Source organism: Protopterus annectens, chromosome 13.part0, assembly GCF_019279795.1.
Source record: "Protopterus annectens isolate FY-2018-M chromosome 13.part0, PAN1.0, whole genome shotgun sequence".
Classification (NCBI taxonomy): domain Eukaryota; kingdom Metazoa; phylum Chordata; order Ceratodontiformes; family Protopteridae; genus Protopterus; species Protopterus annectens.
This window is the reverse complement of record NC_056747.1, coordinates 69,294,450-69,438,628: the sequence shown is the minus strand read 5'-3', so window position 1 is coordinate 69,438,628 and position 144,179 is coordinate 69,294,450. Positions and strand designations below refer to the sequence as shown.

Here is a 144,179-nt window from a genome sequence, read left to right as displayed (position 1 = left end):
AAGACCTAGCACACTCAATACACCTTTACTCTTCTGTCAGCTGATAAACGTGTGGCACAGTTCTTACCTATGGCAATACTGAAGTAACAAATCAGCAGTTATGGCCATGTTACATCCAAAGTATGTAATATGTCATCACTATTTTGACAGAGCAGTATGGAGAGGTATGAGCATGGTACCTGACAACGTATTACTCCATGATGGCAGCATACAGTGTTCATTAACAGTCCCATTTCTATTGCAATGAATAGCCAAGTCAGTTGCTACCTCTTTTACACCATGACAGTGCCTGACAGCAATATAGGAGCATTCTCACCTACAGTTACATCACTAGTGAGAGGGGAAAGTTTCTCAACTGTTCATACCCTGAGATTAGTATACAAAACACTGGCATCCTTCTGAACTACAGCCAGCATGACAGCATAGCAGACATATGTCATGTGACACTGGCTGTAGCTCAGCATCACATGACATGATATATCATTGTTTAGTCTCATATCACATTGGTAAACTATATCTCATGCAGGTTGAATACATATTGCTGAGAACAGCTTCACCAAATTAGACTTTCTAGAAATTAACTAAATGTAAACAGACTCTGCCACCACATAAAAGCTTTCCAAAAGCATATCACTACATTATGTATTCAAATGTCCACCACAGTGCTATATTATTTGCACATTTCTAAGTTGGAGACCACTGCTGTTAGTCAAAAAGCGTCAGAGGGATTGGTTTGTGATAGAATTTGCCATATTTGCACATTTTAAGCTGTGGCCAGTCAAGTCCAGCAGTGATGTCTTTGTGTGGGCAACACAATTAAAATGGCATCACAAACAATATAAAACTGCATCTCTGTGAATACCATTGTGCTCTGCAGTCCATCTTTATGCCTGAACCTCTATTTAATTGTATCTGAAATACCAAGTAGTACAGATCTGACATTTACCTCTCAGGATGGCCAGTAGAGTCCTGTATCATGAGAGCCATTCATATAGTTGTAAATCATTAAAGCATGCACCTGTGTTACTGGACTTCCAGCAGGGGGCAGAATGGTATCAACATATGAATGACTAAGGCTTGGTGACTGTGCTGTTGTATTAATCTTTTGTTCCCCCTTGTTACAGTATAGGGACCTGCAGTGCTTCCTTCCATGCACGTTTATACTGTTAGTTGATATTTGCTGTTCCAATGGCCTGTGCCATAACTAATAAATCTGCAGCTTAAGTGTGCCACGGCACCACAATTATGATGTATAAATGTCAGGTACATGAGACAAAATCCACATCACAGCTGCTGTCCACAGTGACAAAGCCCAATGCACATGCACCATTCCGAACCTAATCAAGGCAATGTTATTCATGAAGAAAATCAGAGTGCAACTTCAAAGATGTACAACAGATGTCATAGCCTTTTTACTTTATTTAGACCCGAGGAAATGATGCTGATGAAGGAGGAAGGTGATATCTGTGCCAGTCTCCAACAGTAGCTTTTATACTGATGAAAGACACTGACAACCTGATAGTAGTTTTTAGTGTCCTTGTACCATACAGATCAGATGACAGTGATGCACTTAGGACCAGAGCATTTTGGCATCTCTGCTACTTAACTGACAGCAACATGCTGGAACTATTCTGACTTACAATTTCCCTTAAGAACAGCTGAATATCTGCGACACAACTGTACTGTTTAACCATTGGTTCTTTAATTCTTACAAATGCAGTGCAGTTTCAGTGATGGACAGAACATGTCTGTCAGCTTTATTACTGTGATGGCCAGACTTTTTGCCAATGGCATAGGAGAAGGATGTGACATTTGTGCATCTCAAAGATAATAGCATGCGTGATTCATAGCAATGGCATCGCAGAGGACTGGGCAGACAAAACACCGAGTTGGGATACCCTGAAATAGTAGCACAGGGGAAACTGACACCATTTTGAGCCATATTAGAAATAATGGAGAGTTGAACATTTTGTGACAGCCCTGCTATTACAAAGGTAGAATCCAACTAACAATATTCTGAGCCATGTTCTGATCTAATGGCTGTGATGTTACTGCTAGAAGGCTTAGCTGCAAAGTGATTTGCCACTGTTTCATGATCACTGTAATATAATTGATCAATGTAGGGTGTATCTTATACATCTATAAGCACTCTTTTTCCACGAATGTGGGATGATGAAAAAATGCTTTTCTGTATTCTATCCATATCATACTTAAATTCCTCTTTTCACAATTCTCCATTATGACTAATAGCAAATGATCCTTTGCTTCATATGACTTTCTTGTGTTACCCTTTTGTTCTATTGTCATGATTGTGTTTTCCTCAAAATGGCTAAAAACTCTGTTGGCATCAGTTCCAGTATATAGTTTATACATCATCGGAAGCACGTTATTGGTCTATAGTTTTTAGGATAGCTTGCAGATTCACTCAAAGAGGGAATCATCTTTTCTGTTGTTAATCAGGTTGGTATCCGTTCAGGATGCTCATATAAGTACTTCTTACTCAGAGATGAATCTTTGTGTAAAGATGTTAACACCTTTAGCCAGAAATGAGGTATTGCATCTGGGCCTGAGGTTTTCCATTAAGGAGTTTTTCTTAATTTTGTTTCAGTTTCTCTAGCTGTTACTTCACCTCATTTCGTATCCTCTACATTTGAACTTCTTATTGTTTCTTTTACTTCTATACATTCAGCATCTTTATCTTCAACAGAGTCTTCACAGATATTTCTCCAAAAAGTGTCTTTTTTTGGTGGTGTTTCTATTCCTTTTACTTTGTTTTCCAATTCCCTATAAAACATTTTGGGTCATCACTGAATTGCTTATTTTGTAGTTTTCATTTATATTTATCTGCATGTTTTCTAAGTTTTTCTGCCTCTGCTATCTTTAGTTTATTATATGCAATAAATCCTGGTTGGACACTGCTCATTGCTTTTATCACGTCTGTATTTTTGTTTATCTGTTCCCTCTTTTATATTCCTCTAACAGTGACACTTCTTGTCTTAATTGATATATTTCTCTATTTAATGCTTCCATGATGGAATTTTGATTTTTTTTTCCCTTTTTACATGTTTTTGTGGTAAGACTATCTGTTATTAAGTTAGCTGCACAGTAATATACCCTATTTACTTTTGTTATATCACATGCATTTCTGTTAATAGTCTTGATTATTGTGTTAGTTTTATCAGACTTCTAACATTTTGGGTCTTATTTGCTTTCTGAAATCTATTTCTTTTATTGATCTTAATGTCTATCCATCTCTATGAAATCAAGCAACTCTTTCCTTAGATCATTTTCTTCTAAACTGAGGGCTCATTTTTTGATGTTCTTCATACTGATCACTGCTGGAGTAGTCTTATCTAGATGGCTTATATCCTACCAATGATATAACAACCAATCAGCTTCCAAAACTTCAGGGAAGTGTATACACACAAACTGTCAACAGCTCAAGCTGAGCTGACTGCAGACCTCTCAACCAATCGGGGACAAATTTCAACAGAATCAGGGACAAGTCAAGAAAAAATCAGGGACAATCAGGGACACTTAAAATATTAGTGCTATTAACTTGAAACATTGACAGAATCAGAGCATATGAATTAATACACATTTTCTGAAGTAACAGAAGTCTATAACTCTTAATTATTGTCATTATTCATTAAGTGTAATTCACCACCTTTCCTCCAAAAGTCACTAGTTTTAGGAGGGATTAAGAGGGACAGAGCTAAAATTTGAGTCAAAATCAGGGACATTCCTGAAAATCAGGGACAGCTGAGAGGTATGAAGACAAGTATAGACAGGAAGCCCTTCAGAGCTTTACTGCTGCTAGTGTGTACTCCTCTGAAGCTTTCTAGGAAAGAAGGTCAGTTTCTGCTTTCCTTAACATGGAAGATGAGTTCCCTTTAGAGAAAAACCTCCATTTTCTCATATTTTACTAAAGTTTTATTACTTTCCTCTTCAGGAAAGTTATTTTAAAGCTAGGAGGGTTATGTTTTAATGGATTGTCTTGAGACTAATGCACTTTTAAATGGAGCACTCATTTCTGTCAGTTTAAAAGTAGTGTTATCGAACTGATAAAATATTTTCTCTGAAGAAATTGTGTTTATTTTTAACACTGTAGGACTGCCGCAGTGTTTCAAAGTGCTTTTTATGGTGTTTTCTGTAAAAAAAAAATGGTAGCTTTACTGGCATTGTAGCTTGTTTTCACAGAACAGAGGTACCATTTTTGGCTTGACCATGGAACAGATTGTCTAATAAGGACAGAAGATTATTGATAGGTATGGGGAAAAGTGTATACTTCTGCAACTCAATCTCAGAATTTTAAACTGTTAGGCTCATATGCTAAACTGACATGTTGTGAAAGTTTGAGGAATGTTTTTTTCTAAAGTTTCTACTTATGAAGAAAAATCTGTTTTAAATAATTAGTTTCTTCTAGTGAACAGGTCACTACTCATTGTTTGCAGTGTGTGTGTGTGTGTGTGACTGTGATTCTGTTGAAACTTCTTCCAGGGCTTTATCCACCGGTATGGTTTTAAAGAGGTTTGCTTGCCTACATTCTCGGAACTTCCCACATAATGTTAAGAGAGACTTTAAATTCTCCCTTGGGGGGAGATGTAGTGTAGGCCCCTCTGCTGCAGAGATGATCAAAGATTGTAATGAAATGAGCAAGTTGATCTAGGAAATCTCTAAGATTTTTCATCCATCCTTTTCCAAATTGTCCAAGGGATTTTTTTTCTCCTCATCCACTTTTGACAAAAAACAGAATTCAAGTAAAAAGATGTTTTAAGAAGTGGCAAGATAGCTCCAAAAAGGAGTCTGAAACTTATCAAACCAAGGATACACAGAGTCTGGATGACTATTCAAGAGACCTTGTGAACCCACCCTACCTTGGCCTTTTTCTCTTCCAGAAAGTCTGAATTGCCATTTTCTTTTTGGCAACAGACTGCTTCAGGTAAATGGGTTCTGAAAATCATTTGTCATGGTTACAGAAGGCAGTGGGAGGGAATTCCTCTTTTCCAGGGGCATTCCTAATCCTGCAGATCAGACTGTTTGGTTTCCACCTGTTCTTTATCACAAGTGGTCTCAAGGAGTAATAGAACCAGTTCCTCCTTCGCAGGTGGAACGGGGTTTTATTAAAGGACGTTCCTAGTTCCAAAGAAAGAAAATGCTTGAAGACTAGTTTGGGATTTTTCTTTCCTAAACCTGCTTGTGATAGTGCCCAAGTTCACAATGATGTCACTTCACAACCTGTTGCCTCTTTTTCCTCTTAGGTTTCCTGGCAACACTAGTCTTAAAAGATGTTCATCATCACATTCCTACTTGTCCAGACCTCCGGTGTTCCTTAAGGTTTTTTATGTCTGGACCACATTATCAGTTCATCAGTTCTTTGCCTTACCCTTTGGACTATCTACGTCACCAAGAGTGTTCACAAAGTGTCTGGTTCCATTTATAGATCAATGCAGACTACATGGTATCCACAGTTCTGTATTTAGATGACTTGCTTATTTGCAGTCTTTTTTTCAAAATGTCAGGAATCCTGGGTGAGAGATGTCTTACACAAGCTGTGATTCCAACTGAAAAAGTCTTTCTTGACTCCCTCTCACAGGATTGTGTTCTTGAGATTTCTTTCACAGGAAAATATAGGTCTTTATGTAGATATAGTTCTAAGATTTTCCACTCAGACATCAGTCAGTGCAAGGGGAATAGCTCAGGATTTTGCACCTTATGACATCTATGATTCTCATGCTACCCCTGGCAAGACTCCACATGACAAAGATACAATAGTATCTTAAATTTCTTTGGTCCCAGCATCAATACCCTTTATCTTTTCAGATCCCATTACTGGGTTTTTTCAGAACTGAAATAACTTGGTGGGGACAACAGATATCCTTAAATCAAGGTCTCCCCTTCTCCCTCCATGCTCTAAAGCAGTCACTCACCACAGACACCTCAGACTTTATTTGGAGAGCAGCTCCAGGTGAGATAAAAGTGCAGGGGTTGTGGAACACCAAAGACAGATGCAAGCACATAAATATCAAAAAGATGCTTGCCCTGATCAAGGCCCTCAATTCTCTGAACCATATTTAGCTCCTAGGACCTCATTAAGTGTTTACAGATAATACCACAGAGATGTGATACATCAACAAGCAACAGGGAGGTTGTACCCCTTTGCAGAATACCCATGTTAGCTTGGGATAAAGCTTCACAGCACAATCTCACTAGAGGCATTTTACATTCTATCAAAGCAAAATTGAACAGGACTAGGGCAGACCCTCACGAATGTAAACTAGATCTAGGGGTCTTCCAAGATTTTAGTCATCTGTGACAGTTCCTCATGTAGGCCTCTTTGCCTCTAAACAATCAACTGGCAAAATTCTGTTCAGTGTTCCATGCAAGAAAATTCAAACACACACCATGGAGCCAAGTAGTTCACTCTGCTGTTAAATTATTTAATATCTGTTACCACGGCCATTCGCCTTCTCAGAATGAAAATCTTTCACCAAGCAGATCTTTTTATACAAATGTCACCATTTAATCAATTAAATAACAATTAAACATTAACAATTACTATCAATTCTTCTTTTACAAAGTGCATAAACCTACAATTACAACATAAAACATCATTATATGTAACCCAAAGCAAAAAAAACACATTTAATTTTTCCAAAATTTTTACAAACATACCATTGTTAAATGTACTACCAAGAACAACCATAAAATTTCAGTTTGACCTCCAAATTTAAATCCTGGCTGCATTGTCCTGTAATTAAGAATTAACCTGCTTTCCAACTCTAAAAGCTTGCAGGCTAAATCATCCACTCTAGACAACTGGTTTAGCAAGTACACTGAAGAAAAATCATCCAAACCTCAATGGACATGGTGAAAATGCTCTGCCCCAGGGCTACCCAAATTAACATTCCTGATATCCCAAAGATGTTCCAGGATAGGCGTTTTCACCTTCCTTTTAGTTTGCCCCATGTACCATTTGGAGAGTTTGGATACACATCCAATTATATAAACCACCCCGCAAGAATGACAACTAAATCTTTCAAAAGATTTTTCTCACATTTATTTTTGTTCTTGACAAATTCCTAATCTTTTTATATATCTTACACCGCCCACAAGCAAATGACCCCTTGCATTCCCCCTCTGAAGGCATAGGACTGACCTTCAAATCCAAAAACTCCTTTAAATTCAAAAACTTTCCACAGGAGAACATAACCTGCTTAGGGAATAGCCTACACATTGTCATCATGACAAACTACAGGTCTTTAATTGTGCACGACATTCCTTAAAATTTCAGAAAAAGGAGAATACTTAGTGACAAAATAAATCTGTCGCAGCCATCCTCACTGACATCATTTACAAGCCGCTCACTACCCCTCCATCTTTCTATGGTCTTTTTATCCATGTTTACATTTAGTTTCTTTCTAGCTTTACCTAAAATATGAGCAGGATATACTCTAGCCTGTAACTTCTCTCTTACGTCTGATAGTTTCCCCTGTAGTAAACTTTCATCTGAAATGTTGGTAAAAACTTTTTTAAATTCACCACAAGCTAAAGAACTACTCCAGTGAGGGGGTGCATGCTGCTAGCATGTAAAAAATTGCTTACCACTGTGGCTTTTCTATTCTATATGGTTTGTATTGTAAGATCCTGTCCATGCTTACATATAATTTCTAGACCTTTTGATGAAAAGATGCTTTGTTACCACGGTCTAACTTTCCCAAAGCGTGGACAATATCTTCCATTTGTATGTTTTCAAATGACACACTTCTTGCTTGAAGACTTTTCTTTTGATGAAACTGGAGTCTCGTGAAGCAGTGGATTGTCCTTCAGAAGGCCTGAACTTTGACCTTCCCTGTCGTGGTTCTCTTCCAGGAATAAATAAGGTCGTTCTTAAAGTCTCATGTGTCTACTCAACTTTTTTCTTTTTTTACAGGCAGTTTTTGTTTCTAGTCTCTCGACTTTTACTTTGATTTATTTCATTTTACTGGAAAACATAATATTGGAAGTTTCACTATCCAAAATCTCTTGCAACTGCAGGATATTCTATTGGATTTTATCGTGTGACCTTAAATTGCACTTGAAAAGTACCCGCAGCCAACCCAACGTGCACTAGAGAAGCTTTCTTCCATTATTCTAATAAATTTGATTCATCAGTGAACTCCCAAGCAAGCAATCGATCCACCCTTAATCCCCTCAGAGTGATGTTCAAACTGAGGCACTTTTCTAAAAGTTTCATATCATAGAAATGTTACCTCTTCAAGCATTAAATGCTCCAACTGTTCAAACTTTAAATTCTGAATTCCATTTCCATTAATCAACAACCAAGGGTCATTGGAAGCCAACTTAACATCTCTTTCTCTCAAGTCCATGAACAAGAGCTCTGTTTTGCTCAGTCATGGTTCGAAAACACTCAGAACAGCTTCAGCTCCCTCCAAAGAAATAGCAAACACTATTTGAACAAACCAAATGCAAAATCAAAAACACACCGTGGAGCCAAGTAGTTTGGTCTGCTGTTAAATAATTTAATATCTGGTACCTCAGCCTTTCACCTTCTTGGAATTTTATAGTTATGTGTGCTGAAATTGAAAGTTTATGCACTATGCACTTTGTAAAAGAGGAATTGATAGTAATTGTTTAATTGTTGACGTTCAGTTGTTATTTAATTAAGTGGTGGCATTTGTATGAAAAGATCTTCTTGGTGAAAGTTTCTCATTCCAAGAAGGGTAAAGGCTGAGGTACCAAATATTAAACAATTTAACAGCAGAGCAAACTACTTGGCTCCATGGTCTGTGTCTGAATTTTCATTTGGTCCTGTGATCTAATACGGTTTTCCATGCAAGAAAGCCAAGAAGATGCCTTTACTTTGGACAGGAATGTTTCTGTATGCCTTTCCACTAATATCCTGAGTACTTGAAGATTCAGAAGGAATTCCCTAAAATCACTGCAGTGACTCCCTTCTGGTCCAGGCAACCATGGTTCTCCCTTCTTTTGAAAAGGCCACTGGTAATTACAAGCTTTTTCACTGAATAGATCTGCTGATACAAGACCAGGAGTTTTTGATGCACCCAGACATCAATCCTCTTCACCTGATGGCCTGGATAATGAGGTCTTAATTCCTTGTAGGCCCTTGTTTTCTGAAGACATGCAGCAGGTACTAATGGATTCAAGAAAGCCTGCTACTAGAAAATCGCATATTAGCAAATGGAAAAGGTTTTCTAGTTAGTGCAAACAACATAATCAGCAGCAATTCAAAGCTAGTTGGTCTTTGATTTTTACAATATTTGTGTGAGTTACCATACTGTGGCCTTTCTTATTCTTCTAGCAAGGTTAATTTATCAGCCATTTCATCATGTCTGCCCATGGATCCTCCTTTTCAAGGCAGTTGCATGTCAAAATGTTCTTGAAAGGGTTTTTTCTTAGGATGCCTACAAGTAAACCTGTAGCCCCTGCTTGGGAATTTTGTTTTAGAGAAACAAATACTTGGTCCATTTGGACCAGCTAATCTGGCTGACTTGAGGTTCTTAACATTGAAAGCCATTTTATTGATTGCTCTGACCTCTGCAAGAAGGGTCTCGGAGTTGCAAGCTATTATGGTGAGTGAAACCCTACCTCATTTTCTGCAAGGACAGGGTTTCTTGGAGAATTAATACTTTCATGCTTAAAGTAGTATCAGAGTTTACTTCAAGCCAACTCTCCATCTCACCGTTTTCTTTCCTGGACTTGAAAAAGAGGTAGAAATGATACTGCATATCTTGGATGTGCATAGACAATTCAGGTACTAGCTTGCCAGAACTAATTACTGCAGATCAGATCAATTTTTCATTTCTTGTGAGGGTAAGAATTGACGATCTGTGTCAAAGCAGACTATTTCCAAATGGTTGTCCAAGGCTAGTACTTTGTTATACTCACCATGACAAATCTATTCCAGGCAGGGTCAAGGCCCACTCTATAAGACCTTGGCTTTTCTATGGCTTTTTGGAAAGGGTTGAATTCTAGAAGTATTCTAGAAGCTGCTACATGGTCCTCCATACATACTTTTATAAAGCAGTACAAGCTTGATTCATTCTCTAGGGCTGCATCATGCATTGCTCGAACCATTCTCCAGGAATTTCTGGACCCTTCTCCTTCCACCCCTCAAATATAGCTAGCTATGGTAATCTACCCATATTAGTAAGGGGCTATTGCAGCAGTGATCAATGGGAAGAACATAGTACAGCTATGTATGTTGACCTTACAATAACAGTAGATGTTCGAATGATCACTGCTGCAGTAGCTGATGCCTCCCCTCCTTGGTTTTTGGTGTGTTCTTTATGCCAGGGTGTAGACTATCTTTTGTTATTCCTAGTCTTGTCCTTTTAGGGCTCAGCCTCCCTCTCTCTGCTGGCAGGAAAGATCTGAAGAGCTTCATGCCCAAACTTGTCATTTAGTCAGCTTAGTTTGGTCAGGTGGAATGTACCCTGAAGCTTTGCAAGTTGCTGGCTATTATATCCTTGGCAGGATATAACCCATGTACTTAATGCTACTGCAGCAGTGATCATTTGAACATCTACTGTTATGGTATGTTCGACTTATGCAACTGCACTTTCTCCAAACGCTACGGGCATTCTACAGAAAGTCAGAACATCTTCCTTTTACATAGTCTCTTCAGCTGCATCCTGTATCTGTCGCTCTTTCATATGAGAACTTACTGGCCTATCATGCCACACTGACTGCCTCATAGTTACCACTTTTTCCTGCTCCTTCCCTTGCTGTGCAACTCCAAATGACCTTTTGTGCTGGTTTTTACTGAAGGCTCCAGAGTATTTTCATGTGACAAGTCATCAGATGCATCCTGTTCCAGTGGTTTCTCCTAAATTTTGGGACTCTGTTCCAGAATGCTGTGATGTTACCAGAATTGGGTTTTCTACATTAAATCCTTCACTTTGCAAGTAATCCGTAGCTTCAGTTTCGATTTCTTTAACTTCTCCATTATGAATCCCACCTTCTACTTTCCTTCATTGTTTTCTTATTCTTGGTATTATGAAATGTTCCATGTCTGGATACCTTTGCCTGTATTTCTCTTCAAATAACCTAGCTGCTTTTTTCTATATTGATTAGTTTTGCTTTCTCCTTTGCATAAATATTGCATCATATTAAATCTTTCTTTCCCATGTCCATATTTCTTCTTCTGCAGAAGTCTCCTGCCCCATGTCCATATTTCCTCTTCTGCAGAAGTCTCCTGCCCCACCTGTTTCTCCACACTTTGGGAACTCATTGTTCCATCATGCTGTGACAACCTGTGTTATACTTTCTCTACTAAATATTTCACTTTGCGGGTAATTCATAACTTCAGCTTCTACTTTACTAATGTTTTGTTCTACATTTGCCATTGTGATCTTGCTTGCATTGTGAAATTTTCCATATCTGGAGCTCTTTGCCCAAATTTCTCTTCAAATATCTTTGGAGATGCTTTTTTGTATGGATTAATTTGGCTTTCGCCTTTGCATAAATGTACCATATCAGATGTCTCTTTCTGATGTCCAGGTTTCTTTTTTATGCCTTCCAAAAACTTCTAGGTTTTGTTGTTTATATTCTCACACTTCCTCTGTCACTTCTTTTTCAAAACTGCCCACAGTTTCATCTATTTTTCATGGATCTGTTGTATTAATGAATAAAAAATTGCATTTGAATATTTGTCAGTTTTTCTTGGGCAAGTATTTTTCTTTCCTCTAATTTCACTCAGTCTTTTTTAAATATCTTTGATCTGGAAATCCTGGGCTTCTTGCATAACAACAATGCATAATTTCTTTCTTATCTTCAATAGTCCACTCTATCATCAGTTTGTGTTTTTTTGTGGACTACTGCTTCCTTCTATGTGTTGAGGATTCTACACAGTCAATTTTCCAGTCCTGGCACAGTATGCATTCCAGGATTGGTCACTTTATCCTCGGACTTGTGCATCCAGCTGTCTTAACTTACTTTTGTCCCTGATATATACTATATAATATACAGTCTATATACCAGTGTCCTCCTGGTGAGGTTTTGTAAAAACAAGGTCCATCGTGTGAAGATACTCACCAAGAATTGAGAATGAATTCATTTCCAGCAATGTTACTCTCCTTTTCTTTCTGATTTTATCATGTCTCCATTTGGACCCTGGCTTAACTGTATGTTTTGGGAGATCATGTTGGTGTCCAAAGAGTTGGATGGATTATGTAAGAAAAGACCTATGATAGTCAGGTAAGATGATCAATGAAGGTAGGTGAGTATCACCGACTTGAGAGAAATGGAGACAGTTGACATGAGGGTTGGGAGGGTGGCCTAATGGTCAAGGTGTTTGCCTTACAAACACAAGGTGCAGGGTTTGAGTCTCACAAGGGATAATTGGCTTGGCTTAAAATGGCTTGCAAGGGCATTTAGCTTAGTACTAATCTATAAACCTATGAACCTATGATACCACAAACCCCATGTAGAAAAATGAGAGAAAGAGGGTTGATGATGATGGGTTACTATCCTGGAAATTTCTAGGGCTTAGAGGCTGTAATTTATAAAACAATTAAAATTATATGACCTTATGAATAATAGCAGAAGTGTTCTGTAATACAGAAGGTGATGGCACAAAAGAAATGCTAACTCTTCTTTTGAGCAGAAAACTACTTTTTGTTTTAGATCTGAAAAATGACAAACATAATACCAGTTACAATAGGATCTAGTCTAACTTTTACTTTGAACTTAAAACTTGCTGACTTCTTTCAACATGTGCCATTTCATGGGGTGTGATTCCTAGTGATAAACATGAGCCTGAAATACTGCTACATTGCACTTTTTCTCTCAACTAAAATACTTTTATGCAATTGGTTTTGCATTACATTTTCAAAGTTTGTCTTGGCACACAGCATCAGGAGTACAACAACATCATACACTGAATATTGATAAAGTTTACAACTTCTGTGCGAGACTTGTTAGAAATAATTGCTCAATTACAATTCTTTGAATGTGACCATCTATAAGAATGAAAAACATGACTGCAACAGCACTGTAGTTTGTCCCATCAATGCCACGTTGGCTATGGGAGCCAAGAGTGTAAACAAATGGCTGAAGTTAGGATCATTATCTACAACAGGAGATTATGTAATGAACCATTTAATTCAGTTTGTTGTCCCTTCATTGAGTAAACCTTTTTAGTCTGTCAATGTAATGATGCAATCCTGGATAACAAGTTTGCCTAAGGCAGAGGTTGGTTTGGTGGATCTGAAAGGAAAGAATTAGGAAAAATGCAAAAAAAGTTATGTTTTTTATCTATTCCAGGCAACTGGTTCTGCATTATGGAATATTTTAATAAAAACTACAACTGTCTGGTGATAGTCCAATAGTTGGTACACTACACAATGAAATCTTTTGGTTTCATTTCATAAGAGTCAAGGTCATTTTAAAACCTTAAATAACTTGTATGTTAGCTTGTTGCTCCATGTAAAACTTTGCAATTGCAGGCAAATAGTGCCAAAACTCCTTTAGTTTTTTTTTTTTTGTTAGTTCTAACACAGAACCCAGTGCATACCCAAACTAGGTATGTGGTTTGCTTAATTATAAATAGTCCAAAAGCACAGTGGGTTGGACCCAGTTGATTTGTGATGAAAGAGGAATCAGTAGAAAACAGTTATGTTGAGGACCAACCCTCACTTTCAAGTCAGCTCCATGCAGGCTGAATCCCCTGCATCTCCCATGCTCTAGTAACTGACCTACAATTTTATAAATTATAAATTTATAAAATCAGTGTCCTTACAGATATTACCCTGACAACATACATTGAACAAAAAACACATTAGGGAAGCATGTATCAAATACAAAGGACATTTACATTCTTTAACTTTTATTGAGATCACAGATGAAGCAATACTAGCTACGCTAGTATTACACTCCCGGTCACACTAATACACTCCCGGCCAACAAATTTAAATAAATAACTAAATAGTTCTCCACCACTGTATGAAGTAGAATAGTGAAGGTAAATGAAAAACGTCTGTGGTTTCTAAAAATGTTTTATGTGAATAGCAAGCTTAATAGTTTTAATGACTGTGGTGATGCCAAACCAACTCTTCAGATAAATGTGAATGTAAGTCCTATATTATATCCCATGAAAAATGCCAGTAATGCTGAGAAACTGAATTGTTAGCACAAACAGAAACAGAGGTGTGGGTCGACTCAAATCTATCAGTGTAAGCACCAGATGGAAGCCTAAAATGGTTACTTAAACACTAAAGGCTTATGGTAGACAGTATGCAAAGAGCATTACTACTTGTTCAGGTTGGTGATGATAAAATCAAGCTATTAGATTACAAGGTATTACTGCAGTTCATTACATTATATATTATAATGCAACTTTTAACAGCTTTATCTACTCAGTCCATTGGGGAACATCTAGAATCTAATTTATGATTTGTCACAACTCTGTCAGCCCCTGTGCATTGGGAAATAAGTGAACATTTTCAAAATTGTGTACTTTTAACACACTATACAGAAGGAACAAGTTTTTAAGAGACTCTGGACTAATTCTGAACCAGATATTTTACACAAAACTGAAAGTCATGAGGATTTAGCAATTATATACAAACTCTGGAATGAATAAAACAAAATATGTTGGCAGGAATCGTATTCCTAGATGACAGAACTATGAAATACAGCCTAAATCCCTGTTGCAAGTAGTTAGCGAGGTTATCGGCATAATTCAATGCAGATTAAGTGGAAAGTTCATTTTGGGCCTGATCCAAAGATTACACAGAAGCTTGGAAATAGACTGACTGAAGTGGAAAGGGTTTTAATCATTACAGGAGGCAGTGCTGCGCTCCTCAACCTGGAGTTAGTTGCCCCTCCTCCAATAGAAACAGTTATCGACAGTGGGATGTGAATCCACAGCGGCATTTTCAGAGAACATAATACAGCTAGGAGTAGTTTTGTACACCCAATCATGAGGAATAAAAAACTAGATGTACCCCAATGGGCAGAATAAATAAAGTCGTTGTTAAAGTTACATAATAATACATAACCTAATAGCAGGTGGTGGTGATATCCTTAATTACAGACAGAAAGAGCTTAAACAAGTATTTGCCACAGTTAACCAAAAAAAGCCTAAATGTCACCGAAGCAGAAGTACAAAACTAACTTCCAAGAAATAAAATGTCCTGATGTTTGATAATAGGCACTGGACTAAAGCCAGATTAAAAGAAAAAACTCCCCAGAAAATTAATTTGCTTGAATATGGAAAAAAAAGAAAGATTTCAAGGGATGATTCCCTACTTGGTTAAGTTCCTACCAAAAATGTCAGATCATAATGTTCTGTTAAGAGCCATTCTGCCTGTGAAAACAAAGACAAAATATTTACTGTACTTAACATAATCACACATTTTAGAATTTTATGAAAAAAAACAGATGCTTCAAAACAGGAGTTGGTGCAAAAAAACTACTGTAAAACAAAATATATACTGCAACCAAGAAAAACATTCTAGCAGTTGTATTTGCTTTGAAACCGATTTACCAGTTTCACCTGTGGTCGGTAAATCATTACACAATGCTCAGAAGTACACACTTCAAAACATGTAAGCAGTGCTTTACCAAGAGTTGAAAATCTGTGACAGACTTCAGAAATATCAAGCAGACAAGGGAAAACTAGGGGGAAAAATGTAGACTGCGCACTCAGTTAACCGAGTATATCCAATAGCTATAAATATGAACTTTTATCACCTTTAAACTTCAAAGGAGAAAAGAAACACATTGAAAGCAAGGGCTCCATTAAAATGGACTTTTATTGAAATACTAATGCATAAGTAAATAGTATCTGGGCTCACTACATTTATGGTAGAGAAGAAAGTAATCTAGAAGGAATTTCTACCATTCAGTTTATACAATAACCATTAACACAGGATAAAAATGACATTCAAGATAAATTATAATATATAGATATAAAGTCTACAAAAGTCAGTTAAAGCATAACAAAAGAATGGTTCCACTTGAAAATCACAACTCTGCAAAGCTTGTTTTCTAGCCGTACAGGATGCTTCTCAAATTGCACTGCATAGAAATGGATTTCTGGGGTTATTTTTCAATAAGATTAGTAATAGATTTGATTAACATCTTTAATGCAATAGTCCCCAAACAGTAATCAGACAGCCAAAATCCATTTAGATAACCACCCTCAGTTTTTATCTGAATTTCTTTGATTAAAAATATATCAAGAATGTTCAGTATGGTCCCTAGCCTAAGATACCCTAACTATAACATAACTTACAAACAGTTCTTATCGAATCAAGCTAGAATCTCCTTAGACCAAGCCCACCTCTCGTCTACCCTAATGTATGCATCACCAATCCTAATTCATATCAGGAAACCAGACCTAAACAAACTAGAGTCATGTTACAATAAAATTGTAAAATATGCTAGCAACTCCACTTTTAGGTCATCATTGTCTTGCCCAGAAACAACTACAGTGGTTAGAACTCCCCAAGCTAATTAGCTATCACCAATTAGTCCTCACCTTCAACATAAGGAACCCGCAGAAAACTGCAGCCCTAAACCAACTTCTAAACCAATTTTCTGCAAATCGCCCTCTACGCTCATCCAACAAAACCCTGCTCTGCATAACCAAAGCCAATAGCGCTGTAGGGAAAAGTCTGTTCTCCCACATCACTTCTATGGAATGGAATAACCTCCCCCAAAGTATCTCCTCTGCACCATCCATCTCACTTTTCAAGACATCACTAAAGTCATACCTCTTGCAATCATGGCTCTGTCCCTGTATCACATAAAATATTTTCTGCTCTCCTAACTTGCCACACCATCTCCTCACTGCTTACCTCAGCTATTCTGTACTCCCTATCAGGAACTACTATCCTACAAACTATTTCTCACGCTATGACATATCTCCTAAATAACATTTCCCAGATTCCATTCTTTCATTTTTATGCTTTGTACTACCAATAGGGAATTCAAAGTTTTGCTATCTGTATATCAAGTTTGTTCGAATCAAACTAAGGTATGAAAAACCTCTTTGATTGTATATATGCCACTGTATAGAAATTTTCGGTCATTCGTGGATTGTTGTCATATAAAGACATGGAGCTCTGATTTTATATATGCTTCTGTACAGAAATGTTTTTGACATTTGTTGTATTTGTACTTTTATGTTATGGAGCTTTTCTCCCCAGGCCTCCGCTTTAAATGGACCTTGTTCTAGTCAGACTTTCCCGGTAAACAAATGTAAAATAAATAAAATAAAATATAAATAAAACTTACAACTGCCCCATATTAGGTATAATGGCCCTGATTTTGTCTCATATTTTGCCCTGTCCCGTCACTGAGGACTACAGTCAATAAGGCCACACAAAAGTATTCCTTACTTGTTCTGAAAATACATACTGATGCAAACCTTGTTTCATTAACTTTTTCTGATGCAAACCTTTTTCTTTTAATTACTTGCAGTACGACTTAAAATATGCATAGATTTTGGCCCTTTGTACCCCCCAGCATTTTGGGCTTTGTCTAGAATAACTGAGCAATAAAATGGAGACATATGAACTATTATACTGGAAGGAACACTGCAGATATTACAAAGGATGAGGAAGAAAAATAATTATTGCATCTGTGATGACTTTTAAAAATGTATCATTTCAGAGCATAAAAAACTAAAAACAAGCTACCAATAAGGTTTAAACGGTTAAACTCAGAATATGAAAGGAGTACTGAAAAAACGCAAAAATACTTTCGTGAAGTTACAAAAAAACAACGGTCAACTGCTGCCAGGACAAAGAGCCAATGACCAGCTACAGATTCCGGCAATAAAATGAGCTAACTACAGCTCAGTCAACATCGGGCATTACAGCCACAGATTCTCACAAGGAATTGAATACTACTAAAAAAATTGGTCTGACAGAAGAATGAGTGACTTCTAGTGATGAAGAGGATGATGTGCAAGGATGAAATGGTAATCTAGAGATGAGCACAAGTGGCTTAACACAAAGTCAGGAAAGTAAACAGTGCTAGTTACAGAAAGTCAAGAAATTTAACTTTCTGGGGCCACCACTTATGGAAATGAGTTTTGATTCATTGGAGGTGCACTTGAACCTAAGAGACAGATGTGTTAGAAGACCACAGTACAGCAAGCATGCTAAATTTTGAAATTCTTGAGTGACGAGGTTTGAAATGTGAATCCCTGTACTGTCAGAAAAATCTATGTATCAGGGTTTAGGAGAACTACAATCTACAAGGTTAGCTAAACAAAACATCATGACAATTTATTGCTTGCTCAAGGCACAGAATACAAAGAAAGACAAGGTTGTTTTATAAAAGAGGTTTCAGATCAAAGGTTAGCGACAGCCAGATACAGTACCACAGGCCCTAAAGACAAGGAGTGTCACCCAGATGGGGTATAGTCCTTAGCTCTTCAAATGCATGGTCCATTATAAAGCAAAAAGTAAAACATTAACCATCCCTCATCATGATGATCTTTATATCAACTAGGTCCTTAAGTGTCTATGAAGCTGGTGACCCCTGGGGCCTTTATAAGCCTAGTCATGCAACCCAAATGTATCCTAGGAGATTTTTGCTTTAGAAGTTATTTTAAGGGGGGCATGTTAGTTAGGGCATGATTTACTGTCTGCCTCTGTCTATCAGACATGGGTGTTAGACCAGGGGTGAATTTCACATTCACTGGTCCAGGTAACACTTCAATAGAGTCAGGGAAGGGCTCTGCTTTACATGCATGTGAAGCCTGTTCAGGAGATCAAGCAAAATTTAAATCCTTATATCAAGTAGTTCTGGAGCATTATTCATTTTATGGATATGCAAAAGGTCTATCAGAATGGGATCCAAGGATGCCTTGTATGCCAGGCATAAATGGTCTGTTAGCGATACAGAGATAGAACTTTGAGACAATCTGCAGAGAACATTGTATTTATGCGCGTTATAAGGATGGCTAAGCAAACAAAGTTCCATCACAAAAAGCAGTATCCGCTATTATTGTACTGCTGGTGTGCGCTTTTTGGTCAGTGAACCTTACCTTGCTTACCTAGCTCTCTTCTGGTCAACCCATTCTTCCTCTAGATGGAGTTTCACTGGCCCAGTCCCTTCAGGGCATATATTCGAGTGGGGGCAGCATCTTCTGTGGTGGGATTCATGGATTTTATAAAATAAATCCCCGTCCTCATCATTGCTGTAGTAGCACAGGCTTACAGCTCCAGCTGGAGGCAAGTATGTTTCAATGCATACTGATCCATCTGCACCATTCTGTACTCCTAGGCATGCCATGTGTCACATTTCTGCCATATTGTATGAAACGACAGCACCTGCCACCTGAGCTAGATACATTTTCAGAAACTTGAAATTCATATGGTCAACGCCATATAAATCGGTGTTTCAAAAATTTTACGCTTTTCAATGGAGATTGTAGTACAGTGAGGATTTACCCCCTTTCCCCACTGTAATGCAATCTTAGAGTTTGTATATATGGTGTGGGGGGCACAGCCTCCCACTTGTGTGCTGCTGGGGGCTTTCTGCCCTGCAAAAACATAGAAAAAAAGGTGCATTTTGTTTTCTGAAGTTCAAGTTTTCAGAAAATAAATCATATGGTCTTGACCATATGAAGTTCAAGTTTCTGAAAACTCAAGTTTCTGATAGGGATATATATATATATATATATATATATATATATATATATATATATATATATATATATACACACACACACACACAAAATTTAACAACCACAGTGTATTGCCCTGATAAAATAATAAAAAGGAAATTAGCAGTGTGTCAGGAACTACAGGTCAACTCACAGAACTTCAGCACTGAAGAGAAAAATATCTCATCTTAAGTAATTGAAAATTCATAATACTCCAAGCCTGATGAAACAACTTAATGCCAAAAAATGTATAGTTATCCCCTTTGGCAAAAACCATGTACCCATGAATTACTAACATAGGTGGCAGTACACTAAACACCGAAAGTGTGATGACAGACTTCGGAACACAGGTGGACAGTGGTCTCATTTTCGATAACCACATCACCACAACAGTCAGGACATTCTTCTATGTGGCACACCTCATCACTAAGGTCTTTTCATCCAGAACAAATGAGGTCATTGTCTCACTGTACTCATCCCTCATGAGACCCATTATAGAGTACAACGCCCCATTTGGTATTACTTCAAGATATCTGCAACAGCTGGAAAGGCCACAGAAATACCTCACTAAAAGAATCACAGGCCTAAAGCAGATGCCCTATGCTGACCATCTTAACTCCAGCTATACTCTGTGGCATATCATCTACTCAGAGGCAATCTCTGCTTAACATTAAAGAAATCCCAATCCCTCAGAGCCACATATTCCAGGGATCTAAATCTTGTCATCACAATGAACAAAACATGCTGGAAGGATAGGTTCCTGACCCAGAGACTCCCCAAACTCTGGAATAGACTGCTCATACATGTCAAGCAGAGCACCTACTTGGCCCTCTTCAAAAGGAATCTTGACGATTGGATGGGAGATAGGAAATTCACCCCAGAGATCACGTCAGTCGCCCTGCTAGACAGGGGTCCAGGGAAGTAAATACTGTGGGAAGAAATAGCCAGGGAATTGTTATGGCTAGGCTTGTATAGACCTTAGGGCCGATAGCCAAGTACCATCCTATGAGAGGCGAATTCAAACCAAGAGATGAAAGGTTAATATTGGTGGCCCAAGACAGTGGGCTATGTAAGTGTTGGTTTACGAAGTCCATTGAACTTGTGGGAGAAACAAATGTAGGTTCTATAAAACAGAATTGAAAACAGTCGCACACCTCGTTGCTGGTTGTGACATACTAATGGCAGGAGGACTGTATACCGAAAGGCATAATAATGTGGCAAGACTGTTGCACTGGGGATTGTGCAAACATTACGGTACTGAAGTGGCTGAAAAACACTGGAAACATGAGCCACAAATCATCATAGAAAATGAGGAAGTCTACATCACATGGGATTATCCAGTGCCAACAGTTCAAAAGATAGATGTTAGAAAACAGGATATAATGGTCCATGAAAAGAAGACAAAAGTAGCATTGATAATTGAAATTGCCACACACAGCAACTACAGTGTCTTGCATACAGAGAGAGACACTAAGTCATAAAATATCAGGATTTACAGGCAGAAATGAGAGCAATGTGGAAGAAAGATACCCAGACAGATCCAATAGTAGTAGGAGCAATGGGTCTTATAAAAAAGAATCTACAATCGTATTTAGATGAGTTAGCAATACATGTAACCCCATACGAATTGCAGGAGTCATCATTACCGGGGACGTTGTGGGTGCTGCGAAGAGCACTTCCAGCTGACAAAGATTGAAACAATACTAATTTCATGAACCTTAAGTGTACTTTGACTTAGGAATGGGGTCCATTCCCATCATGGTAATGGAAACCCAAATGACATGGAGAAATTGAAAAAAGAAAATTACAAAAATAAGCATTTTATTGAGGACCCAAAAATGTTTTATAGATAATTGGGAAACAAAGCAAAAGGAATAGAAACACCATAAAAAAAAAAAAATAGCCACATTTCAGAGAAATATCTATGAAGATCCTGTGGAACAAAGATGCTGATTGGATAGTAGCAGTAAAAGAAAGAGTAAGTAGTTCAAATGTACATGATATGAAATGGGATGAAGTAAAGGCCACAGAAACTGAAACAAAATTAAAAAAAGTTCCTTAATGGAAAAACCCCGGCCTAGTTGCAGTACTTAACTTCTGGCTGAAAGTATTATCATCTGTACACAAAGATTTAGCCCTAAGTAAGAAATATGCACAACTCAGACTTCAACCTGATTAACAGGAAAAGGACAGTCCTAAGAGTGAACCTGAAACCAATCCTAAAAACTATAGACCAATAAATTGTCTTCTGACGATGTATAAACTAACTAACTATAGAATAAAAAAACAATGATGACAGAGTTTATAGAAAACTCAATCATAGCAATATGACAAAGGGTTAACAAAAGAAAGTCCTATGGAACAAAGGCGCATTTGTTGTTAAAGTCATAATGGAGAATTGTAAAAAGGGGAAGAATCCAAGTATGGTATCGACAGATTACAAAAAAAGCATTTGACAGCATTCCACATGCATGAATAAAGAAGTGACTACAGATGCATAAGAAAAATCCTACAATAATCAATTATATTATAATGACTATAAAACATTGGCAAACCACTTTCCAGCTAAACTATTATACATACCAAATTATTATCCCAGGGATAAAAATTCAAAGAGGAATATTCCAGCATGACTATCACAGCTGTTCTTTGTCTTGGTCTTAACCCATTAAGCTGTCTGATTAACAGATTAGGTCACGGTTATAGTTTTGCTCCCAGGCAACAACAAAGTGTAAGGGCAAGTCTAAGGGCTTGTCTTCTTTTGTGGATAATTTAAAACTACACCGCTCAGATGAGGAACTGAAAGCACAACTGCAAGTGGTCAAAACTTTGAGATGATACAAGAATGTTATTCAGTCTTGATAAATGTGCAAAAGTGACATTTAAAGCAAGAAAGCTACAGCACCAAGAAAACATCAGCCTGGGACAGGAATGTGATATAAAGGAAGATGAGCATGAAGGCATGTTTAAATATCTGGAAACTGGTGAAGACTGGGAATAAAACATGAAAAATGCAAACAAAAGAATACTAAAATTAATACTGAAAACAGCCCTGACAACCAGGAGTATAAACAAGTTTGTTCTAACTTATAGTTTTGGGCTGGTTGACTGGCCCCAAAAGGTATTGGCTCAGTTAGGCAGAAAAACAAGAAAATTGCTTCACACATCACATTATAGATAAGATTAAGTCTTTAACAGAAGCATATTGGTGTCAAGCAGGAACGGAAACTAACTAGAAGTAGACAAAAATAAGGCAGCAAGTGAATGTGCCAAAAAAAACGAAAGAATCTAAGGAGAAGGATCAGATGAGAAGACAGAAAAGGTATAATTACACTTTCAAGTACAGAAAACGTGTTCAACAACCTCATTTCGATCAGGATCTGATGCAGGAATGGTTAAGGAGAGGTGAATTTAAACCGAAAGATGAAAGGTGGTTAATATTAACAACCTAGGATAGTGGATTATGTACACGTTGGCTTACAAAGTCCATTCAACATGTGAGAGAACTGGATAAATGCAGTGTCTGTAAACAGTCTTACATCTTGTTGCTGGGTGTGATATACTAATGGCAAAGTGTCTGTATACTGAAAGGCATAATGTGGCAAGATTGTTGTATTGGGGATTGTGCAATATTGAAGTAGCTTGCAAACATGAGCCACAAAGCATTAAGAATGAAGTTTATATCACATGGGATTACTCATTACCAACAACTCAAGAAAAAGGCGAGAAAAAGAGATACAGTAGTCCATGAAAAGTCAGAAGTAGCATTAATCACTGAAGTGCTACACCCAGTGAATAGTGTCTTACTTAGAGAGAAAGAGTCATAAAATACCTGGATTTGTAGGTAGAAACAAAGACAATGTGGAAGAAAGATGCCCAGACAGTTCCAATAGTAGGAGGAGCAATGGATCTCAAAGAAGTCAAATTTAGATACATTATTACAGATACATGCAACATTATAGGAATTGCAGGAGGAGTCATTTTTTCCAACATTGCAGGTGCTGTGAAGAACATTTTCAGCTAACATTAAAGACTGAAACAATACTAACCTGGTGAACTTTAATCACACTGACTTAGGAATGGGGTCCATTCCCAGCCAGATATTAGAAACTCAAAAGACTGGAGAAATTAAACCAAGATGTTTATGTCTTCCAGGGTGAGAAGGGCTTGTAGGCAGAGTTGGTCATTCAGCCTCCTGGCACTGATCAGTAACACCATAATATTTTCCTTGTTTCATTACGTTGGTAGGTATACGGGGTTTAATAATACAACTACAACAGAGTCGATGGGAGGGAGGAACATTTAGACCCTTAGCTCTAAAGTGACTAGCCGGGAATTGCCCCATTGCAAAGACAAATCCTGAACTACAGGACAAAAGAATGAAAGCAGGGCTTAATAACAGACAATTTAAACAGCAAAAATGCAGTGCAGCTATGCACTGAAATCACTAATATGTATTAAAGACTATAGTTAAAGCAGATGCAGACTGTTAAAATTACTTCAAAATCAGATCAGGAAATGAAAACATTTATCTGTCTTTCTCAAATAGAACTATTACAATGCAGATTCAATAAAAAAAGATAGATATATTAGGTCATCTACATTTTGAAAATTTGGTGCAGTGTTTAGTTATGTGTAGTGTGTGTCTCACCCCAAACCGTAAGGGGAAAAAAAAGCCTATATGGACTACCACACACACACTGGGAACATCTACCATTCAATATCATAGTTTCTCTGCCATATAACTAAGTTGTAAATTCTTAAACCACAGTAACAAATTAACTTTTACATATATGGTCAACCACAATAATAGTGGAAAAAGTTACCAAGATACTTGCAAATAAAAATGCAGCTGTGTAAACTGAGGTCAAAGATTGTAAAGAACTGAAGACAGCATGTGCTAACCTTATAAAGGTGTGGTCATCAGCTACTACCAGCAATGGCATAGAGATACCAATCACATGAGGAAAAATAGACAATGCCTGATACCACTAAGTAAAAGTTAATTTACTAGTCTGTGGCAAGAGTCTTCCCCATTTACAGGAGGACATGATGCTTCTTACTGACATATTATAAATAATTAAAAAAACTATGGAAGTATACAGACTTTCATTTTGGAGAGAAGCCACATTTTGTGTCTGGGTCGTGTATGGCCTTCCACATAACAAATATCTCATAAGGTGTAAAGCGATGAAACACAAGAAGCTCTTTATAATAACAAGGATCAAATGAATTCTGAAAATTAGAAGGGACCTTTTGATCTCCTGTTTGGATGCCTACATGCAACTCCGGTTTCAGTCCTGCCCAGTCCAGACACATCCCAATGTAGATATCATCAATTGGAATAAATGCAACATTCAGAGATGCCTTGTGAATATGCCTGGCTGTAAAAGCTGACAGCAGGTAACCACCACCTGCACAATAAGGAGGGAACCTTCTTCTTGAGGTTACTTGTTCTGGTACATAATACTTGCTTGACTTTCTAGTCTCCAGAAACACAACTGTAACAAGCTGTCCGACAAACAAGTGTTTATCACCTTTGTTTCCATTTAGACTTAATAAATACTGTACAACAGCATCAGAATTAACAAACACGTCATCATCAGCATTCAGAAGGAAGTTTACATGAGGACAATTCTGCTGTAACCATGCAAAGAAAAGGACTTGTTTAAGGGTGAGATTGAAGAAAGTGTCATAAAAGTCCCACTGCAGTATGTCGCCATTTTCTTTACTTTCAATTGAAAGAAGCTGTTGGAGTTTCTTGCTTTCTTTCTGATCTGAATGGACTCCAAGGATAAAAAGCAGACGGATCTGTACTCCTTCATATTTTCGCTCCTCTCCCCAGGTTTTACGAATGGTCTGTCGACGAGTGTAGAACTTGGGTGAAGACTTGATCACAAGTAGTAGAAAGATCTTGTCCGATTGCTCAGATCCACCACATTTCATAGGAGCATCATGAATGATTGGAAAATTCCTACAGTGTTTGTACTTTAGAAAGTCCTTTATGTGTTCGAATAGTCCAGAGAAACCTTTAATATTGGCCACTGATGTATTTTCTTTGCACTGTAATGAAGTATTTACCGACTGAAAGGTGAAAGATGTATTTTGAGTTTGTTCAGATAGCATTTCCATTTTTTTAGTAATCCCTTTAAAGGTAGTTTGATATCTTCCAAGAAAGAAAAAGAAAGTCACAAGGGTGAAGACGACCAAAAATCCTGATGGAAACCTCCATACGTACCTGATTAAAAAGGGGAAAAAAGAAAGATTAGCTACTTAAGTCTGCTAAAATAATATTTTGTTACTAACTAATTTTCCCAAAACATTTTCATGCAAAAGCTAACACTTTCAACAAATAAGCTGACAGATGAATAAACAAGTGTAGCTAGATTGCTGTAGCCATACTATGGAGTATGATGTCCAGGATACAACATGGAGTAAGCTTAGAAGAGAGGAAGGCAACTGACAGGTGAAAGAATGTGACCTCATACTTGTACTTTCTCAGGTAAAGGCACAGCAAGGTGTCATGGCCCCATGGCTTTACACTCATTCATATGAAAAACATATGGACTCCAGATATCAACAGATCTTTTGATATAAAGGGCTACACAGGTAAACAACATTTGACCTAAACACAGAGTTTAGTAATATTTTCTTAGTATATCTGACCACCCCCCTTTACTGGATGGTGCTATGGAAAAACTCTTCATAATCTTACTGATGCCAGTCTAAACATTTGGCAAGATGGTGTCGAAGAAGAGTTTACAGCTGTCACTGATAGTTTAATAATACCATGAGGAAGAAGATATAGATGGTTGTTGAGTTCTGCAGGCAGAGCTATGAAGGTACAAACCATCAAATGTTAAAGAAATACTATCATAGGAACTTACTAGGCTATTGGCCCTGAGGCCTTACAAGCATAGCCAAGAATTTAGCCCATGTTCCAACATGTCAGCACACTATGCCATTGCCCACCAGTAACATAGGTGGAATCCCGGGGGTGTATTTTCTGTTCCCCATTCACTTATTCAGGTTGTGCTTAAAAAGGTTTAATGACATACTCTGCTTTATGTGGACAGGGAGTCTATTCCACAAAAGGGGGAGTCTCTAGGATACCAAACATTTCCACCAACAAATCCAATTGATGTTACAGACCAGGTTGAGGTCTCGCATGCAGGTTACTCGAGTGGAGCTTGACTTGTGGATATGCAGCAGTTCCATCAGGGCATGGTCTGAAATTGCTTTGTATGCCAGACAGAGGTCACCTCTGAGGAGTCTGTAGGAGACTGAGTAGAGGGACAGAGCTTTTAGCCTATCTGTGTAGGATAGAGGTTTCAGGCCCTGGATTCTCCATGTGAGGAATCTCTGTGGTCTCTCCAGCTGCTGCATGTGCTTTGTGAGATATATGCTGAAAGAGGCATTGTATTCAATAATCAGTTTTATAAGGGAAGAATACAGGGATGACTACCTTGTCCCTGGATGAGATACTCTTACTAATGAGATGGGGCATGTAGAAAGCTTTTCATACAATGGAGACAATATGGTGGTCAAAAGTCAGTTTGCTGTCAACCTGGTTTCTCAATTCCCCACAACTGGTTGCGTGCTTAGTACCTTATCAATGTGATAATTTGTGGGGATTTCATTCTCCCCAAAAGAGATGATGCATTTTTTGGCATTCAGTTTGTGGCCATGTTTCTGGCACCAGTCATTTGTTTGGGTGAGACCCTCTTGGAAGATGTCCACATCACTAGGGGAAATGATGACAGCACCCAGCTTGCAGTCATCTACAAACCTGGTCAGCCATAGTCCACTAGATTTGGCTTGCACCTCTGAGAAGTATATCCCAAACAGCAGAGGCCCCATGACCAATCCTTGGGGTAACACTACTTGTTGCGGGTCTACTACTTGAGGTACCTTCCCCTATTTTGACTAGGTGGGTTCTCTCAGTGACCCTGTTTGCTACCCATCTGGTAACATATGGATTGATGCCTAGTTGAGAGAGTTTATCCATTATTCCTGAGTGGGGAATAGTATCGAAGGCCTTGGCCAGGTCAAGGTAGGTGGTGTACACCATCTTCTCCTCATCTATGGCCATGGTGACTGTCTCAAAGAGGTCAACCAAATTTAACAGGCATGACCTCCCCTTAACAAAACCAAACTGTGTGGGATCAAGTGTCTAAAGGTTGCCAATGGTGACTGTCTCAAAGAGGTCAACCAAATTTAACAGGCATGACCTCCCCTTAACAAAACCAAACTGTGTGGGATCAAGTGTCTAAAGGTTGCCAATGTCCTTGTTAATGACAGTGGCGGCTGATGATTTCAAATTAAAGGAGGGCTGCAGGAGACAGCTGAATGTGTGGGGCCAATGGGTAGCGATGTGGACAACTAAAAAGGAGTGGAGCTATGCACAAAACCACAACTGGAACTTTAATTAAATACGCTGCCCTGGGTGCCAAACCATCATTACGAGAGTCCAATTGAGACAAAATGAAGTGTAGAAGAAAAAAATATTTCAATGCATTGGCTATATGACAACTTACTTAATATCTAGATGGAAACACAAAGGTTGTGAGGCATGAAAAAATAAATTGCTTTTTAAACACATTACTGGAATGCCAGTCAAAAGCAGTCCCAATTATAATTTATATTCAGCTTGATAAAATTACCAAGTAACATGCTGAACGTAGCAATCTTTGTGATACCCCCACTTGTAAAAATGTTTCTTATCCAAATGTTTCTTATCCAAAGAAGACCTGCTGCCTGACAACTATCTACTTGTTTCATAGGGAAGACATAATCAAAGTAAAAAATGAACAGCAAACAAGAAACAAGCTCAAGATAAATTGCTTAAAGGATTACTGCACAAGTTATGGACCACACATGATAGATTGGCATTCTGTTTAGTTTATGGGTAAAGCCTGCAAAGATGACTACAAGTCTTCAACAAATGTAATGAGCTTCTGAAAATACTGTAATCCTGTCCTTTATTACAAATACTGTCATATGCATTTCAATACCTAAGGCTTATACGTTATCTAGTTATGTAAATATTCTCTGCATGGCAACAACAAAAAGGCTTTCAATGCTGGTAATTCTTTAACAGTATGCTTATTAAAGCATACTTGCATCTTAATCTCTGACAAGCTTACCTGATGGTCATTAAAGCATTGCTACTTAAACACAGAGCAACAGGGCACTGCAACAGCATGCATTCTGAATAAGAAACATAAATCAACAGTATAAAAATATGACAGAAAACCAGAACATTCTGCAAAATCAAGGACAGATGAAAAGGCCACGGTCGTACTTGTGGTCTACCTTGGATGGGGGAATACTCTGCACACACACTGCATAATTGCTCTTTGCCTTGCTTGGACACATTCAAAGCCACTACAGTCGGGTGCAACAAGTTTGTCACAATTTGAAATGTCTCTGGCTGTCGGTGATGGCTCATACCTCTCAACCTCAGAGCAAGAAATCTGGACAAAGCCATACATAGCAGTGGGATACAGGCCCAAAAATAAGAACATTTTTTTAAATATTGCTCTTATAAACTTAGAAAGATAATAGAATAGTAGTAGGTCTTGCATTAGTATGAATTTTCTGAAGGGTATAACATCTGAAACTCAAATGCCTGCCATTATTTTCTAACTTCAATCTTTAATGATTTGCCACTAATTTGCCACAATTTTATGAAAAACAGACCAAAATGTGATGCAAAAATATAAAATTGCCACACAATACAGCTGGGAACCTGTCAAAGAAGGGACACCTTTTTAATATTAGTACTGTTAACTTGAGCAGCTGACAAAATAAGAGCATCTACATCCATTGAGAAATAAAAGCAATCTATAACTGATCATTACATTTATTTATAAAACTGTAAACCCTCCATGTTTTCTTTCAAAATTGCCATTTTGCAGAGGGATTATAAGGGGGAGAGCAACATTTTGAGCCAAAATTGGGGACAGTTGAGAGGTTTGGATATTCCTAATTCTTTAAAGCGATTTATTTGCATGTACCTCTCAACCTCTTAATGCAGGAAGTCTGGACAAGGCCAAATATATTGGGGGAGCATACAAACAGTACTAACAATTGCTCTTGTATAAACTTGACAGTTGATAGAATAACAGGTCTTGCTTTAGGATGCATTTTTCTGAAGGTTATGATGTCTGAAACTCAATCTCTGTCATTATTTTAGTGACTTCATTCCAAAATGATTTGCCAGAAAACCCCGAATTTTGAGGAACAAACCAAAAATAAGAAGCGAAAATCTGTACAGTTGAGAGGTATAGTTCAGCTGGGGCTGTCTGAGTTTGCTGCCCTTACCCCCTCAAAAAATCATGGTCGAATGGAGCCTCCCCCCCGCAGCCATTCCAATGTCCCATTCTTTGGTTATTTTGCCCCCATTTATCACAAACACTGTAATGCGCATACTGCTTCACTTCTGCGATGATTTGGATTTCATTTGAAAGTTTTATTTTGCATTTTCCATAACACATATTCCATATTCCATAGCACAAACACATATCTGCTAAACAAAGCAATGCAGTCTCACAATGAAAACAGACTTGGCATTAAAACTTCTCTGCCCTTGAAACTCTCATTCATTGAAACCCACATTCAAAGAAAATGCATTTTGCCAGTGGCAGATAAATATCAGCTTTATGGCTGTTTTCAAATCATAGGCCCATTGAACACGAAACATACACGTGCTCTTTGATACAGCTTCCTGGTTGTATTAAATTATATTCCTTGTACAATACAATACAGTTGTTAGAGGGCATTTTAAATTTATTGTTTTGACCATTTTTCCACTAAACAATGAAACAAAATGTATGCACCAATAATGACAGAACTGCCCAATTCAGAACATTTCCATCATAAAAGTCTATACAAGCTTCTACAGTCCACCAGTCTCAGTAAATATGCACAGTCTCTGAAGTAAAAGTCATCTAAATTCTACATTAAAGAAATCTGTAACTAATGAAGAGGTTGCTGCTAGCAAACAACTGTATATGTCATTGTTTCATCTACAAATAAAGTTACCCTTGAAGAATAAATTGCCTATGTTGCATTAAAAAAATAAGCTAGTAATATCGCAATAGGGAATGGATGACAAACTGATAACAGGTTCATAGTTACTAGGCATCTTCACCAAAAATGACTGCAGCATCAACCCCCTTTACAACATAGTACAGTATGAGCAATACATCTACCTACTGTGGGAGTAGAACCTACAGTCTTCTTCATCAAAAGCAAGTACACTACCTGTTGTGCTATTAACAATGCAAGCCAACCCAGCATAAGCAGCACTAAACTTTTGTTCCTCTGCAGCTCTCAGCTCCTTGTAAAATCTACATCAACACAACTGTATCTCTGAACTTTGCATCACTAGAAATCTGGAAAAAAACAAAATGTATTGGGGGGCCCAAAATCCAGGGACACATTTTAAACATTGCTTGTATAATGTTGGAAAGTTGCTAGAATAAAATGCTGTGTTACCACCATACATTTCACTGCCAACTCTTAAACCCAGGACCCTGCGCAAAACAGTCAGAGCAACATACCACTATGCCAAATCAGCTGTTTTGTGAAAGAGAGGAAGACAAACTTAAATGGCTATCATTTAATGAATTCAGTTCTCAACATAGCAGTCAACCTCTTAGCACAAAACACCTGAACAAAGTCAATAATGGGAGAATACAGCCCACAAACATTCAACAAATTCATTTCTCACCATAGCTCTCAATCTTAGCACAAAAAACCTGCACAAAGCCAATAATGGGGGGATACAGTCCCAAAAATAGGGACAAATTTCAAATACCCATGTTATAAATTTAGAAAATCGCTAAAATAAAAGGTTGTGTTACCATATACTTTCTGAAGAATATGAAGTCTGAAATTCAGATGCCTGTTATTTTTATTTATTTAACATTTGTTAACCAGGAAAGTCTGACTTGGAACAAAAGCCAATTCTCAGCAGAGGCCCAGGGAGTAACACTACAGGCACATGTCTTTGTAAGATGGGAGGACATGCAGACTCCACACACAAGGCACCCAAGCCAAGAATCAGACCAGAGAACCTGTAGCTGTCAGGCAACACTGCTACCAGTGCACCACTCCACTACTGACTGTGTAAAGAAAAACAAACCTACAGAAACCACATTAATGAGGAACAAAAGAAATATGAGGCAAAAATCTGCAAACATTTTTTACAAATGGTGGTGGGTAGGGAATTCAGGCCCTTGCCACTTGCATCCATGGTACAGAGGTTCAAGCCTGAGGTATTCTCTACCCATGTGTTCTCTGGAGCATTTCTCTCTCACACACACAAACACACACACACACACACACACACACACACACACACACACACACACACACACGTCTTCTACCTGGCCTGCATTAGTTCAACTTCTCTGCAGTCTCCGTTCTTGCCCTCTTCCCACAGAAGCAATTACTTCAGCAGTCTCCATTCCCATCCTCGGTCCATGGAAGCAACTTATCTTCTACCTGAATTACTTCTCTATTCCTGAAGTAAATCCATGCTCCTTAGCCCGCACAAGCTAATGGATGGGTTTCTGGTCCTCCTCTCAGCCTGCTGATAATGCTGGTTTCCCGCAAAAGTAGGCTGGAAGCCCCAGCCTGCTGATGATGCAGTCCGGTGTTGATCTGTTCCATGTCATCATCACTGCACAGGCTGCAGGGCAGGAATGCCATTCTCCCTTATCTGAATTGCCTGGCAGAGCAGTCTGGAGTTCTGAGAGAGGATGAACTCCAAGCACAGCACGCATGCATGGAGTTCCAGACTCATTCAGTTTCTTTTTTAAAATTATTTCCCTTTTCTTTTTACATTTCTAGGTGGTGGGAGGGGGTGCAGTCCTATAGCATGAGCCACCCCTGGTTAATGAGGTCCATGATAATCCACTCTGTGGCCTTGCAGATCAGGCTAGTAAGGCTGATGTGTCTATAATTTCCTGGATCAGTGGGCACTCCACCTTTGTACAAAGGGATGACAGTACCTGTCCTTGACTCGGCTGGGATGAAGCCATTACTCAGGCTTTAGTTGAATAGGGTTGCCTAATGGTGCTGCAAGTTCCTGCCTGAGTTCATGTAGGATGCAGCCTGGGATGCTATCAGGTCCCATGGAAGCTGTATTTTTTTACCTTTGAGAGGGTAGTGATGACTTGCTCCCTAGAGATAAGGGGAAGCAGGCAAGTACTGGGGATGTCCTGTTTTATTGATGAGGGGACAGAGAGGAATGAAGTTTATACTGAACCTGTCTGCCAGCAGGTTGGCTATATCTACAGGGTTTGTGTATGTGGTGTCCTTGACCACCAGTTCTGAAGAGATCTGGGTGCTTCCCTTGAGATTGCGGACATAAAAGCTTTACGATTGTCTTTAGTAGGTGTGGCCAGTTTGGACTATATACCTATCAGAATTTTAACATCTTTAATTATAGTAGCTTAGATATTGATATAAATTTCTTTCAGTTGTTTATGAAAGGATTGAAATTTGTTCCCAATAAAAAAGTTTGTTTGTGTCTTTTGGCTTTTCCCGGTTAGAGGTCGCCACAGCGGGACACTGGTCCGCTAATAATAGGCAGCAGATTTTTACGTGCTGGCTTGCCGGGCCTAACGCACAACCTTCAACGAAAGAATGCCCATTCACGCATGTTGCCACACAGAAGACGCTCTGAGAATCAAACTGGCAACGTCTAACTGTGAGGCGACAACGCTACCGCAGCACCACCACCTTCAGTCTGTTCCAAATAAAAAAGTGATATTAGTAAAATTTAGTTGACCTTAAATTGTTTGTGATGAAAAAGAACCTTGAATTTTTATATGAAGGAAATAGGAGTTAGCAGATTTGTGACAAGCAGCTTAGAAGGAAAAGTGTTTATAACCCAGTATTGCACCCACAACTCAGAATTTTTGAGAAGGTAGTGGAAACTGAGTTGAGACGCAAGCTTAGTAAAACCAATATTCACCCTAACCTAATGTGGAATGAGAGGCAGTTGCTCAAAAAACTAAGTGAGAATAAAAATATTAGGGTGATGAGACCAGATAAGGGTGGGAGTAAGGCTATCATGGATCATATTATTTATGTGGCAAAAATGGAATCTATTTTAGAAGATGAGGAAAGATACAATAGAGTATCGATTAATGAAATAAATATTGCACACTCCAAGATTGATTTGGCATTAAGAGAGTTATACCATGATCAGCTAATTGATATACCCACCTATAATTTTTTGGTCACTAAGAAGCCAGTGGTCCCCAATATTTTTGGGATAGTTAAGGTCCATAGGAAATCAGAGATCCACCTTTGAGACCTACAGTTTTGGCTAATGGTCCCAAAACCCATTCCTTAGCTAAGTTTGTAGATTCTAAGATTAAAAAGGTATGGGTGGAATACGATGGGTTTCTCAAGGACTCATGGGATTTTTTAAGAAGTGTTAATCCCAGTAGTTTTGAACAGAATATTATTTTTCTACTAATAGATGTAGTTGATTTATTTTCTGTTATTCCTCACAATATAGGGATGGATTGGTTTTTAGAAGCCCTACTTGAGGTGAACAAATACAATTGGAAGGAAATTAGAGTAATCATGGAATTACTTGAGTTGGTTCGTAAAACTAACTTTGTGAGCTTTGAGGGGGAATTTTTCAAGCAATTTAAAGGCATAGCTATGGGGGCTAGTTGTGCCCCCAGCTATGCAAATATTGTTTTAAATACATGGGAGAAAAAATTATTGTTGAATTCAGTATACAAGGACTGTTGGTGTCTGTATAAAAGATACCTAGATGATTTATGTTTCTTTTGGGTAGACAATGAAGATAAACGTGTACAATTTTTGCAATATATTAACGGAACTACTGATTTTTTGAAGTTTATGTATAATATTACTAGGGAAGAAGTAAATTATCTGGATGTTAATATTTACAAAGACTACAATAAGAAATTTGGCTCTAGAGTGTATAGGAAAAACATTTTCCAACTCATATTTGTATTATACAAGTGCCCACCCTTACAAGCAAAAAAGAAATTTGGTGAAGGGGCAGTTTATCAGAATATCCAGGATGACTACTAATATTGAAGATTTTAATAATCAATGTCTCAAGCTAAAGCAAATGTTCTTATGTAGGAAATACCCAGAAAGTATGTTGGAAGAGGTTATGAGAGAAGTTAAGAATGGTAGATCGGTTAGATTCAGTCCCATTTTAGGAATAGCGACCTCTGATGGAAATAGAACACAAATAGATGAGGGTACAAAGAAGGGCGAACAGTTCAGTGGTTCTTTTATTCTAAATTATAATAGTGATTCAGGGTTAATTAAGGAAATAGTTAAGAAGTGGAATCTGTTCTCTAATTTTTCAGACCTTTCAAATAATTTCCATCAGCCAGTTATTTTTTCCTATAGGAAGGACAAAAATATTAAAGAAATTCTTAAAAGGAATATTGTGGAAAGGAAAGGGTATGGAAGAAAACATGTCACATACAATTGTGGGAAATGCACACAATGTAGCCATGTGTTCAATGGTGAAAATTTGTTCTTACAAGGCAGGAATGCACTTTTGACATGCAAATCCTTTGTTAACTGTGACACTAAAGGAGTCATCTATCTGGCAGTTTGTAGGAAATGTCCCTCCTATGTGGGGAAAATGGAGAAGGCTCTAAAAAGAAGGATATACGAGCATATGTATGACATTCATAAGCAAGACCCTAATAATGCTCAGTTCAAACATACTAAAGTTTGTAAAGAAGCTTCCTTTCTGTTTTTTGTTATTGAATGTATCCCACATGACATTCATTGGGTGGGGTTGGGAAAACAAAATTGAAGTTAGAGAACTATACTGGCAACTGGTTTTGGAAGCCTGTAGACCCCTGGGACTGAACGAAAATGTGTCCATAAGTCCCTATTTTGAAATTAAGATCAGCTAGGCTTTGATGGGGTTGAACTTTATGAATTTGGAATGCTTTAGAGTTCATTTTAACATGTTTTAATGTATTTGAGGAACTAGTTATAATTTACATAAAATCCTGTTTATTGCACACATTCAAATAAAAGTTATTTTATCCACTAAATGGTGCTATTGCTATAGGCAAGGATTTTATATGTATGTTTTTATGAATGAAAACATTTAAGTTTTAGTTTTTAGCTTCCAGCTTTAATGTTTTTTAAAATAAATTTTATACATCAGGTCACATAAATGCAATGAATTTTCTACATTCATATATTTATATATGCATTTTTGGTTTTTACTATAATGAATAAGTTAGTGTCAAGTTTTAAAATTAATGCATTGTATTAATATTCATGAGACATGTTTAGCTATGGATTGTGATTGGTGCAAAGTTATTTAAATTTGTATTTAAGGGTGAGTTTAGTTTCACATCTGAAGAAGTTCCATTTGGAAAGAAAAACACGGTGAGACAGTTAAGCGTTTTGTGTTGATTACTTGGGAGCTGTGTTTATGTTGGATACAATAAAAAAATTTTGGCATTTGACCACTTGTTACAGCTGCTGGTGCTTCTTTACTCTTATTTGGTTGGAGTTCCACTCCCTGAAGCGCTTTTATCTCTGTTGTGCAGTTTGGACTCTGCTTTGGAAGATTTCACTAGTGTTCTTATTTGCTTGTTCAGGCTAAAGAGAGATGGCTTCCAATTAGACAACTGCTCCTTCTTGGTCCTGGAGTGAATTTTTTTTTCCTTTTATTATAGAGTTTATTTATTGTAGATGTCCACCAGACAGGTTTACTCTTCCTTGAGAAGGATGATTTCATCCCGTCTGGTATTCCTGATTCCATGCAGCTATATAAATGCTCATATAGTACTTTGGTGTAAGTTTGGACATATTTCTGTGAATGGGGAGGGGGCCGTGAAACTGTTTATATCTTCCCTCAGGAGGTAGTAATCAGCTTTGAAGAAGTTTTTTTGTTTGATCCTAGGTGGGGCTTCAGGGGAAATGGTGACTTTGAAAGTAACTGCTTTGTGGTCGGATCTTACCAGAGATGACACTGTAGGAATGCTGCAGTGGTTACTCATGTTGGTTAATACCAAGTCCAAGATATTTTCACCTCTTGTGGGGATGTCATCCAGCTGGTCCAAGGAATTTGCATTAATGAAATCAAGGAATGTCTGGGTATTTGTGTTTTGGCATGAGTATTTCTTCCAATCTATGGTTGGATAGTTAAAGTCACCCAGGATCAGGGTAAAGGGTAGAATCTTGATGGATTCTAAGAGGTCCAGATGGATGGGATGGGCATCTTGAGTCAGAGCTGGAGCCCTGTAGCTATCTATGATTTGAATAGGGGTCTTGTCAATTGTTAATTGCACATGGAGTATTTTCTGTGCATCATACTTGTTTAACCAGCCTAGAGGTGTGTACATCTTTTATATATATTGCAACTCCACCTCCTTTTGTTTTGCTGCCCATGGCTTGGGGTCTGAATGAATGATATGATGAATAACCTGGTATGGCTGGGGTGCTCTCCGCAGCTTTGAACCAGGTTTCTGTGACTACACAAATGTCAGCTTCTTCCTTTGTTAATGTTAATGCTTGCAATGAGTGCAGTTTCATGTTTAGACTCCTAGAGTTAAGCAGCATAACCTTTAATTTATGTTTTGATGAAATTTTCATGTTGATAGTTTTGACCTCATTGTATTGCTTAAAAAAGGCACTATGGGGGAGTCAAGAGCCTTTGCCAGGAGCCTGAAGCCCAAGAGAGAGAGAGATACAGGCCATCTTTGGCAAAGCATCATGGCTTGTCAATCATGTCAGTCCAGGTTGTCAGGTACTGGATCCCCTTTGAATGACACTAGAAACTAAGCCAGCTGTTAAAGTCAACCATTTTCTGTTTGTATTGAGGCATCATTCTGGGTGACAGTAGAATGCTGCTTAAGGCTATGGACATACCTGCCTGGGACACATACCGAGCAAGCTCGATCATCTCTCTTTATATAATCCAGGTAGGTACGTCTCAAGTTATTCACTCCAACATGGACTGTGACGGAGTCATAACAGTACCTGTTGACAGATGAGTGCATTTGTGATATGGAGGATTCTGGCACCTGACATACTAACCATGACTTTCTTCTTATCCATCCTGGTGAGGGGCACATCTGTGCGTCTCACAATGGAGTCTCCTATGACTAATATGTTGGGTTTATGTTTAGGCCTTAGTGGCTGAGAGAGACAGGTGTGTGGACTGTGTGGTGGGCAGTGGAATTCACATGCGGTTATGCCTTGGAGGTCTCTCTTGTTTGGGTATGCTTTTGTTGAGGACCTCCACATATGTGGGGGGTGTTGTGTAGGTGTGGGTAGTGTTTGAGGTGTTGTGTTTGTGTTGCCAACCTTCTCAGTGCCAGATATACTGATCTGTGAGGGAGAGAGCAATGACAGTAGGTGCTTGATATAAAGTACAGTTTGATCTACATTGCTGCAGTCCATATATGGGTAAGTCTGCTGTGTCGGTCGTCGAATACCAAAGTATAAGGCTGGCGGTCCGGTCGGGCGCTTAGAACTGACAGTCTTTTCTTGCCCCAGATGTCAGAGGCCCTAAAAAGAAAGGCCCACCGCCTCTAACACAGAGGGAAGGGAGGGAGGAGTAAATTGACTGCAGCAATGTAGATCTTCGAATGGTAAAACATAAGCATTTAGAGCTGCCAAAACTCCTTGAAACCTTTTCTGCTCAAAAATAATATCGCAACATTATGCACATAAAAGATACCATATCCTTGGAAAATTAAAAAAGGCTCAACCACCATAAGGGCCTGTAACAACTCTCGGTAGCTGCAGGCTCAAAGGTTGTAGGAGTGAGTTTCTCAAAACAAAATTGAGCTCTCGTGGGGGTCTTATATTCTTTGCCCCTCTAAGCCACACAAAATTAGGCTAGAAACATCAAATTCCTTTGCTGTACTCCAAAAATAAAACCTCCTCCATTACATCAAAACTTGCTGTGGGAAGCTGAGACCTCCAGGATTTAAAACAGAATATGCCAGGCTGTTAGATGTAGAGAGTGAAGTTAATCGGGGAAGGCCAGGAGGCTCCCGCCCCAGACTTCAGTAATGGGGTACCAGTGTGCTCCGAGGCCAATCTGGAACTTTCCAAAGCTGTGGATGAACCCCCTTTGTGCAAAACTTTGGCAGCTGGTAGTTTAGTGGAGAAGTGAACAGATCTGGAAAGAAAAATCCTTGAAAGCCATTGACATTCTGAGCCCACCACAAAAAAATTCTTTGAAAATGCAAGGTATTATCTGAATGACAGTGTCCATCATCTTAGCACTGCTATCACATACTGTAAATGATGAAGAAGAACCTTCGGAACACTCTGGGCGCAGTAGATAAATAAAATCCTAGGCCCACTTCTGGCAGAGAGGGAGGTTGTGTGGCCTTTATTTGAAGTAGCAGAGAAATTTGTTTGGGCAAGAGGATCTGGCAGCTGAAAAAGGGTCATTGGGGGCTGTTTACTTAAAGGAAACTCCCTGTTCTAGGTCTGAAGAAACTGAGCTCTGCCCCCTACACGCCTAGATCTACCCCTAGACACAGCCTGCATGGACTTAGCCTGTCTTCCATTTTCTTCAAGACTGACTCCACAGGTGAACCAAACAACAGCAGCCACTCCTAGGCGAGGCCTGTACAGCATCAAAGATATTTATGAGCTCAGGCACCCCTGTAATACCTATCCGGTTTAACAGGAGCAGCATCAGAGCCTGCAAAAAAACTCCCACTCTGGCTCCACCCTAGGCCTCTTTATCAGGAGGGCAAAGAACCTCTAATCTAAGTGCTTCTGGGGCACAGATCCTGCTGCACTAGGAGAGACCCAACAGAAGCTAAACCCGAGCCTAACCACCCTAGGAAGGAGGGAGTACAGTGACCTGTGAAGCCCATATTAGTGCACCGCTTCCCAAAGACCAGCCACAAACAATCTAACCTTCGCTTAATATGCGCTTATTGAATCTAGCACATCTGCATCTCTCACCAATTGTGTTCGTAGGTGGTAGCAGTAGAGGGTTGTCCGTGTACATGACGCAGTTGCTACACTATCTCAGAATGCCCATATCAACCAGACTGGCAGGAGAAAATGTAGGAAATTGTCCACGTTCATATTACCCTATCATACGATACAAATAGCGAATGCTATTTCATCGTACCTAAACTATCTAAACAAAATATCGAACACATGGAACAGCAAATTTTTTCCCAGGGAAAAAATTCACTGTTCCAAAACACATACACACAACACAACCACACCAAAATAAACAAACCACACACATACACTTAACAAAACCATAATTCTAACCCTACACTACTACCTATCAACTCACCTTAACCCAACCCTAAAGTCCCTAACTACTGCACACTCACCTTACCCGCTTCCTAACCCCAAGTCCCTAACTACCGCACACTCACCTTACCCACTCCCTAACATCCCTATCGCACACTCACCTTACCCCGATCTGTTCCCACACTTACTTAACTCAGTCCGTAACCTCCGTTCGCATACTTACCTCAACCCGGTCCGTAACCTTCCCACCTCAGTAGAGTAAATAGCGAAGCCATGGAACGGACAACCAAAATCTTACCCTACGTAAGATTTCGAAGTTCCGTAGCTTTGCTATTTTGGGTTTTCGACAAAAATGGATAGATATTATAGCATTCAAAGTTTTGAAACTTCAATGCTTTAATATAGACCCAAATTGTCCATCCATATTTGTCAGGAACTGAAAGGGGGGAAGATCTGCGAGTTGTACTACTAGATAACACAAGTGCTACTAAGGGAAAACGTGTAGCTGGAATACCTCACAAAGGGTTAAAAACCATGCAGCTGAAGCTCTGGATGCAGCAGACCTGTATCTAGACTATGCTGCTCAATTTTAAGGTTAAGAACTCAGTAAGAAAAAACTCACAATGAAGCACAGATTAATCACTTGTAGTCAAAAGAACAGAACAGTCACAGTATGAAAAAATACAGTTAAACAGCAACAAAATGCAGTTGAGCAGTAATGAATTGCAGTAGATAATCAGTAAATTGCTTTGAAACAGTAGCTCACAAATCACAACAGTAACAGACAACACAAACAAAGCAGCGATTCCGTAGAATACTGTCATCAATTTAGTGAGGCTACCAACAAACAGTAATAAATATGGCAAACTAAATGCAGTTGAATTCCTAAGTACAAGCAGCAAAATAAAGTAGAAGGAGGTACAGTTAAGTAGAAAGTGAAGAGGCAGAAGATAATGAGATAATTCAAGGTTCAGAAACTAAAGGGGTGGGATTTTACTAAGTTCTCACTGTAAACAGTAGAATGAGCGGATGTAATGTGATGGGGGGGAGTGTCCAGTATCAACTTTATACCAGAGATGGGCAACTCAAAGCCACCAAGACTTAAGGCCACCACTGCAGCAGAGTGGGTGGATGGGACAAAAAAACAGTTGCACAGATTAGACAGATATAGAGTAAAACAGAAGTGCAGAAAACAGTTGAAAATAAACATCTTTTTCCAATATCAACAGAGCAAATGGCAGAAAGCCTCTCACTGTAGCTTTGAACAACTTGTGCAAATAAGTACAACTATCAAAACTTAACATGCCATGTAGTGTACAGATGCTGTATAAATTCAGACTAAATATAGACTACATGAAGATTAAACAATATACTTTGTTTCTACATGTCATTTGTTAAGCTTCCTGAATTACCACCTTTCAACCTGAAAGCAGAAGAGATTTTGAGAGAGCAAAAGATAAAGGGGGGGGGGTCCAAAAATAGGGACAGTTTTTAAATATAGCTCTTAAAAACTTAGGAAGTTGATATAATGAAAGACTTTGAAGTAGCATGCATTTTCCTGAAGGATAAAAAGTATGAAACTCAAATGTCTGTCCTTATTTAATGACATCAATCCTCAATGATTTTCCAGAAAACCACAGATTTTGTGAGGGACAGACAAAAAAATCTGGACAATCTGCTAAAATCTGGTCAGCTGAAAGGTATGATTGATACACTGTCAGAGTGGGAAAATATCTGCCAAGGTTCATAAATCTGCTTCTGAGAGTTCTGGATCTGGAAGTACAGAACAAGACTTAGTAAAAATGTGACTCTACGCTCCCCCTTCCCATCTCAGAATTCTCTTTCTAGTAAGAAATTCTGATGAAAAAATTAAAACATTGAATTCAGAAATTTGATTTGATGCTCAATGCAAATAGATTAGCTGGAATATATCTGAATATGTACTACAGGCAGCATTAAAGCAAATTGCTATGGAAGAAACCATTCGGGTAGATCACACATTTATTTTTCTTGAAGGCTTAAAAAGCATGGTGTGTGTACATACATACATACACACATGATATATATACACACACATATATGGGTCTACCTAAGAATATCGAAAGCCAACAGATGAAGATGGATACATCAAGATGACATCCATGAAAACCCACTTTGACACACCGGATGAACTAAATCCTTCCCAGGGTAAGCAACCTTTTGGCCATGAAGGTGAACTTTGCCCTTTCCCAAACTATAGTGTGATCTCAGAGTTGGTATGTTTAATTGGGGGTGTGGGGGCACAACCCCCTACCTGGATGAGTTTTGAGTGTTCTGGTGTTGGTTTTGTGTGTGTGTGTGGGTGACTTGGTACTTATCCTAGGAAGGATTTAGTTCATCCGGTCTGTCGAAGTAGGTATTCGTGGATGTTCTCTCAATGAATCCATCTTAGACTGGCAGCTTTCGATATTATCAGGTAGATCCATATACATTCACACACATACACACACACACATATCTATCTATATATATATATATATATATATATATATATATATATATATATATCACATACACACACTTTTTTGATTACCTTTTTTCTAACCTTAATGCACAAATGGATTAATACAATAAAAACTGATAAATACCAACATTAAAATATGTCTGGAATGACAATAATTACTATGTATTAGGCATTTGCTCTTAACAGAACAAGGTCCATCAGAGACTAAATAGATGCATATGTTACTGAGTTAAAAACAGAGTCAAAGATGGGGAGGTACAGGATTATTACATAAGAGGTATAATGTTACACCACAAATAATGCTGAAATTATGGCAAGGCTTTTGAAAAACAGACCTGACATTATAAAAATACATGGATGTATGCAGAGAAGTGAAATTACAATGCATAGTTAAAAGCATTAATTGAGGAAAAGGAAGCGTGTCAAGAAAAATGTGACTCAAATAAGGCTAGATGAGAAATGAGTAATAGGGCATGGTATAAGTAATGGATACATGTATGCATGTATAAGCCACGTGAAAATGAGAAATATAATGGAGTAACAGTACACAACTGCCTACAAGGAATAAACAAGGAACAAATTACCAAAGAATTACAAAAATGTTATTAGCCTTGACTCTTTCGGTTGCTGCTTCTACCTGAAGAAACACACAACAGTATAGAAGTTGGACAATTCGTGTTGCTTTCATTTTTTAATAAGGTGTCATTCCTTGCTTATTCCTTAAAGCCAACTGTGGACTGTTTCACACCGAATTCAACCTCTAGAGCTATTCTAGTTTATTGAAAGTAGAATGAAGTGCAGTCATGTAAATGGAATTCAACTCTCCAACAAGTGCTCTTTTATGTACGATAGGAAACATTATGAATCAAGCTTGCAGAATATGTACCAAAATGAATTAAGTTTGTGTGTTGAGAATTTGCATGTTATTTAATAGAAAAATGAAACTGAAATGTTTGTGGTTACTATGGAACTGAAACGATTTGATATGATATATAAAAATTAATCTGGAGCAGTGAAACAGGAGTATATGTCAAATTGCTGGAAAGAAATCCTGAAATAATCTGAAAAATGACATTTAAACTTGGTATACGTGAGGAGTACAATTTATTGAAAGAAAAACACATGGGACTGGAAAATATTCAGGGCAGCAGTGTTGCACATTGTTAAGCTATTATGGTGATGAGTGTACCATTAGGTTAGAAACTGATGAATCATCAGTACGAATACAAACAGCTCAACGTTAAACCTCTTCCAAAAAGTTGCATTCGAGTGCAGTATCCTAATATTTTGGCCCAAGCAGATTGTGAGCAAATATGATTGGTACAAATTTATGACAGAAAGGGACTGTATTGCTATCAGTGACATTGTCATGTTGTTGTTTTCTTTCGGCTTTTCCTGGTTAGGGGTCGCCACAGCGGAACTCCTGTCCGCTAATGATTGGCAGTAGATTTTGACGAACGCCAAGGTGCCAGCTCGACATCCAACCTTCAACGAATGCATGCCCATTTACACATGCCCACCCAAAAACATCTAATATACTCATAAAGCTTTAGCAAATATATCCTGCATAATGATGGTGATTTATTCAATAGCTTAGGAAGCTTGCCAAGATGCTAATGCATACATATTACAAAAAAAAATGTCCATTGCCAATAATGCCTGCTCCTAGAGAAGTACCAACATCATTCAGAAGTTGAACAACAATGGAAGAGAATTAAAGACCCAAGTATCATTAAAAAACAATTAAGAGTCTTTGTACTGATGATTCATGGGAAATAACATGGTTACTGTTGGGGGAAAAAGGTAATATTTTCATTTGCTTTAATATGAAAAATTCTGAATACAGTGAGAATATTTCTATTTATTTGTAGTTTAGAAGTGGTCTCTAGAACATCAAATATAACGTTTTTCTCCATACTAGATACAAAATTTAGTTCTGGTTGCTAAAATTAGAGTGTGCATACTCCAAATCATGTATTTTAATAAATCATTCAGAAAATGCATATTCCTTAGACTTTTGTCCGGTATTTCATCAGAGCTGTTCCAAAGAGATGTTGCACAGGTAATTGAAAGACTGGGAGGCTTTGTGAGCATAAATGAGAATCTGTTAGTGTGCAGTCAGTAAGAAAAGTATGACTTGAGACTGATACAGCTGCTAGAAAGATTAACACAGCAGAATCTGAACTAAGAGCATGTGTAAAATGAAAGCATCAAGTCTGAATCACATAGGTCACATAACGATGGCACACTGAGATCTTACACAGAAAAAAACAATCCATGCAGCTGATAAACTACCAAGGCCACGAGACAAGGAGCTATTACACAGGTTTTTAAATTACAGAATTTCTTGTAAAGTCTGTATGACTTCTACTATCAACTCTATTTTTCATTTTAGACCCCATTCTCCAAGTAATTTTGAGACCTAGGACCTGCTTTGATGATTTTGCCTGGGATTGATGATTCTGTTTACCCTTAGTGAGACTAGGGAAACAGGCACTGTTCTAAATGTTGATTGCTGTTTCCAGCTCCACTCTGTGCATTTTGATTGGCTGGCTTTTTAAATGTGTTTCCTTTAAACTGAGTCAATACTACAGAAGTTAGTGGAAACCTTTCCTTACTCACCTATTTCAGGGAGCATAAAGTACAGTTGTGTACACCTACCATAAATGTAGATGTTAGAGTGTCTTCACTGTTGCAGTCATGACTGTAGGGTTCTCCCCTGCCGGCAGGCAGTCCTCGGTCGGCCAGAATCCCAAAGTCTGGGTCTGGTGTCGGCTGTTCAACCATGCTCCCTGACGTCAGAGCACCAGGAGTATAAAGCTGACAGCCGACGCCATCTTCTCCAGTTTTTCTTGCCCCAGATGTCAGGAGTCCCAAAATGATAAAGGCCCCATACCCTTTGCAAATACACCTCAGAAGAATGGTGAAAAAAGGAACCACACAAAAGTAAAAATAAGAGGGGACAGGAGGGAGGGAAACCCAGACTGCAACAGTGAAGACACTTGAACATCTACATTTATGGTAGGTGTACACAACTGTACTATGTTCATCGTGTTTCACTGTTGCAGTCATGACTGTAGGGTAGAATCCCAAAGCTGAAAGAAAGGGAGGTGGTCATAAAGAAGAAGGGGTGGCTAAAAGGCCCTGCAAGACTGCAGAGGCAAAGCCTGCCCTAGACTTAGAATAGAGAGGTAGATTGTAGTGCTTAGAAAAAGTATGCACTGAACTCCAAGTTGCAGCCTCCAAAATGTCTTTGGTAGGAACTCCCCTGAGGAAGGCCGCAGAAGTGGCAGCAGCTCTGGTGGAATGAGTCCGTATACTCCCTGGGATTTGCTTTCCATGGTGTGAATAACAAAATCTGATTCCATGAGCAATCCATTTAGAAATGGTCTGTTTTGAAATGGCTTTACCTTGGGAACTAGAAGCATAAGAAACAAACAATTGTTCTGATTTTCTGATGTCCTTGGTTCTGTCCAGGTAAAAACGTAGTTGCCTGTGTACATCCAAGGAATGTAAGATCCTTTCCCCTGTATTTTGAGAAGTGGGGAAAAAAGTTGGCAAGTGGATAGTTTGATTTAAAGCCACTTTGGAAATCACCTTAGGCATGAAGGTAGGATTAGTCCTCAAAGACACCCTGTCTTGATGAAAAATAATATAAGGTTCCACAGCCATAAGAGCTTGTAACTCTGAAACTCTCCTAGCAGAGGTTAGGGCTAACAGGATAGCTGTTTTCCAAGATAAAAACTTGATGTCAGAAGAGGCAGCAGGCTCAAAAGGAGGCAAGGTTAGTTTTTCCAAAACATAGTTGAGATCCCAAGCAGGAATGGGAGGAGAACTAGGTCGTCTTAAATTCTTAGCTCCTCTGAGAAACTGTCTGATGAGCTGGTGGGAAAAGATTGAAGGATCTGTATTATAATGAGAAGAAATAGCAGAGGCATGTATCTTAATGGAAGAGAAAGAGAGACCCTTATGTAAGAGATCTGTCAAGTAAAGTAAAATTGAAGGAATGTTAGGAAGAAGAGGATCAGAATCCTGAGCCTGCATCCAGGAACAAAATCTTTTCCATTTTCCTGCATAAGATTTTCTAGTGCTAGGACGTCTGGCTTCTAAAATGACATCCATAACCTGCTTGGGTAGGAAAGAAGAAATCAAAGGCCCTGGATTAACCAGGCCACCAGGCTGAGAGTTCTGACATGAGAGTGTAGAACCTGACCCTGATGTTGGGACAGAAGATTCGGAGACTGAGGTAAAACCCAAGGGGGCTCCAGACATAGGTTTTTTTTTAGAGTAGGGTACAACAACTGTCCAGGCCAATTTGGGGCCAGCAAGATTATCATCTTGGGCTTGTCCTGTTTTATCTTTTAATAATACCCGTGGAAGAAGAGGAAGAGGAAGAGGCAGAAAGGCATATCCCGAGAGGTTCCTCCAACTGAATGATTGGGCATCCACTTTCCAAGCTTCTTTGTGGAAAGTCCTGGTGCATAAATTCTGTAGTGGGTGCAAAAATTCTGTAGTGGATGATTGAGATGGGATGCAAAGAGGTCTATGTGAGGACATTCCCAGACTGCTGTTATCATCCTGAATATTTTGGTGTCTAGCATCCACTCGTGCGGATCCGAAAGGTTTCTGCTCAGACTGTCTGCCAGGAAGTTTTGCTTCCCTGGTAGAAACTGAGCTTGAAGGTCCAGACTGCAAACTAGAGCTGTGTTCCATAGATCCATGGCTAGTCTGCAAAGGGGATAGGAATGAGATTCCCCCTTGCTTGTTTATGTACCACATAACTGTGGTGTTGTCTGTCGTATTAGAAGTTGTCCTGGTTGTAGAAGATTCCTGAAGGCCATTAGAGATTTCCGAACGGCTAACATTTCCTTTAAATTGATATGCAGGTGCTTCTGATCCTTTGTCCAAAGGCCCTGCAGACAGTTGCCCTGAAAATGGGCTCCCCAAGCATAATCTGAGGCATCCGTGGTTAGAATCTGAGTGGCAGGAGGCAGACAGAAGGGTTTCCCTTTGTTTAGAGTACATGCCCTGGACCACCAAAGAAACTCCTTTTGAAGGCAAGGCAGGACGGAGATCAGTATGTCTAAACTGTGGCAATGCTGAGACCATACACCTTTTAGGTACCACTGTATTTTCCTCATGTGTAGTCTTGCATATGGTACGAGAAGGATGCAGGAGGCCATGTAACCCAAAGCCTGCAGGAATCTCCTTGCAGATAGCTGAGTTAAAGTTGCCAAAGTTTTGAAAGTTGAAGCCAGCTGTAATTATTTTTCAGATGTCAGAAATGCCATCTGGGTTGTGGTGTTTAGAAGAGCACCCAGAAAAGTTATCTGCTGTGAGGGTGTCAAATTTGATTTTATGTTTACAGAGAATCCCAGGAAGTTGAGGAGGTTCTGTACAAACTCTAGATGATGGAGTAAGACATCCTTGCTGTCTGCCTGAATTAGACAATCGTCCAGATAAGGGTAAATTTGAATTCCCTTGAGTCTGCAGTAAGCTACTACTGGAGCCAGGCATTTGGTGAAGACCCTGGGTGCAGTAGACAATCCAAAGGGCAGTGCAGAGAATTGAAAGTGCCTCGATCCGGCCTTGAACCAGAGGTATTTTCTGCGTTCCTGCCTGATGGGAATGTGTAAATATGCCTCCTTTAAATCCAAAGTTACCATCCTCACATCTTTGGATAGCATTGGAAGTAGCTGCTGTAGAGCAAGCATCTTGAATTTTGGAATCTCTAGAAAGGTGTTCAAGACTGACAGATCCAGAATGGGTCTCCATGAGTTTTGCTTCCTGGGGACTAGAAAGAGCCTTGAGTAAAAATCTTGTCCCATCTCTGAAAGTGGAACCAGTTCTATGGCTTTCATAGCCAAAAGAGCTTCCACCAGGTTTAAGGCCTCTGTCCATTGATGTTTTGGAAGGTCTGGCCATCCACTTGGCCTTGGCAGGGAATGAAAATGGAATTTGTAACCTCTTAAAACCACATCGAGAACCCACTTGTCTTGGGTTATACGAGTCCAATTTTGATAAAAAAAGAGAGTTTTCCTCCGAGGGGGGCTTCCAGGCAAGAAGTTCCTGCAGCCCAACAGAGGGAGTCATTGAGTTTGTTTCCTATGAGTTTGTGACCTATCCTCTCCTCCCCTAGGGGTGGAAGCAGTCCACTGTCTTGGTCTATAAGAAGCTTGTGTTTGAGGCCTTCCTCTGGACCGTCTATATCTACCCCTCTGAGGCCTGTCTGAAGAGGGAAAGGACCAATTTTTAGAAGGCCAATTCCTGCTACATCTTTGTGGCTGTACTTGTAAGAAATCTTTAACTGTTTGCATGGATTTCACCTTATCCTCCATCTTTTTAATCACCTCTTCAGCCTTTGATCCAAATAAAACGTTATGCTAAACAGGAGCATCCAATAATTTAGCTTTTACTTGTTCTGGCAAATTTTGTTCCTTTAGCCATGCATGCCTTCTAATGACTGTGCCAGAGGCAGCAGCCCTACAAGAAGCCTCCAAGGCATCAAATCCACAGTGTAAATCATGCTTCCTAACTTGTTCAGTGGCATGCAACAAGTCATGCAATTCCTTATCATCTGCACAGGCAGAAATGGAAGTAAGCTTTTGTTTTAAAACAGACAAGAGAAATTGCTGGTATTTCAGCATATGAAACTGACAGTTTAAAGTCCTAATGGACAAAGTAGCAGAAGTGTACACTTTTTTGCCCCATCTTTCTAAAGATCTAGAATCCTTCTCAGTGGGAATGAGGTTTTTGGCAGAAGCGGCCTTAACTCCCTTAGGACCCTGAAAAATGGTTTCAGGGTCAGCAGTAGGGTTCTTGTATAAAAACTGGTGGGAATCAGGAACCCTGTAATATCTATCAGGCTTAACAGGAGCAGGAGGAAGAGAGTCAGGGGTTAAATTAGCCTCTGGAAAAGCATCATCCACAATATCCAAGACAGGAGGAATAGCCAGGGGTCTATGTTGGGGGAGAAGAAGAAAATCCCTTAGTCTTTTCTTAGATTCCGAATACTCCTGTCCTTCCCAGTGGAAATGTTCCCTCATTTCATGCAAAGTTTCCCCAAAAGAGAAATCGTTAGGGGGAGAAGCTGAAGGAATGGATTCCTCAGCATCAGAATCCTCATAAGGAGGGAAAGAATATTCCTGGTCAGAAAAAGAAACTGAAGAAACAGAAGCCTGATCAGAGGAATCATAATAAACATCCTGCCTTGGCCTTTTATCTACAGGGGGATGTGAACCCCTAATGATAGTAAGTAAATTCTCCGCCATCTTGATTAACTGTTTCTGTGACTTGGGAGCCGGTTCAGAAGAAGCCTGTGTTGCAGTCTTTTATTTATTAGGAGTCTTTGCCTTTGTCTTTGGCTTTGCCTTTATAAGAAGCCGAGTAGGCCTGAAAACCCCTTCGGAAGCCTGTACCTGCACAGCGGCTCCAGACCCATCCGAAGGAGCATTGTACGAAGGTCCTGCAATTGAAATATTTAAAGGCCTGGTTGGCTCCTCATGAGAGTCCGTTTCGGCCATCGGTTCTGAAATGGCCGACTACAGGGGCTGCAAAAGTGCCTCACTGACGACGGCCGAACCTGAAGCTGGCTCCGCTTGTGCGCTATCATCAGATTTGGAACTCAGAGGCCTGTCTTTATCCTTGGGATGTTTGTGAACTCCAGTAGCCGGAACCGTATCCGACAACTTTTTGTAGTTAAAGCGCCTACAGAAGTAACGAAAAGCAAAATCGTACCTTCGTTTAATCGTACGTTGATTGAATCTAGCACAAAAGTGACAACTAGCTACGTCGTGGTCAGGGCCTAAGCAAGGAATACAGTAAGAATGAAAATCCTTATGAAGTATTTGCTTCCCACATGAAATACAATTATTAACTTTTTCTGACATCGGAGTGGAGCAAGAAAAAAGTTTCCCCAATGGGGTACTTAGCTTTGAGTGGAGAAGAAAGTCTTCGGACTGAAGTTCATCAGAAAAAATCGTCAGGAGTCAGCCGACCGGCACTTGCTAACTGCTATCACTGCACGGCAAGAAAGACTGGAGAAGATGGCGTCGGCTGTCAGTTTTATACTCCTGGTGCTCTGATGTCAGGGAGCATGGTTGAACAGCAGACGCCGGACCCAGACTTTGGGATTCTGGCCGACCGAGGACTGCCTGCTGGCAGGGGAGAACCCTACAGTCATGACTGCAACAGTGAAACACGATGAACATCTTCAGGGAATTTTTTTGTTTGTTTTTCTTGGAAGAACAAGTTGGGCAATCTTTTTATTTCAGTTTGCTTACACATAATAGTGTTACTTATTCTACCACCCAGCTATACCACTTATTGGATAACTTACATATCTGGTCCTATGTCACACTTTGCATTATGTGTCTGTGTTAAGTAATACAATAACTATAAACAGTTGTTGTGTCTTTCAGCTTTTCCTGGTTAGGGGTCGCCACAGCGGAACTCTGGTCCACTAATGACTGGCAGTAAATTTTTACGTGCAGAGTTGCTGGCCCTGACGCACAACCTTCAACGAAGGTACACCCATTCACGCATGTCTCCACACAGAAGATGCTCTAGCTGAGAATCGAACCGGATGTCTTACTGTGAGACGACAATGCTACCACAGCACCACCACCGCAGTATTTACAAATAGTAGGTCACAGGTCTGGAACCATAATCAATCCAATATAAAATAAAAAAATGCCAGGCACACTCACTAACAAATCCAGGAACTTTAATGCCATAAAACAACATGCAATAAAACAGTGCAAAAGGTTAAGCTGTTTTGTAGTTAGACATCTTCAGAACCCATACCTCTCAAGTGTACCTCATTACGAGGAACGTACCTCATCTGGTTTCTTAAAAAGTTCATGTTCCTCAAAGTTCCTCATTGAAAGGGTCTGATACACATTCTCAGTTAGGAATTTTTTTAAACTGATATCCATGGTAAATAGAAATGAATGATGTTAATTCCTTAAATGATCTTTTTTGTAAGTAAAACTGGCATATTTTAACCATCCTATGATCTTCCTAGAGGAAGTTGTTAGTATGTGTTCCTCATTTTGTCCATTTGTTCCACATTATGAGGGCTAGTTTCCTCATTTTATTGATGAAAGGTTGAGAGCTCTGTCAGAACCATTGATTACAGTAAAATTGTACATTCATAAAATAAAAAGGATTTAATACACCCCATACAATTCAACCAATTACCATAAAAATCCTAAAACCCAGTGAAACCACTTAATCTTGCATCCACTCCCAGTTACAATGCAACCACTGGATTCATAAATCAAATTCAATCGAGTATTGGGCAATTCGATCAAAGTTAAAATATATGCCCAATTGAAAACTCTATATAACCATACCTAGAAAAAATTTATCAGCCAGGAAAAATTAAGTAATTTTCAGCAAAGAACACTAGATAGTCATGTTTCTCCAATCACAAATCTCAAAGAAATATATTTGCCCTATCTTTTCTAAGCCTGCCTGTTTGTGGCACTCGTCAGGTATTTAGCTGCTGTGATCCAAAATGACTGTACGTTTTTAGCAGATCATACCTATGGTATTCTGTTCCAGCACTGTATTCTTCTCTGCATTAATATACTGTTGCTCTCTAAGCCTTGTGCCATTAATATACACCATCATGTGGTTCTCCATGCCTACTTGTTAGCAGCACTTGTGTTTGTCTAACCCACACTATTTGTGCCAACTGTACCTGCATCCTCATCTCTTTACGAGCCCCTTCCAATCCATGTACAGCATCTTCCCCCAGCATAATTTAATCTTGTATTGCACTCTTATAGTAATGTTACATACCTAGTATTTTGCATAACACAGGGGTAGAATAGAACTCTTTTCCATCACAAATATCTATATCTGAGATTTCTGCTACAATGAGACCACAGTCCAACCTTACTTCACATCTGCTGTCAGCTTGCCAGAACTAGGAACCTGGGGCAATATGGTAATTGCCTCATGTGCAGATACAAAATCCAGAATTATTCCTGAGAGAGGTATGCACACTTTCAAATTGGAGGCTAACCTCTCACAAACCACGGTGGTCAGGACACAGCATACTTTTAAATAACTGAAAGTCAGCACTAAGCTCACATATTCCAAGGTACTTTTAGAACAGTGCGTGTGTATGTACCTTTAAGAAGAGTTTCTGGATGCAAGCACATGCATATAAATAGTGAGCATGTGCAGGCAGCAGTGCCATTTTGAGAGAATAGCCAGAGTGTTAACATGTATGAATGTGGTAGTCAGTCTGTTTATAAGTTTGTTACAAAGCCTCATTCCTGATGTGTTTTGTGTGTAATAAAGCTGCTTGAACTGCATCCACAATCACTTGTCTGTTTTATCCTGACCGTACGAGTGACATGGTGTCAGAATTAGGATTAAGAGAGCAACTTCAAGGTGCAGAGTTGAAGGTGAAGGCAGATTAAGCTGGTTGAGTAAAACAGAGCTCAAAGTCCAGAAGCAAACTTAAGGTAACAGAAAAACTGCACAAATGATTTATTTGGCAAAGAAAATGAAACGGAGCATTTGTAAGGCACAAACGTATTAATCAAATGCAAGGTACAAAATGCTTTATTAATTAAATGAAATGTTAAAAACTAGGATACTTAAAACTAGCAGAGATATTCATACGGGGCTCAGAATTACCTTTGGTTTGCATAACGAGCATGTTTAAAGTAAAACAGGCACAAAAGTATAATGAGTGTGATAAGAGGTTAAAAGGGCATAACTAGTACAAAAGGCCAAATTAAGCTTAAAAAGCAAGGTGACTAAGTTTTTAGTATAAAACTGTGTGGGCACAAACTACAATTTTACATTGACTGAAGCCATTCAAAGCATAACTACAGTTGTTCCAAGCATCTCCGTGTGTGCAATGTTTGTGCTTTATTATGGTGCAATTATTTCTAAGAGTTTGCTGTGTGCAAAGTACAGCTATATTGCAAAGTGCAGCCATTTCGAAAGGTTTCTTGTGCTGTGTGCATTTATTCTCAGAGTGCCAGTATTTCAAAGTGTTTCTTACACTGTACAGAGTTATTTCATAAAGTACAGCCATTTTGAAAGGTTCTTGTGCTGTGTACAATTTATTTGCAAAGTGCATTCATCTCGAAGTGTTTCTTACTCTGAGCTTTTTCTGCTGTGTACAGTTTATTTGCGAAGTACAGTCATTTCAAAGTATTTCTTACATTGATAAGGAGTGGTTTCACAAAGTAGAGTGATTTCAAAGTGTTCTTGTGCTATGGAGATTTATTTGGCAAAGTGCAGTTATTTCAATGAGTTTGTTGCGCTATTGGGTACAATTACAAGTACCGGCATAAAGTTCTGGCATATATATTTGTGTGTGTATGTTCGTACATAATTTCAAGCACCGTCACTACTGTGTGTTGAGATGGCAGACATATTTCGCAGACCTAATCCACTTGTGTTTGATCATAGTATAGCTGACAATTGGAGAGTATTTGAGCAGGAATACAATATTTTCAGACAGGCAGCTTTTTTTCTGACAAAGATGCACATACAAGGGCATTAATGCTGGGTCAGAGGCCATTGAAAGAGCATTCATTTCTGTATGCACCAGCAGTATATGCAGGAGAGGAGGGAAACCACCATATTGTGGTACCAGCTGAATCAAGGGAGTGCTTGAAACAAATTGAGAAACGTGCAACCCCCAGACAAATGTTAGAGTCTCACTTATTTTATACAAGAGACCAAAAGCCATGTGAAACATTTGCAGCATATAACAGCTTTATTTCAAGGGCAAAACGTGCAGATTTGGTGACTTAAAAGATGAGTTAATAAAAGACAGGCTTGTGTATGGTGTTAATAGTGCTGCAGTGAGAAAGATTCTGCTCATTACAGTGATTTAACATTAAGCAGAGCTATAGAGATTTGTCAAATCCATGAGCTCACAGAAAGGCACACAAGTATGCTTGCAAGTGATAAGAGCATGGTTTCAACACCCTCTAGAGCAAACGTAGACAGCATGCAACTTGTGACAAGTAGAAGCAGGCCTAAGCACATGGTTCATAGATTAGTACTAAGCTAACTGCCCTTGCGAGCCATTTTAAGCTTAGCCAATTATCCCTTGTGAGACTCAAACCCTGCCCCTTGTGCTTGTAAGACAAGCACCTTAACCATTAGGCCACCCTCCCAACCTGGCAGCTGCCACCCCTGCAGGCTTTCCAAGTGAAGCTCATATTTTTCTAGCAAGTTCCAAGACTAGCTCAGTAAAAAGAACATGCTCAGTGCAGTATAAGGGTGAGTCAGCAAAACCTAAGTCAAGTCTTATTAACTGTCAATTGTGGTGCCAGTTATGAATCTAAGAGAGAGAAATGCTTAGTATTTGGTCAGAAACGCCACAAGTGTAAAAGATGAAATAATTTTGAAATGTTTTGTAAATCAAGCAAGCCTCATTCAGTTATTAAGAAAGGTCACTCAAAAGAGCATGTTGATCATGTAGAGAGCTGCAGCCCTACTTTCTATGTAGATGGTGTACCAGTGGTCAGTGAAAAGGTTAATGCAGTAGATTTGCTGGCAAAGAAGGAAGTATTTTGCACTGTCCTGATCAATGGCAAACCCACAAGAGCTCAAAGTAGACACCGATTCATAGTGTGATGTCAGCAGAAACATTTGCTAAAGTGAGGGCTGGTGAGCAACTTAATTTGGCCAATTGTGTGAAGCTTGTTCTTATGGAAGTGAAGAGATTCAAACCAAAGGCTTAGTAGTGCTTTTGTGCTATTCAGCTGGGAACACTTACAGCTTGCAACTTTATGTAGTCAGAAGACCTGTGTAGTCATTATTAGGTCTTAGACAGTTTGAGAATGAAACTGCTTTCTTTTGGCAAAGAAGTCCATCATGTAAGCACATGACCCAGTTCCAGCTTCAGTGACGCTATTTTCTCAGAGTATGCTGATGTTTTCGATAAGCTAGGCAAACTTCCAGTTGTGTACTCCATGAAAGTAGACCCAGAGGTCAGTCCAGTGGTGTTACCAGCAAGGAGAGTTCCAATAGCTATGCAGGACAAAGTCAAGGTCCAGTTAGACAAAATGGTGCAGCAAGGTGTGATTTGTCCAGTCACAGAACCAACTGAGTGGGTATCCTCCATGGTAGCTGCTCATACGAAAAATTCAGATACAATCAGAATATGCATTGACCCAAGAGACTTGAACTATGCATTAAAGGACTCATCATCCTATGCGTACATTCAAGGAGATTGCCACCTTCATGCCAAATGCCACCATTTTTTTCTGTCTTAGATGCAGAGAGTTCATTTTGGCAAGTAATGATTGATCACAAATCTTCACTACTGACTACATTCAGTACCCCAATTGGTAGATACGAATTCCTCAAGATGCATTTTGGAATAAAATTCTGCCAGTGATGCCTTTAAGCGTGCAATGGAGCAAATTTTATCAGGGCTACCTGCATGCAATAATAGTTGCTAATTTACCGGTTGGAGGCAATGGTGAAGCAGAGCAGGACAAAAACCTCAGGAAAGTTCTGAATTTAAAGCTCGATCCTTTGAAATGCAAATTCAGACTACCAGAAGTTAACTTACGTAGGTCATTTATTTAGCCCTACTACCAGACCCTTCTAAACAAGCAGCCATTCTTGAGATCCCAGCTCCAGACAATGCCCAAGCTCTACAGCATTTCCTTGGTATGGTTAACTATCTGGGCAAATTTATCCCTGACTTTAGTGCATTACTAAAACCTTTAAAAGAGCTGACATGCAAAAGTGTTGCCTGGTCATGATTAGACCACCAGAGAATATTTGATAACCTTAAACAGCAAAATTGCCAATCCACCTACATTAAGGTTCTATGAGGTCCACAAACCAATAGTTTTCATGTGATGCTTCAAAGCTCGGTCTTGGTGCAGTTATTCTTCAAGTAAAAAGACCTGATGCCTATGCATCTAGAACTCTTACTCAAACTGAGATGCAGTATGCGCTCAAATTGAGAAGGAACTTTTGGCAATTGTGTTCACATGTTTGAAGTTATGTGATTATATTTATGGCTGAGCTATCCAGATAGAGACTGACCATCAACCTCTAGTCACTATTTTAAAGAAGCCTATGCATTCAGCTCCAGCAAGACTACAAAGAGTGATACTCAAATTGCAAAAGTATAATTTCAAAATGGTCTATATAAAAGGCAAAATTCTGTATCTGGCTGATATATTATCCAGATCGCCCAGAAAAAACTCTGCATCAAGCTGTTCCATGTTATGACTTTCATGTCATGGAAGTGTGCAATTTGTCTGCCATGAGACTTGAGCTAATAGCTTTTGCTGGCTTGATACTTGAGCTAATAGATCATATAAAGACTGATCCAATTTTGCAAAAGATCAACCACTTCATCAATGTAGTATGGACATCAAAGCAATCCTGTGTACTGCCAGAAGTACAGCCTTATTTTCTATACAAAGATTAGATGCTGATGGTATTTTTAAAGGTCCAAAAGTTACTGTTCCAACTTCCTTATGTGAATGCATTCAGATTTTGCATTGTGGCCACCCAGGTTCTGATTCTACTAAAAGAAGGGTGAGAGAACTATAATTTTTTCCCTATCAAAAGACATTGATAAAGTGCTTTCTTCTTGTTCAGTGTGCAACAGTAGTAAGTTGCATTTGCAAAAAGTGCCACTTAAGTTAGGCCAAATTCCTTAACTACATTGGTCAACAGTAGCCACTGACATATTTGAGTGGATCAATCAGCATTATTTAGTGTTGGTAGACTCCTAGTCAAACTGTTTTGAGATCGATTTGCTACCTAACCTAACATCCAGTGCTGTTATTGCTAAGATGAAGCTTCATTTCTCAGTCCATGGTAGTCCACACAAAGTTATTCCTGACAACAGTTCTCAGTTTACCAGTCAATTGTTTCAGATATTTGCAAAAGAGTGGGACTTTATCCATGTCACTAGTAGTCCTGAATTCCCACAGTCAAATGGCCTTGCTGAGCGTGCAGTACCGAGTGCAAAGCAATTAGTAGAGAGATCAAAATGATATCTTCTTGAAGTTACTTAATCTCAGAAATATACCCCATGACAACCTACTTGGCTTGCCTGCTCAGAGACTTCTATGTAGGCAAACCAGAGCAACCTTGCCTATCAGTTCTAGCTTGTTTGTGCCTAATGCTAACAAGAGAGCAATCAAAGCCCAACTTTTTAAGTGCTCTTCTCAGAAGTCCAGCTATGATAAAATGAGCAGATTTCTTCATCCGTTAAAAGGAGGAGGCAGAAGGCAGTGAGGATGCAAACGGCGAAAGGCTTTAATCGAATTGGTCAAGTGAGAGGTATACGTGCCAAGCAGAGATCCTACATATTGAAATCTGAGGGTATAGAATACAGGAAAAAAATGCAGATGATATCTTCCTGCATCATAATTTATATTGCAGCATCATACCTGTGATACAGACTCTAGATCTCAGAGCAACCCTGACAATGTTCATACTGAAGAACATGTCTCAGTATCCATTACCAATCCTGATGATGTCACAGTTGTCCTCAAAGTTGAACATTCCTTGAAGACAGTTGCCATTGCTAGATCCAATTCTGACTTTTATGTTACACGATCAGGTCATATGTATAGACGTAGTGTAAAATACACAGCAACCTGGACGATTGCTTTATATGCATGTAATTTTGTATGATTGCATGTCAAAGAATTAGTTCTGTATATCTGCATGTCAAAAGATCATTTCTGTGTAATTGCATGTCATTGAATACTATCATTTTGTATAGGATTTATTTCACAAACAGGGAGGATGTAGAATAGTGTGTGTATGTACCTTTAAGAAGCATTTCTAAATGTAGCACATGCATATAAATAGTGATCACATGCAGGCAGCAGTGCCATTTTGAGAGAACAGCCAGAGTGTTAGAATGTACGAGTATGATGGTCAGTCTGTTTATAACTTTAAGCTACAATACCTCATTCCTGGTGTGTGTGCGTGCTTGAACCTAACCCACAACCCACTTGTCTGTTTTATCCTGCCAGATGAGCTGCAGTACTGAAACAATCCCTTCCTAAATTTCATACGCAGTACTCTAATAGACAGACCTAGACCCCAGCCACATGCCCACACCTTCACAGTATAGATACACAAACATCCATTGTCTTCTTCAAACTCAGATCACCTGACCTGCATGCAGAATCTCCAAGGCTATCAGAGCACACAGCCACCAATACCAATGTCCTAATCATTTCTGACTTAACTGACAGACATACTGATGTACCACTTAACAGGCTGAGTAAGGATACAGGAATGCTTGCCTATTTCAGGATATCCCTAGGAGGTTAAGATCCCTCTACTCTAAGTGCACCTATAACCTAGTCATTTACCACATGGGCGTGAATTATCTTAGCTGTTCCATCCTCAAGGGAGGTGGAGAGAGATATAATTGAGCTATGTATATGACAAAGCCAGGAAGAACTTCATCTTTTGCAGCATATTTCCTTCTCTAAGAAGCAAAACAAAACAATTGACTCTGCTTTCTACCTTAGGAGATGCAATATGTGTCAGCATGGGAGTTAACAGTCAACAGTCCTGTCTGCTTTGCAAAGGATGGCCTACCCCAACCCCACACACACATGAACTTCATAATGCTATTTTTGGGAAGTCTGTCTTCTAGATCTTTAACTTAGATTCTAATTAGCTCTGTATTAGGTTGATGCAGTTCAATGCTGGAATTCTAAACATCCAACCTTGAGGTATTCTTGGCCTCTGAGCACAAACATTTCTGAATAATTACTGTGAAATGGCTTAAACAGTTTGGAATACTCTCCATCTACAGAAGTTTAGTATCTTTCAGTCATTTCATGTGGTGAGGGTGGCATGTATCAATATTCATTAGCAATCAAATTATATCATGGCAAATTCATCATAACTTCAAAACTTCTGGACTTTGAGGTCTCAGTTAACAAGTACAATTATATTATACTCACCTCTTCTTTCCCCACCTTGGCAGCCCACAATACCTACCTGATTCAGCTTGAGTCCTTAACTGCTAAGCCTAACACAATTTTTTTTGTGAGACTATCATCTACTCGCACATTTACTGACACATGCACAACAGCATCAAATCTGCTCAGCAGATTTTGAATTTTAGTAATGCCAACTACCTTGGACAGTTAGTTCCTTCTCTGACTAGAGGTTCTGATCTTCATAACCTTCTCACTTGTATTGCACCTGCTACAACCAAGGTCTTTCACTCTGTCATTTTGTCAGGCCATCTTGCAATCACTTTCTCCCCAAGAACACAGGCTATGATTTCATCCAATCCTACAGTATCCAAAGATTTCTACAAGGCACACAACCTCCTAGAATTCTTGGATGACTTAATATAATTTAAAATCTTGCACCGGCAAGGAATCTACAAAAAAGTAGCTGCTCATACTATCTTACTTTTGCTTTAAATCCTTTACTAAATTATGCATCCACATCTCTTGTAAGTTTAATAAAATTAAAAATAACCCCTCTGGTGCAATCTTTGTATCTATTTTACAATAAAAATCACACTAAGGAAGAACTTCAAATTTTCCCACTTTAAAATAATCTTACAATGATCTGAAAATAACTCTGATCAAAAGTTACAAAGACAAGTATGAAGTGAATATCACCAGCTCTTGCAAAGAGAATCATATGGCCTTATTTAACTACATTAGGAATCTCAGAAGAAATGCCCAGTATTGCATAGAACTCAAACCTCAACTTATTCCAACTTAGAATATCACTAATATACCAACAGGTGAACTCAAATATTCATCACTCACACCGTCTCAGTAGCAAATGGGTTCTGTACCTACACAAACCCACACTAGCAGCTTTCCAGAGGTCTGAATCCCCTCCTCTGACTCTGTGATAGGGGTTAGCTAAGCCCCTCCCATCATGGGAAGCCTATCACAGAAAGTCAGCTGTTCAGTCTTTTAGTGCCAGCTGTACGAATCATATAGTTGAATACCCTCAGCAATCTGTACTGCAGAATTACATTTTCCAGACTCGGATAAGATTCCTTTGGGAACTTGCCTTCCTCTTCATTATGTACTTTTTGTTCCTTGCTGTGTTATTTTAACAGTTTATTTATATTTTATATATATATATATATATATATATATATATATATATATATATATATATATATATGGGTCTACTGAAAAAGAACTGACCCAAATGTTGAAGTTCACAAGATCAAATACAAAAGGTCAACTTTGCAAGTGCGGAGCAAAAATCTCATTGCATGCAAAATAAATTTTAAAGGCAAAACATTTTTTTTCCCAGAGGGAATCTTCCTGCACCCCCCATGTGGAGGGTTGATTATATATATACCAACTCCAAAACTGCACATACTTGAAGAGCATATTTCCCTACCGCAAGACTTGCGGAATCTCTCACACCTGTCAACCACCTATGAAGTAGACTGAATTTTGACTAGACAGATGTTGACCAAGGTTTGGAGATGTTGAACAAGGTTTGTGGGAGTACAGGGAGCTTGCCCCCTGCAAAAACATTGACAATGTGGTTCAATTTTCTCAGATTTTTCAGTGGTGTTCAAAATTGAAATACACTATTAAATTGTTTGGAAAAATTTGCGAGAAAGAAATCAAAGAACGCTTAGGCAAAAGAATGCTTATAAATATTCCAAACTGTCTACAGAAGATAAGTTGGCATTATTTGAATTAAAGAATGACACCTTTCATGAAAGCTGATAAAGGGATTCAAAGTTTTAGATTTATTAAATCCTTATTATATGAGTTATTGATGGATGGTAATATTGATCAAAGTTTGTATGGATTTTTTTAATATTGAAAAACCCACAATCTGTGTCCTATTTGGATACCAAAATTACATAAAGATTCAGTAAATCCACCATTTTGTCCTACTGTATCCGCCCCCAGAAGGTACTGCACTGTTTTTAAATAATCTTTTCAACCCTTTAGTTCAACAACATCCATCATATTTGAGAGATTCATGGGATTTGGTGACCAAGTTAAAACAGTTCAATCATGAATAGGATTATGGACATGAAAATGTCAAGTTTGTCACAGTAGACATATATTCTTTATTTACTAATATACCGCATGACAAGATAATAGATGCTTTAAGATTCTTTTTGACTAAAAAATACTTCTTATTCTAGAGACAGCATTTCTTTAAGCTGTATTCTTATGGAACCTGTTTTAGAAAATAATCATTTTTTGTTTGACAAGAAATATTTTAAGCAAATCCGAAGGGTTGCCATTGGTTCTTCAAAGGCTCCATCATGTGTCAATTTAGTTTTAGGATAGTGGAAGCTTGAAGTATTACCCAAAAGTAATTTTTTTCATAGAACTATTTTGCATAAATGTTTTGTATAGAACCTTTTTTATAATGGATGTCACGGAGTTTGAGTGCACACTGTTTATTCAGCAATTGAATGAAATGTCAGACTTCAATTTTACTTTAGAGGAGGTTGGTCTGAATGTGCATTTTTTAGATGTTACTTTAGACTGGAATTTATTAGAGAGAAGAATGAAAAGTAAAGTTTATAGCAAAGACGCGTTCTGTAATTATTATTTACATTTTAAGAGTGGACATCTAAGTTCTGAAAAAGAGTATCCCCAGAGGCCAATTCATTCATGCATCTCAAATGATAACTTTAGAAAACAATTTTTGTAGAGAACTTGTTACTATTTTAACTATGTTCACTGACAGAGATTATAGTCATAAATTGTTATACAATATAGCCATTGAAATTAAAAACAAAAGGGTAACTATGTTTAAACCTATTTTGAAAACTGATACTATGAATTGTCAGGTTAACCTTGGAAGATACAAGGTGAATATACAGAATAAATGGCCAGTTTTTGATAGGTCCATTGATAGTGCTGGTATAAAAGAAATTTTAAAAAAGAATTGGAAAGTCTTACAAGCTAACCTTGATGTAAAGAATGATATTAGTATAACCTATTTTTATCACAAGAGATTTTAAAAATATATATATATTAGAAAATCATGACACTAAAATGTCATTACCTAAAACTATTAAGGACATGGGCATATACACCTGCAGCTAATGTAAAATATGTAGATATATATATATATATATATATATATATATATATATATATATATATATATATATATGTTACTAAGTTCACTTACACTGAGCCTTAAAATTTACCATTCCTTTAAAGGAGAGATATAGTTGAATGCCCACAGGTGTTATATACATTGCCTTATGTTCTGGCCATCAAAGTTATTATATTGGTATGACAACACAGTCTAGAAAAGCTTATTAAAGAACATTTATATAGTGAAAGAAAAATGTTCCAAACAAACCAAGGTGAAGCCAAAATCCACAGAAAATCCAAGCAATAATCCAAATGAAGTTCCACAGAAACCTTTGTTGCATAAGTAAGCGCTTTCGCAACCTCTCCTGGTTGCTTCCTCAGACCAAAACAAACATGCTTAAAAACAATCCCCTTTTCTTGTGTGGTGTGTATTCATTCATATTGGACTTGTGTTTGTTCCATCACTCAGCAAGCAGGGCTTTTTCTTTTTCATTATAACATTTATATAGTATCAACGTAAAAGAAATAATTTGTACAAACATACTGTTGTGTGTGACAGCTATAAAAATGTTCAGTGACTGAACAGGTTCCATTCGATTTAAAGGGTGGGTTACAAAAATAGCTTAGAAAGTACAGAAACTAAATGGCAGGTTAGATTAAAGATGGGCCAACCCCTGGGATTAAATGAAAGCATTAATATAAAAAGCTTTCTAAAAGAGGACATTGAAAGTCAAATATTTTTTTAAAACATTCAAAAAATATTTTAAAACATGGGGGTGCAGCCCCCCTGCAAAATAGTAGAATTAATGTACCATTGACTGTCTAGTTTTAATGGTATGTTAATGTGCATAGCAGGATATGAGTGACGTCACCTCCTATGTCAAATACATGGAACCATGGTTGTTGATGTATTCCTTTTCACTTTGGTTAACTTTTTAGCATTCCACATTTTGGGTCGACATTCTAAACAGTCGAAGTGGATTTGAAATGCCAATAATAAACCAACTGAGACAACTTTTCCACCTTGAGATTCTAACTACTTAATTTTAACCAGATGTGCAGGGTTAGATTAAGCTAAAGTTTTCTTGCTAGAGTTGACAGCTGCAGAAATTGCAACTAGGTCAGCTGACAAAGGAACAAAGAGAACTGCAAAATCAAAGTCCACCTTATATTTCCTTGTAGCCTTTTTAGGAACTGGTTCCCTAGCCACAGGGGTTTTTACATACAGTTTTATAGACATCTTCTAAGGTTGGTAACAGGCTGAACACCCGAAACATTTGGAATCTCATCCTGAATAAGATTGTGACCTTTGCAAGTTTCTGGCAGAGCGCCAGATCACTTCCAGTCAGATACATCTCTAAACCTGCTTAGCATCTGTGGAAAGGTGAACTCTGTTTTTGAACCTGGCCACCTTTCCATGAATCAGATTGGATGGACTTGGTGTGCACAGCACTGCCTACATCAGAGCCTCCACCAAAACCTGCAGCCATAGACTATTCATTAGAGAAGGTATCCCCCATAGTCATTCTGAATAGGAACATAGTGTCTGAGATTAAAACACTCTTAGCTAAGGAAACCACATCATCCCTCTACATGGTAATAGCCTGATTGTGTGGTGAAGTTTCTGATCTTGCTATGAATTGCACTGATGGACAAAATATCTGGGGACAGAGTATTATGTCTAGCAAAGGGTCTCTTATACTGGACCTCTCAAACCTAAAGGGTATGATTCTCCTGTAATAAAATAAACTGCACAATAGTGTATATAAAACAAACTTAACAAAAACACTAATGCCAAACAGGAAAATGCCACACACAGTACAAACCAAGAAATACACTGTTTGTGTCAAATAATTTTAATATGTTTCATCTACAGACTTCCTCAGAAAACATCTAGAACACAGAATCAGTTTAAAAACACACAATATCCAACCAAATACAAAAAAAAAATCTAATCGTTTAATTACTTATTTATTTATTTTACATTTGTTAACCGGGCTAGTCCAACTGGATACATGTCCTTATAACTAAACAATTTCATAGGGTTTAAAACATGATAAAAAAACAATAAAAAAAACGAACACATTTACTTACACATGGGCTAATTCCCAGTTCCTCACTGAACCATGATCCCCCTGCACAATGTCGAACCCAAATGCTCAACTTACACTGTTGTGTAGTCGATTGATTTCGGTTTGACATTCTGCAGACTTAAATTGCAAGTGGACCACATGCCATTCGACCAATGCAGTTTCAAGGTTTTCAGTGTAGACCATCTCAGTCTAGTAATAGTCTTTAGAATTTTAAATTATCAGGGCTTCATCTGAAAATTTATTTTTCAATGTGATTACAGTTTAAATTACTTTGCTGTATCACTGCCTGCTGAACAGAAGAGTTTTATGAATGAAATGGTTTCCAATGTGATTCAGGTTTCAAAACATTGTTTGAGGAATGTCTTGAAAGTTGTGAACAACTCCTAGAAATACAGCTGCTTTGCTTGCATTGAGAATGGATGGTTGGTTACATAACCAGAATTTTTCTGAGGATTAAAAATGAGATTTTGAATGATCCTTTAAATTCTGTTTAAATTCTGAATGTGTTTGGCCCTACTGCTACCCAGATTCTCAAACAATGGGATGATAGAGGCAACCTGATGCATTTTGTATCTAGAATGTTTCATATTCCTAGGTTCTTCTCTAACAAGGCATCCAACTTCAAAGTCAGAACAAACAAAACTCCCAGCCGAACAACATTTAGTGCATCAAAATGGCAGGAGGATAATTCTTCTAAACCAAATAAAAGGGATTCCTTTCCCCAAAAAAGGACTTTCATAACTATACTTTCCAAATTCTACCTGCTCTTTCCTCTTTCTTGTCTTTAACTCCTCACTAATGAGTAACATGTCTTGTGCAGACCACATTAAGACCCTAGCCCTCTATTTTGTTTCCTACAGGCTGTTGAGGGGAAATCTATGCCTGGCATGCAAGGCATTATCAGATCCCACTCTGATGGACCTCCTGCATATCCACAACAGAAACAGCAGCAGATTTACCAATCCTAGACACTTAAACCTTACCTGGGATATAAATAGGACCTACTGTAGAGACCGATACGTATCACAGAGTCTACCCTTTCTCTGAATAGGCTTCTCATCCATGTGCAGCAGAGTTCTCTCTAACTCAATTCAAGTGCAACTTGGACAACTGGATGGTGGACAGGAAATTCATCCCTGGTTTGGGACCTATGTCTCTAACAGACACAGGCAACCAGTTAAATGTTCATCTGCTATGCCCCCGCTTATAAATGTTTCACCTTCCAAGCCCTTGCTTAGACTTATAAAGGATACCAGTACTGGTTAGAGATTTGTGATGCACGGATAAGCTTAAAATGGCCCTTGTGGTCATTTGCCTAGTAAACACCTATGAACCCAAGTCCTTAACTCCATCCCCCCAACTCTGTACAAAAACACTAGCTCTATAGGTCTTGATAATACATCAAGCTGTCTCTTACCACTAAACATAATCTCACCAGTTCCCTTCTAAATATATTCAGTTTCAACCGCCACACTAAACAAAAGTTGCTAGAGTGGTACCATAAACCAAGGGAGGCTTTACGACTGACAAGAACTATGAGCCAGTTAATCTCACCATTAAGGTTTTGGAGTATTTTATAATATAATTAATAAACAAAGACACAGGATGCCCACATCCCTCCACTCTAGTTAATTTGCTTTTGTAAAAGTATAGTTCATGTCTACTGGACCTACAGGACTTCTTTGGGAGGGTGCCTGAAGCACTGGCAACATCCATTTGTATCTGGTTAAGGCACCAGATACCATTTCATTCTGGTATTACTGAAAAGCTCATCCATTTAGATATAAACCAGTTTGTAACAAACTGGATAGTCACCTGGAAGCAGACAGGCCCAGCTTGGTGGTACACTTTCCTCAAATAGGCTTGCCACCAGCATTATGCCCTAGGGCTCTATATTGGGTCACTTTCTCTTCAGCATATGCTTCAAAGATTTTGAAGCTGTCATTAAAGGTCTGTGGTCTTTAATTCTTTCTACTGATACTTAAATGTTGCAAGAGGGCCTCTATCACACTAAACGTCTGATGTCAGGACTATGGACTTAGGGTCAGTACAAACAATGTAGTACAGAACTCCTTAGAAAACAAACATCCCTGTATCTACAGCATAAATGGTATCTCCCTTACAAGGAAATATTGTCATCAGGGTCCATGGCACATTAGTATGCATCAACTATTGCTATCTTGCTCATACCATTACTAAATGTATGCCCTCCAGATCCATAGAAGATATCCCCTCCCTTCTACTTCTCCCTAATCAGGTCCATAACAGAATGTAATGATTATGTACTGTACAAGCCAAATGGGGCACATTACCTAACCTGAAAAACCACAAACAGCTCTTCACTTCCTTATACTTAGCACGACTTAAAAGCCCCATCACTTCTCCCCATCTCTTAAAGCCTTTTGAGTGGAGACTTCTGCTTATCTATAGGACTATGAATGACCCAGTCTTGCATTTCCTTCTACACCTCTTACAACTTTGAAAAACTGGAGGTACTACCAATACTTCTTCTAAGGACCTAAACGTACATCACAATACCAACATAGCCTGCTGCCAGGATAGAGGAATCTCTGAAAAGATTCCCTACATTTGAAATCAGCTTTCCCTCCATATCAAACAAAGCAGCTCCATAGCTGTCCTTACAACCAGTCAGAGTGGATGGGTTTCTGTAATTTCAGGCCTGGGTTATGTTGTCAGGGGGTCAGAGCAAGTAAGTAGTGACTATGCTTCTACTTGTTTATTGGACCAGTTGTCTAGTATAAAATTACGATTCTATAACTGTTTTTTGCTTTTAACTTTCCAGCATTTAAGTCCTGACATACATGCACTGATGTGTGTACGTGTGCATGCATCTTATTTGTGGATGCATCTTTTAGCAAGTCTATTACTAAAACAGACCAGGTGTTTAAAATAATAGTGTCGCTCATCTGGTTTCACAAGTAAATATGAGCAGGTGGAGTTTATCTGCTTTATTATGAAGAAACATCAGGATGGATAGCAGCAGTACAAAATATAACAAACTGATTAACTGACAGACTACACAAACGTGCATGCTTACATCTCAGCTTACTACAAGATGGCAGGCAGGCTCACACGTACTCCTTATTTATACACTTGTGCAAGCCCCTAGAAAGTTTCTTAAAGTTGTACATACATATTCATCTACATACTCTAACAAATTGTCCACAATGTGGCATTTGAAAACAGAGACATGCAATTATACAGACAATAAGAAAAACACTTTTGTCCTTATGCCCAAGTCACTGTGCATCTGGAACATGTTCTAGAAATGCAACCTGAACTGGGTTTAGCAACAGGGACAGTCATTGGTGAACAAAGATTCTAGAGCTTTGGGATTCTTCAGGAACAGAGATAATTATTGGAATGTCCTCTGGAACGCTGGATAACTCACTCTAAGATAGTGTCTCCTCCTTGCAGGTATGATATTGCACTACAGGCTCTGACACCAGATCAAATGTTTTTGATTCCATCTAAATTCTCCTCCTTGTGATTCCACAATGTACAATATTGGCTCTGGACATATATTCTTCACAACTCCAATCCGATCAAAACCTTTGGACATCTGCATCCTCACTCTCTCTCCTTCACGTAATGGATTGAGCAGTTTACTGGTCTTATAATAGGACATCTAAAAACAAGAACACGAACAGCAAAGCCTGAAACCACTAACAATACACTAAAAAGTACCACGGCACAGATGTAAAGGTAAAACAGGCACGGTACCACAAAACAAGTGAATGTATAACTTAAAACCATTTTAATGAAAAAGTTAAGTACTCTCATCCTTAAAGTACAGGACTTCTGTCATATCATTCATGTCATAAATATATTATTCTGAGGGAATGTCATATATCATGGAAAGGATGTTTTTGCAAAGGGGTTATCCTACGAGTTTTGTCAAAAAATTTAAAAAAGCAAATTTAAAAAGGCAGTCTGGTCACTTTATTCTAATTTGGTCAGAAGGGTACCTTAATTTTAATGGCTTACAGGTACACAAAAGATATACCAAGTAAAGTTTATAGCTGTTTATTGATTACTAATTATAAAGATAGTGATTTGATAAGAAGGATTATGCAAAAAAAAAAACGATATTTAAAGAGGATACTAATGTAGGTTCTAAGCTTGGGGAGGATCCTATTATTGTACATTGAAGGGATAGATGTTTAAAGGATATGGCTGAAACATCTAAAGGGAATAATTGCACCAAGTTAAGAGGTATGACAATGTGAAAATGTGTTTTTTGTCATTGTAAATGCATAATGGTGGGGGTGAAATTTATCTTGAATGATATGTTGATTAAAATGATGATATAATTGCCTTTCAAAAATTGTGGTGTATGCTGCACTATGTCAGATATGCAGGGCATATTATATTGGGAAAAGAGTGGGTTTTGAATCATATTTATGATGCAAGAAGCAATAAGAACAGTAATGCTTTGGCAAAACACATTATGGTCAGTCCTGACAACACAAGTTTTTTCTCCTTGAGCAAATAACACCTAACAGCAGGGAGTGAAAATTACATTCTTTGTTTAGAATTATATTGGCAAATCTACCTTAATGTTTTTAGCAATTTAGGACTGAACTAGCATTGTTCGAAAACATGTCTATTGAAACAAAGCTTTTGAAAGGTTGATTTTTACATGGTATTGGTTTACTGTTAAACTTGCCTTATTTTTAATAGATTGGTTACAATAGTAGGGTAGTTTGTTATATATGTATGTCCATTAGACTCATTGTATTTAAATTGCGTAGGGTTTTTGGTACGTGTATCTTTAAATTAAGGTTTTTATGTCATCTGACTGCTTGGCAGGCTATTTAAACTGGAATTGATGACTATTTCTTACTTCTGAAGTCCTGTACTTTAAGGATGAAAGCACTTAAGTTTTTCATTAAAACTGTTTTAAAAGTTATACATTCACTTGTTTTGTGGTACAGTGCCTGTTTAGCTTTACATCTGTGCCGTGGTACTTTTTAGTTTATAATACGACTTGTGGGATATGCTTCAATAGAATGGCTTTCACTTATCTGTTGTTCTTGACACAAGGAACCAATAATTTGCTACTAATTGGTAGTGTGGTTCTGGTTTGTCTCGACAGAGGTATCTGTACAGGTGAACCAAGATGTTTATCACGAGCAACATTTCTGAGATTGAAGAAAACATCACTATTGTCTTATTTTGACTTCTCTAGTAATTGTTTTACACTTTGAACTGCACATTCTGCCAAACACTTTGACTGTGGATACTCATGGCTTCTTGTAACATGAGTAAAGTCCCATTCTTTAGCAAATATTTTGAACTGTTGGTTTGCAAATTGTGTACCATTGTCAGAAATAAAAACAAAAAAATCCTGACCCACAGATAACACAGATGTATTAATTAAGGGGGGTGTTGGATGTACTGTGAATGACTCTGGAGAAGCCTTTGTATGTCAAAGGTGAAAGCGCTTAGTCGGTTCTTTTTGATAAACTAGTTCTTGTTTACCTCTTGTAGTCGGGATTTTTTGTTTTTAGCCCATGGTCAGTGTCTGTTGGCAGTATTTGGTTTTGTTTATTGTCAGAAATAACTTTGTGCAGACTCCCATCAACTGCAAAATGATGCTTCATCTTAGTAATGACAGTACTGGATACTAAATTGGGAAGTAAGTCAATCTTGAAACAATTTGCATAAGAGTTTACTAACACCAAGTAATGTTGACCACTCCACTTGAAAATGTTTGTAGCTACTGTCAACCAAGGGAGTTCAGAAATCTGGTTTAGCTGAAGTGGTTCCTTCTGTTGATGTGGCTTAGTACTATTATATACATAAGATAAAAGTACTCTGTCAATATCCTGTGACATAGAAGGCCAAAATACTAGTCCTCTCACCCTTTTTGTAGAATCTGCTTTACAAAATATAAATATACTCTTGTTGCAAGGTCTTTGGAACAATCACTTTAGGCCCTTTCATGATGATACCATTGTCAAACAAAATCTCATCTTTAAGGAAAATAAGGTTGCAGGTCTACTGGTAAGCAAGATTGTTTTGGCAGCCATCCTCATCTGAAAGTGGTTGAGCTTCTGAAGAACTGGATCTGTGGATGTTTAACATCTAAGTTCATCAAGACGTGGAGAAAAAAAATTCTCACTTCCATCACTTCAAAATCAAGTTGCTCGTTCTCATGCAGTTCAGTGGTACTTCTGGGTGATCTGGATGAAGTATCAGCAGGATAAAGAAGTTTGCCTTTTGTGTAGACAAGATTGAAATTGTACTTTTGTGATTCGAGCATCAAGCATTGCAGTCCAGCTGGAGCTGTATGCACGGGCTTTCTCAAAATAGTAACTAGAGCTTGGTCAGTTTCGATCTGGATAGGTCGACCCTAAATATAATCATAGAACTTTAAACATGCAAACCCGTTTGCCAAGAGTTCTCTCAGTCTGAGCATATTCCATTTCAGTTTGGGTTAAAGTTCTTGATGCAGAGGCTACTGGTCTACCCTCTTGAAGAATGACTGTGCCTAGACCAAATTTTGAAGCATCAGAAGAAAGAGTAACTGGTTTATGAACATCATAGTATCACAGAGTTGGTGGGCTGGCAATTCTCTGTTTCAGGACATCAAATGCTCTGGTATTGTTCTGACCATGACCAAGATGCATCTTTGCATGTCAATTCACTCAGCAGTGCTGAAAGTTGGCTCGCATCTGGAATTAACTTGCCTTGATAGTTAACCATGCCAAGAAAACTTAGGGCTTAAACATAGTCTGGAGCTGGCATCTCAAGAATAGCAGTTTTCCTGAAAGGATCTGGCTATAAGCCTGAACTGCTAAATAAATGAACACAAGAGACTTCTCATAGCCTGAATTTGTACTTCTGAGGATTCAGCTTAGGATTCAATTAATGTGCTCTTTCCAGTTAGGTTTCTGTCATGCTCAGCTTCACCATTACCTCCTGCTAGTATATCTACTATAATAGCATGTGGATACTCAGAAAAAAATTGTTAAATTGCACACTGGAAGACTTCACTGGCAGAATTTATCCCAAATGGCACTCATACCTGCCAAACAGAGTACGGAAAGTAGTTAGCAATGAAGATTTTCGGTCAAGCAAAATTTGCCAAAATGAACTCTCTGCATCTAAGGCAGAGAAAGCAGTGGCATTTGACATGAGCAGCAGCAACTCTGACTGTACACATTGGATGAGGAGGTCTTTTTAGTGCTTTGCTCAAATCTCATGGATCAATACATATTCTGATATCTGAGCTTTTCTTATGAGCTACTGTCATAGAGGATACCCATTCAGTTGGGGCAGATGAACCAACCGAAAAATTACACCTTGTTGCACCAATTTATCTAGCTTGGCTTTGCCTCTGTTCTGCATAGCTACTGGAACTTTCCTTGCTGGTCTGACAACTGGACTGACCTCTGGGTTTAACTTCATGGAGTACACAACTGGGAGTTTGCCTAGTTTGTTTTTGAAAACATCAGCATAGATAATGAAAATGAACTGCTGGAAATTCAAACAGAGGTCTTAAGCTAACATGATGGACTTCCTTATTAAATGAAAGCAGTCCCATCTTCAAACAGTCTCTGAGGCCTAATGATGATTGTACGTGCCTTTTGACCACATAAAATTGCAAGTCTTGGCTGTTCCCAGCAGAGTAACATAAAAGTATTGATGAACCCTCAATATGAATTTCTTCACCACTACAAGGAACAACTTTTGCACACTTTGCCAAATCAAGCTTCTCACCAGCACATATTCTAACAAATGTTTCAACTTTGAGCTCTGTGGGTTTTCCATTTATCAGAACAGTACAACACTTCATTTTTTGCCCATAAATCTACTGCATTGACTGCTTCATTAAGCACTGACACACCAACATAAAAAGTAGGGACACAGCTTTCTCATTTATCAACTTGTCTCTTTGAATATTCTCTTTTAATAAAAGAATGTGTCCCTAATCTTTGGGCGGTGCAGTGGTACAGCGGTTAGCATTGTCACCTCACAACAAGAGGTTCACTGGTTCGATTCTCGCCTGGGGTGCCTTCTGTGTGGAGTTTGCATGTTCTCCCTGTGTTCGTGTGGGTTTCCTCCCACATTCTAAAGATATGCATCAGGAGCATTTCTCCTTGAGCCTCCACTGAAAACAGGCTCTGTGGAACCTAGCCGGACTTTCCCAGTCAACAAATGATAAATAAATAAAATAATCTTTGAAAATGATTCTACTTTTTGTATTTGTGACATTGTTGACCAAAAGTGAAGCATTTTTCTTTTTGACTCAGGATTACCATGACAGTTAACTATAAAACTGGGTGGGGGTTCTTTCTTTTAGTTTGCTGACTCACTCTTGTACTTCACTGAGACTGTGCGTATTCTGTAATTTGCTAGAAAGGGATGAGGTTTACCAGAGAGCATTGCAGGGGTTACAGCTGCTGCCATGTTCTTGAGCCTGTTTCTTTTAACCATGTGCTGCATACTATCAATGTTAGCTTTAGAAGTTACTGGAAGCATGCATATCTTATTTGTAAGCATATTTGTGTGCTTTTCTGTAAGCTCATATTTGACAAATCTCATTGGCCTTATTCAAAGTTAAATCATGGTCATGAAGCAAAATCTCACAGCATCTTTAATACCACACACAAGCAAAATCTCACAGTATCTTTAATACCACACACAAGCCTTTTATCAAGTCATCCCTTAAATCACCAAATCTGCACGTTTTAGCCTCGTTTCTCAAATCAGTTCCATATACTTCAAAACTTTCACCAGGCTTTTGCGTAAAATAAGTGTCTTTCCATTCTAATATTTGTTTGGGGGTTACACATTTGTCTACATTTATGTTGCAAGGATTCAGGGTCTTCCCTTGACTCAGCCGGTACCACTATATGATGGTTTCCCCTCTCCTGTAAATACAGCAGGTGCATACCCAAATGAATGCTCTCTTTCTATGGCTTCTGAACCAGCTAAATTAAGCAGAATAAATGCCTTTGTATGGTCATCTTTATCATAAAATACAGCTTGTATGAAAATATACTCTTGCTCAAACACTTTCCAATTCTCTGCAATATTATCAAAGACAAGTGGTCCTGGTTTTCAAAATCCGTCTGCCATGCCAACCAAGTATGCCCAAACACACTGAAGATATGGCCCTTGTAACTATATATGAACAAGTACACACATTCAGTACTTGTAATAACATTCAAATGCACAAGAAACTCTTCAAATTACTGTACTTTGTGAAATATGCTTTGAAATGGTTATATTTTACAAAATAAATGTACTGTAATACTGCACAAACGTGTGAGCACTTCATACACTTCAGATATATTGAATAGCTTTAATTCATGGAAAAAAGTAATGCTTAGTGAAAAAAGGTGGTAGTTTCCTTTATTTTATATATTTTATGTGATGCAGACTTTGTTTCAAACATTTTCCGTAGTTATTTTAATATTTTCATCAGTATGTCGCACTTTGATACATTTTGTTTAACTAGAAATTCATTTAGAGTGTTCCAAGGGCTTTGTTTTACATTTTACAAGTAAGAAATCATTTAAGTAAGCTTAGATACCTAAAATTGGTTTCTGACCTATTTTTGAGAGTTTTACATGCGGTAGGGATGATTCACTCCTCTATATTCCTCCACCTTTGAGTGCCTTCGGTCCTGTATCTGGATCTGAATCCCAATTCTGACACCATGTCACTCGTCTGGTTTCACAAGTAAAGATGAACAGAGAGGGTAGTTCATTTATTTGCTTTATGTTGAAACATCAGGATGGATAGCAGCAGTACAAAATATAAATGAATTGATTAACTGACAGACTACATAGGCATGCATGCTTACATCTCAACAGCTTACTACAAAATGGCAGTCAAGCTCACATGCTCAGTATTTATACACGTGTGCAAGCTCCTAGAAAGCTTCTTAAATGTGTACATACATATTAACATACAAACAAATAATTGAACAAAACAGTAGTTTAGGTAAACTATAACAAGTCCCATTCCTGTATTAAAAACTGCTGAAAACGTATTCGTTAAATGTATAACACATGCAAGGCTTGGCTCAGATTTTCATCTTCCATTTTAAGGAGTTTTCTGCGAGTGCTGACTGCAGGCTTTGCTTCATTATATTGTTCAGTATATAATTGCCTTCTACTACTTCTAGCATTGTACATGGCAACACAAGCCTTTTTTATTTAAGCAGGAGTTTGAAATAGTGGAAGATAGTTGCATGCAATCTGAAAACAATTAGTACACCACTTGGTTGGAATGCTAAGGGTGATATCTTCATTTTGAGAATATTCTTAGGCATATTAACATTAATACTTACAGTATATGAATTAAAATGTGTCTTTGTATGAGGATAAATGAAATAAATAGGTGTATCTGCATAACAGTACTAACAGGTGATGGTGCTGATTAACTGTCGGCTTTGACATGCAATTTGAAAGATGTAGATGCAGTTTTAGATTGGCCATCACTAGATAATTTGTAAGAAAAAATGTAAAGTATTTGCTGTAAAGCATGCTCTGTTGACTTAAGTTCAATATGCACCTTTCTTTATAGTGTAATAAAGAAAAGCTATGCATTTATAACAACATTAGATCTGCTCGACACATTTTTTCTGTTCGACAGCAGGACTGGTATGTTGCAGGCAGTAACACTGCACCTTTAAGGCTCTCTCAGTTTCCTTCCTTAGCTCTCATAATGCACCATGCAGCCACTTTTCTTCAGAACAAAACTTGGCCTCTCCAGAAGCAATAACTAAAAATGACAGACTCCTCAAGGGTAGGGCATTTCTCCACATCTCCCCACATAGGACATTTTTCTTTACATAGGGTGATGACAGGTGAGTTTGTTGAAGTAAACAGACAGACCACAAACATATAGTGTTATAGTAAGTGCATAAGTTTTCTATCATTCACGATACAGTCTGTTTACTTTGGCACCCCATTCAGAATTAGTTTTATTGCCTTGCTTCAACAGTGTGTTGGGATGGACTCCACCCCCCATGACCTTCAACTGGATTAACTGGGTTATCAGAGAATGGGTGAAGTGGGTAAGAAACCAAAGGTTTGCAATGCAGTGGAAGAGAGAGTATATTACCAATATTAGATGAGAAGGTGGAAAACAATGAATTAATGACTACAGAGAACAGTGAATGGGAACAAAAAGGTGAAACAGGAAGAAAACCAGAGACATTTGTATAGTATGTAACCGAAACATACAGGGAAATAGTGTGGGTTAACAGGAAGTGTAAGAGCTTAGGAAAGAGGTTTCTGGGGAGTTAATAGAAAATTAACCAAGTGAAATGGTTACAGCTTCAGAGATGATAATTTAAACATTTAACCATGAAGTAACAGAGTTTTACAGAAAAAGGAAGGAAATTAAAGCTTAAGAAAGTTTTGAGAGAGCAGCTAATGGAAGACGTATTACAGGAGAATACATTACAACATGGTGCATAACTTCATTATCCTACACACTGACTGGAACACTGATTAGGTTTAAATTTGTTCATATCCCCAACACTGAGCACCTCAGCTGATCTTCCCATTAGAAATTACTGTCATTGCAGTTTCTATTTGTGCACAGAGTTACTGTAACTGCTTTGAACGTTTCTCCATGGTTATGCAAGGGCTTATCTATATACAAGCCTCTGTGTGTGGATGTGTAGGGGTCTAATCCTTTAAGATAATCAGTCTCATGAAGCTGAAGCTTTGAACAGTTTATTTGCACTCACTGAAGCTTTAGTCACTTGAAATAACGGAGAACAATTATGACTTACTTGAATTGAACATCTCTGGCTCATGAACAAATTACACTATTTAACAAATTTCCAAATTAACAAAGGAGGAAGAAGGGAATGCTGTGGTTAAGGTCACGAGAACAATACCTGAAAGACAACAGCCACAGCTCTGATGTTGCTGAGAAAGAACACCAATTTTGGGCTTTCCTATGATGCTGAAAGGTCTGGTACCTTTATCAATTCAAACAAATGGAGGATAAAAAAAAACAAAAAACAAAATGCACTCAATGCAACATTTGCCCTTTCTGGTACACTGTAAACCTTAGTACTAGTCATAACTACCTCCACAGGTGCAAGGTGGCAGGGGGTGGGGGTCTTGATGCTGCAGGAGTGCATACCAGCATGCGGAAATGAGTACTGACACTGCATTGAAGTCTTTGGTGAGCAAAGAGGTCTTCACCCACACACTTCTGTAAGGAAGCTAATCAGTTCTCACAGTCATCTGTGGCTGCTGTGTTTTGGGCATTTTGCCCATGACATCACCATGCCATTCAGGAAGTATTTGTAGTTAGGCTGGGAAGGACAGAGAACTGGTGGTACTAATGGAGGCATCAGCTTTCATTATTAAAGGGAAGGTCAAAATGCAGGCATGTAATACAGGAAAGGCTTTCAATGATGCAAGCTTAAAAAATAGACAAATATTCTTAAACATGGGTTTTGGCAAAGATTTGTAAAGCTGATGGAAAATGTATATGGAAGCAATTTTGTTAAATTAATGTTTAACAATAAAAATAAAACAAAGATATGAAACAAGAATGCCAATGAATCTGGTCTACACATGGAGGGCAGCACAGTGGTGCAGCAGTTAGAGTCGCCTCACAGCAACAGGATCCCCAGTTTGATTCTCAGGTGGTGTACCTTCGGTGTGGAGTCTGTATGTCCTTCCCTGTGTTCAAGTGGGTTTCTTCCAGGTGCTCTGGTTTCCTCCCACATCCCAAAGATATGCAATAGGTGGATAGGACACTCTAAATTGGGCATAGGTGTGTGTGGTGTGAAAGAACTACCATATGGCTAGCCTCCCGGCAGTGTAAACTTTGGCTGTAAGTGATTGTCACAGAAGTGACACCCAAACCCCATGAGGGAAAATGAGAAAAAGGTTTTGTGGATGGATGATGGGAAGTATGCAATACAGGGTATGCTGATGAGTGAAAAGGCAGGGCTGAAATGTGCTACAGACTTAGTAAACAAGCATTAAGAAAGGTAGGATTTAGAAGCAAAGCTAGATGACGGATATTGATATGGTTTATGTTTAAGAACATAGGGTTGCATACTTGGGTTTCAGTATGCAGATGAAGTAATGGCACAGAAACAATGAGCTTAAGAAGGTGAGAGAAGTGCTCAACAGCTTGTGGTTGTGCAATTATTAGGATTGTGTACTTTATCAGAAGTGTGTGTGTTGTCAGAAAAGCTGGAAATTGTGCTGTCTAGGACAGTTCTCTCTCCGATATGGGGAAATGAGGTTAAAGACAATATGCAGGGCATGGAATGCAGTCATTACTCTCTATAGTGGAAGAGTTAATATTGAGTGCTTCCTTAGTGCAAAACCTGATCTTAATAGCTCTTAGGGGCACTTAACAAAAGTTTAAGACATCTAAGCAGTATTAAGGCTGACAACAGAGATTGCCAGACAGCAAACAAGGACAGAAGTAAAACAGCTTTCAGACGTTATTTCACTCTGCTAAAATTTATAAACAAAGTGTGCCAGACCAAGGTGTTTAACAGCTTTTAAAGACACTAGTTCCACAGAGGAATTTTCGATTTCTGCCTGGTGTTTGACAGCATAAAACTGTTTTACTGGTAAAGCTCCATGCACTAGAAATAATTATGATTGGGTGTCCAGTTACAACCCTCTTATGTACTGTCAACATGGATTCCAAGATTCACCTAGAGTTTTTCTGTTGAGGTGAATTCATTGGCATCTATGATACAAACATACAATAACCTGATACAATCTGAGAACCAATCATAATAGTCCATTATATAATTAAGAGGATGACTGATTAGTCCAAGGCTCATTACTTTAAATGTTTATGTTGTCTTCTAACATTAGGAAGCATGATAAAAGTTCCAGAAAATGTACAAGCATGGAAAAATCCAAGGAGGAAGGGGAACATTAGGAAATGAATGAACATTTTAGGAAATTTGGGATGGATAGATGGTAGTCTGAAAATAAAATCATGGCATCAGAGAAATTACATGAATAATCTTGGTTACTAGTATTTTAGAGGGGTGTAAAAGGTGGAAAGTGAATATAGTAGGCAGATTATAAAAAAAACTGGTTGCTCTGGGAATCATTACTATTTTGTTTATTAGTTTGAGACACACCTAATGACTCCTGTAATTTTAAAATAGTTCATCCTGCCTCCCCCTTGATACATCCTGCATCCATTTATCTCATCTCTACCTTAACTGGTCTTCCTGGTCCATGTTTCAGGTGTTTTCATCACTTCCTGTTCCCTCTGATTGGCTGCCTTTGAGAAGGTCTGAACATCTGGCCATTCTAAAAGATCCAAATTATTACTTTATTGATCACTTTTATAAGATAAATTAAACCACCCATGTACTCATCTTGATTGTGCAGGTAGATTTAGAAGTGCAAGTTTCAAGTAAAAGATCTTTCTTATTTTAATATCAGTGGCACAAATATCTACTCTCAATTTGTCTATTTCATGAGCATTGTCTTTAATTAAAATTTCCAAAAACTCAAAGCAAACATAACTCTGTTGTGAAGATTTTGCAAGATGTACAGAAACGTAATGCAGCACCTCTTTTGTAGATGGCATGGTGATGGTTTTGCAATGCAGCCTAATGGGGATTATGCGTATGCGAGTGTCAATACAGTGTGGTCATACCAGGAACAAGGCTACAAAATCACTGTTTACAGCCTCAACACTGAGTATGTTCCAGAAGCATTGGAAATTGTCACTGTAATGTCCTTACACAAGACTCCCCACCTCTGACCCTGGGAACTACAGACAAATTTGCCTAACTAGTCTAATTTGCAAAATTATCAAATGCGTTAATTCAGGCTTTCTAACATTGAGAGCCTTATTGCTCTGGACCCCTCCCATTTTCATCAAGGGTAGATAATTCCTGCACAAACTAGTACACTTCACTGAAAGAGTCATGGAAGCTGTGGATAGTGGCTTTGCAGTTTACATGGCATGCCTTGATCTGGCCAACATCTTTGACATGATTCTTATGCTGGTATTATTTAAATGGGTACTTACTAGATACTGTTCTTGTCTCACAGATGCTTATTCAACTGTTGATCTGTGGGGATCCTATGCCACACCTAGCCTTACACTCCCATGGTAGCTTTTAGCCCTTGAATTTTGTGTATGAACTCAGAGGTGGCAGAACAAGGATGCACTAGGACATGTTTGTTGACCCTATCCATGAGGGACATGGGTGCCAAACCAATTTGCAGTGTCCTATCTGATCAACCAAATTACATTTGAATAGAGGAAGAGAAACCATCTGAATTCAATTTATGTAGTGGAAGATGGAGCCACAGAAGGGGTATTCTCTGCAATGCATACCCAACCTTCCAATGTATTCTATGTTGCAAAAGATAGCAATAACCTTTCACTCTAGCACTGGACTTGCAAATGCATCACTTGAGGATAGGGTTTTTTGAAGCTCAAGGCAGAGGTCACTTCCTTGTAGCCTGTATGAGAAAATAGACAAGGCTTTGTGAAGGTCTGCACAGTGTTTTGATATAGGCCCTTGCTTTTTTTTGTGAAAAAGCATTGCATTATGGTCACTCCAGCTGTGACAAGTGTTTGGACAGCTACATACTGAATGGGGCATTGTATAGAAATATCAGCCTGATGAGAAATGTGCACATTGGACTGATTATATTCCTGGACCTGGCTGTGAAATGTTTTGTGAAAAAAAGACTCCCTTACAATGATGGATACATGGTGATAAAAGGGCACTTCATTGTTGACAGTTTTTCAGACCCTGACAATAGGAGCTGCTTTCAGTGGTGATTTGTCAGTGTAATATTTCCCCCATAGTATACAATTATACATTTATTGGCATTTGGTATTAGTCCATGGTTTTGACACCAGATATGTTTGGGAAAGATCATGTTGCAAAATTTGTCTCTCATCTGAGGAGTTTATGATGGCAAAGTTATATTAGTCTGCAAACATAGTCAGTCACACACCCTTGACATTTAGCATTTTCTTGGTGGTCAAAGCAAATAGGAGTGGCCCAAGGACTGAACATCCTGGGGTACACTACTTGTGACGGGTCTTTTGCTGCCCACCCTAATTTCCTGGGTTCTATGAATGAGCCAATTTGCTATCAAATGAGTTTCATAGGGATTTGAATTTAACTGAAAGAATTTATCAACAATACCATAGTTTGGTATCGTGTCACATGCCTATCAAAAATCTAATGTGGTGTGTAATGATTTGCCCTCATTCCTCACTTCATTTACCCTCTCAAAGATGTTGACCAGGTTAAGTAGGCAGATCTGCCCTTGATAAATCTGAACTGGCTTAGGTTGAGAGATTACGTTACTTGTATCCTTATTTAACTCCATAATGATACTTTCCATAACCTTCCAGTTGAGGCTGGTCAGGCTTATGGGTCTATAATTACCCAAGTTTTTTGAAGCCCCATCTTTGCGCAAGAGAATGATTACTGTCCTCTACTTAGCTATAACAAAGCCTATTTGAAGGCTGATATTGAATGACCACTGTAGGGGGTCTGAAAGGTCATGTTTTAGGCTGACCACTGTGCCCATTATATTATTTGTCCATAGAATAGTGTCCTTAGCCTCGGATAGCACCACCTTGAGGACTTGGTCTTAGATTTGTGGAGCAGTGAAGACAAAGGTATGTGATCTCAGAATCTAGGAAGAGTGATGAAGTGTATCCAATCAGCTACTGGACAAATTTAGTTCAATTTCCTCAGAGTCTGATTATACAATATCCTTTACTATTAAACTTCAGTGCTGAGCACAGTTTCTGAAATTTCTACCAAAGTTAAAGAATTACTGGTTAGGCTTCACCTTTATGGCTATTTTTACCTCATCCCTGGCTTTGGTTGATTTGACTAAGATCCAAAGTTCCTTAAGATTTGCAAGGCTTATTGGCATTTCGAGTTTTAAATTTGTGCATGCAGTGAATTTTTTTCAGTTATTATAGAGCCTGTTTATGCTAGGGTTCCACCACAAGGGTATATATCTAAATATTTACTTCAGAAGGGGAACAAATTACAGTTATTTACATATGCATAGAATTTGCCAGTAGGAATTCTGCATGAGCTATGGGGTCATAAATATGGAGGGAGCTACCTTTAGATTTAATACACTAGCCTTGGCATAATCTCTGAATATTGATGCACTGAAATATGCTTCCAACTTCACTTTTATGGTAATTGTGATTATCACCAGGATGAAAGAAGGCAGCGGATCACTTTGTAGAAAATCCATTTATTTAGCGCTTTCATCCTTAGTAAAGAACTTCATCAGAATACTGAATACACATACAACTCCATCTTTAACATTAACAGCATGCTGGGTACAAAACAGTTAAAAAATGATCTTAAAGGGCTATATCCCAATTTTTCCACATATATACAAACATTCATTTCACCATGCCAAATGGTTAAAAACATGAAATACTTATAAAACTAAGGTTGCTTTTAGTCTTAAGACAGGACTGATTGATATATTCTCATTTAACCCAGGGTAGATAGTGGCATTTGTTTGCAGTTGCCACTGAAGCTCCCTGCATTTAAGGTAGTCATCTGTGGGTCCAACTCTCTGCCCCCTCCCCCCATCCACCTGGTCAAGAATAAATTTGAAAAAATGGTCACTAAACTTCTGAATATGAAGTGATATTGCATTGTTCATTTCTTTCTTCACAATATCATAATTGCGTTGATAAATTCTGCTTTTTAGACAATTCATTTTTCCAATATAGAAACAGATGCATTTCTGACATGCTGCTAGGGAAACAATGCTGCTACTATTACAGTTGAACTTTTGAAGTTTGATAGTACCATAATGTTCTAATGTAGAAACTGAGAAAAACGGCAAATATGATTCTTTCTGGCCAACGTTTAATTACCAAAACACAATACACTCAGTAAAGTAGTTTCGCTGTACAAGTTCTATTATAAAACATTAACGCTATTAACCACTTGCGTTTTCATCTGCTATACTCAGACTTCATCAGATGAACCTTTGCTTAAATTTCCACTCCCTTTTATAGTCTGTCTAATGACTTTAATTAATAAACACGATCTGAATAAATTAACAGTTCAATTCCTTTACATACTTTCCTTAAATAAATATACTTCCCTATCACTTAAAAACACTTAATTTAATAACATATTAAAACATTTAAAAACAAATGGAATCTTTCTATACGTTAATATAAACTAATTTCCTTTATGTAATCAAAAACTAAATATAAAAATATAAATATAAAACAATTCATTTTATGGTATCGACTGCCATCTAGTGGAAATTCATATTATTGTCATGTAGGACCTAAAATTAGAAACCTTTAAAAACCTTTAAAAATATCCTTTGTATTAAATAAACCCCATTTTAATATTTGTAAAATTTATAAAAACACCTTTGTAACAAATAAAATATAATGGATTTGCAAAAATTGTTTCTAGATGAATTTTATATGTTTGTTAACAACATATTATAATTTAGCTGCCCTTAATTTCAGAATTGGTAATATACTTGTATACTCATTCAACCCAGGTGGGTTGTATGCTTCTAGTGTTACCTGCCACCAAAGCTCCCTATATTCTACTTTTTCCTCCCAGTGGCCCCCTCTTATATCTCTTTGGGTGTGTTCTAACACTGTAAATTTAAATGTGACTCCTGTGCATTCCTTACTGTGTCTGAATAAGGCATTTGTGTCCTTACAATTCTTAATATCATTAAGGTGCTCATAAATTCTTCTTTTGAGTTTTCTTTCTGTTTTCCCTATATAGAAGGAATCACAGATCCCACAGGTAGCCATATAAAACATCATATTTGCCATTTTTCTCTGTTTCTACATTGGTTTTCTGATTTTGGAGTTATTGTTGTTCACCGCCTCAATTTGTTTATAATGTTCTAATCTTACTTCATTACCTTCCAGTATACATTTACACTGTGTACAATGTCCACATTTTTTATCACGCCCACTTGCTCACAGCTAATCACTCTCTCTAGCATATTTATACAGATATCTTTTTGTATCCGATGAGTGGGCTCTTCCCAACTATTTCCTTATATTTTGGTTCAGTGTCAATCTGGATCTTCCCGCATTTCTGCTTCAGCAATAATATAGCAGTTTTCTCCCTCTCCCACATAAATAGCAGTTGCATATACAAAAGAACGTTCTCGCTCAATGGCCTCTGTTCCGGCTAAATTGAGAAGTATAAATGGTCAGGTGCACGAATCTTTATCAGAATGTGCAACCACTATGAAAATATCACTTTTTCAAATACACACCAATTCTCTGCAACATTGCCATCATAAACCAAAGGTTCGGGTCTCCAAATCTGACATGCCGTTAAAAGTAAATGTGAACACCTTATACACTTTTTGATTTACAAAACTCGTTTGATATGCCGTAAAAGTAAATGCAAGTACCTTTAGCACTTTAGACATTCGTTCATCATGGAGAGGCTTATGCGACTTACTTTGTCCATTTATTGCAGTTTGAAGAGATTTGTACAACTTTGGACATTTTGTTGCACTTTGAAAGGACTGAAACAGCTTCTAATACTTCTTTACACTTTACAAGACAAAACTTAAAATCTGGCTTCTGATACCATGTTAAATGACAAGTGAAGGCATCGCAGTTTAACAGATAGTTTATTGTACACCCAACATAGCTGGTTCAGCATGCACATTTTACATCCTACTTGTAACACAAGCTCAGTACAACTGGCTTAATACCACCCCCAACCTGGAAAGTTCCTTAAACTATAGTGGCTGATAAGGCATAGCAGATTGCTCTACACGTCTCATCCTTTTCTCCAGGGAGGTGCATCTCAAGTTAAATTACACCCATGTGTACCCTGACTGTCATGTGTGGTTGTGGTGCAAGGACTTGCATGCATGTGAGATATGGCAAATCCTGGTACCTGACAAGCAAATAACCACAACCCTCACCTTTCTCAGCATGGAGACTGGTGCATTGGTGTGTCTCACTATGGATTCACCTACGAGTAGGATATTAGAATATGTGGAAACCGGCCTTGTAAGCTTTTGAACTGATTCAGTGAAATTCTTAGATATATGTCTTATGCTGGGTGCTGCCTCTATTGTGCATTTGTGAGGTTGGTTACTGAGAGTGCTTGTTTCTTAGATTACATTTAGGAAGCCTTTGTGGTTTAGCAAGGTTACTTTTAAGAGGCTCAGCATATGCAGGTCCACAACTTTGGTCTGAGTTGTGTGCAATTAGTTTAGTCATGTGGTGTGTGTTACTAAATCTGCATGTTATTTGTTGTGGGTTCATGTGAGGGTTCTCTCTCCAACATTATACAAGTACATCCCTCACACACTGTCAGTTTTAGTAGGTGGCTGTGAGTAAGCCAAGACTGTTTCTGCATTGCTCAGATGCCTATTTCAACCAAGCTGTCTATACAGATGGTTGGAAAGTACAAATCCACATCTTAATGTGGGCTGAATTAAGTTTGGAGCTGATTAGAGGTGCTGTCTGGTAGTGGAGATATTGGTGGTTTTAACACCATTAAGAATCCATTTATCCTTTATCCTTGCTCCTTATGTCACAAGACAAACAGCAGCACTAATCCCAAGCTGCTTCATGAGAAGTACTAACCCAGATGTTTCTGGGTTCAGCGCACACTGCACTTGCTAAATGTCCTACACAAGGCAGCTAGATACAACAAAAAGCCACGCTGCAGAAAGGCCCTGAAGATGCTCACCTACAAGCAGACCATTAAAGTCTCACACACGGCCCAATTAGAATTAGCAGGATTTGATGCCTCCCTGCTCCTCCTCTCAGCAGGAGCAAAGCAGAAGCATTAACCCAAGCCAGCTCCTAAGGAACAATTTTCAGGTTTTCCAGTAATTGGCAGCTCTGTGAAGGTAGCATAATATCCCTATGCTCATTCTCTCAGCAGGAGCAAAACAGATGCACTAATCCCAAACCAGATTCCTGAGAAGCAGTTCCTAGTATCTCCAGTGATCAGTAATCTAGTTGCATATGCTGCAGAAAGTGACACAGAAAAATATATTAAAATATACACTGAGTGAGTGGGATAAGACACAGAGGTGAACTCAAGTTATTAGAGAGTCAGCCAGGAAGGCTTATCCAGTTTGATCCTTCAGTGTCCAGTAGAAAAAGCAGATGTGATAATGAGACTGGGCGGAGCTACAAAGTCAAAGGTAATGTCAGGGCAGGCAACTCAGTATCAGCCTAGTTTAAAAGCACAAGGACTGGGCAGATGGCTGGGCGGGTGCAGAAAATTCACTGCAGTCACACCAGCAGCCTCTCACAGCACTTGCAGTTAAATAATGCAGCTAAACACCCTAAATAAGAAATCCCATGTCTTAGCTCCTCCCACTAATTAGCTAGATTTAATTTCTTTTCAATTAGTGAATTGAATTTTTTTAACTGACTCTAACCAAGTACTTCTAACACTCCAAGAAAATAAGGTTAAACAAAATTTAAAATAAAACAAACTATTAAGACCAAAAAATGTATGTATCTAAACCACAGAGACGAAAACCAATCAAAAATTCAATACAACTACAAACCAGCAGTAGTATCACAGCAGTCAGAGACCTAAAACACTTTTGGAAACTGGTTGGCAGAACATACATTTCACGTACCTTGAGCTACTTCAGAATGTGACCAGTGGTGCCCCAGAGCTTTACAGTGGGAATCCCACTTATTCAGTGTCCACTTGTCTGACCTTCAACCAAAACTCAGAACAATGGCAAACTAAATTTGCAGATGATTGCAAGTTAAGTGTCATTGTTCACTCGGACACTATTCCTTAAATGCAGCTTTATCTAGGCCTTGGAAATAACTTTGTAAAGGAGAGTCAAACTAAATGCTGAAAAAGACAGTACTGTTACATGGGGAAAACAAACCTGTCCCCCAGTCTATGGCATAGATTGCATCCTTCTCCAGATGGATTCAGTCCGAGATCTTTGCATCTTCTTTGTCAGTTCCTTGTCCTTTGACCACCACATTACAGCAGCAGTCAGAAAATCCTGTTTGGCCTAACTACTATCTAAAAGCATCAAAAGAAGGGGTCATCCTTCTCTATGCATCATAGGGATACGAGAAGCAGTCAAGAGTTTAGTTACCAAGAAACCTAGAAGAGAAATGGACTCTAAAGGTCACATCTTGAACTTTGGTACTTTCACAAAAAAGTTGAAAAAGGAAAGATTAAGTACTGGTCTCCAAGTAGGATCCTTCATGGCACCAGAAATATTCTCTCCTCTAGTTCTAAGGTACTGGTTCTATGACCCTAAGGAATGCATATGAAGAACCCAAGGAAAAATTCTGTCCGATTTAGAGGTAAAGGTGGTATTTCCCTAAAAGCTGGTAAGTCTATCCAGTGCCAATTGTTACTCACCTAAAACTACTTTCAGAACCCATTTCTATAAAACAATCTGCTGCTAGAGGACAGCAGAGAACCAGTTTCTGGGGCCCATTTCAAGGAGAAGAGACAGGGGGAAGGGAGGGAAAAATTACTATAGCAACATTCTTTGGGTGGTAGAGGCCTGGTCTTTTTTCCTGAAATGATCCATGCTTTTTGTTGGACCCCCTCTAGCCATTTCTTTTTAGATTCCTGTTTGCTGGAAGCTCATGAGAACTGCTTGTTTTGTTTTCTGAAACGAAACAGGGTTTTCAGAAGATTTAGAAAAGGATGAAAAATCTAAGCAACTCCCAGATCACTTTGCCTCTTTCAAACTATTTGAACACGGAGAAGCAGAAGGACCAATCAAAACCTCTTCATCCAAATGAGGATTCAAAATTTCATGTTTTACCTCTTCAGAAAATTTCTGGATTACATACCCAGGCAAAATGTTTCCTAAACATATCAGTAGCTGGACAGAAGCATAGCCAGCTCAACCAGTGCCCAGGGCCAGTACTATGAAGCAGCACCCTACTCACTCAAGCTTTTCAAGTGAAGAACAAAAATCACTATATTGTAAGTGATAGGCCTATTATAGTTATGCCCCCCCCCCCAGCTTCCACTGAAGAGAGGGAAAAAAAAGGGTTATACTGACACACAAACCAGGTGGCTATATGCCACAGTAGTGCATTTTCATAAGTGTTCGACAAACTGTACAGAGATTGCAGTACAGTGGGATTGCAAAATTTATCCATATCACCACTGTAGTGCGATCTCTGAGTTGGAATATATATTAGCAGGGGGTGTGGGGGGTGCAGGGGCCATGCCCCCCTGCAAAAATGTGATATGTTGTATAGGAGTTTGATTTACATCAGCTCCTATACGGATATCATATGAGGTTTTCAGTGACAATGTTGACTCAAATGTGTCGATCATTTCAGTTGGCATTGTGTAGCAGTCAAGATTCCGGGTTCTGTGGATTAGTTCGATATTGCCAGCGGAAAATGTTTTGCCTTTCGCAATATTGATAGTAAACCATAATAGTAATATACTTGTAAAGGACAGAGGCAGCTCCCTAATGCTTTATCCCATGCATGGGTCCCCTCAAATGATCTATAGTATGATCCCAGTTATTCTCTTTAGGGGTAATATGTAATCATCGGCCATGGAATGGTTAAAGTCAATCTATAATCAAATGGGATAAATTAGTTTGAACACAAAAAGGGAAACTGGCTGGCTTAAAATGGCCCTCAAGATCAGCTAGTCTAGTACATACTCATGGACCTATAATTTTATAACTATCATTAACCAATTGGGTAATATAATCATAAAATCTAGGAGGTGGATCTACCCCATATACACAGGACTTTAAATTAATCCAGTTTCACAGTGTGCTGTAAATAATTACCATTTAGTCCACGTCTTACAAATTTCATAAGCTTAGCTTTTTACATTTTTATAGGTATATTAAATTTTCCTGTGCCCAATAGGTCAATTTAGTGAAGTTGTTTTGCATGCATGCCGAAACTGTAACAGAAGCAATCTGTCCTGATTTTATGACAAGTGCACAGACTGTAGAACACCTCAGATGAAGACAATAGCTCAGGAATGTAAAACCTAAATAAGTATGGCCCCAGGGTCAGTGCCCTGCCAGACACCTTGACTGTAACCTAGAATTTTACCTGTCCAATTGCTGTAGGATACTTGTCACGTCCTATTTAAGTTGTGCAGTTCTCCATCTGGTCAAGAACACATTAAAACCTAGAAGTTATAAAATTATCATTTTTTTGTATGACCCTATGAATAGCTGAAGATATATCGACATAAAATTACATCACAGAACATTTTTCATTTACTTCTCAATGAGAAAGTGGACTTATTTTGCCACAAGCAAGTACATACATTCCTGACCCAGGTGCAATACCACACAATGAATACCTACATTCTTGACCCAGGTGCAATACTATACAATGAATACCTACATTCTTGACCCAGGTGCAGTACCACACAATGAATACCTACATTCTTGACCCAGGTGCAGTACCACACAATGAATACCTACATTCTTGACCCAGGTGCAGTACCACACAATGAATACCTACATTCCTGACCCAGGTGCAGTACCACACAATGAATACCTACATTCCTGACCCAGGTGCAGTACCACACAATGAATACCTACATTCCTGACCCAGGTGCAGTACCACACAATGAATACCTACATTCCTGACCCAGGTGCAGTACCACACAATGAATACCTACATTCCTGACCCAGGTGCAGTACCACTGTTAGAAAAATATGTATTAATGTGTGTATTAGTAATATGCTTAGTGCATTCAGAGCCTAAAAGAGTTAACACATTTATTCTATTTCATACTGCATAAATCTGTACAAAATGCAGTTGCTTTCTGGCCTTGTACTGTCAGCTAAATCTTGCTTGTGCCTTGGAAATTTACTGAGAAGCAGATGATTTCTGCTTCCGTTAGGAAAATAATGAATAGAATACTGCTTATATGAAACTCAGACAAGAAGTTCCGCTGTGCCATGAGAACATACACAGCTGTAGAAATAATAGATTAGGACAAAGCCTGCTTGAAAATATGAACTGCAATCAGCATTTGCTTGTATCTGTATTAGAAAAGTACCTTGAAAAGTAACAGTGTACAATAGAGGCTTGTAAATGAAGTACTGGTCACCAAGGCCAGGTTGTTTTTCTAAAACGTTTCTCACAAATCTAGTCATGTCAGCAAAAAATCTGGAGTAACACCTGCTGTAGTACAATGCTTAAAGCTGTGTTTGATTACATCAGCTTAGAAGGCCATGTCTTGTAAAACAGTATAAGAATGAACGTGCTTCCTGTTAGTAGTTAGACAAATCCTTGTATTTGCATGTTTTTGTCTCCTTGCTGCAAGTAAATTAAAGTGCCTTAACTGAACCTTACGTGTATTGGTCTTTGAAGTTTTTTCCTTTGACAGATTGGTCCTTCAGAACGGAAACCTTCACTTCGCCTTGGATCAGACAGGCTAGGTGGCTTGAAACTGTACGGGGAAGAAACCACATCGGTTCTTCTTATTTGAAAAGTCCTCCGACTGAATTGTCGTACAAAAGTGGCCAGCCACTTTCTGATCTGTGACTGAAGGACGGGTTTACTCGAACCAGGTGATCAATCATGATGGCTCAGGTAAGGTGAATCTACCTTCTTTTCTGTTGTAGATCAGGGACTAGATCTGTATTTGTTCTGTTAGAGACTTTGTCTATAAGTCAGGGACAGAAAGATTACTGTCTTGTCATAGATCAGGGAAACAGAGCAGGTAGGCAGTCATTCTGAAGAGACTATACAAATATCAGTGGTACCACGTAAAAATAAGGTGTTACGTAATGATTAAAAGGGTAGAACGAAATGGGTAATAATTGTACAAAAAGATCCCAAAATCTGACGTTAACCTAAGACGCGAAATACATGCAGTCACAGCGTGCTGATAATATTAAATATTACTCAAAATGGGTTAATAAATATGAATTTGATGGCAAACTAGAAAAATCCTCAATTGTCAAACTTGTCAAACAGCTTAAAACCGATTCTAAAGGTCGGGTATAAAAGCAACGTCAATTAGGAATTCCTCAGGCACACAGGTGGATTGAGGAAGTGAACTGAAGGGAACAAAATAGTAATTCAAAAGCAATGTTTTTAGATAAAGAGGACAATAATTTAGCAATAGCATCAGACCCTCCACCTCCCTTACCAGAATATGAGGCAAGTGAACAAATTAGTCCACCCCTGCGATATCCTGCTGTCATTGCAAGTGGAGACATTACAAAAGCGAAACAGTTTGTTAGAGATCCCATCGGCAAAAAAGACCAAACTACTTCTCTTTAAACCTACTACCAGATCCCCCACACTTGACTTCTCCATTGTGTCTAATAATGGAACCATTATATCACCTGATTCTACTACCAAATTGCTAGGTGTCACAATTGATAACAATCTCTCCTTCGACCTTCATATCAACAATACCATTAAATCTGTAAACAGGAAACTTGGCTCTCTATATAGAATCAAAACTTTTTTAACCTTCCCAGCAAAAGTGAATCTTGCCCACTCACATCTTATTTTCACACTTCTCTATGCCTCACCTATCTACACCAATCTTAAGAAAAACAATCTCTCTAAACTATCTACCTCCTACAACAACATAGCTAGATTTGTTACTGGAAAACAATTTAGAACCCACCATTGTCAGAATCTGCAACAACTTAACTGGCTCGAACTGACAAACACGTTGCTTCTATCTCAACTTATGTTTGTCCAAAGAGCCTTTTACCAACCTCTTAATACACCTGCTCTATCTAACCTCTTAAGCCCCTACTCAAACCTGAACTCTCTCCGCTCTTCTAGCAAACTGCTAGTTACCTCAACCAAATCTAATAACCTTGCTGGTGATTCCCTTTTCTCCAATGCCATTTGGAAACACTGGAATAAACTTCCTCGAACTTACTTCAATTGCTTCTACTGCACTGTTTAAACAAAACTAAAAGTTCACCTTAATAACCACTGGATATGTTCCTGCTCTAAACCTGATTAAAAATTTTCTTGGCTCTTTCTCCTCCTCACGGCTATTTGTCTCTCTCTTTCTAGCAATACATATCTTTTCTATTCTGTACTTTGTTTTTGCAAAATGTTCTCTCTTTTCCTTCATCTCTTGCTTTCTCTAGTTGACTCTCTCTAATTGATTCCAATGATGAAATTATGGTAACTTATGGCTTATATCTTTAAATAGAATTAGTTATTCTGGTCTTGAGTAAAACACCTACCTCTTTTTTAAATCTGTTTGTTAACTTTGTTATTATATATTTGTTAGTTTTTGTTGTATTCCGTCCATGTCTTCCTGTGGAGCTTTTCTCCCCGGGCCTCTACTGAAAATGGAAATATATCCAGTTAGACCAGCCCGGTTAACAAATGTAAAATAAAATAAATAAATAAATAAATAAATAAAAGTTAATTTTAGAAAGTTCTTAGAAGATTTGCAAGGAATGAGGCTGAGTTATAATTTAAACGGAAATGAGGTAAAAAAAAGTAGTCAGACAAATTGTGGGACCAGATTGGCACATGATTAGTGGCGACTGAAATCCCTGTGATATTGCGCTCAGGCTCCTCCCACAAAGTAGCGCAGAGCTAGACAACAGAGTGAAAGGTCTTACAGACCGAATCTCTGAGAAATGAAAACCCAGGGCAGACTGGACCTGCATTAATCAATGCATCCAACAAGAAGGTGAGACTGTTGACATTATGCCAGACTGTTAGAATGTTTTAATAACCATCGTGGAATGCAGGTTCCTGAAGACCAGACACATGATTCCCCATATGAGCAGCAGTTAAAGAATGCATTTTTGAAAGGCAGTATTGCACCCATAAGCAGTTTTATTACAAAACACATGGTAGATCATCGTACAAGCAGATTACAGTCATTGCTTGAATATGCTAGGCATGCCGAAAGGCATTTTAATAGCAAAAAGAAAAAGAAAGCCCAAGTATTGTCTGTAGAAGATGGAGCAGAAGTGTATGTAGTACAGTCCAGGAAAAAGGGCAAGAAAAATGCCCAGGGAAACAAACAATCTGATCAATGATCAGAGGACTTTGAAGGGTGAAAGAAAAGGGGTGAATGTTTTAAATGCCGTAAAAAAGGACACTTGGTAAGGGATTGCAAGAAAAATAAGAAGGCAACCACAGAGGATAAGGGGGGTGAGGACTGACTATATGGTAGTCAGGAATCACTAGAAGGGGATAGCAGAGAAGGGACAAATGAGTATGTGATAGAGGGAGTAGAGAATGTGACAGAAGACAGAGGAAGTGCAGGAAGTCATGGAGAGTGAAGAAAATGAAATATTGGATTTGGCTTTATTGAGCTTAGAGCTCTGTTCAGCAGACACAAAACCAGAAGTCACACTCCTGGTAGAAGGGAGGGAAGTCACATTTTTGTGCGACTCGGGGGCCTCACGGACCCTGATACATCCGTCCAAGCTGCCAGAGAACTCAGAGTCACCTGATTACATATTAGTGAAAGCAGTTAATGGACAGCTGTATCGGGAGCCCCTCTCCCATAATATTGTGATAACTGATCCTGTTTCAGGATTGACCCAGAAAAGCAAAATTGTTGTTTCTGCAAAATGCCCAGTAAACCTCTTGGGCAGAGACCTTATGCAGCTATTTGGTATAGCAGTAGTTCTGACTATGCAGGGTATGGAACCACAGTGACAAATTGACACCTTAGCAGTGCAATCGAAGGGTGAAATGTTTTATTGGTACAGCCAGGACTTGGTTACGACTGGTCCAGGGGCAGTGACCAAGGAGTTGATGAACGTAGCCATCAGCAAGTTCCCCTCCCTTGACATTGATAAACAGCATTTGTTGCACTGTACTCTATTATTGTAATACACCAGGAACTGATAAGGAATATGAGCAAACATTGTTTAAAAACCATACAAACAGATTGGTATTACGTAATCTGTACTGGGACACAAAAGGGAACAGTGTAGCCAGCTGTTCATTGCCCCAGGAGTTCTTTGCACTCTACAAATCTAATCGATTACCACGTTAGCTTAACTAAGGACAAAAATGTGAAATGGGTAGACTTGGGAAAAAAAAAAAGTCACGAGATGGGAGAAACAGACAGAGTTAGAACTGTCAGAACAAGGAATACAAATACAGAAGTTGAATTGGATAACTCGGACCTGCCCAGCTGTACACTTGCAGTCTAGCAAGGACAGCTGATTAGCACTATTGAAGGAGGAGGAGAATGCCTTACAGAATATACCAGAAACTCTCTGGTCAACAGAAAAATCAGATGTAGGACTTATTCGTACAGTGGGACCAGTTACTATTATGCCAAAGTCAGCATTTAGACCTCAAGAGAGACAGTATCCCTTAAGGAAGGATGCAGAAGTAGGAATCAAACCTATAATAGCAGCCTTACTTAAGGAAGGAGTATTGATAGAATCTCCCGATTCGCCATGTAACAGCCTTATTTCTTGTTAAGAAAGCGAATAGGGAGTGGTGTATGGTCCAAGATTTACAAGCTGTAAATGACATAGTAATACCAAGAGCACCTACAGTGCCAGACCCACACACCCTGTTGAATGATTTAAAACCTCAACAGAAATATTTTTCTGTGGTAGACATCAGCAATGCATTCTTTTTGATACCGATACACCCTGACAGCCAGTATTGGTTTGGATTCACATTTCAGGGGAAAAGGTATACATATACGTGACTACCACAGGGGTATTGTGAAAGTCCAACAATATTCTCACAAGAAATGGCAAGCAACTTGGCGGGGTTTTCCCCACCAAGAGGTAGTCAGATTTTGCTTTCTGTTGATGATATCCTGCTGGCATCCCCCACCCAGCAAGATTGTAAAGAAGATACCATAGCGTTATTACAATTTTTAGCCACTGAAGGAGATAAAGTAAACAAAAATAAACTGCAGCTTTGGAAAAAAACAAGTTAAATACCTAGGATATGTAATATCCAAGGAGGGTAGAACATTAGATAAGGACAGAAAATAGCGATTTTGCAAGTACCAAAACCCACTACCAAGAAGGAAATGATGTCCTTCCTGGGTACTACTAATTTTTGTCGGAGCTGGATTCCAAACTATGCCTTGGAATCTGCACCGCTGACCAACCTGATTTATAAAAAGCCTATGGCAGCACAGGATTTGTTACAATGGACACCAGAAGCAGAATCTGCTTTCTGCAAACTGAAACAGTTAATAGCGTCCTCACTAGTTTTGGGATTACCAAACTATCAAATGTTTTTTGAAAACTGTAGATTGTAAGCAAGGTTATATGACATCAGTATTAACACAGCAGCATGGGGACAAGCAATGCCCTATTGCTTATTATTCATCACAGCTGGACCCAGTGGCATGGTCTTTACCTCACTGTGAACAAGCAGTAGTTGCAGCTGCAATGGCAGTACAGGCTTCGGCCTCAGTAGTGTTGTTCCACCCTCTCACATTGAGAGAGTGCCACATGCAGTCGCAATTATTTTACTATAAGAGAAGGTAAAATATCTTTCCCCTGCTAGGCATCTTTCCTGTATGACATTGTTGAGCCAACCTCACATGACAATTGAACGTTGTACGACTTTGAACCCTTCTACCTTGCTCTCAACCCCTGCGGATGGCACACCACGCAGTTGCCTGCAGGTGATTAAGCAAAAGACACTGCCTAGAAAAGATCTTACGGATGTTCCCTTGGATGATGCCGAGGTGACATACTACGTGGACGTATGTATTAATGTGTGTATTAGTAATATGCTTAATGCATTCAGAGTCTAAAAGAGTTAACACATTTATTCAATTTCATACTGCATAAATCTGTACAAACTGCAGTTGCTTTCTGACCTTGTACTGTCAGCTAAATCTTGCTTGTGCCTTGGAAATTTACTGAGAAGCAGATGATTTCTGTTTGTGTTAGGAAAATAATGAATAGAACAATACTGCTTATATGAAACTCAGACAAGAGGTTCCACTGTGCCATGAGAACATACACAGCTGTAGAAATAAGACAATTAGGACAAAGCCTGCTTGAAAATATGAACTACAATCAGCATTTGCTTGTATCTGTATTAGAAAAGTACCTTGAAAAGTAACAGTGTACAATAGATGCTTGTAAATGAAGTACTGGTCACCAAGGCCAGGTTGTTTTTCTAAAAAGTTTCTCACAAATCTAGTCATGTCAGCAGAAAATCTGAAGTAACACCTGCTGTAGTACAATGCTTAAAGTTGTGTTTGATTACGTCAGCTTAGAAGGCCATGTCTTGTAAAACAGTATAAGAATGAACATACTTCCTGTTAGTAGTTAGACAAATCCTTGTATTTGCATGTTTTTGTCTCCTTGCTGCAAGTAAATTAAAGTGCCTTAACTGAACCTTACATGTATTGGTCTTTGAAGTTTTTTCCTTTGACAACCACACAATGAATACCTACATTCCTGACCCAGGTGCAGTACCACACGATGAATACCTATATTCTTGACCCAGGTGCAGTACCACACAATGAATACCTACATTCCTGACCCAGGTGCAATACCATACAATGAATACCTACATTCTTGACCCAGATGCATTTCTGCACAGTGGGAACCTGCATTTCTGACCCAGAGGCAGTACCACACAAGCACCTGCATTCCTGATCCATATGCAGTACCACAGAATGAGGACATTTCTATTTGGAGTAAAGGCATCGCTGCCAATTGTTAATACTCCCACACGATCACCCAATGGTAGAAAAACTTTTGGGTATCCCATTTAAAGAAAATCACTATATGCAGCTAGTACAGTTGAATGACAGGTGCCATTTTATTTATTTCCATTTGTTTGTTGGGAAAGTCCAAGTGGGCTTAAGTAGCCCATTTTCATCAGAGGCTTAGGGAGAAAAACTTCCCAATATACACAACAGACGTGTCAAGATACAAAGATAGACTAGTACAGTGTTTGAATATATAAAATACAAGTTCCATGATGCACTACTGCAGTATTTGAGCAATAGTTAATGCACATTTACTTAATGTAGGATCCATACATAAAAGGAAAAAATGAAACAGAAAAGTCAGAAAGTAACAGGGATAAGTCAGATAAAACCGCAAGATTAAAAAATAAAGACTAATTGCTAACTAATAACCATTTCTCCAGGTGTACACTAAGAATTCACATTTGCTGTTATGCAGAAACTTTGATAGTGTGGCTATCTGACAAGAGTTTTGAGCACTGTAGTGCTTCACATATGTATGTATAGTTTGTCATCTAAGGTACATGATCAGTTACACAGTATGATGTCCTCATGGTACATAAGTGAAGCACACACAGTTCTGTAAAATCTTACCAAAACAGTACATGGCCTTCTCTTCACTGTTGTACTATTCTTTACTTAAGGGATCCCCTGCCAAGAACAGTCTAATATACCAAAGCAGTTGGTTCTTGTAGGCATTGTATGTCACACACATGCTCCCCACAAGGAGTAGGGCATAAAGGTGATGTACAGATGCTGACAGATGCCGACACTCATAACTGAAGTGTCTCGGGAAGAACAAAATGCCTTTAGGGAGAAGGAAAACATGTGCATCCAGGAGGAGGATATGAGCCTCTCAGCCAGGTAGTGAAGAAAAGGAGAAGGCTAGAGAGAGCATTGTGGCTAGGATGGAGGGAATGAATACTGCAGCAGTGAAGAGGACATCTACTGTTATGGTAAGATTTTCCACAACTGTGCTATGTCCTTCCGTATCACTGTTGCAGCATTTATTACCCATGGGAGAGTACAAGAGCTCAAGAAGCCTGGGAGGAGGAAGGCACAGAAGATCCCTCTAGAAACCCATGCAGGAAGGCCCTGACAAAGACTACTTTGACCCACCCTAGAAATAACATCCAACTTGTTATGCTTACTGAAGGTATGAACAGTGGACCAAGTAGCAGCCTCAAGTATGGAATTGGTATGAACACCACCAGTCTGGTTAGCCAACTGGGTATTGGTGGAAACTGGGCTACTGGTGGGCAAAGGAGAAGAGGAGGGAGAAGGCATGCCCAAAGGCAGGATGAAAAGACGAAGGTTAGGAGTGTGATGGATGTGGTGAGAGAGGACATGCAGGTGGTTGATGTGGCACCTCAAGATGCAGAGAACAGGAAGAAATAGAAACATATGATCCACTGTGGCGACCACTAAGAACAGCTAAAAGAAAAAGTGGAAGCCTTGAAAAAAGCACCGGAGGAGGGCATTCCACTAGGGCAGCTGTGCCTTTACAGACCATAGATATTTTCTATGAAAAAAATAAAATGAAATGGCCTTAGAAATCCGAATGGAGATGGTTTGCTTAGAAACAGCCAAATCCAAAGTCCTGGGATGAAAGGAAACAAAGAGAGGCTTAGATGTGTGTACAACTTTAGTTTTGTCCAAATATCTGAACTGTCTACACAAATCTGAGGTGGGAAGAATCGTTCTCATTAGCAGACTACAGTGAAGGGAAAAGAGGGAAGATGACTAGCCTGATTAACAGACAACTCCTCGACCACCGTGGGCATCAACGGATTAGTATAAAGAGGCTCCCTGGGTCTGTGGGAGACTAACAAAGGAGGAATGGCCAAAAGAACCTGAAGTTTAGAAACTACCTTAGCTCATGTGAGTGCCAAAAGAGCAGTTTTCCAAGTACAATGTTGAAGGGAAGCTAAAGCAGGCTCAAAAGGAGCCTCAGTCAATTTTACAAGTACAAAACTGAGGTCCCTTGGGAGGTAGAATAGGCTTTGAGGGATCTGGTATTAAGGATGCCTTTGAAAAACTGCTTGACCTGAAACCTAGAGTCCAGAGGCAGATTTAGGGGAAGAAAAGTGGAAATTGCTGACAGGTGAGCTTTAACTGAAGAATATGATGACCTAGCATGGAGTAGATCACACAAATAAGAGAATGAGGAAATTCCACAGATAGGGGACCTTATGGCAAGAGGGGCACCAGACTGAAAATCACTTGCATTTAGACAGAGGATATCCTGGTAGTGGGTTTCATGGCCTCCCACAGAACCCCAATTACATCCTTAGCAAAGACGTGCCTGAGAGAGAGAAAGATCTTATCACTCAATGCATCAATTGGAGTGGGCAAGTAAGAATGGGTAATAAACCTCTTGTCTTGTGTAAGATCCACCCAGTCATGTAATTTGTGGTAATTGCCCCTGGCCAAGTGAGAAAGAATGGGGAACCAATTCTGACTGAGCCAAAAGGCAGTCACCATAAACATTTTTGGTGAGTTCTGCTTGATATTGTGCAAGACTCGCAACAAATGAAAGGAAGGAAAGGCAGAAAAACATCCACTTTCAATGGGAAGACATGGGGCATCCACTTTCCAAGCCAGAAGACTTTGTTCAGAGTGGAGGCAAAATGATCTACCAGAGAAATATCACACCAATGGACAATGCCCAGGAACACATCCCTGTGAAGCATCCATTCATGAGCTTCTGTACTGGACCTGCTCAAAGAGTCTGCGACTAGACAGCACTCCCAAGAGAATGTAAAACTGCCTGAAGAGTCACTTGATACTGGACAGCTAAATCCCAGACCTAAAAGAGCTAGCCTGCAAAGAAGACAGCATCCTGTGCCACTTGTTTGTTGACATACCACATCACCATGGTATTGTCTGAAAATTTTGAGGGGCCTGGGATGAAGGAAGGAATGAAAAGCCTAAAGATCCAGATGCAAAGCCCTCATCTCCATTATACTGATGTTGCCTGACTTCTGATGAGGGGGCTACAGAAAGCATCCCATCCCCTATCCGAAGTACATGTAAAGAGCTTCTGAGCTGGAACTGGAGCATGAAAAGCTCAGGTTGAGTGAAAGTTGATAACTCCACTGAAGCTCAAGCCTGAGACAGGAAAGGAAAGGTACTGAAAAATTCAGCAGGTGCAGTGTTGAAGCCAGACTTCAGGTACCACTGAAGCTTTATGTGGAGCCTAGCAAGAGGGAGCATGGGAATGGTAGAAGCCATGAACCTGCAAACCATGAAGAATTCCCTGGCCATAACACACCAGGAAGAAGAGATTGGAAAAAAGCAATTAGAGGCAGAACTTTGGGGACAGACATAGTTTCCAGTATGGGAACTGTCTGAAGTCTGCAAACAAGGGAAATATAATCCTGAGCAGGTGTCAAAATGGCTTTCTGGAAGTTTATGGTGAAGTCCATAAACTGGACATGCTGAAGCAGAGTGCTGGAGGAATGAGCTTGAATGAACAAGATCATCCAGACAGAGAAAGATCAGAATACCTCTAATCCAGCAAAACACAGTGATAGGAGAAAATCATTTGATGAATACCCCTGAGGCAGTAGAGTGTCCAAAGGGCAAAACAGAGAACTGAAAGTATGAGGAAGAAACAGAAAATTTTCTGAAAAGGGGATGGATAAGAATGTGAAGGTATCCAGGGATATCAGAAAGACCTGGGACAGAAGAGGAGGAAATATCTGTGGAGATGACATCCGAAAAAGAATATTGAGAAAGGTGTTCAGTTGGGAAAGATCCAGAATTGGTCTCCTTGTACCCTCCTTTGAGAACAAAAACATTCTGGAATAAAAATCCTTCCCTACCTGGGCAGGTGGCACAGCTTGAATGGTGCCTGAACAAAGAGTGTGACGCACTTCTAGAAAGAGAGCTGCTCTTGAGAAGGTTGAATAATGCCTAAAAAAGGGAGGAAGGGACTTCTAAACGATGAAATATCCCTGGTGGATAATGGGCAGAACATGAGTCTCTGAAGTGATTCTTAACCAATTTGGAAGACACAGGGAAAGACGGAGGGACAAGGGAATCTAGCCAAGGGAAAGGTGAAGCAAATTGTCAAATAGAACCTGGCTAGACCTGGAAAGCAGATTTCTGGGTGGTAGGAATCTTGAGTACACTTAGGAGACATACCTAGAACCCTTCTTGCCTTTAGGAGGAGGGTGAGACTGCCTATGAACAAAGACAGATTTGGAAGGATAATTCCTCTGAAATTTGGGAAATGTAGAAATAAAAATATATTTCAACTCCTGCCCTGGAGAAACTTGAAAAGCTCAGCAGCAGCAGACACAAAATGATTTTTGTTGCCCAAAGAAGCACCCAAACGTTGGCCTTAATATCATACAAGACCATGATGAAGCCCAAAATAATGCCTCATAATTGAGCCAAAGGCAACAGCCCTGGAAGAGGCGTCAGCTGCATCATAATTGCATTTGACTGAGTGGCGAGCAACTTGCAAAGTAGAGCCCAACAGGGAAAGGACACAAGACTTCCTTCTTTGTCAGGATGGTTATGAACCACTTTGGAAATCGGAGAAGAGGGCCAAAACATACCTGGTCATAAGTCTGGTAATTGATGGCCCTAAGAGAGATAAAGTGGCAGCAGTGAAACATTTTTGCCCAGCCTTTCTATAGCCTTAATATCCTTATCAGAAGGTAATTTGGTAGAGGCAAATAACTTGGATGGCTTGTCAGAGGAGACTGACACTACAGAAGGGTCAGCAGAAGAGCATTTATAAAGAAATTTACAATCATCTGGCACTTTATAAAAAATCAGGCCTTTTAGGTGCAGGAGACAGTCTGGGGCCCAGAAGCTGTTGAGAAAGTACCCAGAAGGGCAGCCAAAACAGGAGGAACAGCAGATAGGAGACTCCATCTGTAGGAGCTTGTATCTTTTCTGAGACTTGTGAACAATCCCACGTGAAGTAATTCATCATACAGGCGATGGCATCCTCAAAGGACAGTTCCTCCAGGGGGGGAATGTGGACTACTGGAGTCCTCCACTGAACCATAGTCCAAGGGGGAAGGAATTTGTGAAAAGTCATGCATTCTTTCCCCAAGTCCATGTCCTCATCTGAGGAATCCAATTCCCTAGGTCTTTTGAGTGGAGAAGACTAGTGATGAGCAGGCACAGACTCCCCTTGAGGAGTCAAGGCCAATTCATTAAACAAATCCTGCCCTACACTTTGGGGATCCTTAACAGGGGAAATGTGCTTTATTTTTTGTTTCTTTTTCTGCAGGACATCCACATGAAACACTCTCTGAGGGATATACCCCTGCCAAGACTAAATGGTTGTAGGAATCACCTCCCTAACCCAGATCCAAGGATCTCCTTGATCCTTCCGGTAGAATCAGCAGTGATTCCTCCTAATTGTCAGGAACAGATGTTTTGAAAAGTCTCAAAGGACATGCGAGAAGCCAGAGCCATGCCAACCTCTGGTGGGTTTGCAGCAGAGGAATCCAAAGCAACCACTGAATGGTCCCTCCAGGCTTTCACCAGTCTCAAGAGAGCTATCTGGGGGAGGCTGGACAGCAACCAGATCAGACCTAACATTTTGGTCCTCTTCTTAGCAGACAGCTGACTCTTGGAATGTAAAGATCCTACCAAAGCACCCAGGGCCATCAACTTAAGATGCTGCTTTTTCAGGTAAATAGACAAGGAAGACAGACAACTATGCCACCATACCTCCCTTTGTTCCAAAACTGTTTATATAAGGCATTGGTAAGTTTCTGCTTTGATACATCATACATGTGCGCGTATATCCTTAGGGAAAGTTTGCGTTCAAAAGCATTACATTGCATGCAATTTGTAATGCATACCACTGCCTGGGAGCAACTGAAATGATGACACAGACTAATATTCTGGTCAAAACAGCATGTCAAAATTTGGGGTAATAAAACACATGTACAGTGTCCAAATAAAAGTATATGGATCCGATACCAGTGAAGCATTAAAATCTGAAGTTGAAAGTAAATGCATGGCATGGTATCCAAGGCAAGTATGTATGTGGGCTCAGGCAATGTGAAGGGATCTACTTCACTTCATTGAAAAACCTATTTGTCAAATACCTTTTTGTTGAACCATATTCGCAGCCTTAATCCATCAAACAGTCTAAGTGAAAATTTTCCAAGGGGAAAAAATGTTTGGCTAGCAGCTAGAATTTGCCCTTTACCCCACTGTAGTCCAATCTTGGAGTTGGTATATTTAGTTAGGGGAGTGTGGGGTGTGCAACCTCCATTGGGGGAGTGCGGGGGGGTGTAGCCCCCCCCTCCCATCTGAGTGGGTTTTAAATATTTTTGTAATCATCGCTGGTTGCCCTAGTGGTCATTTTCCCCTGGGAAACTTTTGCTTAAAATGTCATTCGATGGCTAGAACTTTTGACAAATAGATATTCACGAAATAGTTTATTCGATAATGTGATATAGACCCGATGTGAAGTATATAGTCACAATAATTTTACCCTGCATGCTGGAAAAAAAATATATGATGAATCACAGAAATAATGCTATGCAGTAGCCAGAAGCAACAAAAGAAATCAAAGCCCAAATGAAAAAGTTCAGTGACTTTTATTCAGATACATGTTTGTCAGTACAATATACCATTAAGCTGAATTCCAATATTCCATCTGTAATACATACCCCAAGACATATGCCAGAGGCTTTTGGCAAAAAGCTGAGCATGAACTCAAACACATGGAGGCTTTAGGAGTTACCAGATAAACAGGCTGGGTTAATAGCATAGTAACAGCAATGAAACTCAATAAAATGTGTGTATGCATTGACTCCAGGACTTAAATAGGCTGTTAAGATGGAACAATCTCATCTTAATCCTGTTGAGGGGGTTGTAGTGATTATACCAAGATCCAAAGACCTTCCAGTATTGGATGCCAACTATTAATTTTGGCACAAAGTTTGTTAAAGAAAGCGGTGTATATTTAATACTCCCCTCAGATTATAATGGTTCTTGGGGATGCTGTCTAGGCTCTCATCAGCCCCAAAGGCCTCTCAAAAAGCTATTGGATATATTGTCAGACTCATGGGGGTAGTGACCATTACAGATGACATATTGGTACAAGGTGAAAAGTGCAGTTGTGTACACTTACCATAAATGTAGATGTTAGAGTGTATTTCACTGTTGCAGTCATTACACATTTGGGTAATCTGCTGGCAGGTTGCCCTCAGTTGGCCTGATTAACAAAGTCTTGGATCTTGTGTCAGTTGCTGTCCCTTCTTCCATGACGTCAGGTTGTCAAAGGTATAAAACATGCAGCAGACACCATTACATCAGTTTTTCTTGCCCTAGATGTCAGGTGCCCCCAAAATGGGGAGCAAAATATATATATATTTTGCTCCCCATTTGGGGGACACCTGACATCTGGGGCAAGAAATAAGGGTAACCAGGACTGCAACAGTGAATACACTCTAACATCTACATTTATGGTAAGTGTACACAACTGTACTATGTTCTTCATGTTTCACTGTTGAAGTCATTACATTTGGGTAGATTCCCAAAGCTATGGATGGGAGGATGGATTTATACAGCATGTGGACCAGCTATAAGGTCCTGCAGGACAGCAGTGGCAAAGCCAGCTCTGAATTTAGAGAAAGGTAAATGGTAATGTTTGGTGAACGTATGAAATGAACTCCAGATAGAAGCTTCTAGAATGTCTCTGGTAGGAACACCTCTGAGAAAGGCTGTAGAAGTAGAAGCAGCCCTGGTGGAATGAGATCTGACCCCCTGGGCGATAGGTTTACCATGGTGCATGTTGCAGAAAATGAAAACGATTGCTTATCCATTTGGAAATAGTCGGCTTTGAAATAGCCTTTCCCCTCTGCCCCTGCAGCAAATGCCACCAGTAGTTCAGATTTTCTTAGAGATTTTGTCCTGTTTAAGTAAAATTTAAGTTGTCTGTGCACATCCAATGAATGCAGAATCCGCTCTCCCTTGTTCTGTGGATTGGGAAAGAAAGTTGGCAAATGAATGGCCTGATTAAGAGCCACACTGGATACCACCTTAGGCATGAAGGATGGATTGGTCCTGAGAGACATCCTGTCCACATGAAAAATAATGAAAGGCTCCACTGCCATAAGAGCCTGTAATTCAGAAATCCTTCTAGCTGAAGTGACTTCTAAAAGGAATGCTATTTTCCAGGAGAGAAATTTTAAGTCTGTAGTAGCAGCTGGCTCAAAAGGAGGGAGAGTGAGCTTCTCCAATACAAAACTGAGGTCCCAGGCAGGGGTTGGAGCTCTCCTGGGTGGTCTTAAGTTTTTGGCCCCTCTGAGATACTGCTTTAGCAGAGGATGACAGAAGAGGGAGGTTCTGTGTTGTAATGAGCTGGAACGGCTGAGGCATGGATTTTTATGGAAGAAAAGGACAGGCCCTTGTGAAGCATCTCAGTTAAGTATTGTAAACTCTGAGGAATACTGGGCAGTGTTCTGCTTATTCCTTGTGATTGGTTCCAGGCACAGAATCTTTTCCATTTGTCAGCATAAGATTTTCTAGTACTAGGCCTTCTCGCCTCCAAAATTACATCCATCACAGGTTTGCTGAGGGATGCTAAGGGTGAATTTAGGTAATTAGCCACGCTGCAAGATTCAAAGTTTGGAGCAGAGTGTGTGGAATTTGGTTGTTCTGCTGAGACAGTAAGTAAGGTGTCTGAGGCAGGTGCCACGGTGGAAGGTGTGACACATTGCGCAGGAGTGGGTACCAGTGTTGACAAGGCCAGTCTGGAGCAATCAGTCATTTTTGGTTTGTCCTGGTTGACTTTTAGTAGAACTTTGGAGAGCAGAGGGGGAAAAAGCATCCACTTTCCAGGCTTTTTTTGTGATGAGTTCTTGTGCAGAATTTGTCCAACTGATATCTATGTCTGGACTCCCCCATTTGTGTGTCAACATGTTGAAAATACGTGGTTCCAGTTTCCATTCGTGTGGGTCCATGAGATTTCTGCTTAGTCTGCCAAAGTATTCAGCTTTCCTGACAGGAATTGAGCTTGTAGTTGTATTTGGTAGGTCAATGCCATGCTCCACAATATCATGGTTAGTCTGCAAAGGGGGTAGGAGTGGGTACCCCCCTGCAAAGGGGGTAGGAGTGGGTACCCCCCTGCTTGTTTATGTACCACATAACTGTGGTGTTGTCTGTCTTTATCATTAATTGTTCTGGATGAAGGTAGTCCTTGAAGGCCGTCAGTGCATTCTGTACAGCTAGCATCTCTTTCTGATTGATATGACGGTGCATTTGATTTGGGCTCCATTTGCCCTGAATGCACTTCCCTGCCAGATGAGCCCCCCAAGCATAGTCTGATGCATCTGTAGTTAGGGTTTGGATGGCAGGGGGTGGAGTGAATGGACGTCCCTTGTTTTGATGACAGGCCTCTGCCCACCATAGGAACTCTAGTTGCAGGCAAGGTATGATAGGAATCATTGTTTCCAGGCTGTGACAATGTTGACTCCATAAACTTTTTAAGTACCACTGAAGTTTCCTCATATACAGCCTTGCATATGGAATTAGAAGAATGCAGGAGGCCATGAACCCCAAGGCTTGCAGAATTTGCCTTGCAGATAGCAGGGTTTTTGTGGCCACCTGTTTGAAGTAAGTTACCAAATGAATTTGCTTTTCTGGCATAAGGTAAGCCATCTGGGCAGTTGTATTCAAGCTTGCACCCAGGAATGTAATTTTGAGAGGGTACCAGTTGTGATTTCTTTTTGTTTATGGTGTACCCTAGACAAGTTAGAACCTTTTTTACAAATGCCAGATGCTTCAGAAGAATGTCCTTGTTTTCTGCCCGAGTTAGACAATCGTCCAGGTATGGATATATTTGAATTTCTTTGCCTGCAAAATGCAATTACTGGAGTCAGGCATTTTGTGAAGAGCCTGGGCACAGTAGATAAGCCAAAGGGCAGTGCAGAGAACTGGTAATGCAAGTAGCCTGCTTTGAAGCGGAGGTATCTTCTGCAGGATTCCCTGATTGGGATATGCAGGTAAGCCTCTTAAATCTAGAGTTACCAACCAGGCATCTTTGCATAGCACAGGAAATAACTGTTGAAGAGTCAGCATCTTGAATTTTGTCCAGAAATGTGTTTAGAGTATACAAGTCCAGAATTGGATGCCATAATTTGTCTTTTCTGGGTACCAGGAAAAGTCTCGAATAGAAACCTTGTCCCTTTCCTTCTTCAGGTACAGGTTGAATAGCCCCCATGATCATGAGGGACAGTACTTGTTTCTGGGTCTCTGCCCACTGATTTGTGGAAATGAAATCTGTATCCCTGGGATACTATATTTAAAACCCATTTGTCCTGGGTTATAAGTTGCCAGTTTCTTGCATGAAGTGCCAGTTTTTCCCACAAAGGGGTGGCTAAAAGGTAAGTGCTTGGTGAGTGCAGAGGGAAGTCATTGAGACTGTTTACCACAGGGAGGTGCTTTGTTGTTTCCAGATTTGGAGGTGGAGGCACCCCATTGTTTTGTTCTAAAAGTCCCTTGTGACTGACACCTGGAGCCTTTGGAATGTCTAGGTTTGACTTGAGTGGCTCTCGAAGGAACTGGAAAGGACCAGTTCTTAGTAGGCCAGTGCCTACTAAATCTTGGAGGTTGCACTTGTTAGAAATCTTTCACAGTTTGCATAGATTTAGCTTTATCTTCCATCTTTTTTAAAAACTTCTTCAGCCTTATTACCAAAGAGACGGTACTGTTGCAAATGAGCGTCCAACAATTTTGCTTTAACATGATCAGGCAGAGTTTGCTCTGAGCCAAGCATGCCTTCAAAGAACAGACCCAGTTACAGCAGCCCTGCAAGAGGCCTCCAAAGAATCGAAACCACATTGCAAAGTATGTTTTCCAACTTGTTCAGCTGAATGCAATAAATCCTGTAAATCGTTATTTTCCACACAGTCAGAAAGTAGCATAATTTTCTGTTTAAGCAGTCCCATGATATGCTAATGATATTTAAGCATATGAAATTGACGGTTTAAAGCCCTGATTGCCAAGGTTGCAGAAGTGTATACCTTCTTACCCCATCTGTCCAGTGCCCTGGAATCTCTATCTGAAGGGTAGGATTTTTAGCAGTAGAGGCCTTAATGCCCTTGGGACCCTGAGAAATGGTTTCCGGATCTGCAATAGGATTTTTGAAAAGGAATTTGTGGGAGTCAGGAACCCTGTAGTATCTGTCTGGCTTACAAGGGGCCGGAGGCAGGGAATCAGGAGCCATACTAGATTCTGAAAAAACAATCAACAATGTCTAGAACAGGAGGTATAGTCAAAGGCCTGTGCTGAGGAAGAAGAAGAAAATCCCAAAGTCTCTTTTTAGATTCAGAGAAATCCTGACTTTCCCGGTGGAAATATTCCCTTAAGGTATGTAAAGTTTCCCTAAAAGAAAAATCCTCAGGGGGAAGCAGAAGGAATGAAATCTTCTGCATCAGACTCCTCATAAGTAGGTATAGACAAATCCTGTTCATTAGAAGAGTCAGAAGAAATAGAATCCTGTTCAGAAGATTCAAAATCTTGCCTAGGCCTCTTAGGAGAGGGTTGGCTACCCCTGATCAGAGTAGTTAAATCTTCAGCCATTTTGATGATTTGTTTTTTAGGCATAGGGGCCTGCACATGTGCCCCAGGCGTTGGTTTTTTAGTCATAGATTTAGATGTTTTAGTCATAGATTTAGATTTTGGCCTTAGTTTTGAAGATGACATTGGTCTAATATACAAATCTGTAGGCCTGAAAACACCCTCAGAAGCTGGTGCCTGCACAGCGGCTCCGGACCCATCTAAGGTAGAGACATCCACGGGTTCCATAACTGAAGCATCTCGCAGAATACCGGACTCTGAATGGGTCTCAGTAGAGGCCTGCGAATCTTAAGTAGAGGGTATCAGGGGCTGCGAAAGTGCTTGACTGAGTACTGGCGACTGGCTTAGGAGAAAAGTCATCAGTTTTGGACCTCGACGGTCTGTCTTTTTCTTTGTGTTTTTTAGGTATTCTGGTAGTCAAATTGCTAACAGACGACATTTCTGGATAATTAAATTGTGAGCCAAAATATTTAGAGGCAAAAATATACCGACGTTTAATAGTGCGTTGATTAAATTTAGCACAAAACTGACAGCAAGGTATGTTGTGGTCAGGGCCTAGGCGAGGAATACAGTACAAATGAAAATCCTTATGAGGTATTTGCTTCCCACAAGTAATGCAATTATTAACTTTTATGGACATTGGTAAGTAGCAAGAAAATGTTTCCCCCAATGGGGTTACTTAGCTTTTAGTTGAAGACTTCGGTTCTGAAACTCGAAAACGAAAATTTCAGGAGTCGGCCGACTGGCACTTGTGAACAGCTTCTGCTTTGGGCACTGTGCAGCAGAAAGACTGATGTAATGGCATCGGCTGCATGTTTTATACCCCTGACGTCATGGAAGAAGGGACAGCAACCTACGCAGGACCCAAGACTTTGTTAATCAGGCTGACTCAGGGCAACCTGTCAGCAGATTGCCCAAATGTAATGACTGCAACAGTGAAACACTAAGAACATCACAGTATTAACTCAGACTGTTGACCCTGGCTGTAGCCAAAGTGTGGGTGAGATGCCAATCAGGAGGGTCGTTAGAGGTGCTTGGAGGAGGCATGCTGTCCATCCTCCACCACAAAGTCTCTTTCTAAAGTTTCTTGGACATAATCTGAAGTTGTATCTAGAGAAATGCCAGATGGGTAGTAATGCTATAATGTGCATGCAATATATGTTCATGGAGCATGGAAAATTAACTAATCCCAAATAATGGCTGTGCTGCAGATTAAATGTTCAAAGACCAAGGTTGCCTTGCAACAGTTCAAAGTTCATAGTTAACTTATGCAAATTGTCAGTATTGTTGTGAAAATTGCTTTAAGAAATGCTGAATGGTGTTGGGAAATCAAGAAATACTAAAGAACGTGGTCACACAAGGCTCTACCATTGACAGATGTCAATAAGTGGATGGCAGTCCAGCCAGCCTAGGGTCAGTATTATTAAAGAAGGAACTGCCCATAACATGCAAACCTGGAGCATTAATAGATGCATAAATATTCAGAAAATGAAAAAGAACGAGGACCATTGACTGTGAAATGTTTTATGAATACATTTAGGTGCAATGTGCTTGCAGAATCAAATCATAATTCATTTATGTTGACTATGTCAGCCAGCAATGAGATGTGACAGAATGCTACAGAGTCTCTAACATTATTGTGACGCACATACCTAGAAAACTGATGCATGTTGCTATTGCTGAGTGTAGCACACTTGAAAGAAACCAATGAAAATTGTTAAATAAGGATTTTAAATTGATGACAATAGTCCTACATGTCAGTCAGCACAGAGAGAGAAAAAAAAAGCAAAGCATTGAGACTGGTGCCGATTGACAGCAGTTAAGAAATATCCTAAAAGGATGTGTCCCGGAGACAGAATAAGACTCCCTTTAGTTATCAGCTATACATTACCTATCACAATGAGCCAAGTTATATTGATAAACTAAGTTTCATGCCTGCCTGTCGTCCTTAAACAAATAACTAGGATACCTTTAAGTGCAAAACGTTAGCAAGAGACATGTTTAGGTGCAAAATGTCTATTAATTCACTCTCTCCAATGGAGTTCTGGAAGTTTGTACTGTAAATTCATATTTCAATCAAAAAGCTTATGCCCTGCCGATCTGAAGACAAATTCATTTCTAACAAATGTTTTTATGGCTGGAACCATAGGGAGTACAAAAGAATTGTAAAAGGGAAATTATACAACGACCCCCCCATTAATATTCAAAAACGTGCACGCTGATTGGTCAGCGTGCACATTGTAAATCAGAGTTATAGTAATGGAAAAAGGTCTGGTCGCCCAGACTTTTTCCATTACTATAACTCTTTTTTTGCAGCAACGGAGAACGCAAGATCTTAGTTGCTTCACACTGTCTTGCTATGTTAAAAGGAGTTTAACATAGCGAGACAGTTTGTAAAAAGCAACGAAAATCTTGCTTTCTCTGTGCTATGTTAAATGGGTTTAACATATCGAGACAACTTTAAAAAAAGCTGTCTCGCTATGTTAAACCCATTTAACATAGCGAAACAGTTTGTAAAAATCAACGGAGATCTTGCTTTCGCCGTTGCTTTTGCCCACAGCTCTGATGTACTGCGTAGGCATATGCATGCGCAGTACATCAGAACTGCCTCAGAATATCAGACAGCTGCGGAAGGGCAGCAAGGAGACATTATACAATGCCATTATTTAAGAAAAGTAATTATTTTTTTTTTTCTTAAATAATGTCATTGTATAATAGCAATAATCCACTTCTGGGTGTGGGTAATGCTGGATTTACCCACTTTGCCCTCATGACCAAACCACGCCAATCATGGGTAAATCCAGCATTACCCACACCCAGGCATGGGTTAATGCTATATTCTTCACCACAAACTATTTTATAGTGATAAAATTCTTTAGGTTCTAGTGATAAAATTCTTTAGGTTCTAGGTCTTAAACTGGAGTTTGTAAGTCACAGTAAACATGGTGCATATTAAGTTTTTTTAATATTTTGTAAATGACTTGTATCTCAACAACCACTCCAGTTACACATACTGAGAACAGCATTTTGTTTATCCATCTGAGCGCTTTCATACGAGAATAAGCAGTTGTCTGTACTACTTGGCTACTGAAATATTTAGAGAAATATGAAACTTAACATAATGAAATACTACAAATACTACAAAAACAACTCTGTCTGCACTAAACAGATATCAAATATCAATACAGTTGTGTGTGCCATGTGAGCTTCAAGCAGTAGTCCTATAACCATTATGTAGCATGGTTTTGGAAATATTAATGCAAATATGGATGAGCAATAACTGATGCCTAGAGGCATTAGTAGGAAGCAACTACAGAAACACCTGGAGGTGTCAATCAGCTGTAATGAGTTAAAATCAGAGTTGGGTCTTGTTCCATATACAACATGTTGCTGATTGTGCCTGCAGTTGAAATGATTCCATATGAAAAAACAGATGATCACTGGGTAAACTGGTGTGGTAGATTTTCTCCAGCATCTATCTGCAGTAGGTAGTAACTGACTAATTTCTAAACCACCTAATTGCATTCAAAATGTACAACAGCTACTACATAATGACTAGTTTTCAAATCCTCTGAGGCATCAAAACAAAGAAATGACAAAGCAATGATTGTCATGAAAGGGATTTTTGATAGACATAACATACCACAAACATTTTGTATAACCTATACCTTAAGAACCTGAAATTCCAGAGATTTACCTTGTAATCACACTAGCACAAGCCCCAAAATACCCAGAGGCCAGGAAAAAATTAATATTAAATCTATTCTAAGGCACCATTCTACTTTATGATCACTCTAATTATACTGCAGATGTTATTTTTTTTCTCAAATATCTAATGCATTTTTACTGTATTAAACTGGCACTATGTCAGTGTTTTAACTGACAGTTAACAGTAGTCTAAACTGGAGTGGTATAAACAAAATCCCTTAAATAAATAAAATTAATAAGGTCGGGCCTTGCATTTGTCATTATCTAAAATGAACTATTTCATGACAGGAAACCAAATTTATTTTATGTCATTTAGTTGATTTTAGTAGATGCCTTTCTTGGCATTTATCTATAATTGTGTGTCTTATTAGCTACACTGCCAGGTACAGTCTTTGGCCAAGTCGTCCCACAGTGGTAACTGCTTATATATACTACTCGTGTCATTTGGTTCTCTTTTTTTAAATTGTTCATTTCCAGATCCAAAACTTCCTTTTAAACACAGACATTAACTGAGCAGGGGCAGGCTCATCAACTGTTGTGTTATGATGTGTGGTCAACTCTTGTGGTAAAATGTGCCATGGTCTAAATAATTTGCCATAACTTTGCTTATGGTTATAAGCAAATAGTGTTATTCCCCACAGCAGCTACTACTCTTTAGGTCCTGTTTCTATTAATCATTTTTCTTCAGATCTTAATATTCCTGCTTGTTTGCTATATGCTTAAACTTCTGCCTTTCTGTATATCTACAGGTCCTTTCCTCTGTGTGACTTTTTCCAGTGGTTCCTAGCCCCTGACCCCTGTTCAAGCCCTGAAGTCTACAAACTCAGTAAGAGGTTCTTCTCAGAACAAGGGTTTCTGTTAACTCTTAAACGCTTATGGAAACAGAAAATAAGGAAATGTGCCTCTGCTGTCTTTTCACTACTGAAATGAAGATGTCTACGTTTAGCAGAGTAGTTCGCTGACCTCTAGCATTTCATGCAATTTAGAGGAGAAAAGGGAAATCTTTAGTGCACATACAAACAGTTTCAGGAACCAAAGACCTGTATTTAACTTTAGAAGCTGCAACAGACAGTTTCACATTCTCTTTGTATTTCACTGTAATTCTGCAATACCAGATTACTATAGCCTCAGTCTGCACGGTATGTTAAAGCGGTCTTATGGTCACTTACAGAAACAGACACTTCTCAGAACCTCCTCCAACTGGCTTGGGGCTGGTCCACTCATTGAGGTTGTATTTGCTTTGTTCTTTTCCACACTTACTCCTTTCCCCACCCCATCATTTCTTAACAGGTCATTGGCTAAAAAATTTCATTTTTTTCCCCACTGTCCATTTATACAGCTCTTCCACTCATCTATTTTCCAGTTATTCCCAAAGCTTTCAAAAACTTTGGTAATGAAAATTTTAACACCTTAAATGAAGTCTCGTGCATGACTAAACTGCCATAATGTCAAATGTAAAAACACTGACAAAATAAGTTGGAGCATACACAATAGCAAAAAATGAACACAGTAACAGAGAGGAAAACTTTCTCCTCCCAATATTAAAATTAATACCCCCTGTAACACTAGCCTCAAATTTGTCTGAATAGTGGCAGTGTTATGGGAGGGTTTTAATGAGAGTAAGGTGTAGGATCAGGTTTGGGGGAAAGGGGCAGCATTAGGGTTAGCAGCCATTACTAAAGAGGGCAAGGTGCACTGCCCCCCCTTCCTCAACTCTAACCCTACACCTTCACATCATTAAAAACCTTCCCATAACACTGCCACTACACAAGACAGATTTCAGACACAAACATTCACAAAACCACACACAAACACTACATCTATCCCCAACCTAACCATTACCCTAAAATACACAAACCTTCATCTTAAAATAGAGTCGCACACAACACCCATCCTTCATTCATCCGCAACCCTAATCCTAACTCACATACACACAATCTCTCAACCCCCCTAACCCCACTTATCAGTATAGAAATTCTAATACCATTGACATAATCCACCATTCGGCAAATCCATACCATTGATGTTAAATCACATCCCGGCGTTGGTCAAGCAAGCATAACTACCTCAATACTATTAATCTCAAATAATAACTGCCAAACTCATTGCAGTCAGTAACTGCATTCACACTTCCACAGCCTTATAAGACATATAAACAAATCTCTCCAAACTCCAACTTTACGTACACTTCCCTACAAAAACTTGATCAAAATATTCTTTATATCTCATCACCACTCAAATTTAAAAAAAAAAAATAACAGTTAAGACCACTAAAAGCCATCTTTATTCAGACTTTGGTCAGATTCTTTTTTTTTTTTTTTTTTTTACTAGTTGTGAACAAAAAAAATTCAGTCCAGGTCTACTCCAGTTAAACATGAAGTCTTTCTTCAAAAGAAGATACCCCTATTTCTTTTCCTCCCGTTAGTACAGGTAATTTATTATAGCTCATTATTAAAAGTACTTGCCATAGCAAATATTCACCAGAGATTGTTGCCATAACTAAATAATAGGTCAGAGTCCAAATCAGCCCTCCACAACCATTTTCCTGGCTATACTGATATATTTAACGAAGGTCATTGACAGTATAGAAATTCAAAAATTATAAAACCATTAACATCTGCTTCCCTGGGAACATCCCCAAAGACATGGCTATAACTGGAGAGCTTTTAAAATCCTTCTGATTAATAGTAGGTCCACATTAAGTGCCACATACCTTCATCTGCTAACTTCTCATCCTACAACTCTTCCAAGGCTTCTTTATTTTACACAAATGTCCTTCACTACTATTTAGTATCAATTTACTAGGTAAGCAGATCATTAATGCCTTCTTAGTAAGGCCAAGTGTTTATCCAGACAGTGTAAAACAAGGCCTTAACTTCAAAACTCCCAGTAGCTCCTCCACAATCTAATTACTGCAAACATAGCAATGTAAAATAGCCTCAGTACTTACTCAGTCTCACCTACAGTGACCCCACCCCCCAATTATTTCCAATCCAGCTTCAGAATAGCTGTTCAAAGTTCAAATCCCACTCTAACAAGTTAGGATGGTCTCCTATATTCAATGTGGATGCAGATGCTGCTGCTATAAATTTAACCAAACTAATCTAGTATCTACAAAACTTTATTTCCAGCTTTCTAAAGCAAGCTTCAGATTAACCCCATAACTAAAATATATCTGATAAAACTGCAGGATCAAGGCTAGGGCCTTCAGAAAGCAATAGCAAACCTCTCATCTACACAGATTCATCCTGCTCCATATACCTTAGCTATAAAGCCATCCAATGACAAAGCATTTGCAGGTGAACAAACCTTGCTACTAGAAAAAAATGAAGTACTTCTAGAAAAATGTCGGCCAATTAATATGTAGAAAAACAAAAACATACCAGTCCCTTCTCATTAACTCTGATGATCCCCTCACTGAATTCTCTACCTTCCAATTCTAGTAGCACAAACTTATTGTCTACCCATCCCCTGTATCTCTCCACTTATTTTCACCAAAGAAAAAAAAGGAACACAAGGAGCTGCTTGACAGAATGGTTCCCGATACCCCAGGAGGAACAGCTACATCCTTGATTCATACCCCTCTAAAGAAAGTATACTTGTATAAAATTTTACAATAACACTGGACAACAGTATTATTTACAAAAGGGACTCCATGCTAAGGGTAGCCCAATGTCCAGCCAATATAGCACAGCTTTAGGATTTTTATAGACTTCATATGTCACACATAGGCTTTCTCCCCTCAAGAGGTATGGCATAAAGGTTACATATGGACATAACATGCCTCAAAACCGAATACCCCAGGATGAACAGTCCAAGGAATTGGGAGGAACATGTGCATCCAGATGGAGAAAATGGAAAGGAATTCCAGGCCAGGAAGATAGAAGGAAAGGAGCAGAGAAGAATGTGAGGGAGAGATGGAGTGAATACAGCAACAGTGAAGAGAAGGACATCTACCGTTATGGTAAGAGTTTGCACAAATGTACTATGTCCTTCCATATCACTGTTGTAGTATTATTTACAAAAGGGAGAGTACACAAGCTCAAGTGGAGACTTGGGAGGGGGGAGGCACAGAAGAGTCCTCAAGAAAGGATAACTCAGGCAAAGCCAGCTGTTGCTCTAGTAACATCCAATTTGTAATGCTTAGTGAAAGTATAAACAGAGGTCCCAGTAGCAGCCTCATGGATGGTGATGGCATACAATTCTTTGAAAAAAGCACTGGAGGAAGCAACAGCCCTCGTAGAGTGAGCCTTTACAGAGGCAGAAAGACATTTTCCATAAAGGGAGCAACAAAAATAAATGGACTTAGAGATCCGAGAGAATATGGTTTGCTTAGAAACAGCTAAACCCAGAAAAATAAAAAGTTGTTCAGAGTTGTGAATGGGTTTATTAATTTCTAAATAATATCTGAGCTGTCTATGCAAATCCAAGGTGTGAAGAACCTTCTCACTAGCAAACTGAGAAGGAAAAAGGACGACAAATTAATAGACTAACTTGTTAACCACCTTGGGCATTAAAAGAGGATTAGTATGAAGAGACACCTTGTCCCTATAAAAAAAAACTTACGGAAAAACAGCCATAAGAGCCTGGAGTCCAGATTCTCTCTTAGCTGAAGTCAGGGCCAAAAGAATAGTCTTCCACATACAATGTTGTAAGGAAACAGAAGGCAGAGTCTCAACTATTCTGCACAGATTTTTTTTTAGAATGGTGCAATTTTTAAAAAGTACTGTATTTATATTCTTTCTGTTTAACTACTGTTCCCATGTCAGCTTTCTCAGCCCTTCTTATGAATCTGCCTTAATTATCTTCTGTGATAGGAGGGGGTGTCTCCCTTAGTCCCTTATGTCCATACATGATGTATAGAAGGCTCTTTTTCAGAGCAATTTTTAATTTAAACAAAACACACAGCATTATACAGTCCCGTTCATGCAACAAGCAAGCAAAAGGAAAACAAGTACTTAAATGTGATATTCAAACATATCTGGCAGGTAGCACAGATGTTTAAGGCTCGCTTGTTAATGAGCTGCTTCCTGTAGTCAAGAGTACTGGGTTTGATTCTTTTCATCTCCATCTGTCTACTGTGTGACCCAGCAAGTCACTTAACCAGGTAATACATCCAGGTCAAGTTCCTTGAGGCTAATATATTGTACATTATACAATGACTCCCTATTAATATTAAAAAATGTGCATGCTGATTGCAGCGTGCCCGTTGTAAATCTTACAATATACCAACGGAAAAAGGTAAGTGCCCCAAACTTTTTTTTTTTTTTTTTTAAGAGAGAAAACAGAGCAATGAAGACTGTTTCTCCATTGCATCCATTTCAAAGCATTGATGTACTGGGTATGCGTGGGAACAAAAGTCCCATACGCATGCGCACTACATCAAAACGAAGAAGCAGTATACCACAACCGGCAGAACAGTAATCCACCATTATACAAAAACATTAAGAAAAGTATTTTTTTCTTAAATAATGTCATTGTATAATAGCAATAACCGACTCCGTGGTTGTGGTATATTGAAGATTTACCCACGGTTGCCTTTGTTTAATTACTTGGGCTTCGCCTTGCGATTAAACCACACCAACTGTGGGTAAATCTTCAATATACCACACCATGTCATCTGTTATTGCTTAATTACCCAGCTAATATATTATATATATACATGTACATATATATATATATATATATATATATATATATATATATATATATATATATATATATATATACACATTCACACACACACACACACACACACACACACACACACACAAACTCTCATCAGATCAGAGAGTTGTTGCCAGAAAACAAACAAAACCTTATATAAAACAGCCTTAAATAATCTTATATCACCTGTTTCAAAGAAATTAGGTGCAAACTAGAAAGTAACAATCGAGATTGTGCATTGCAGAAAAGTGTAATTTAGTTCAGTGAAACCTAAGTAGTCATCCAAACTCCTAATCCCAAGGGCTTACTCAGTGCTACTTTGTTCTGCAGTGTATTTGTGGGGAGAATTAACAGATACCACTAACTTCTATGACGCTGATTTCTTTTTAATAAAAGTCAAAGCTTAGCCCATAAGATAAAGGTTGTACGACTGCTAATGAGCTTTATCCTGTAAGCCCTAGTTTGATTCCTTCCGTTTCACTTTACAGACAGTGATCCAGCATCACTAGCTATAGTGAAACATTCTACATTTAGTATAAAGCACCGTCATAATTCTGTAAAAGTGAGCCCAGACGCTGGCATAAAATGCATATTTTACAATCGTATTTATATGTATGATTTACGGTCAGAATGTTGACAGTAGGTTCTGCGAACATGGGAATGTTGAACGACAGATGGCAGATTCCCATGTTGCCGAACGTTAAGTGATTGATAATGCATATCAGCAAATGCACAGCCCCCACAGGGGGGCTTACACCACTGCAAAAATGTGATGTGAAGGGTAGGAGTGACACTTACCTGAGCTCCTATATGGATGTCACATTCGATAGTCGGTGAAAATGTTGAATCTGCTGAATTTGTTCATCAGATTCGACATTTTCACCTAATTAATATGCAGGGATTTGACCTTACTGTTAGATGTCCTGAATGGTATATTTTCAATTTTCGAGATTTTCACATGGGGGTGTGGGGGGGGGGGGTGAAGCCCCCCCCCCACTTCCTTGGCTTAATTTGTTACAGTTGTGGTTTTTCATTGGTGGCCAAATGGTTACTTTCCTGGAGGGAAAGACACCATACTCCCTACTTAAATATACCATCTCTGAGATCGCACTACAGTGAAGAAAGGGCAAAGTTCACCATGGTGGCCAAGTGGTTACTTTCCCGGAGAGGAAAGAATGTTCTAGGACTTCATGCTTCTGCAATTATGTTTTTGTCTTGCCATTTTCAGAGTCGATGAACTGGGCTGTGATGTTATGAAGGTAACCCATATATTTATCATATAAAAGAAAGATTTTTAATTATGACAGCATTCTTACCTTGGTAACATGAGCTTTATCTGTTGCAGGAGTGCCCGTGTTTTTATCTGAAAAGGAAATTAGAGCAGTTAACATCGAAATTAATCTATTCCTACTGTAACTGTGACATATCATGCCAAATGACAACTTGTATTACGCATTAATGTACAAGTGAAAAGGTGCAGGAACAAATACAACCAACACAATTTCAGCAACTATATAAATGACTGTACTTACTCAGATACAAGAGGTATAACTGCACAACATAGTGGTTATTCCAGACAGATCACTCCAGATCACTTACCAACTTCTCACATGCTTAAAACTACATCATGTCTCCAAGACTGGCAGTATAAAATTCAAGCTCAAATAGTAGCAACTGGAAGGTACATTTCATGGTTTTAAAGGAAAGCAGACTTCACTGGATGGTGAAAATGACTTGAAGAAATAAAGGCAGACATCAAAAATGAAAATTAAAAATACATACATGTAGCATACCCACTGAGATAAACAAATGCTGGATACAGGTTTTATTCTGTTCTGGGTCAAACAGAAGTTGGAGCCTATCCTGGTAAGAAACGAGCATAAGGCGGAGAACCAGTCCTGAGTAGGTTATGGTCCATGTCCATCAAATGGACACATGTGCAAGTATTTTAAGAGACTGCTGATTCACCTATCAGTATTTTGAAGGAAACCAGGACCCTGGCAAATCCTATAACAGATGGGCACAAAAAAAGATGGAAACTGAACCAGAGTACTAAACACTGAGGCTACAGCACTAAATCCTGTACTGCTGTGTCATTTGGTAAGAAACACTGCAAAATTTAGAAAGTCATGATGAAAGTTGGTCTTGTTGCTTCTGGAATATTCTTCCTCATGTACAAGTCAGCTGGATCATGGTCAATTGGGCCTAAGGCAAGGTAATGGACCATGTCCCTGCAGCCATTCCAGTGTCCCATTACTAATCTCCCCCTCCCCAATTACCATAAACACTGTTCAAATCTGTCAGTGTGCACACTATTTTCATATTTACCTTTACAATTATTACAGAGACTTGTATTTAATTTAAAACTTATTTCAAACTTTATAGTATAAACACTAGTCATTTGCTAAAAAAAACTCACACCGAAAACAGATTTTAAATGAGCAACAGTAAACTTCTCTTGAGGTACCTAGTCCTTGGACATGCATCTGGCTAGTGGTGGATTAAGCATACCTTGTGGTCCAGACTACTTAACCATGGCCCAACACAGCCAGACGCAGGCACACACCTAGGATCATGCATAAATGCACGTGTTTTGTTTTATTTTCCTAATTGCTTTAAATTATATTTGTTTAATACAGCAACATTTGCTAGTGTGCATTTTAAAATTTTATTTTCCTAATTGCTTTAAATTATATTTGTTTAATACAGCAAAATTTGCTAGTGTGCATTTTAAAATTTATAATTTTGGACATTTTTTCTAATAAGCAGTGAAAAATGTATGAATCAATGGCAAAAAGTACCTGTTTCAGAACATTTCAACCATAAAAGCTTACTCAAACTGCTCTTTTAAGCCGCCAACCTCTATGCTCAACAATTATGGACACACAAACTGTGTACAGATCACAGTATTCCAATTTGCTTTAAACAAATGCACACTAGTCCTGCAAAGGCAGACTTACGACTTTTTTTTTTTTTTTTACCAGCACAACAGGGTCTTTTTTATCCACAGATATCCCCCCAAACCCAGCAATGATAGCTACATCATTGACTTCATCCTTTTCAGAGGATTGTCAAAATAGAGATAATTTCTTAGTATCATATTTCAGATTTGTTTCACACACAGTAGTCAAAAGTATTTAATTTTAAGTGGGACTAACCCAGTCAAAAATAAAATAAAAAATAAGAATTTACACACACGCACACACTAATCCTTCAAAGCTAGATAATAGGCTGTTTAAAATGTCCAAATTAGTGCATAAAGGTAGTTTCATGCACAGATGCCCCCCCCCCAACAGTTATAGCCACATTTATGAAAAAAAATAAAATACTTGTGCATAATATGCTTTAAATGAAATTGTATAAAGATCACTATCATAGTACAATATCTAGCCATGTATTGTACAGACTAAACAGAAGAGTAGTCATGACCGCATAAGAAATATTAACCCCTGATCACGTATGTTAAGTCAATACGCACAATCTCTGCTGAAGTAAAATTCATCTGAATAACTCTACATTAAACAGGACTATTACTAAATGCAGAGGTTTGCAGACAACTTTGCATTTCAGTGCTTCATCTACAAACGCAGTGCATACTGCGTTTGAAGAAATAAATTACATACATTGCCTTCAAAATATCAGTGTGCTAGTGTTACTGCCATAAGATTTCATGAACTAGCACACCAACAGAGAATCACAAGAAAATTACAATAGGTTCATAGTTGCTAGGCATGCAGTCTTGCCCAGATTCCTAATTGCTCCAAAGCACTGTCTGGGTAAGTAACTTGCTCAGTGTCACAAAATAGTCAAGGTGGAAAGAAAACCCTGCATCCCCTTGCCCCAGGAAGTAGCTCATTAAGAAGTTGGAGCCTTACGCCAGAGTAATTGTTTTTAACTGAATTATGAAATCCTTTATAAACCCATGTTTGTAGAGAAGACTGTACTACAATATTTTTTCAGCTTTTCCCGGTTAGGGATCGCCACAGCAGAACTCCAGTCCACTAATGATTGGCAGTAGATTTTTATGGTGCCAAGTTGCCAGCCCGACATCTAACCTTCAGCGAAGGCACGCCCATTCACGCATGTCTTTCGGAGGCCACTTGACCATGGGGAGGACATGCAGACTCCACACAGAAGGCACTCCAGCCAAGAATCGAACAGGAGAACCTCTTGCTGTGAGGCAATAATGCTACCGCTGTACCATCGCGGCTTATGCAACAATGACTACATAATGGATGCCAAAGATCAGATAGTTGTAATCATTCCAAATAATGCAGACTATATGACCTGAGAAATGGCAACCCATTTGCAGAAGGTACTGCAACATGTTTGGATTATAGTGTGAGTGTGGGGTGTTGCCAGCTATGCTAGAAGTACAGCACTGGATGTGTAACATATGCCAGCACAGCTAGCTGCAATTTTGGGAAGAATTAGATGTCGCTTGTATATCAAACTGATTTGTACAGATGTTTGTGTTGAAAATGCATTTGTTGAAAAATGCATTTGTAAAGTTGTTTCTGTTAAATGTATCAGTATATCCTGCTCAACATAAAGTATACATGCATATCAGACTGCACTATTTTGTAACTGATTAAATGTATATATTGTAACAGAGAATACTGGAGAAGTTAAACTCGGGTCCAGTTCACTTTGAAAAATAGTAAGAAATTAAATTACTTAATGTAGGCCATAATATCTTACAGTTCTGATTGCAGCCAGAGAAAAAAATGTCTGGGAAAACAGGCACTAGGACAGCCTTCTGTGTTGTCTTTAGCAGTGAACAGATTGCTACTTTGGAAGGGGAGAAGTTTGAAATTGTTTTATGACTTCCAGGAGCTGCAGCAGATCTTGCAAGGCTGTGTGTGTGTATTATTGACATATGTGCTAAATCCTGACAGCTTCCACCCAAGGTGGGTGACATGGGAACCAGAAGTTAGATGGGCAAATGTGATGTAATTCTGTAATCCTTCACTAAACATGATATTTTAATACTAGGCAAAACTGAAGTCTGAGAGCGCACTCTAATCTGACAAAGGAAAATCTCTCACCTACTTCATTTTGTCTTGCTCCAGTTAAGTAACCAGGGAGTAATAATTCTTTAGGTCAGTCAGGAAAATATAGTGAGATTAGTTAAGTACTGTTTTCATCTGTGTGAATCTATTCATCAGTGTTATTTTAATACTTCCTGTAATTGAAACTCTAGTGTTTATTGTAAATAGATATTTAGTATTTTCATGTTCTTTTATTATTTATTAAATGTTTAAACTTTTCATTGTGGCTGGTCCTCTGACAGTACTTTATATGTATTTGGTAACAGCTCTGGCCACTCCTGAAAGCTTTATTGCATACAATACCGTTTGTGTTAATATTAATTTCACTCAGTATCTGGCTGTGGAATGCCTGGTGGCAGTGTAACTACCTTAGTCTGGGCAGAAGGTGGTATAGCTAGTAAATCTGTCCCAGCATTTCCCAAGCGTGTGTGTGAAAATCAAATCTCGAAATGTGCATGTGTCAGCTACTTGGAACATGGACACAAAGCACTGGTTTCAGTGAAGATGACGGAGGACTTGACTTGGACTCTCTGCTGAGGACTCAACCCTACAGCTGTGCCAGTGGGGAGTCTTATTGGGGATATGGACAGGGGAAACCCAGACCCCCTGACTGTGTTTGTGTATGCTCTTAAGGGAAATTGTGCTCGATGCAGAGAGCTGCATCTGGAAATACTGGGTGTATCCATTTTTGTTCCAAGTGAATGTCCCTCTCCAGTGCCAGTGGTGAGGATTCAGGCTCCTTAACTACTGGCCCAGAGTGGGGACATTACATATTGGTGAGTAGTGTGGATATTAACTTCTGTAGCCAGTTGTCACTGAAGGTGGGTGTACTCTCAAGCAGCAACAAGGTAAATGTACAGAGGCTCATTTTCATGACAAGTTATTCATTTTTTGTTAGTTTAGTCAAGCAAAGATGTCAGCAGAGGATTATGGCAAGCTGACAAAGGACCAGTTGGCCAAGGGGGTGTGAAGTTAAAGGACTGGTACATGCCAACCTGACTAAAGGAAAAATGATTTCAGCCTTAGTCACAGCTCAGACCAGAAACCAGGAGGATAACCAGTCTAGTGATGGGAGTTTGCAGCCCTCAGAAACAGGACAGTTCTTTTTCCTCAGATGATTTAAAAATCTGTCTGGAGTTAGTGTGACTTGAACTGGAGGCCAAATGTTGGGAATTATAATCAGTAGAGACCGTGGCATTTGGAGACTGAAGAAAATGAGAAGCAGCATCAACATGAGAGGGATATGCTGACTCTGCCAGGATCATGGAGGTAATGGGGCCAACATGAGAGGGAGATGTTGACTCCACCAGGATCATGGAGGTAATGGGGTCAACATGAGAAGGAGATGTTGACTCCGCCAGGATCATGGAGGTAATGGGGTCAACATGACAGGGAGATGCTGACTCCGCCAGGATCATGGAGGTAATGGGATCAACATGACAGGGAGATGCTGACTCTGCCAGGATCATGGAGGTAATGGGATCAACATGAGAGGGAGATGCTGACTCTGCCAGGATCATGGAGGTAATGGGATCAACATGAGAGGGAGATGCTGACTCTGCCAGGATCATGGAGGTAATGCAGAAGGAAATAACTGAACTCTAAAATCAGTAAAAGGTTAGTAAATATCTTTCACAGTTTACAGAGGGTGATGATGTAAGAGATGGTATGTAAACAGTATAATGTTGACCAAGGACTCTAGGTATGGTTCCTGACCCCCTTACTCCATGATAAAGCTGTAACTGCCATTTCTAAATTGTCTGCTATTAATTGTTTAAGCTATGATGAAGAAATGTTTACTTGAATGTTTTAAGTTAACTACTGAAGCTTACAGGAAAAGGTTTGTGAGCATAGACGTAAGGCAGATGAAAGTGGGTGTGTGATTATATTGCTGAGTTAAGCACATTTTTCATAGGTAGGCAAGTGGGTATCAGGTAACCAGCTTTGAAGGGCTGGGAGACCTTTTGGTGAGGGAACAAGCCCTTAACACTTTGCATGAGGACATGAGAATCTGGTTGGCAGACTATGGGTGTAACTATGCAGATGAGCTGGGGAAAAAGGGGATCTCTACTTGTCAAGCAGGGTATCACTGCACAGCAAAGGGATACCCAGTGCTGCACATAAATAAGGGAACCCATGGTGGGCAGCTAAAACCACCCCGACAGGGTCTATCAGTAACGGGGAAGCCACAATAGTTCAAGTACATGACCAGGATCAAGGTTTAAATGTTTTAAATGTAACCAGTGGGGCCATATATCATATAGATGTCCACAGAGGCAAGGTGGGGAAGAAAAGCTAGGGGAGCCATCAAGTGGGAACAGTATGCCATTGGCAAGTTGTCTGGAGGCAACAGGGGTAAACTATCACCAGGTGTTATATCCTAGCTTAGGGGATGGAAAACAGGCTACTGCTAAAAGAGAGTGAGCTTTTGGCATAACCATTATGAAGCCAGTAGTGGTTAAAAAAAGAGGAGCAGTACTTGACTAGACAGTCCACTCCAGTCAGAACGTTAGAAGGGACCCCATTCCAAATATACTTGGTCAGGGTTCACCTTAACTAGGAGAGTGGAACAGGAAGCAAGCAAGTAGTTGTGTTTGAGGATATCCCTGCATATGCCTCGATAGGGAATAATTTTGATAATGCAGTACCTTGTATGCATGCAGTCAGGCTTGGAGATGGAGATAGGCATGTGGGGCTGGTAGCCTTGGGGAGAACCAAACAAACCCCACACCTCAAGCCAGGGCTGGTGAGGTGGCTATTTCAGGGAGAGAGCTACCCTGTAGCAGTCAGCCTGAAGGTGAGCCACAGTTGCTGGTAGGTACTGATGTTCCCTTGGAAAGAGTGACTACTAGGGTAGAGGTGAGTGGTAGTACCCAGGCTGACAGTGAGACACTGCTGTCAGAGGATACCAGATTCCCTGTGAAAGGAGAGCTGTGAAGAGTTGCAAATAGTTCAGACAGGCTCAGGTCTTGGACCCTACACTGAAAGGCTTGAAAGAGGCACCCGATTCTCAAGAAAAAGGAGAGTCTGTATACTGAAATAAAAGGTTACTATAGAGAGAGTGGACCCCTGAGGGAGGGCTAGAGGGTGAGGCAATACAACAGTTGGTAGTGCCTGGCACATCTAGCCATAACCCATGACATTGCTTTTGCAGGTCATATGGGCATAAAGGATACCAAGAGATGTATTATGCAGAACTTTTACCGAATTGGGATTGCAAGGGATGTAACAGGGTACAGCAGGACCTGTGAGCAGTGCCAAAATGTAAGCAAGCCAGGAGTACAAAGTCAAGGCTCCTTTGATTCCTTTGTCTGTGATTGAAGAGCCATTTCAGAGGGTAACTATGGATATGGTGAGACTTCTGAGTACCCAGAGTTCCACAAGGAAGACATATACCCTGGTGGTAGTAGATACTACTACTAGATACTGAGGCAGTGGCTCTGTCCTCCATTGAGGCAGAGGTGTGAAATGCTTTGCTAGAGATTTTCAGCAGGTTAGGTTTCCTGAGAGAAATACTGACAGAGGTGCCAGTTTCATATCAGACCTGCTGGCTTGTCTGTGGAAGTGCTGTGGGCTGAATATAGATTAGTACTAGGCTAACTGCCGTTGTGGACCATTTTAGGTCTAGCCTGTTATCCCATATGAAAATCAAACCCTGCACCTTGTGTCTGTAAAGTAAACACCTTAGCCACTATACCAACCTCCAATACACATGCATTTATCATCTTCGGTTTAAAACCAGAGAGGGAAAAACAAATCTGTAGCAGTGTCTTCTGCAGTCAAAACATCCAATGAAAACAGTGTCCTATTCAACATGTAACCAGAAATTTGTTGTTTCAAGCATGTGGAGTGCACATACCCATCTTAAGGTTTTGTAAATATATGTAAACTTTGTGAAGTTCTTCATTACCTTGCAGTTCCCTTATAGGTTCATAGGTAGGTACTAGGCTATTGGCCCTAGGGCCTATATAAGCTAGCCAAAAAAGTACCCTGGCTTTCACCACCCAAGAAAATTATTTTCCTGTGTCCCTGTCAAGCAGAGCCACAGAAGTGATCCCCAGGGTGAATTTCCTATTTCCCATCCAATCATAAAGATTTTTATTAAAGAGTGCTAATGAGCTGCTCTGTTTGACATAGAATGGTAGTCTGTGCTAGAGTATGGAGTCTCTGGGACAGGAATCTATCCCTCCAGCATGTTCTGTTTATTGTGGTGACAAGGTTTAGGTCCCTAGAGCATTTAAGCTCAGAGGGATTGGGATTTCTTTAAGTGGAGCATATCCAACAACTCCGGGTTTGACATAGCTTTGTACGTTAGGCAGAGATCGCCTCTGAGTAGGCGATATGTGACAGAGTAAAGCTGGAGTTTCTTGAGATGGTATGCATAGGGCATCTGTTTGAGGCCAGTAATCCTCTGAGGTATTTCTGCGGCATTTTCAGTTGTTGTAGATGTCTTGTGAGGTACATACCAAAAGGGGCATTGTATGGGTCTGAGTGCTGAGTAGGATGAGAAACCTTTTGTGATGAGGTGTGCCCTGTAGAAGGATTTCCTGACCACTGTGGTGATGTGATTATCAAAGGAAACAGACTGCTGTCCACCTGTGTCCCAAGATCTCTTTATCACACTTTCAGTGTCAAGTCTACTACTGCCTATGTGGTAGTTCATGGGTACAGAGTTTTTACCAAAGGGGATAACAATGCACCTTTTGGCATTGAGCTTGAGGCCATGGCTTTGACACCAGGCATCTGTCTCAGTGAAGCCCTGTTGTAAGATGTCCACATCATAAAGAGATTTGATTATGGCTCCTAGTTTGCAGGCATCTGCAGACTTAAGTCAGCCAAAGTCCTTCTGTGTTAGCCTGTACTTCAGAAAAGTAGAGACCAAACAGGAGAGGACCCAGGACTGAACCCTGTGGTACTCCACTTGTCTGAAGTCTGATTTGGAGTCTGCTACTTTCACAGTGTCGGTTCCATCAGTAAGCCAGTTGGCAACCCATCTTGTGACATAGGGATTTATACCTAGTTTAAGTTTATCTATAATTCCAGAGTGGGGAATCGTGTTGGATGCCTTGGCAAGATCTAGGTAGGCTGTGTGGACCACCTTACCCTCATCTATGGCTTTAGTGACTGCTTCAAAGAAGTCTGTCAGGTTTAGGAGACATGATCTGCCTTTTACAAACCCAAACTGTGTGGGGTCCAGAGTTTGGAGATCTCCAATGTCTTTGTTTATGAGTTCCATGATAATACGTTCCATGGCCTTGCAGACCAGGCTCATCAGGCTAATGGGGCGGTAGTTCCCAGGGTCTGTTGTGGCTCCCCCTTGTGGAGTGGGATAACCGCAGTGCACCATTCAATGGGCACAAATCCTGAGGTGAGGCTATGATCAAACATGGTACTTGGGTGGGATGCCAGTTCATTTTGTAGTTCATGTAGAAGGCAGCCTGGGATGTTGTCAGGTCCCATGGATGCTGTGTTCTTGGCTTTGGAGAGTGAGGTTTTTACCTGTGCAGCCATGATTACAGGAACTTTGCATTCTTCTGGTATAGAGATGGGCCCTTTAGGGGGTGAGAGGGGGTTAAAGTTAGCACTGAACCTATCTTCCAGGATGCTGGCAATAATCAGTTGGTTCTGTATATTTAGTGCCATTGTGCTGTAACTCAGAGCAGATCTGAGCGTTGCCATTGAGATTCTTGACATAGCTATAGAATGCTTTGTGGTTGTCTTTAGAATCAGTGGTGATTTTGTTGTCATAACTAGCTTTGGAGAATTTTATGAGGGATCTCCGTTTCTCACTGAGGCTGACCAAGGAGTTCCTCCAATCATGGGATTTTACTCTTTTTGGCAGCAGTTTCTTTCTTCTGTTGTAGAGTTTGTTTATGGCAGAAGACCACCATATTTTCTTCCTTTTTTTGGAGAATAGCATCTTGGTTCTGTGGAGGATAGCATGATCCATGCACCTGTGTAAATGCTTATAAAGTGCTTTTGAGTAGAATTCAGCAGTCGTACCTCTATTGTCCATCTGCATGGGTGTCGTGAAGTTTGCCACTTTTGTCTTAAGAAGCGTGAAGTTGGCTTTGGAGAAATTTTTTACGGTTGTTTCCCTAATTGGGGTTGGGGGGGGGTGTGGATGTCTATGGTGATTAGGTTGTGGTCTGATCTGACCAACGAGGAATTGACCTCTGGTATGGAACACCGGTCACCCATGTTGGTGATGACCAGGTCTAGGATATTGCTGCCCCTGGTGGAGGTGTGGATAAGTTGATCTAAGGCATTAGAATTTATGAATTCCAGAAAACGTTGAGCAAGAGTTGGTACATGAGTAGTTTTCCCAGTTAATAGTGGGGTAGTTGAAATCATCCATTATTAGGGTGTTGGGTTTTACCTTAATATTTTCCAGTGTATCAAGAAAGAGGAGTGGGAATCCTGGGACATGGTGGGGGGGGTCTGTAGCAAGCTACAATCTGGATTGCAGTCTTGCCCAGAGTTTGTTGAACTTGGATAATCTCAGATGTATTATGCTGAGCAACTAGCTTAGAGGTGTGGATATCCTTAATGAATATGGACACGCCTTCAGAGTTTCGGTCCGGGTTAGGTGGCCGAAAGGTGTGGTATGAATTATAGCCTGGTAATGCAAGGGTGCTCTCTGGAGCTTTGAACTAGGTCTCTGTCACTACACAGATGTTTATGTTCTCCATTTTAAGGAGTGCTTCGAGTGAGTGCATTTTGAGGTTTAGACTTCTAGCATTACCCTCAGATTTTGCTTGCTTGTACCCGTTACGGTGGTGAATTTGTCATTTGAACCTTGCTTTAAAAAGGCACTATAGCAGTGGCAAGAGCCTTTTCCAGTATCCGGAACCCCAAGGGCAACACATGCAGGCCATCTCTGGCAAAGCATTGTGGTATGTCGATCATGTCATCCCAGGCAGACAGATACTGGATTCCCTTAGATTGACACCAGAAGCTAAAGCCAATTGTTGAAGTCAATCATTTTGCCCCTGTACTGTGGTATCATTCTAGGTGATGGCAGGATTCTACTTAGGGTTAGGGTCATACCTGCCTAGGCTACAAGATCGGAGAGCTCCTCCAGGTCTCTCTTCATGTAGTCCAGGGAGGTACATCTCAGATCATTCACACCAACATGGACAATGACAGTCATATTTGTACTTGTTGTGGAGTGACCTCGGTGTGTGCATTATGTGGTGGATGCTGGAACCAGACAGGCAGCGGACGGTAACTTTCTCCTTGTTTAGCCTGGTGAGTGGAACATCATTGTGCCTGACTATAGAGTCACCTATGACTAGAGTGTTGGGTTCGTTATGCCTTATGGGCTGTAGTTGAGTGGCACACTGAATTTGTGGGCTGTGTGTAATTTGGGTTGTGTTGGAGATGGAGGTTGCTTGCATTTCTGTTTTGGAGGTCTTGGCTGTTTGGGCAGATTTTTATTGAGAGCCTCCATGAATGTAGGCGTGTGTTTTGTGCTCATGTGTATTTTGGTGGAGCAGGTTTTGAGGGACTATGTGATGAGTGTGGTGCAAGTTTTTACCTTCTCCTCGACTGTCTAGTCCAGTCTTTGGTGAAGAGAGCTTTGTTACCAGTTTGGCTATACAAGTGCATCTCTCACAGGTTGTAGTGTTGTGTGGTAGGAGAGGGTTGTCTGCGTACATGAAGCAATTGCTGCATTGCCCCAAGATGCCCAGATTCTTCAGGTAGACAGGAGAAAACACCGGGAGCTGACCTTTAGACATGCCTGGATAGGTGCTTATTTATTAAGTACTAAAAACTGTTTTCCTCTAGAAAAGTGAGGAAAGTTGAGTGCTGTAGTAATTTGTAGCTTATTTAGTGCTTACGAGTTCTGTACAAGTGCTGTTTATACCTGTTGTACAGGGAGCCAGGGATGGCATACCTGTACTAAGTGATAATCACAACAAAACACAAAACTCAAGGTAAGCACAATCAGAAAAGTCTGTCATACAAGATTGCTATGAAAAAAAAAATCAGTTTACAGTGAGAATTAACAGAATACCTAGGTATTTCAAGAGTTTTCTGGGTGGCCTTATCTGATGATATCCTTACCTGCACTTTCTACAGTGGAAATTTAAAAGATCTGACATGGCTGCACTCATCCTGAAATCTATGCCAAGAAGTGATGTGCTGGGAGCATACTAGGCAATAAAACTACTAGTAAAAAGGAGCAGATAATGCACACCATGAGTGAGCTAATTAAGTGCATCTACTAAAAGGTATATATGGCTAGACATCTTATGGCCCCCTGTAGCCACTTGCCTAGTAATTTTATTTTCTATGTTCCTATGAACATGGCAGACAACAGGATCAACTTAAGCAGATCTTGTGGAGCTGTTTAAAGAGAATGTAACCCTTGAACATGAGATAATACAGAATACAGTTATATGGGTTTATCTCTGCTTCTATGTGGGTATACTGGGTGAAGCATTTATTTACCAAGGCTTTGGGGCCTTCGGAGATGTCCAAGTACAAGTTTGATGGAGTTCACTGGACAGTCACAGCCTTCTAACAAATGCGTAAGCACACAATCTGCTACTATGCTAATCATTCCAGGAAAGAAACTATTCAAGCAGTGAGGAGCGACTTAAAAGGGAAGTGGTATGATGAATCGACTCCATTGTTTCGGACAATGGCATTCTTTTAACGTGTCACATCTGAGAGGAAAAAATAGCCAGTGCCATGGTGTCCCTGGGAGTGGACACATGAGGACACAGGGGTTGCAGTTCACAAAGGAGGCAGACCACTGGCTGCGTCACCACAGCAGTATGATATGGCAGCATACCCCACTGCAAATCCTTACTACATTGCATGTCTGCACAAAGTGAGGAGGGAACCTAATCTAGGAACTAAACAAATATCCTCCTCACCATATGAGATGGTCTCTAAAGGTGCCTCATGCACCTCATCAACCTCAAATGCAGGGTGGAGAAAGTCGGGGGAAGTTCACTGGATTCATTAGACCTTGTGAACAAGTAAGAGTACTCAGGATCAGCTGATGGCCAGCTGCAAGGAGACCAACATTCAAACAAAATTTGAGAAAAAGATATGACCTTATAAAGATGAAGCTGTTGAAGAAAGGACGTGAATTCATATTAACTTTTCCTGGTACAGTGAAGGTGATTTTGGATACGAGGTGTACATATATATGGTAGTATGAAACTTTAAGAAATGCAGAAATTAATTCCTTGGGAAACAGTGCATTTCTTTTCTAGTTACACAGGCAAAGGAGAAAGGAGCAGTTATAAGCAATAGAACATGATACCTCTCTTCCCAAGAATAGCCTGGGCCACTGTAGAAAGAGCTCTGGAGTATATTCTATAGGAATCCAGACTCCTGGTAATGAACAAGCAGATGCAACATGACAAGTGTCAGCTACGAAACTGCAGTGGCTTACCTCAGATGGTGCATTCGTGAAAGTTCTATGGAGAGAAAATACTGACAAAATTACTCTAAAAGTGAGGTGGGGGTACTGTTTTCTTGGTTTCACCAGTAGTAACTGCTTAATATTTTAAAATTAAGTGGCAGAGCCGAATGGTGTTCCACACATTTTTATTAAAATGTTAGGTAAACATTTCTCACAAATATTCACTTCTTTGCTTCAACACAGAATTAAAACCAGATTTATTCCTGATGAATGGAAATCATGTATTGAGGAGGGGAATATATAAAACTATTGAACATGTCAGACATGTATTATGAGAAAATATTTGAAACACTGTTAAAACTTTCCCCAGTAAGTTGTTTTGAGTAAGCAGCTGTAAATCAGCACAAGTTTATTACTGAAAACTATATTTCTAGTTTTTACAGCTTTACAATAATGCAATTGATGCATCGTCTTTCTAGATGTAGTTCATGTGGATTTTAGGACAGCATTTCATAGCCTTCCACCTGACATTTTTAGTCATTTAACCATAGCTAACCCTTACAAGAGTCCAGTGGATTAATAATTGCACTTAATTTTGTTAAAACGGGAGAGTACTTGTCAATGCCTAGACCTCTTTAGCAGTATACTGCAGTCTTCATTTTTGATCCCATTTGTATTCAATTTTTAGTAAGAACACTACCTTTACAGCCATCTGCCTTGCACTGTAACTTCACAGATGATAGGAAGCAGATCACAGCAATCACAAATTGTGATGGAAGGCATTTACAGGCTCAACTAGACAAACCTGTTAAATTACTAACTGGTATCATGCATTTACTACGGTCGGTGTGATTAATTTGGGAATGTGAACAAAGTACCCCTATGCTACTAGTAAGTGAAACTATAAAAACTCATGCCAGTTACTGTAAACACCACCTACTGATTCTCCAACGATGCACACATTTCCATTTTGAAATAACTTTCTGCATGTCATTTAAACATGAATTTCACGTGCAAGACCTACAGAATTAAAAGACTTCACATGTACACCATTTCAAGATTAATGTCTGGTTTTCAACTTAATTTGCACTGTTGTTGAATATAATCATTTTGCATGCATTTAGAAATGATCACAAAGCTGAAATATATTATCATGTATACATTTACTAAGAAAGTGGGGTAGTTATGTAAAAAGATGAGTTATGGAATGTACTTGGACTTTGTACTTTATCTTTTTATTGTGTTTAATACTGAATTGTTAGGAATGACCACATTAAGACATTAGGTGACCACACAGTGCTACCATGGGTGTTAACTTGCACTTGACCTATAAAATCCATAATACTTTACCTATAAAAGCCATAATGCTATCATACAGAAGGCTGAAGATTAAAGTATTTTGAGTTGACAGTGCTATAGAAAAGATTGTTTGTGGAAAAAAACAATAGTAAGCCAGTGCACTAACAATGTCCTTTACCTGGTGCTATCCTGCGTACTGCCCCTAACCCAAAGGCCTGCAATGCTAGGACATAACCTTTCTGAAGTTTAAATGGAAAGTTCAGTCCTGTCCCTCCACAGTTAAAAACTATCATGGTTATCATCTCTACTCTGTGATTAAAGCTCTAATTAATTTAAGCAGCCCTGGGTTTATAACACTGAGGTGTTCCTAGACTTTGTTAGTGGAAACCCTACTCTCCTACAATTGGCTCTAGTCTAACTTACAGTGGCTTACCATGAAAGTTAAATCTGGTGGTCACAAACAGGTACTTTTTTACTCCCTACCTTCAATCTCCTAAATACAGCAGCCTAACACTAAAGAAATACACTGGTGAATTTAAACTATTTTATATCCCCTAATGTACTTGCATCGCACTCACAGGCTGTAAGAATCTTTTGGTCCAATTTAGTCCCATTCCACTGCCGGCCCTGCCCCCTATTCCCATCCACCCCCAGTGCTGTTAAATTTATAATATAACTACTACCTCTTATCCACCCAACCAGCATCTCACACATCACCAAAGGGTTCTCCCCTTCTATTAACCAATTTCTCCTTCTCTTCCTATCATATCCCAGTCAAATAACATGCTGTAAAATGACCCAGCCTCCTACTACATTATCACCAAAAATACACTAGTATTTTCTCTGCTACCTCTGATGCTTATTTTTTTATCTTCTCACTGCCTATGAAAGCCAGTACTACCTTGGATTCTACCACCCAGAATGTCAACCAGCCCAGCATTCTCAAATATGACAGATCATTTAACAATTCCCTTCACACCTAACTTCTCATCCACTTTATGGATTTCATAGGGTGGTAAGCTACATGCCAATCCCAGAAACAAACTATCAAAAACTAATAAATTCTTAAAGCTCATAATCAATCTACATTACAACCTCATAATAGATGGGAACATCCACCCTAACCCTGGCCCATCTTCACCTGGTGACAATAGCTACTATGCTACCAACCCCATTAATAAGCAGGCCTGCTAATTCTCTCCTGGCCTTTCACTCTAATATTAGAAGCATCTTAGTTCATTCTCCCAATATATTATTTCTTATAGAAACCTGGCTAAAACCTACAATTGCAGATAACGAGTATTACCACCTGGACACAACATACTCGATTAGACCGTACTGTTAAGAAGGGAGGAGGCATAGCAGTTCTTTCCAAAAATACACCAATCACCCTTATTTAATAACGCAGAAATTTTCATCATTAAACTACAAATTAACAACAAATGTATAAATATTGTCTGTTTACATCCCTCCAGGTAATAAAAGCACCCTAGAAAATATTCTCCATTGGTTATCCACTACCTACCCCAAAGAAGCCATTGTTCTTGGAGACGTCAACATCGACTGGTACAACTGCTCCACTGAATCCCCTATTACCCATATAAATCTTTTTGGGTTCACACAAATATCCTCTCCTACTAGGACCATTAAACCCATTAACAGAGAAAGTATTTTGGATTGGATACTTATCAAGTCATCCTGATATGTATAGGTCAGGGACCCTCCCGATGACCTATCACTCTCTAACTTACATTAAGCATAAGGCGGAGAACCCCCACCAAACCACATACAAAACAATTAGAAATAAGAACTTTAACCCTATTAATTGTCAAAATGAACTTGTATCATGCAACTGGTCAATCCTAAAACTACCACTAGACCAGGGATAAAAACCTATGGCTCTTGAGCCGCATGGGGCTCTCTACCCCTCTGCAGTGGCTCCCTGTAGCTTTGAAAAATAATGTCCACTCCACCGCGCACACACAGAATGATTGAACAATGGACTTTAAATACTCTTATAGACTTTGAAACTTGTTAGAATAACACTGTTTCTGTTGCCATGCATTCCACACACAGAGAGCAACCTAGCATCCCTGGCAGAAGCAGTATCTCCTGAAAGGTTTCCATACCTCTCAAAGTCTTACCACAAGAAATGTGGACAGAACCACAAATAAAGGGTAACAACAATAGTGGCAGACTTTAAATATTGCTCATATAAACTTAGAAACTTGCTAGATTAGCATATTTTCTGTTAACATGCATTTACCACACACACCTCTCAACTGTGCAGACTTTCACAGAATCTCCTGACTTCACCTCATATTTTTGGTCTTTCTCATAAAATTGAGATTTGCGGGCACATCATTGAAGGCTGAAGTCAGAAAAAATAGACATTTGAGTTTCAGACTTCATACCCTTCAGAAAGTTCATGCTAATGCAAAATCTGTTATTCTATCAACTTTCTAAGTTTGTAAGAGCAATATTTAAAAAAAGTGTCCCTATTTTGGGACCTTTGTGTACCATTTATGGCTTTGTCAAGATTTCTTGTTCTAAGAGGTCGAGAGATATGACAGAGCGATCGAGCAATCCCAACAAAGGAGCAAAAATAGGGAAGGATTTTAAATATTGCTCTTATAAACTTATTTTATATTTAGTATAATAGCTATAAACGTTTATACCATGCGTTATCCTCGACTCTTATGCTCCTGCATGCACTATTAGAACCAAAACAAAAGTTCCACCATGGCTCGCAAAGGATACCAAGTTAAAAATCAAACTGAAATAAAGCGTGGGCCAACTGGCATACAGCTAAAGCCCCTCTTGACCAACTGAGATATTGTCATTTTAGAATGATAAAAAAATCCATTCTGCTAGCCACAAAAAGCTACTACTACAACCTCCATCAAAAACACCAAAACAATCCCCAAAAGTTCTGGGCAGGTATAAACAGACTTCTTCATCCAGGACAATCTACCACTCCAACCCTTAATAGTTTTCACTGAGACTATCCAGTCTCTAGCTAACCAACTAACTGTCACAGGCTCTAATTCAATCTACCTCACCCACCACTCATCTTTCCTTTAACTTCCACCCTGTCTCCACAGATCCCTAATCAAAAAATTAAAACCATCCACCCTATCTGCAGACCCCTTCCCTGCAGAGTACTTAAAAAGCTGCAGACACCGTAACATTCCCCATCTCCATCTTGATCAATAGGACCATAACTGATGCTACTATCCCCTCCCATCTGGAAAACATCCCATGTTATTCCACTCCATAAAGGTGGTAGTTCAACAGAACTGTCCAGTTATAGACCCATTGCCAATCTTTCACCACTAGCCAAAATAATGGAAAAGTGCATTCATAAACAATTTATGCACTCTCTCATTCAGAACAATCTTCTGGCAAACTCTCAGCATGGCTTTAGGCCACATCACAGCACCACCTCCAATGTCATAAAACAGCCAGAATAATAAGCTATCCTCACCCCTCTTTCTCAACCTCTCAAAGGCCTTTGATATTGTCAATCACAAACTATTAATCTACTCTGAAAACCATTTCCCTGGACAACCATGCTATTCAATGGTTCCAATCATATCTGAGTGGTAGACAACAGGCTGTACTATGGCAGGACAAACTATCCACCCACCCTATTACCTCTTACACTTGGGAGTCCCACAGGGCTCTATTTTAGGCCCCGTTCTTTTTTCAGACTTTATCAACAACCACACTGTCAAAGAAGAAACCTGCATCCAATACACTGATTCCACGAGGATCTGTACAGCCTCCTCCACATCAGACTTGCAAACCTTATCCCAGAATACATTCAACACAGTTGAAAATTGGCTGCTCTTGAATACTAACAAAACTGAACTACTGCTCTTCACCCCCCCACTGCTAGGTCCACCCTTCTTTCCTTTTCCAGAGCATCCAATAATGGTATCATTATTTCCCCGGATGCCCATACTAAGCTCTTAAGGGCAATAGTAGAGAATAACCTCATATTTGATATGCATGTCAATCAAACTATCAAAACCATTAATAAGAAGCATGACTCACTAAATAAAAATAAACCTTTGATAGCCCCATTAGCTAGGATCGCCATCACTCGCTCTCATCTACTCTCTATCCTTCTATATGCTTCCCCTATACTCTCTAACTTGAACAAATCTGAACTTGGCAAACTCTCATGTTGCTACAACCGTATTGACAGATTCGCCACCAGCTCCACATATAGGACACCACTATCAAAACAATTTCCTAGGGTGGCTAGAATTGCCCAGCTTACTTCAGTTCAATCAGCTCACAGTAAAGCACAAATTTCTCAACCAACTTTGAAAATACTCCCGCACTTAAAACATTAGAAATTCCTATAGTAACTCCAGGCTGTTATGCTCATCCAACAAACTGTTGGTCCAAACACTCAAAGCTACCAACTCAGCCGGAGACTCCCTGTTTGCCAACTTCATTGGTAAAACTTGGAATTCACTTCCAGCTACCCTTACTCTTGAACCATATTTTGCAACACACTGGCTTTGCCCTGATCCAACCCTAACTCCTTAATTACTTTCATATTATAAACAGTACTATATGCATTTGTATTACTCATAACTGTTTGTTGTAACCCACTAGTTTTTAAGCAATGATGCATTGAAACTTTCTAGTGCCTTCATGAGGGCTATACTGAGCATACTTTGTAAAACATGCTTTACTCTTTAGTGTGATGTTTATCTGTATGACTGGAGCTTTTCTCCCCAGGACTCCACTGAAAATGGACATGTATCCAGTATCCCGGTCAACAAATGTAAAATAAATAAAATAAATTTTATTATTGAGAAGCTGGGATGTGAAACAGGCTTCCAAGAGAAATCAAATTAACAGAATTTGTGTCAGACTTAAAGCCTTGAGACTCAGATTTTCTGCATTGGATTAAAAGAATGGTCACTGAAGGGAATGGGCATGAGTGGCCATTGCTAGCTCCCACACAAAGGGTTGGGAGGTGCTTTTGGTTCTCTGCTTAGGTAATGTAGAGACTGAAGTAGGTGTTGCACAGGAATGGGCCTGTTGAGCACATGCTCCCAGTGGTACATGGCACAAGTCAGGGAAGGAGTGTGGATATGCACATGCACTGAAGTAGGTGTTGCACAGGAATGGGCCTGTTGAGCACATGCTCCCAGTGGTACATGGCACAAGTCAGGGAAGGAGTGCGTGGATATGCACATGCACTGAAGTAGGTGTTGCACAGGAATGGGCCTGTTGAGCACATGCTCCCAGTGGTACATGGCACAAGTCAGGGAAGGAGTGTGTGGATATGCACATGCACTGAAGTAGGTGTTGCACAGGAACGGGCCTGTTGAGCACATGCTCCCAGTGGTACATGGCACAAGTCAGGGAAGGAGTGCGTGGATATGCACATGCACTGAAGTAGGTGTTGCACAGGAATGGGCCTGTTGAGCACATGCTCCCAGTGGTACATGGCACAAGTCAGGGAAGGAGTGTGTGGATATGCACATGCACTGAAGTAGGTGTTGCACAGGAATGGGCCTGTTGAGCACATGCTCCCAGTGGTACATGGCACAAGTCAGGGAAGGAGTGTGTGGATATGCACATGCACTCCCAGTGGTACATGGCACAAGTCAGGGAAGGAGTGTGTGGATATGCACATGCACTGAAGTAGGTGTTGCACAGGAATGGGCCTGTTGAGCACATGCTCCCAGTGGTACATGGCACAAGTCAGGAAAGGAGTGTGGATATGCACATGCACTGAAGTAGGTGTTGCACAGGAATGGGCCTGTTGAGCACATGCTCCCAGTGGTACATGGCACAAGTCAGGGAAGGAGTGCGTGGATATGCACATGCTTCCAAAGAGTGGCATCACTTTGTGGATTTCCAAAGAGTGGCATCACTTTGTGGATCAAGACAGGATTTATTTGGTGAATTAGAGCCTGCAGGGGTGAGAAGGGGACTGGTTTGCTAACTGACCTGCTCCCTACTGCTCAACTCTCTGATATGCGCACCCACAGACAAACAAATGCACACACCTCTAGCTCTAGTTCCATTTTTAAGTTTATGTGCATGTATGTATGGATCCCCTTCAGAAGCTCCAAGGTTCAAAACTTAGTTTTAAATGTCCGAGACAACAAAACTGAAGTTTTGAAACTTTAAATGTTTGGAATGGAGATCGCCGTACTGAGTGGAATGGGATATTTACCATTTTCCTCACTGTAGTGTGATCTTGGAGTTGGTATATTTATTTATGAGGGGGTGTGGGGGGTCCAGGAGTGCTTGCCCTCTGCAAAAACTAAAAAAAAAAATGTTTTTTTCCATTTCATTTTCGAAGTTTCAAAACTTTGATCTTCTGGTCTTGGCTGTTTGAAGTTCAAAGTTTTGAAACCTTGAGTTTTAGAAGTAGATCCATGATCCGTGTGCGTGTGTGTGTTATGTATATGTGTTCGTGTGATTTTATATATACACATATACACACACGCACACACACACACACACATATATATATATATATATATATATATATATATATATATATATAGTCTACTATACATGATAGAAATTTCAGAAAGCCGAAACCCATCTGGCAGAGACAGAGACCATATGTTTGACTTTTGAAATTTTTAACATATCCCCCACACCCCCTGCAATTTACATATACCAACTCTGAGATTGCACTACAGTGTGGAAGATGGGAATCTTCCCATTCCACACAATACAGATATGCCTATTCTGCATGATCAAAATTTCAAAAGTCAATCATATGGTCTCGACCATATTGGTTTCGGATTTCTGAAATTTCGATCATGTGTAGGGGGACCCATATTATATTATATATAGTAAAACATAACCGATACACTTCCCATTTGAGTAACTCCTATGCTTGCTTTCCAAATGTTGGCAAGGTAAATGCTGACACAACCATGCATATACCAGAGAAAAGTTTGGCGCATGCAATATGTAAAATAAAACATTTTTGCAGGGGGAAGACACCTGAACACCCCCCCCCAAACATCCCCTGCTAATTATATACACACACATTTCGCCATATAAAATGTGTGCTTGTGTTTTAAACACACACATATATATACACATACATACATATATATATATATATATATATATATATATATATATATATATATATATATATATATGTATATATATATATATATATATATATATATATATATATATATATATATATATATATATATATATATATATATATATATATATATATATATATATATATATATATATATATATATATATATATATATATATATATATATATATATATATATATATATATATATATATATATATATATATATATATATATATATATATATATATATATACATACATATATATATATATATATATATATATATATATATATATATATATATTTATATATACATACATATATATATATATATATATATATATATATATATATATACATATATATATATACATATATATATATATATATATATATATATATATATATATACATACATATATATTTACTCATTGATGGCCAGTATATAGTTGTTAGGTTTGTCCAGCTTCAATATTCCCTCTATATTTATGCACATTCTATAGATTCATGCTTTTGATTTATACCTTCAGACTTTCTCACTTTATATTATACATTTATATAGCTCCTTAGAACAGTATATATATATGTCCCATATGTTTAGTGCTAGATGGCCTTTATATACCTTTTTTACACATTTTGATATATAAATTATAGGGCAATTATAGGCAGGTACTCAAACTAGATCAAGATTTAAGTGAATTAGTGGGCCCTGAGCCTAAGGTCGTATATAAGAATAAATCAAACCTTAAGAATATGTTATGCTATAGGAACATCTTTGATGCAAGGGTTACACGCAGTGATTTTGATTATAACACGAGACCCTGTGGTAGATGTAATCAATGTGTGGCCATTGACACTAGTACCACCTTTATAAACCCCAATAATAATTTTGTGTATAATTTCAACACAGGGACCAATTGTATGAGTAAGAATGTTATATATCTAGTCAAGTGTCAGGCCTGTACCTCTTATTATATAGGCAAAACGAACAGGACCCTTAAAGAAAGGATAAGGGAGCATTTGTATCACATCAGAATTGGTTCTGATACTAATGCTTTGGCTAAGCACGTTAAACATTCAGGAGCCCATCATACTTTTTTGTTTCTAGTGATACAAGAGGTGTTTGAGAGCAACAGAGGAGGTGATTTGGTTAATTATACTTTAGAATGTGAGATGAGGTGGATAATAAGGTGTAAGGCAGATCGACCCCCTGGCCTCAATGAGAGGGTCAATATAAGACCCATTTTGAGGAAAAGGAAATGTTACAGGCCCAAGATATGATCAGAGAGAGATATATTACACCTTTATACATCTTATGGTGTGATTTACATGGTGGTCTTTAGATCTGCCATCTCATTGCTCTTTGCCCATATGTAGACATTCTATGTCATCCTCTGGGTTTACCCTACATTTGTTTCTACACCTTTTATTCATGTATATTTGTAGTCATTCTCAGGCTAGTCCTCTCTCACACACATTTATATTTATTTACTCATTGATGGCCAGTATATAGTTGTTAGGTTTGTCCAGCTTCAATATTCCCTCTATGTTTATGCACATTCTATAGATTCATGCTTTTGATTTATACCTTCAGACTTTCTCACTTTATATTATACATTTATATAGCTCCTTAGAACAGTATATATATGTCCCATATGTTTAGTGCTAGATGGCCTTTATATACCTTTTTTACACATTTTGATATATAAATTACATCTTTTGCATAGGTACATATATTATGGATATTATAGTAATTTTTTGCGTGTTGATTGTAGGCTATGCATTTCATTTTATTCATTTTTTATGACAATACATTGTTTTTATGTGTGTTTTGTAATTAATGTATTCATTGTAATGCTTGTTGCATTTAAAATTTTTATGTACTGTTACCATCCAATAGGATTGATTGTGTCAGTATATATACCACTGCATTTTATTGCATTTGTACATCTGATGAAGCCGTTTGGGTGAAAGCGCTAACGTTTGTGTAATAAATTTTATCAGATCTGTCTTACAGTATCTATCTTTCATTGAGTTACATCTACAGTTGCTTTTGGAAGAATTTATTTTCAGAATTTAGTTGCATACTGGACATTTTCCGCCATTTAACCCTGTATTCCTTGGTATACATCGTTTTTCTTATTTATTTATCAGGGTTTGAGCTCCGTTGGCTTGGTGTGCTCGTTTACGTGTTTCTTGGATAGATGTTTAGATGTATATGTATATATGTATATGTATATATATATATATATATATATATACATATATATGTATATATATATATATATATATATATATATATATATATATATATAGATATATATATATATATATATATATATATATATATACATATATATATATATATATATATATATATATATATATATATATATATATATATATATATATATATATATATATACATATATATATATATATATATATATATATATATACATATACACATACATACACATCTATTATATATACACATATATTATATACATATATATATATATATATATATATATATTTATATACATACATATATATATATATATATATATATATATATATATATATATATATATATTTATATATATATATATATATATATATATATACATATATATATATATATATATATATATATATATATATATATATATATATATATATATATATATATATATATATATATATATATATATATATATATCAGTTTAATAATGTCCCCCTTTTGGTCAACATCTGCTTAGCTGACTACACAGAAAATTGACAGATCTGCAAAATCTCAGTTGATGTAGGAAAATATTCCCTTTCCCAGAGACTGTGTTAACTCAGACTTAGTATATGGAATTAGCAGGGGGTGGGGAGTGCATGGGGGCTCACCCCCTGCAAAAAATGCTTAAGGCTATGTCTTAAAGTTTGTTTTGCATGTGCCAAGATATTTTTCTCAGTGCATGTGTAGTAATGTGCCAATGTCTCAAATTTCACCTTGTGAAAGTGAATACTGGGGTCATTCATTTATTCTTTTTCAGTATACACACACTATATGTAGGAAGATAAAAAGATACACACATGCACTAAAGAAAACCTGTATGCCAGAATTCTACACTATAGAATGGTAAATAGGTTAGATGCAAAATGCTAACTAGGATAAAGGTGCGGTTAATTTTACTTTACATGCATACCCAACAATGCGGATAGAAATAGCACTGCAAACAAAGGCAGATTTTAGTCAAACACTGAGCTGAGATATCTTACTGCAATACCTGAGCAGGGCCTAGGTTTTTGGTGGGGGGCAGTAGAGTGGTAGGAAGGCATTCACCACAGCCATAAACGTTTGAATAAAATTACTGCTGAGTAAATATAAGAATTTGATAGCAGGACACAACTACTCCCCATTAGACTTGTAACTTCATTGGATACCCCAGAGAAGTGATCTTGTCTGTGCAGAGGGCAGCAAAGCACGTCACTCTACTAGAGAGAGCAGAGTAGTCTGTGCCATCTTGTTTTACTTTTTTTGTCTGGAGCAACAAACCACTGACAAGTATGCCTTAGTCCCCATGACAAGATGTCCAGGGCATGGCTAGGCAAAGCTTCATCAATATGAAGCCAGATAAAACACTAAAGCTGCTCATCATGGACTCCAGCAGGGTAACAAAAATCATTTTTATCTAGAAGCCCACCACAGAGGCAGACCTCAGATATAATTGGATACCAATATCCACTGGCCATGAATGAGGCAAGCGGTCTCTGTAAAGATGGGGAAAAGGTAAATGTATCTCCATACTACAGTAGCTTTTCTTTTATTCAAGCACATAGTAATGGTGTGTGTTCTTATGCAATAGTACTAAGTTTCACATAGTAATGGTGTGTGTTCTTATACAATAGTACTAAGTTTCACATAGTAATGGTGTGTGTTCTTATGCAATAGTACTAAGTTTCACATAGTAATGGTGTGTGTTCTTATACACTAGTACTAAGTTTCACATAGTAATGGTGTGTGTTCTTATACAATAGTACTAAGTTTCACATAGTAATGGTGTGTGTTCTTATACAATAGTACTAAGTTTCACATAGTAATGGTGTGTGTTC

At 39.0% G+C, this 144,179-nt stretch overlaps 1 protein-coding gene across 1 annotated transcript; it reads right to left on the bottom strand.

The window, feature by feature from the left end:
- Window positions 1–24,344: 24,344 nt before the first annotated feature.
- Window positions 24,345–118,582, bottom strand: LOC122817590 (N-acetyllactosaminide beta-1,3-N-acetylglucosaminyltransferase 3-like). The gene is made up of 2 exons (XM_044090628.1): window positions 118,540–118,582; window positions 24,345–25,886 (listed from the first exon to the last, which is right to left on the bottom strand). The coding sequence occupies exons 1-2, from the start codon at window positions 118,548–118,550 to the stop codon at window positions 24,758–24,760; spliced, it is 1,140 nt and encodes a 379-aa protein (XP_043946563.1). The 5' UTR covers window positions 118,551–118,582; the 3' UTR covers window positions 24,345–24,757.
- Between the last annotated feature and the right edge of the window lie 25,597 nt (window positions 118,583–144,179).